The following is a 144,179-nucleotide window of genomic DNA, read 5'->3' as shown; positions in this document are numbered from 1 at the left end:
GAACTCTTCAGCTTACATTAAAATCTTACAGACTCGAACAACATGTGAATAGATAGCGCAGCATTCTCTTGCTTACGCGTTTCGGCTACTGCCGTAATCATAGCTTGAGAACAAAACATACAATGAACACTTTTAAAATACCCACCGCTATCTGATTGGATAGTTAAAACTTAACTGCTGACTATCTGATTGGATGTTCAGTCCTAGCTTAGGAACTCCTCTTCAGTGCATTGAACAGGTGTGATTATTGATTCTGGAGCATAGAGATGTTAGTTTTTGTTTCATAGTCTAACCATCATTAACCACTGTATCTCTCTCCCTTTACACAGTCTTAAGAACACAGAAAAAATCAGACCTTCTCACTTAACTCCTGTAATTGACACATAACTTTCTACAGTCTAAGAACACAGAAAAAATCAGACCTTCTCACTTAACTCCTGCAATTGACACATAACTTTCTACAGGTAGCCTTCTGGGAAACAGCTTCTTTATATTTTACCTGCTAAGTTGTTTATTGTATGTGTTTGTATATTTAGTGATAATTCCTTTTGTTTTGTTTTTACTTTAAATGTATATATTACAGGCTGTGCTAGTCATAATTTACATAGTTTAAGCAGCTCTTGTCCATTTATCTGTCTATTTGTCTTAATGGTTTTATTTCACCCTTATATGTCTGTCTTATCTCTGTAATATTTAGTTTTTTTATGTGTTTTTTGGTTTCTGCATGACTGACCCTTAGCTTAAAATGTCCATAAATGTACCCTCCCACTCATTTTAACACACTTTCTCTGGACCATCATTAACCACTTTATCTCTCTCCCTTTACACAGTCTAAGAACACAGAAAAAATCAGACCTTCTCACTTAACTCCTGCAATTGACACATAACGTTCTACAGTCTAAGAACACAGAAAAAATCAGACCTTCTCACTTAACTCCTGCAATTGACACATAACTTTCTACAGTCTAACGCTAGATTTAGAGTTTTGTCGGTAAGGACCCGAAAAGCTAACGCCGGCTTTTTTATGGCCGCACCATAAAAATAACTCTGGTATTGAGAGTCCACATAAAGGCTGCGTTAGGCTCCAAAAAAGGAGCGTAGAGCATATTTAACGCAGCTTCAACTCTCGATACCAGAGTTGCTTACGCAAGCGGCCAGCCTCAAAAACGTGCTGGTGCACGATTCCCCCATAGAAAACAATGGGGCTGTTTGAGCTGAAAAAAAACCTAACACCTGCAAAAAAGCCGCGTTCAGCTCCTAACGCAGCCCCATTGTTTGCTATGCGGAAACACTTCCTACATCTGCACCTAACACTCTAATATGTACCCCGAGTCTAAACACCCCTAACCTTACACTTTTTAACCCCTAATCTGCTGCCCCCGCTATCGCTGACCCCTGCATATTATTATTAACCCCTAATCTGCCGCTCCGTAAACCGCTGCTACTTACATTATCCCTATGTACCCCTAATCTGCTGCCCTAACATCGCCGACCCCTATATTATATTTATTAACCCCTAATCTGCCCCCCACAACGTCGCCTCCACCTGCCTACACTTCTTAACCCCTAATCTGCCGAGCGGACCTGAGCGCTACTATAATAAAGTTATTAACCCCTAATCCGCCTCACTAACCCTATAATAAATAGTATTAACCCCTAATCTGCCCTCCCTAACATCGCCGACACCTAACTTCAATTATTAACCCCTAATCTGCCGACTGGAGCTCACCGCTATTCTAATAAATGTATTAACCCCTAAAGCTAAGTCTAACCCTAACACTAACACCCCCTAAGTTAAATATAATTTACATCTAACGAAATTAATTATCTCTTATTAAATAAATTATTTCTATTTAAAAATAAATACTTACCTGTAAAATAAATCCTAATATAGCTACAATATAAATTATAATTATATTATAGCTATTTTAGGATTAATATTTATTTTACAGGCAACTTTGTAATTATTTTAACCATGTACAATAGCTATTAAATAGTTAAGAACTGTTTAATAGTTACCTAGTTAAAATAATTACAAAATTACCTGTAAAATAAATCCTAACCTAAGTTACAATTAAACCTAACACTATACTATCATTAAATTAATTAAATAAAATACCTACAATTACCTACAATTAAACCTAACACTACACTATCAATAAATAAATTAAATACAATTCCTACAAATAACTACAATGAAATAAACTAACTAAAGTACAAAAAATAAAAAAGAACTAAGTTACAAAAAAATAAAAAAATATTTACAAACATAAGAAAAATATTACAACAATTTTAAACTAATTACACCTACTCTAAGCCCCCTAATAAAATAACAAGACCCCCAAAATAAAAAATGCCCTACCCTATTCTAAATTACTAAAGTTCAAAGCTCTTTTACCTTACCAGCCCTGAACAGGGCCCTTTATGGGGCATGCCCCAAGAAGTTCAGCTCTTTTGCCTGTAAAAAAAAACATACAATACCCCCCCCAACATTACAACCCACCACCCACATACCCCTAATCTAACCCAAACCCCCCTTAAATAAACCTAACACTAAGCCCCTGAAGATCATCCTACCTTGTCTTCACCTCACCAGGTATCACCGATCCGTCCTGGCTCCAAAATCTTCATCCAACCCAAGCGGGGGCTGGCGATCCATCATCCGGTGGCTGAAGAGGTCCAGAAGAGGCTCCAAAGTCTTCATCCTATCCGGGAAGAAGAGGCGATCCGGACCAGCAACCATCTTGATCCAAGCGGCATCTTCTATCTTCATCCGATGACGACCGGCTCCATCCTGAAGACCTCCACCGCGGACCCATCTTCTTCCAGCGACGTCCAACTGAAGAATGACGGTTCCTTTAAGGGACGTCATCCAAGATGGCGTCCCTCGAATTCCGATTGGCTGATAGGATTCTATCAGCCAATCGGAATTAAGGTAGGAATATTCTGATTGGCTGATGGAATCAGCCAATCAGAATCAAGTTCAATCCGATTGGCTGATCCGATCAGCCAATCGGATTGAACTTGATTCTGATTGGCTGGACCTCTTCTGGACCTCTGATTGGCTGATTCCATCCATTCCATTGTAATATTTTTCTTATGTTTGTAAAAAAAAAATATTTTTTGTAACTTAGTTCTTTTTTATTTTTTGTACTTTAGTTAGTTTATTTCATTGTAGTTATTTGTAGATATTGTATTTAATTAATGTATTGATAGTGTAGTGTTAGGTTTAATTGTAGGTAATTATAGGTATTTTATTTAATTAATTTAATGATAGTATAGTGTTAGGTTTAATTGTAACTTAGGTTAGGATTTATTTTACAGGTAATTTTGTAATTATTTTAACTAGGTAGCTATTAAATAGTTCTTAACTATTTAATAGCTATTGTACCTGGTTAAAATAATTACAAAGTTGCCTGTAAAATAAATATTAATCCTAAAATAGCTACAATGTAATTATAATTTATATTGTAGCTATATTAGGATTTATTTTACAGGTAAGTATTTAGCTTTAAATAGGAATAATTTATTTAATAAGAGTTAATTAATTCCGTTAGATTAAAATTATATTTAATTTAGGGGGGTGTTAGTGTTAGGGTTAGACTTAGCTTTAGGGGTTAATACATTTATTAGAATAGCGGTGAGCTCCGGTCGGCAGATTAGGGGTTAATAATTGAAGTTAGGTGTCGGCGATGTTAGGGAGGGCAGATTAGGGGTTAATACTATTTATTATAGGGTTAGTGAGGCGGATTAGGGGTTAATAACTTTATTATAGTAGCGGTGCGGTCCGCTCGGCAGATTAGGGGTTAATAAGTGTAGGCAGGTGGAGGCGACGTTGAGGGGGGCAGATTAGGGGTTAATAAATATAATATAGGGGTCGGCGGTGTTAGGGGCAGCAGATTAGGGGTACATAAGGGTAACGTAGGTGGCGGCGCTTTGCGGTCGGCAGATTAGGGGTTAATAAGTGTAGGCAGGTGGAGGCGACGTTGAGGGGGGCAGATTAGGGGTTAATAAATATAATATAGGGGTCGGCGGTGTTAGGGGCAGCAGATTAGGGGTACATAGCTATAATGTAGCTGACGTTTTGCGGTCGGCAGATTAGGGGTTAATTATTGTAGGTAGCTGGCGGCAACGTTGTGGGGGGCAGATTAGGGGTTAATAAATATAATATAGGGGTCGGCGGTGTTAGGGGCAGCAGATTAGGGGTACATAAGGATAACGTAGTTGGCGGTCGGCAGATTAGGGGTTAAAAAAATTTAATCGAGTTGCGGCGATGTGGGGGGACCTCGGTTTAGGGGTACATAGGTAGTTTATGGGTGTTAGTGTACTTTAGAGTACAGTAGTTAAGAGCTTTATAAACCGGCGTTAGCCCAGAAAGCTCTTAACTACTGACTTTTTTCCTGCGGCTGGAGTTTTGCCGTTAGATTTCTAACGCTCACTTCAGACACGACTCTAAATACCGGAGTTAGAAAAATCCCATTGAAAAGATAGGATACGCAATTTACGTAAGGGGATCTGCGGTATGGAAAAGTCACGGCTGAAAAGTGAGCGTTAGACCCTTTTTTGAGTGACTCCAAATACCGGAGGTAGCCTAAAACCAGCGTTAGGAGCCTCTAACGCTGGTTTTCACGGCTAACGCCAAACTTTAAATCTAGGCCTAAGAACACAGAAAAAATCAGACCTTCTCACTTAACTCCTGCAATTGACACATAACTTTCTACAGGTAGCCTTCTGGGAAACAGCTTCTTTATATTTTACCTGCTAAGTTGTTTATTGTATGTGTTTGTATATTTAGTGATAATTCCTTTTGTTTTGTTTTTACTTTAAATGTATATATTACAGGCTGTGCTAGTCATAATTTGCATAGTTTAAGCAGCTGTTGTACATTTATCTGTCTATTTGTCTTAATGGTTTTATTTCACCCTTATATGTCTGTCTTATCTCTGTAATATTTTGTTTTTTGATGTGTTTTTTGGTTTCTGCATGACTGACCCTTATCTTAAAATGTCCATAAATTTACCCTCCCACTTAACACACTTTATCTGGACCATCATTAACCACTTTATCTCTCTCCCTTTACACAGACTAAGAACACAGAAAAAATCAGACCCTCTCACTTAACTCCTGCAATTGACACATAACTTTCTACAGGGAGCCTTCTGGGAAACAGCTTCTTTATATTTTACCTGCTAAGTTGTTTATTGTATGTGTTTGTATATTTAGTGATAATTCCTTTTGTTTTGTTTTTACTTTGTCACATGGGGCTCTCCACTTCAGCCACACTCCTAGGTCTGGTAATAGACAAGGAGGTGGTGTAGGTATTTTACTTTCCTCTCGTTGCACCTTTCAACAAATACACCCTATCTCTTCCCTCACTTTTCCCTCATTCGAAACCCACATGATTCGCTTATTCTCCCCTCTCTCTGTACGTGTTGCAGTCATATACCGACCCCCTGGCTCCACAAATCAATTTCTAGATCACTTGGCTGCCTGGCTACCCTACTTCCTTTCCTCAGTCACCCCTGCCCTCATTCTTGGCGACTTCAACATCCCCCTTAACAATCCCACTGCCTCATCTGCTAAACAACTTCTGCAACTCACTTCCTCCTTCGGTCTGTCACAATGGACTGATTCTCCCACTCACAAAGACGGTCACTCCCTTGACCTGATCTTTAGCTATCGATGCACTCTCTCAAACTTCTCAAACTCCCCTTTTCCTCTGTCTGACCACCATCTCCTTACCTGCAACATTTCATCCCTTCCTACAACTCTCGCACCTTCTACTCCTCACACCAAACTTCACAGAAGCATTAGGTCTTTAGATCAGCACCAACTTGCTAATTCCCTTCAACCACTCCTCTCATCCTTCTCCACCTTTTCCTGCCCTGAAAATCTATCTGCCACTATAATTCTTATAATTCTTATAATATAACTTATATCTGTCCTAGACAATCTCGCCCCTCTTACCACTGCTAGGAAATCACACACTCATCCCCAGCCCTGGCATACTCCTCTGACACGGTACCTTCGCAGATGTTCCCGTACTGCTGAACGGCACTGGAGAAAATCACGGAGTTCTGCTGATTTTCTTCATTACAAATTCATCTTGAACTCCTACTACTCTGCCCTTAATCTCCACAAGCAACACTACTTCTCTACCCTTATCTCTAAACTTTCTTCAAACCTAAAACGTCTGTTCTCCACTTTCAATACTCTCCTCCGCCCTCCCCCACTTCCTAATACAACTTCTCTGTCAGCCCAAGACTTTGCCAGTCACTTCATTAACAAAATCGACTCCATCAGACATGAAATCAGCTCTCAACACAATTCCATTCTCTCCCCCCCTCAAATACTCTCACCCAACCACAACCCTCATAACCTGAAACTTAGTTCCTTCTCCCCTGTTACTGAGGATGAAGTTTCAGCACTTATACTGCGCTCTCACCTCACTACCTGTCCCCTTGACCCTATCCCCTCACAGCTACTCCCCTCTCTCTCTGCTACCCTTACCCCTATACTAGCACACATTTTCAACCTCTCCCTCAGCACTGGTACATTTGCCTCATCAATGAAACATGCGCTGGTCACACCTATCCTCAAAAAACCTTCCCTTGATCCTACCTCCCCATCCAACTACCGCCCAATTTCCCTCCTCCCTCTTGCTTCAAAGCTTCTCGAAAAACTAGTATATGCACGCCTATCCCATTTCCTTACGTTAAACTCCCTTCTTGACCCGCTGCAATCTGGATTTCGTCCCTATCACTCCACAGAGACAGCTATTGTTAAGGTCACCAACGACCTACTTACAGCTAAATCAAAAGGCCACTTCTCTCTGCTTATCCTCCTTGATCTGTCCGCAGCCTTTGACACTGTCGACCACCCTCTTCTGCTCCAAACCCTCCAATCCTTCAGCATCTGTGACACAGCCCTTTCGTGGCTCTCTTCCTATCTGTCAAACCGTACCTTCAGTGTAGCCTTCTCTGGGGCCTCCTCTGCCCCGTCACCACTTTCTGTCGGAGTACCGCAAGGCTCTGTCCTCGGTCCCCTTCTCTTCTCAATCTATACGTCATCACTAGGTTCCCTAATTAAGTCCCACGGTTTCCAATATCATTTGTATGCCGATGACACCCAAATCTACTTCTCTGCACCAGAACTATCTCCTTCCTTGCTAACCCGTGTCACTAACTGTCTTTCTCACATCTCTTCCTGGATGTCCTTTCACTACCTCAAACTAAATCTCTCCAAAACTGAGCTCCTCATTTTCCCCCCTTCTTCCAAAATCTCCACCCCCAATATCTCTATAACTGTCGACAACTCCATCATTACCCCTACCCCGCACGCCCAATGTCTCGGGGTCACATTCGACTCAGATCTTTCCTTCACTCCTCACATTCAGTCATTGGCTAAAGCCTGCCGCTTTCACACAACTAAGATTTTAATCCACTCTCTCATTCTTTCCCGCCTTGATTACTGCAACTCTGTCCTCTCTGGTCTCCCCACCTGCCGCCTAGCTCCTTTACAATCCATCATGAATGCCTCTGCCAGACTCATCTTCCTTACACGTCGCTCTTCATCTGCTGCGCCTCTCTGCCAATCCCTTCACTGGCTTCCTCTTGCCTCTAGGATCAAACACAAAACCCTCACTCTGACATACAAAGCCCTCAACTGCACTGCTCCCCCCTACATCTCAGACCTTGTCTCCAGATACTCTCCCTCCCGTCCCCTTCGCTCTGCTCATGACCTCCTACTCTCCTCCTCTCTTGTCACCTCATCACACTCCAGTTTACAGGACTTCTCCAGACTGGCTCCCATCTTGTGGAACTCTCTGCCTCGCTCCATAAGACTCTCTTCTAGTTTTAAAAGCTTCAAGTGCTCCCTCTACTGTTCAGGGACACATACAACCTACGCTAACCTTTCCTAATACCAGTTCCTCGCCTCCACTGCAATCCCCTGAACCCTCTTAGCATGTAAGCCTAATAGTCCAGCTGTTTGTGGATCACCTTCTTAAGAGCTGACTACAACAGTGCAACTCTTGGCAGGGCCCTCTACCATATAATTGTTTTGTTGTACTCCCCCTTTGTTTATAGCGCTGCGGAATCTGTTGGCGCTCTACAAATAACCGATAATAATAATAATAAATAAATTTACAAAGAAATTGGATACATTGTTATTAAGGTGAAATAGAAAAATAATATCTTAATTCATAGTCTATTTAATACAGATATATAGGGAGAGCATTTACATACTAAATAAAATTAGCCAGAAGCAATGTAAATAGCTAACAGAGAATTATGGTGCATTTTCAAAATAACGGCAAAATGAAATAGAGTGCCGCTAAAGTTGACACCTATTAATAAAATTAATATGCAACGATCCCTACAGAAATAAGATTATAATATATTTTTACCGACAATGTTGTACCTCCAGAATCAATAATCACAGCTGTTCAATGCACTGAAGAGGAGTTCCTAAGCTAGGACTGAACATCCAATCAGATAGTCAGCAGTTAAGTTTTAACTATCCAATCAGATAGCGGTGGGTATTTTAAAAGTGTTCATTGTATGTTTTGTTCTCAAGCTATGATTACGGCAGTAGCCGAAACGCGTAAGCAAGAGAATGCTGCGCTATCTATTCACATGTTGTTCGAGTCTGTAAGATTTTAATGTAAGCTGAAGAGTTCAATAAAAGTTACGTTTTACCAATTGTGCAAGTTCTCCCACTTAAGAAGATGAGAGAGGCCTGTAATTTTCATCATATGTATACCTCAACTATGAGAAACAAAATGTGGAAACAAATCCAGACAATCACATTGTTTTATTTGGAAAGAATTTATTTGCAAATTATGGTGGAAAATAAGTATTTGATCAATATCAAAAGTTCATCTCAATACTTTGTTATATATCCTTTGTTGGCAATGACAGAGGTCAAACATTTTCTGTAAGTCTTCACAAGGTTGTCACACACTGTTACTGGTATGTTGGCCCGTTCCTGCATGCAGATTTCCTCTAGAGCAGTGATGTTTTGGGGTTGTCGCTGGGCAAAACAGACTTTCAACTCCCTCCAAAGGTTTTCTGTGGGGTTGCGATCTGGAGACTGGCTAGGCCACTCCAGGGCCTTGAAATGCTTCTTACGAAGTCTCTCCTTCATTACCCGGGTGGTGTGTTTGGGATCATTGTCATGCTGAAAGACCCAGCCACGTTTCATCTTCAATGGCCTTGCTGATGGAAGGAGGTTTGCACTCAAAATCTCACGATACATGGCACCATTCGTTATTTCATGTACACGGATCAGTCGTCCTGTTCCCTTTGAAGAGAAACAGCCCCAAAGCATGATGTTGCCATCCCCATGCTTCACAGTAGGTATGGTGTTCTCTCTCCTCCAAACACGACAAGTTGTGTTTCTACCAAACAGTTCTACTTTGGTTTCTTCTGACCATATGACATTCTCCCAATCCGCTTCTGGATCATCCAAATGCTCTCTAGCATACTTCAGATGGGCCCGGACATGTACTGGCTTAAGCAGGGGGACACGTCTGGCACTGCAGGATCTGAGTCCCTGGCGGCGTAGTGTGTTACTGATGGTAGCCTTTGTTATGTTGATCCCAGCTCTCTGCAGGTCATTCACTAGGTCCCTCCCTGTGGTTCTGGGATGTTTGCTCACCGTTCTTGTGATCATTTTGACCCCACGGGTGAGATCTTGCATGGAGCCCCAGATCGAGGGAAATTATCAGTGCTCTTGTATGTCTTCCATTTTCTAATTATTGTTCCCACAATTGATTTCTTCACACCAAGCTGCTTTCCTATTGCAGATTCAGTCTTCCCAGCCTGGTGCAGGTCTAAAATTTTGTTTCTGGTGTCCTTCAACAGCTCTTTGGTCTTCACCATAGTGGAGTTTGGAGTGTGACTGTTTGAGGTTGTGGACAGGTGTCTTCTATACTGATAACAAGAATCAAGAAAAGATACAGGTCTGTGAGAGCCAGAAATCTTGCTTGTTTGTAGGTGACCAAATACTTATTTTCCAACATAATTTGCAAATAAATTCTTTCCAAATCAGACAATGTAATTGTCTGGGTTTGTTTCCACATTTTGTTTATCATAGTTGAGGTATACCTATGATGAAAATTACAGGCCTCTCTCATCTTCTTAAGTGGGAGAACTTGCACAATTGGTGGCTGACTAAATACTTTTTTTCCCCACTGTAGGTACAATAGCTATTAAATAGTTATTTACTATGTAATAGCTACCACCTAGTTAAAATAATTACAAAATTACCTGTAAAATAAATCCTAATCTAAGTAAAAATTAAACCTAACACTACACTATCAATAAATAAATTAAATAAATTACCTAATTACCCTAATAAAATAACAAAGCCCCCCAAAATAAAAAAAAAATCCCTACCTTAATCTAAATTACAAAAGTTAACAGCTCTATTACATATCAGCCAATTAGATTGAGCTCGCATTCTATTGGCTGATCGGAAAAACCAATAGAATGCGAACTAATCTGATTGGCTGATTGGATCAGCCAATCGGATTGAACTTGAATCTGATTGGCTGATTCAATCAGCCAATCAGATTTTCCTACCTTAATTCCGATTGGCTGATAGAATCCTATCAGCCAATCGGAATTCGAGGGATGCCATCTTGGATGACATTACTTAAAGGAACCGTCATTCATCGTCTAGTCGTCGGGGGAAGGAGGATTTTCCGCGCCGGAGGTCTTGAAGATGGAGCCGCTCCTCGTTGGATGGATGAAGATAGAAGATGCCGCTTGGATGAAGATGTCTGCCGGTCCGGATGTCCTCTTCTGACCGGATAGGATGAAGACTTCTGCCGCTCCGGATGTCCTCTTTTGGTCCATCAGTGCCCGGCTGGGTGAACACGGCTCAAGGTAGGGAGATCTTCAGGGGGTAGTGTTAGGGTTATTTAAGGGGGTTTTTGGTTAGAGTAGGGGTATGTGGGTGGTGGGTTGTAATGTTGGGGGGTGGTATTGTGTTTTGTTTTTACAGGCAAAAGAGCTGATTACTTTGGGCATGCCCCGCAAAAAGCCCTTTTAAGGGCTGGTAATAGAGCTGTTAACTTTTGTAATTTAGATTACGATAGGGATTTTTTTATTTTGGGGGGCTTTGTTATTTTATTAGGGGGCTTAGAGTAGGTGTAATTATCTTAAAATTCTTGTAATCTTTTTTTATTTTTTGTAATTTAATGGGGTTTTTTTTGTAATTTAGTTTAGTTTATTTAATTGTATGTATTTGTAGGTAATTTATTTAATTTAGTTATTGATAGTGTAGTGTTAGGTTTAATTGTAACTTAGGTTAGGATTTTTTTACAGGTAATTTTATAATTATTTTAACTAGGTAGCTATTAAATAGTAAATAACTATTTAATAGCTATTGTACCTAGTTAAAATAAATACAAAGTTGCCTGTAAAATAAATATAAATCCTAAAATAGCTACAATATAATTATTCGTTATATTGTAGCTATATTAGGGTTTATTTTACAGGTAAGTATTTAGTTTTAAATAGGAATACTTTAGTTAATAAGATTTAATTTATTTCGTTAGATTAAAATTATATTTAATTTAGGGGGGTGTTAGGGTTAGGGTTAGACTTAGCTTTAGGGGTTAATACATTTATTAGAGTAGCGGCGAGGTCCGGTTGGCAGATTAGGGATTAATACTTGAAGTTAGGTGGCGGCGATGTTAGGGAGGGCAGATTAGGGGTTAATACTATTTATTATAGGGTTTGCGAGGCGGGAGTGCGGCGGTTTAGGGGTTAATAACTTTATTAGAGTAGCGTCAAGGTCCGGTCGGCAGATTAGCGGTTAATAAGTGTGGGTAAGGTAGCGGCGACGTTGGGGGGGCAGATTAGGGGTTAATAAATATAATATAGGTGTCTGCGATGTTAGGGGCAGCAGATTAGGGGTACATAGGTATAATGTAGGTTGTGGCGGTGTCCGTAGCGGCAGATTAGGGTTTAATTGTGTAATGCAGGTGTCAGCGATAGCGGGGGCAGCAGATTAGGGGTTAATAAGTGTAAGATTAGGGGTGTTTAGACTCGGGTTCATGTTAGGGTGTTAGGTGCAGACTTAGAAACTGTTTCCCCATAGGAAACAATGGGGCTGCGTTAGGAGCTTAACGCTGCTTTTTTGCAGGTGTTAGTTTTTTTAATCCCAAACTGCCCCATTGTTTCCTATGGGGGAATCGTGCACAAACACGTTTTTCAAGATAGCCGCTAACGTAAGCAACGCTGGTATTGAGAGTTGAAGTAGCATTAAATATGCCTTTACGCTCCCTTTTTGGAGCCTAACGCAGCCCTTCAGAAAACTCTAAATACCAGCGTTGTTTAGAAGCAGCGCTAGAAAAAAAAGATGCGTAGCTAACGCACCCCTTAGGCCGCAAAACTCTAAATCTAGGCGCAAGATTTTTATGCTACAGCGTTGTACTATAAAACTCTTAACTACTGACTTTAAAATGCGGTACCAGTCTTGACAGGAGAGGGTGTACCGCTCACTTTTTGTCGGACTCGTAATACCGGCGCTATGCAAGTCCCATTGAAAAAAGAGGATACGCAATTTACGTAAGTGGATATGCAGTATTTTTAAGTCTGGCCCAAAAAATGAGCGGTACACCTGTACCTGCAAGACTCGTAATACCAGCGGGCATTAAAAAGCAGCGTTAGGACCGGCCAATGCTGCTTTTTAAGCCTAACGCAAAACTCGTAATCTAGGTGAATGTAACTATTAGTTATATTGTAGCTAGCTTAGGGTTTATTTTACAGGTAAGTATTCAGTTTTAAATAGGAATTATTTAGGTAATGATAGTAATTTTTATTTAGATTTATTTTAATTATATTTAAGTTAGGGGGTGTTAGGGTTAGGTTTAGAGGGTTAATAAATATAGTATAGTGGCGGCGACGTTGGGGGCGGCATATTAGGGGTTAATAAATGTAGGTAGGTGGCGGCGATGTTAGGATTAGGGGTTAATAATATTTAACTTGTGTTTGTGAGGCGGGAGTGCAGCGGTTTAGGGGTTAATATGTTTATTATAGTGGCGGTGATGTCCGGAGCGGAAGATTAGGTGAGGGCCTCGGTTTAGGGGTTAATAGGTAGTTTATGGGTGTTAGTGCACTTTTTAGCACTTTAGTTATGAGTTTTATGCTACAGCTTTGTTTGACTTTAGAATGCGTCATGAATCTTGCGGGATAGGCTGTACTGCTCATTTTTGGGCCTAAAAAAAAAAAGCTTGTAATACCGGCGCTATGGAAGTCCCACTGAAAATAGACTATATGCAAATTTTGTAAGTTGATTTGCAGTAAGGCAAAAAAAGTGTGCAGGACAGCTGTACCTACAAGTAATAGCAGCGGTAGTAAAAAAGCAGCGTTATGAGCCTTAGCGCTGCTTTTTTACTCAGAATGCAAGACTCGTAATGTAGCTGATTGTAACTTAGCTATATTAACCCCTAAACCTAACACCCCCTAACTTTAAACCTCACCCTAAACCAAACCCTAACACCCCTAACTTTAACATAATTCAAATATAACTAAATTAAAGTTACAATTATTAACTAAATAATACCTATTTAAATCTAAATATAAAGTAACTTACCTGTGTAATAAAACCTAAGCTAGCTACAATATAAATGATAGTTATATTGCAGCTAGCTTAGGTTTTATTTATTTTTTACAGGTAAGTGATTTATTTTAACTAGGTAGACTAGATTGTAAAAAATAGTTATTAACTATTTACTAACTACCTAGTTAAAATAAATACAAACTTACCTGTGAAATAAAAATAAAACCTAAGCTGCCTTACACTAAAACCTAACATTACAAAAATAAAAAACACTTAAATTACAAAAAATAAAAAACCTACCATTACAAAAAACAACAAACGAAATTATCCAAAACCCAAAAAAATATTCCTATTCTAATACCCATTTAAAAAAAAAAACACCCCAAAATAAAAAAATCCCTAATCTATAATAAACTACCAAGGGCCCTTAAAAGGGCCTTTTGTTGGCCCTTAAAATGGCTTATGTAGGGCATTGCCCTTAAAAGGGCATTTAGCTCTTTTTCCTGCCCTTAAAAGGGCATTCAGCTCTTTTGTGAAATGCCCAAGCCCTAATCTAAAAATAAAAACCCACCCCAAAACGAAAAAAATACAATACACAAAATAACAAACAATTTATCAAAAATAATAAACAGTGTTCCTATTCTAATACCCATTTAAAAAAGAAACACTCCAAAAAAAAAAACTAATCTTGAATAACCTAATATCTAGAATAACCTACCAATAGCCTTAAAAGGGCCTTTTTTAGGGCATTGCCCTAAGTTAAACAGCTCTTTTACCTGAAAAAAATCGATCCGATGTGGAGGTCTTCTTCATCTGATTGTACGCCGCACACTGAGGATTGAAATGCAAGGTACCCCTTTTATACTGGGGGTACCATTGCATTCCTATTGGCTGAAAAATTTTAATCAGTGCTGCGGACGATCGCATGATCAATGGGCAATGGGTAGCTTAGGTTTTTTATTTTGGGGGGTTGGTTGGGTGGTGGATTTAACTGTCGGGGGGTCTTTTTTTACAGGTAAAAGAGCTGTTTAACTTAGGGTAATGCCCTACAAAAGTTCATTTTAAGGGTTAATGGTAGTTTATTGTAAGCTAGGTTTTTTTTGGTGGGCTTTTTTATTTTGATAGGGCTATTAGATTAGGTGTGATTCTTTTTTATTTTGAATAATTTTGTTTGTTATTGTTCGTAATTTAGTGTTTGTTATTTTTTGTAATTTTTATTTTTTTATTTTTTGTAATTATTAATTTTTAGAGTAGTGTTAGGATTTTTTTATTGTGTAATTTAGTTTAATTTAATTGGTAGTTAGTTTAATTTTAGTTTATAATTATCGGCTAGATTACGAGTTTTGCGTTATGAGTGGCTCGGTGCTAACTTGCAAGTTATTGTCACCGCTCACCTCCCTATAGCGCTGCTATTACACGTTTGCAAAAACCCGGCGTTAGCAGGCAATATTACAGCATTGAGCAAAATTGAGCTCCATACCACACTCCAATACCAGTGCTGCTTTGAGCTGGTTTTACGTGCTTGTGCACGATTTCCACATAGAAATCAATGGGGAGATCCAGCTAAAAAAAAGCCTAACACCTGCAATAAAGGAGCGTAAAGCTCTGTAACGCAGCCCCATTGATTCCTATGGGGAAAGAAAAGTTTAGACCCAGAGTCTAAACACCCCTAATCTGCCGCCCCCGGCATCGCCGCCACCTACATTACACTTATTAACCCCTAATCTGCCGCCCCCAATGTCGCCGCCACCTACCTACACTTATTAACCCCTACTCTGCTTCCCCTAACATCGCCGCCACCTACATTACACTTATTAACCCCTAATCTGCCGCCCCCAATGTCGCCGCCACCTACCTACACTTATTAACCCCTACTCTGCTTCCCCTAACATCGCCGCCACCTACATTACACTTATTAACCCCTAATCTCCTGCCCCCAACATCACCGCAAATATACTAAAGTTATTAACCCATAAACTAACCCTAAGTCTAACCCTAACCCTAACACCCACTAACTTTAATATAATTAAAATAAATCTAAATAAAAATAAATATCATTAACTAAATAATACCTATTTAAAACTAAATACTTACCTGTAAAATAAACCCTAAGATAGCTACAATATAACCAAAAGTTACATTGTAGCTAGCTTAGGTTTTATTTTTATTTCACAGCTTTGTATTTATTTTAACTAGGTAGACTAGTTAGTAAATAGTTATTAACTATTTACTAACTACCTAGTTAAAATAAATTTACCTGTAAAATAAAACCTAACCTGAGTTACACTAACACCTAAAATGACACTACAATTAAATAAATTACATTAATTAAATACAATTAACTAACGGCTAGATTTGGAGTTTTGTCGGTAACGACCCGAAAAACTAACGCCGGCTTTTTTCTGGCCGCACCATAAAAATAACTCTGGTATTGAGAGTCCACAGAATGACTGCGTTAGGCTCCAAAAAAGGAGCATAGAGCATTTTTAACGCAGCTTCAACTCTCGATACCAGAGTTGCTTACGCAAGCGGCCAGCCTCAAAAACGTGCTCGTGCACGATTCCCCCATAGGAAACAATGGAGCTGTTTGAGCTGAAAAAAAACCAAACACCTGCAAAAAAGCCGCGTTCAGCTCCTAACGCAGCCCCATTGTTTGCTATGCGGTAACCCTTCCTACGTCTGCACTTAACACTCTAACATGTATCCCGAGTCTAAACACCCCTAACCTTACACTTATTAACCCCTATTCTGCCGCCCCCGCTATCGCTGACCCCTGCATATTATTATTAACCCCTAATCTGCCGCTCCGTAAACCGCCGCTACTTACATTATCCCTATGTACCCCTAATCTGCTGCCCTAACATCGCCGACCCCTATATTATATTTATTAACCCCTAATCTGCCCCCCACAACGTCGCCTCCACCTGCCTATACTTATTAACCCCTAATCTGCCGACCGGACCTGAGCGCTACTATAATAAAGTTATTAACCCCTAATCCGCCTCACTAACCCTATAATAAATAGTATTAACCCCTAATCTGCCCTCCCTAACATCGCCGACACCTAACTTCAATTATTAACCCCTAATCTGCCGACTGGAGCTCACCGCTATTCTAATAAATGTATTAACCCCTAAAGCTAAGTCTAACCCTAACACTAACACCCCCCTAAATTAAATATAATTTACATCTAACAAAATTAATTAACTCTTATTAAATAAATTATTCCTATTTAAAGATAAATACTTACCTGTAAAATAAATCCTAATATAGCTACAATATAAATTATAATTATATTATAGCTATTTTAGGATTTATATTTATTTTACAGGTAACTTTGTATTTATTTTAACCATGTACAATAGCTATTAAATAGTTAAGAACTATTTAATAGCTAAAATAGTTAAAATAATTACAAAATTACCTGTAAAATAAATACTAACCTAAGTTACAATTAAACCTAACACTACACTATCAATAAATTAATTAAATAAACTACCTACAATTACCTACAATTAACCTAACACTACACTATCAATAAATTAATTAAATACAATTCCTACAAATAAATACAATTAAATAAACTAGCTAAAGTACAAAAAATAAAAAAGAACTAAGTTACAAAAAATAAAAAAATATTTACAAACATAAGAAAAATATTACAACAATTTTAAACTAATTACACCTACTCTAAGCCCCCTAATAAAATAACAAAGCCCCCCAAAATAAAAAAAATGCCCTACCCTATTCTAAATTAAAAAAGTTCAAAGCTCTTTTACCTTACCAGCCCTGAACAGGGCCCTTTGCGGGGCATGCCCCAAAGAATTCAGCTCTTTTGCCTGTAAAAAAAAACATACAATACCCCCCCCCAACATTACAACCCACCACCCACATACCCCTAATCTAACCCAAACCCCCCTTAAATAAACCTAACACTAAGCCCCTGAAGATCTTCCTACCTTATCTTCACCCTGCCAGGTTCACCGATCCGTCCTGAAGAGCTCCTCCGATGTCCTGATCCAAGCCCAAGCGGGGGGCTGAAGAGGTCCATGATCCGGCTGAAGTCTTCATCCAAGCGGGAGCTGAAGAGGTCCATGATCCGGATGAAGTCTTCATCCAAGCGGGAGCTGAAGAGGTCCATGATCCGGATGAAGTCTTCTATCAACGGCATCTTCAATCTTCTTTCTTCCGGATCCATCTTGCAGACCTCCGACGCGGAACATCCTCTTCTCCCGACGCCTACTAGCCGAATGACGGTTCCTTTAAGGGACGTCATCCAAGATGGCGTCCCTCGAATTCCGATTGGCTGATACGATTCTATCAGCCAATCGGAATTAAGGTAGGAATATTCTGATTGGCTGATGGAATCAGCCAATCAGAATCAAGTTCAAACCGATTGGCTGATCCAATCAGCCAATCAGATTGAGCTCGCATTCTATTGGCTGTTCCGATCAGCCAATAGAATGCGAGCTCAATCTGATTGGCTGATTGGATCAGCCAATCGGATTGAACTTGATTCTGATTGGCTGATTCCATCAGCCAATCAGATTATTCCTACCTTAATTCCGATTGGTTGATAGAATCCTATCAGCCAATCAGAATTCGAGGGACGCCATCTTGGATGACGTCCCTTAAAGGAACCGTCATTCGGCTAGTAGGCGTCGGGAGAAGAGGATGTTCCGCGTCGGAGGTCTGCAAGATGGATCAGGAAGAAAGAAGATTGAAGATGCCGTTGATAGAAGACTTCATCCGGATCATGGACCTCTTTAGCTCCCGCTTGGATGAAGACTTCATCCGGATCATGGACCTCTTCAGCTCCCGCTTGGATGAAGACTTCAGCCGGATCATGGACCTCTTCAGCCCCCCGCTTGGGCTTGGATCAGGACATCGGAGGAGCTCTTCAGGACGGATCGGTGAACCTGGCAGGGTGAAGATAAGGTAGGAAGATCTTCAGGGGCTTAGTGTTAGGTTTATTTAAGGGGGGTTTGGGTTAGATTAGGGGTATGTGGGTGGTGGGTTGTAATGTTGGGGGGGTATTGTATGTTTTTTTTTACAGGCAAAAGAGCTGAATTCTTTGGGGCATGCCCCGCAAAGGGCCCTGTTCAGGGCTGGTAAGGTAAAACAGCTTTGAACTTTTGTAATTTAGAATAGGGTAGGGCATTTTTTTATTTTGGGGGGCTTTGTTATTTTATTAGGGGGCTTAGAGTAGGTGTAATTAGTTTAAAATTGTTGTAATATTTTTCTTATGTTTGTAAATATTTTTTTATTTTTTTGTAACTTAGTTCTTTTTTATTTTTTGTACTTTAGCTAGTTTATTTAATTGTATTTATTTGTAGGAATTGTATTTAATTAATTTATTGATAGTGTAGTGTTAGGTTAATTGTAGGTAATTGTAGGTAGTTTATTTAATTAATTTATTGATAGTGTAGTGTTAGGTTTAATTGTAACTTAGGTTAGGATTTATTTTACAGGTAAATTTGTAATTATTTTAACTATTTTAGCTATTAAATAGTTCTTAACTATTTAATAGCTATTGTACCTGGTTAAAATAAATACAAAGTTACCTGTAAAATAAATATAAATCCTAAAATAGCTATAATATAATTATAATTTATATTGTAGCTATATTAGGGTTTATTTTACAGGTAAGTATTTAGCTTTAAATAGGAATAATTTATTTAATAAGATTTAATTAATTTCGTTAGATGTAAATTATATTTAACTTAGGGGGGTGTTAGTGTTAGGGTTAGACTTAGCTTTAGGGGTTAATACATTTATTAGAATAGCGGTGAGCTCCGGTCGGCAGATTAGGGGTTAATAAGTGTAGGCAGGTGGAGGCGACTTTGTTGGGGGCAGATTAGGGGTTAATAAATATAATACAGGGGTCGGCGGTGTTAGGGGCAGCAGATTAGGGGTACATAAGGATAACGTAGGTGGAGGCGCTTTGCGGTCGGCAGATTAGGGGTTAATTATTGTAGGTAGCTGGCTGCAATGTTGTGGGGGGCAGATTAGGGGTTAATAAATATAATACAGGGGTCGGCGGTGTTAGGGGCAGCAGATTAGGGGTACATAAGGATAACGTAGGTGGCGGTCGGCAGATTAGGGGTTAAAAAAAATTATTCGAGTGTCGGCGATGTGGGGGGACCTCGGTTTAGGGGTACATAGGTAGTTTATGGGTGTTAGTGTACTTTAGAGTACAGTAGTTAAGAGCTTTATAAACCGGCGTTAGCCCAGAAAGCTCTTAACTACTGACTTTTTTCCTGCGGCTGGAGTTTTGTCGTTAGATGTCTAACGCTCACTTCAGAAACGACTCTAAATACCGGAATTACAAAGATCCCATTGAAAAGATAGGATACGCAATTTACATAAGGGGATCTGCGGTATGGAAAAGTCGCGGATGAAAAGTGAGCGTTAGACCCTATTTTGAGTGACTCCAAATACCGGCGGTAGCCTAAAACCAGCTTTAGGAGCCTCTAACGCTGGGTTTCACGGCTAACGCCAAACTCCAAATCTAGGTCTAATTAACCAAAAAAACAATACTAAATTAAAAAGAAATATTTAAACTAGTTACACCTAATCTAATAGCCCTATTAAAATTAAAAAGCCCCACCTCCCTAAATTAAAAAAAAAACCCTAGCCTAAACTAAACTGCCAATAGCCCTTAAAAGGGCCTTTTACGGGGCATTGCCCCAAAGAAATCAGCTCTTTTACCTGTAAAAAAAAATAATACAAACAACCCCCCAACAGTAAAACCCATCACCCACACAACCAAACCCCCCAAATAAAATTCTTTCTAAAAAAAAACTAAGCTCCCCATTACCCTGAAAAGGGCATTTGTATGGGCATTGCCCCTAAAAGGGAATTTAGCTCTTTTTCTGCCCAAACCCTAAGCTAAAAATAAAACCCACCCAATAAACCCTTAAAAAAACCTAACACTAACCCCCGAAGATCCACTTACAGTTTTTGAAGACCGGACATCCATCTTCAATGAAGCCGGGAGAAGTCTTCATCCAAGCGGCAAGAAGTGGTCCTCCAGATGGGCAGTCTTCATCTAGACATATCTTTATCTTCATCCTTCCGACGCAGAGCGGCTCTGTCTTCAAGACATCCAGCGCGGAGCATCCTCTTCTTTCCACGGCTCTTCAAGAATGAATTCTCCTTTAAATGACGTCATCCAAGATGGCGTCCCTTGAATTCCGATTGGCGATTGAATTCTTTCAGCCAATTGGAATTAAAGGTGAAAAATCCTATTGGCTGATGCAATAAGCCAATAAGATTGAGCTTCAATCCTATTGGCTGATCCAATCAGCCAATAGGATTTAGCGTGCATTCTATTGGCTGATTGGATCAGCCAATAGAATGCAAGATCAATCCTTTAGTTATGAGTATTATGTTACTGCTTTGTAGCATAAAACTCATAACTACTGACTTTCAGGTGGCGGTACAGATCCTGTAGTTATAGGCTTACCGCTCACTTTTTGGCCGGCCAGGCAAACTCGTAATACTAGTGCTATGGAAATTGTAATTTTAATATAAAATTAGGGGGGGGTGTTAGGTTTAGGGGTTACTAGTTTAATTTAGTTTATGGTGATGTAGGGGGGGTTTAAGGGTTAATAGGTATAGTTCATGTCAGCGATGTGGGGGGGGTGGTTTAAGGGTTAATAGGTTAAGTTCGTGTCAGCAATGTTTCGGAATGGCAGTTTAAGCGTTAATAGGTTTAGTAAGTGTTGGCGATGGGGGGTGTGGTTTAAAGGTTAAAAGGTTTAGTTTGTGTTGGCAATGTTGGGGAACTGCCGTTTCAGGGTTAATAACTTTATTTTGTTATTTAGTGTCGGCGATGTGGGGGGCAGCGGGTTAGGGGTTATTAGGTTTAGGTAGTGTTAGTGTTGTGGGGGGATGGTGATTTAGGGGTTAATAGCTTTATTTAATGGTGGAGTGGGTGCGGCAGCGGTTAAACATAATTTTGTTTCGGCAACTGCCGGAACATTAGTTAGAAATAACGATTTGGTCTGTAATAAAGATTTGTTCCGACATTAATAATAATTTGTTAACGGTTTCAAATGCATCTGACTTTCAAAATTTGGAACGACACAAATAAAATCCGAAACTGAATTATCGACACATACCGAATTATTACGAATGTCTCGAACCACATTTTTTTACGACCCGAAACTAAATGAAGCGAACCAAATTTTTTGATCGCGCGCAAGTCTATTATTATAGAAATGGTAAACTGCTTGTATTAAAGAAATGGTAAACCGCTTGTATTAAAGAAATGATAAACCTCCTGTATTATAGAAATTGTAAACTGCCTGTATTATAGAAATGGTAAACAACCTGTATTATAGAAATGGTAAACCGCCTGTACTATAGAAATGGTAAACCCCCTGTTTTATAGAAATGGTAAGCAACCTGTATTAAAGAAATGATAAACCGCTTGTATTATAGAAATGGGAAACCCCCTGTACTATAGAAATGGTAAACCACCTGTATTATAGAAATGGTAAACCCCCTGTATTATAGAAATGGTAAACCCCCTGTATTATAGAAATGGTAAACCATCTTTATTATAGAAATGGTAAACCATCTGTATTATAGAAATGGTAAACCGCATGTATTATAGAAATGATAAACCCCTGTATTATAGAAATGATAAACCGCCTGTATTATAGAAATGGTAAACTGCCTGTATTATAGAAATGGTAAACCGCCTGTATTATAGAACTGGTAAACCCCCTGTATTATAGAAATGGTAAACCCCCTGTATTATAGAAATGGTAAACCGCCTGTATTATAGAAATGGTAAACCGCCTGAATTATAGAAATGGTAAACCACCAAATGGCAAACCGCCTGTATTATAGAAATGGTAAACCACCAAATGGCAAACCGCCTGTATTATAGAAATGATAAACCGCTTGTATTATAGAAATGGTAAACTGTCTGTACTATAGAAATGGTAAACTGCCTGTATTATAGAAATGGTAAACCCCCTGTATTATAGAAATGGTAAACCGCCTGTATTATAAAAATGGTAAACCTCCTGTATTATAGAAATGATAAACTGCTTGTATTATAGAAATGGTAAACCACCTGTATTATAGAAATGGTAAACTGCCTGTATTATAGAAATGGTAAACCGCCTGTATTATAGAAATGGTAAACCCCCTGTATTATAGAAATGGTAAACCGCCTGTATTATAGAAATGGTAAACCGCCTGAATTATAGAAATGGTATACCCCCTGTATTATAGAAATGGTAAACCACCTGTACTATAGAAATGGTAAACCACCTGTACTATAGAAATGGTAAACCACCTGTGTTATACAAATGGTAAACCGCCTGTATTATAGAAATGGTAAACCGCCTGTATTATAGAAATGGTAGACCCCCTGTATTATAGAAATGGTAAACCTCCTGTATTATAGAAATAATAAACCGCTTGTATTATAGAAATGGTAAACTGCCTGTATTATAGAAATGGTAAACCGCCTGTATTATAGAAATGATAAATCACCTGTATTATAGAAATGGTAAACCGCCTGTATTATAGAAATGGTAAACCGCTTGTATTATAGAAATGATAAATCACCTGTATTATAGAAATGATAAATCACCTGTATTATAGAAATGGTAAACCGCTTGTATTATAGAAATGGTAAACTGCCTGTATTATAGAAATGGTAAACCACCTGTATTATAGATATGGTAAACCGTATGTATTATAGAAATGGTAAATCCCCTGTATTATAGAAATGATAAATCACCTGTATTATAGAAATGGTAAACCGCTTGTATTATAGAAATAGTAAACCGCCTGTATTATAGAAATGATAAATCACCTGTATTATAGAAATGGTAAACTGCTTGTATTATAGAAATGGTAAACTGCCTGTATTATAGAAATGGTAAACCGCCTGTATTATAGATATGGTAAACCGCATGTATTATAGAAATGGTAAACCCCCTGTATTATAGAAATGATAAACCACCTGTATTATAGAAATGGTAAACTGCCTGTATTATAGAAATGGTAAACCCCCTGTATTATAGAAATGGTAAACCGCCTGTATTATAGAAATGGTAAACCTCCTGTGTTATAGAAATGGTAAACCCCCTGTATTATAGAAATGGTAAACCGCCTGTATTATAGAACTGGTAAACTGCCTGTATTATAGAAATGGTAAACTGCCTGTATTATAGAACTGGTAAACTGCCTGTATTATAGAAATGGTAAACCCCCTGTATTATAGAAATGGTAAACCGCCTGTATTATAGAACTGGTAAACTGCCTGTATTATAGAAATGGTAAACCACCTGTATTATAGAAATGGTAAACCGCCTGTATTATAGAAATGGTAAACCGCCTGTATTATAGAAATGGTAAACTGCCTGTATTATAGAAATGGTAAACCACCTGTATTATATAAATGATAAACCGCTTGTATTATAGAAATGGTAAACTGCCTGTATTATAGAAATGGTAAACCTCCTGTGTTATAGAAATGATAAACCGCTTGTATTATAGAAATGGTAAACTGCCTGTATTATAGAAATAGTAAACCCCCTGTATTATAGAAATGGTAAATCACCTGTATTATAGAAATGGTAAACCCCCTGTATTATAGAAATGGTAAACCATCTGTATTATAGAAATGGTAAACAACCTGCATTATAAAAATGGTAATCTACCTGTTTTATAGAAATGGTAAGCTGAATGTATTATAGAAATAGTAAACTGCCTGTAATATAGAAATGGTAAACTGCCTGTAATATAGAAATGGTAAACTGCCTGTAATATAGAAATGGTAAACTGCCTGTAATATAGAAATGGTAAACTGCCTGTAATATAGAAATGGTATACCCCCTGTATTATAGAAATGGTAAACTGCCTGTATTATAGAAATGGTAAACCGCCTGTATTATAGAAATGGTAAAGTGCCTGTAATATAGAAATGGTAAACTGCCTGTATTATAGAAATGGTAAACCGCCTGTATTAAAGAAATAGTAAACCGCCTGTATTATAGAAATAGTAAACCGCCTGTATTAAAGAAATAGTAAACCGCCTGTATTAAAGAAATGGTAAACCGACTGTATTATAGAAATGGTAAACTGCCTGTATTAAAGAAATAGTAAACCGCCTGTATTATAGAAAAGGTAAACCTCCTGTATTATAGAAATGATAAACCTTTTTAGGTGCTAAACAGATAGTTATATATATGCAATATTACAATAATAAATAAATAAATAGTAATACACATTAGAACATTTTCCTCTTGTACCTTAAGCCATGTCTTTATGTCCTTATTTTGCTTTGTATTCTGATAATATAGTTCTTTTTATTTTATATTTTAATGAATTGACTCACATTACAGTTACGCATGTACCTGCACCGTTACGCATATACCTGCAAGTGATTTTATTACAGTATATAATTGAGGTGTGATATCAATAACTACCACTAGATGTCAGTATTTACAAGGCTGCTGACTTCAGTAATTACCTTTTCTTGCCTTCACAGTCTGATAATGTTACCGTGTGTAATTTATGTGATACGATAGACACGCGTGTTTACTAATATGTTAATCATATGTAATCACCATATTCCTCAGCATAACGGATATTAGCTGCCAATCCTTAACATACATACAGGTAGATTACGATTTTTGTGCGCTACAGGGCTTTTAACGAACTCAACAACAATTGCGTTATTTAACCCTCTATAGCGCAGCCATTACAAGTTTCAAAACAGCCATCTTGTGCGTACGATATGGTTGCGTTGAGCTCCATACCGCGCACAATACATGCGCTGTTTTGACGTGCTCGTGCACGCTTTACCCATAGACATCAATGGGGAGAGCGGGTTAGAAAGAAAACTAAAACCTACGATCGTGGAATAAAAAGTTCCGTAACGCAGCCCCATTGTTGCCTATGGGAAAACAAAAGTTATGTTTAAACCTAACACCCTGCAACATGCACAACCAAAGAAAGTTGAGAAAAAAGTGTACACAAAAATAGCACTCCCTCCCTCATGTATTGTATTATATACGTGTGGTGTGTATTTGTAAGAAAATAGGCACATTAAAAATAAAACTTTAATAGTATTGATTACAAATTGGGCACACTTGAAAACCCTAGACAACTAGTAGTTGTAATGTGTAATGCGTCTGTAAATGACCAGACGAAATAAGATATCAATAATATTTTCAGATAACTATTAATATCTCCACCTAAGGAGTTAATGTACTGTTTGTGTAGTAGGTTGAACAAAATTGTATGGAGTACTTAATAATAAAACCACAATAATTGGTTGTGAGTACCCTTTAATAATTTAGTTATGTTCACACCACCTACACTTGTAGCTGTAGTGTTGTGGGAGCCAAGTTCAAGAATAGATTCTAAGTAATGGATGTGTCCTAGGTAATATAACTCCTAGTAGATGATTTTGTTGTTACTAGTTACCGTGTTTAAACTAAAAACAATTCTTGATAGTTATGATTAGGTACTGAGACCATTTGGTATCGTATTGTTAATAGTTTGGTAGTATTCCAAAAATAATCGTTATATTTTAGTAACGTATAACTTCATATTTATGATGAGTAATCTTGTATTACTATTGCAAACATATCATAGAATCGATATCTTATAAGTATGTAATCAGATTACTAGAGAGTGTGTTGAATGGTATTCTGTTATTTTGCGCTGCTGTTGAGTAATTTGTATTGGTATAGAAAATATCTGAATATTCAGTTATAGCGTACAGAGAACAAGTAATCCGTTTAATTATAAAGAGTTAACTTGACAACTTGATGATATTTGAGAACAAAGCTTACTAAATTGCTGTGTATAGATGCAATAGTGACACAGTGGCCTCTAGTTATCAACGTGTCTACTTACCTGCCATCGCCGGCCCCAATACGCCCGCCTAAGCTCGTCTACCATTGCCGCTGCAGACCTGAATGCGCTCTCCAAAGTTATCAACAAAGCTGTCAAAAAGCTGCGCACCAAGTATGGGGCGATGAGCTCCCGGACACCGTCGCAACTACAATAAATGTATTAAACCCTAAACCGCCGCTCCGGGAGCCCACCGCCACCTACATTATACCTAGTAACCCCTATCCTGCCCCCCCTATACCACCGCCACCTATAATAAATTTATTAACCCCTATCCTGCCCATCCCGGACCCCGTCGCAACTAAATAAATTGTTTAACCCCTAAACCACTGCTCCCGGACCCCTTCGCCACCTATATTAAACTTATTAACCCCTAATCTGTCCCCCCTACACCGTCGCCACTATAATACATTTATTAACCCCTATCCTGCCCCCCCTACACCGCCGCCACTATAATAAAATTATTAACCCCTAAACCTAGGTCTAACCCTAACACCCCCCCTAACTTAAATATTAATTAAATACATCTAAATATTATAACTCTTATTAACTAAATTAATCCTATTTAAAACTAAATACTTACCTTTAAAATAAACCCTAATATAGCTACAATATAAATAATAATTATATTGTAGCTATCTTACGCCTAGATTTAGAGTTCTGCGTTAGCCGTCCAAACCAGCGTTAGGGAGTCCTAACGCTTGTTTTGGCCGCCCACTGGTATTTAGAGTCTTGTAGGTAAGTGTCTAATGCTCACTTTCCAGCCGTGACTTTTCCATACCGCAGATCCCCTTACGTCAATTGCGTATCCTATCTTTTCAATGGGATCTTTCTAACGCCTGTATTTAGAGTCTTGGCTGAAGTGAGCGTTAGAACTCTAACGACAAGACTCCAGAAGCAGAAAAAAGTCAGGAGTTAAGAGCTTTATGGGCTAACGCCGGTTCATAAAGCTCTTAACTACTGTGCTCTAAAGTACACTAACACCCATAAACTACCTATGTACCCCTAAACCGAGGACCCCCCACATCGCCACCACTATATTTACATTTTTTAACCCCTAATCTGCCGACCATATACCGCTGCCACCTACATTATCCCTATGTACCCCTTATCTGCTGCCCCTAACATCGCCGACACCTACATAATATTTATTAACCCCTAATCTGCCCCCCCAATGTCGCCGCTACCTAACTACATTTATTAACCCCTAATCTGCCGACCGGACCTTGCCGCCACTATAATAAATGTATTAACCCCTAAACCGCCTCACTCCCGCCTCAAAAACTCTATAGTAAATAGTATTAACGCCTAACTTGCCCTCCCTAACATTGCTGACACCTAACTTCAAGTATTAACCCCTAATCTGCCGACCGGACTTCACCGCTACTATAATAAATGTATTAACCCCAAAAGCTAAGTCTTACCCTAACCCTAACACCCCCTAAATTAAATATAATTTAAATCTAACAAAATAAAATAAATCTTATTAAATAAATTATTCCTATTTAAAGCTAAATACTTACCTGTAAAATAAACCCTAATATAGCTACAATATAAATTATAATTACATTGTAGCTATTTTAGAATTTATATTTATTTTACAGGTAACTTGTATTTATTTTAACCAGGTACAATAGCTATTAAATAGTTATTAACTATTTAATAGCTACCTAGTTAAATAAATACAAATATACCTGTAAACTAAATCCTAACCTAAGTTACAATTACACCTAACACTACACTATCAATAAATTAATTAAATAAACTACCTACAATTATCTACAATTAAATCAACTAAATTAAATTACAAAAAAACACTAAATTACAAAAACAAACAAACACTAAATTATAAAAAATAAAAAAAGAATTACAAGAATTTTAAACTAATTACACCTACTCTAAGCCCCCAAAATAAAAAAATGCTCTACCCTATTCTAAAATAAAAATGTTACAGCTCTTTTACCTTACCAGCCCTTAAAAGGGCCTTTTGCGGGGCATGCCCCAAAGAAAACAGCTCTTTTGCCTGTAAAAAAACATACAATACCCCCTCAAACATTACAACCCACCATCCACATACCCCTAATCTAACCCAAACCCCCCTTAAAATATTTAACACTAAGCCCCTGAAGATCTCCCTACCTTATCTTCACCACGCCGGGTATCACCGATCCGTCCAGAAGAGGCTCCGAAGTCTTCATCCTATCCAGCAAGAAGAGGTCCAGAAGAGGCTCCGAAGTCTTCATCTTATCCGGCAAGAAGAGGAAATCCGGACCGGCAAACATCTTCATCCAAGCGGCATCTTCATCCATCCAACGAGGAGCGGCTCCATCTTCAAGACCTCCAGCGCGGAACATCCTCTTCTCCCGACGACTAGACAATGAATGAAGGTTCCTTTAAGGGACATCATCAAAGATGGCTTCCCTCAAATTCCGATTGGCTGATAGGATCAGATTCAAGTTCAATCCGATTGGCTGATTGGATCAGCCAATCAGATTGAGCTCGCATTCTATTGGCCAATAGAATGCAAGCTCAATCTGATTGGCTGATTGGATCAGCCAATCCGATTGAATTTGAATCTGATTGGCTGATTCAATCAGCCAATCAGATTTTTCCTACCTTAATTCCGATTGGCTGATAGAATCCTATCAGCCAATCAGAATTCGAGGGAGGCCATTTTGGATGACGTCCCTTAAAGGAACCTTCATTCGTCGTCTAGTCGTCGGGAAAAGAGGATGTTCCTCGCCGGAGGTCTTGAAGATGGAGCCGCTCCTCGTCGGATGGATGAAGATAGAAGATGCCGCTTGGATGAAGATGTTTGCCGGTCCGGATGTCCTCTTTTTTTACCCGGCGTGGTGAAGATAAGGTAGGGAGATCTTCAGGGGCTTAGTGTTAGGTTTTTTAATGGGGGTTTGGGTTAGATTAGGGGTATGTGGGTGGTGGGTTGTAATGTTGGGGGGTATTGTATGTTTTTTTACAGGCAAAAGAGCTGTTTTCTTTGGGGCATGCCCCGCAAAAGGCTCTTTTAAGGGCTGGTAAGGTAAAAGAGCTGTAAAATTTTTGTTTTAGAATAGGGTAGGGCATTTTTTTATTTTGGGGGGCTTTGTTATTTTTTTAGGGGGCTTAGAGTAGGTGTAATTAGTTTAAAATTCTTGTAATCTTTTTTTATTTTTTGTAATTTAGTGTTTTGTTTTTTTGTAATTTAGTGTTTGTTTTTTTTTCTAATTTAGTTTAGTTGATTTAATTGTAGATTATTGTAGGTAGTTTATTTAATTAATTTATTGATAGTGTAGTGTTAGGTTTAATTGTAACTTAGGTTAGGATTTATTTTACTGGTAATTTTGTAATTATTTTAACTAGGTAGCTATTAAATAGTTATTAACTATTTAATAGCTATTGTACCTGGTTAAAATAAATACAAAGTTGCCTGTAAAATTAATATTAATCCTAAAATAGCTACAATGTAATTATTATTTATATTGTAGCTATATTAGGGTTTATTTTACAGGTAAGTATTTAGCTTTAAATAGGAATAATTTATTTAATAAGAGTTAATTTATTTCATTAGATACAAATTATATTTAATTTAGGGGGGTGTTAGTGTTAGGGTTAGACTTAGCTTTAGGGGTTAATACATTTTTTATAGTAGCAGTGAGGTCCGGTCGGCAGATTAGGGGTTAATACTTGAAGTTAGGTGTCAGCGATGTTTGGGAGGGCAGATTAGGGGTTAATACTATTTATTATAGGGTTTTTGAGGTGGGAGTGTGGAGGTTTAGGGGTTATTGCATTTATTATAGTTGCCGCGAGGTCCGGTCGGCAGATTAGGGGTTAATAAGTGTAGGCAGGTAGTGGCGACGTTGGGGGGGGCAGATTAGGGGTTAATAAATATAATATAGGTGTTGGCAATGTTAGGGGCAGCAGATTAGGGGTACATAGCTATAATGTAGGTTGCGGCGGTGTCTGGAGCGGAAGATTAGGGGTTAAAAGTGTAATGCAGGGGTCAGCGATAGTGGGGCAGCAGATTAGGGGTTAATAAGTGAAAGGTTAGAGGTGTTTAGACTCGGGGTTCATGTTAGGGTGTTAGGTGCAGACTTAGGAAGTGTTTCCCCATAGGAAATAATGGGGCTGCGTTAGGAGCTTTTTTGCAGGTGTTAGGTTTTTTTTCCGCTCAAACTGCCCCATTGTTTCCTATGGGGATATCGTGCACAAGCACGTTTTTGAAGCTGGCCGCGTCTGTAAGCAATGCTGGTATTGAGAGTTGAAGTGGCGGTAAATATGCCTGTACGCTCCCTTTTTGGAGCCTAACGCAGCCCTTCAGAGAACTCTAAATACCAGCGTTGTTTAAAAGGTGCGGAAAAAAAACACGAGTAGCTAACGCACCCCTTCTAACGCAAAACTCTAAATCTAGGTGTTAAGATTTATTTTTATTTTACAGGCAACTTTCAATTTATTTTAACTAGGTACAATAGCTATTAAATAGTTATTAATTATTTAATAGCTACCTAGTTCAAATAAAGAGAAATTTACCTGAAAAATATAAACTAACCTAAGTTACAATAACACCTAACACTACACTATAATTAAATAAATTATTCCTATTTAAAACTAAATACTTACCTGTAAAATAAACCGTAAGATAGCTACAATGTAATTAATAATTACATTGTAGCTATTTTAGGATTTATATTTATTTTACAGGCAACTTTGTATTTATTTTAGCTAGTTAGAATAGTTATTAAATAGTTATTAACTATGTAATAACTACCTAGCTAAAAGAAATACAAAATTACCTGTAAAATAAATCCTAACCTAAGTTACAATTAAACCTAACACTACACTATCATTAAATTAATTAAATAAATTAGCTACAAATAACTACAATTAAATACAATTAAATAAACTAACTAAAGTACAAAAAATAAAAAAAACTAGGTTACAAAAAATAAAAATAAATAAGTTCCAAAAATTTCAAAAATATTACAACAATTTTAAGCTACTTACACCTAATCTAAGCCCCCTAATAAAATAACAAAGCCCATTACCATTACCTTACCAGCCCTTAAAAGGGCCTTTTGTGGGGCATACCCAAAGAAAACAGCTCTTTTGCCTGTAAAATAAAAATACAACCCCCCCAACATTAAAACCCACCACCCACACACCCCTACTCTAACCCAAACCCCCCTTAAATAAACCTAACACTACCCCCTGAAGATCATCCTACCTTTAGCCGTCTTCAGCCAGCCGACCACCAATGGAACAGAAGAGGACATCCGCAGCGGCCGAAGTCTTCATCCATGGGACGCTGAAGAAGTCTTCCATCAGATTAAAGTCATCATCCAAGGGGCGCGGAAGAAGTCTTCCATCAGATTGAAGTCATCATCCAGACGGCGTCTTCAATCTTCATCCATCCGGAGCGGAGCCATCTTCAGACGAGCCGACGCGGAGCCATCCTCTTCTACCGACGGACTAATGATGGCGTCCCTCGAATTCCGATGGCGTCCCTCGAATTCCGATTGGCTGATAGGATTCTATCAGCGAATTGGAATTAATGTAGGAAAAATCTGATTGGCTGATTTAATCAGCCAATCAGATTGAAGTTCAATCCGATTGGCTGATCAAATCAGCCAATTAGATTGAGCTTGCATTCTATTGGCTGTTCCGATCAGCCAATAGAATGCAAGCTCAAGTATTTAGTTTTAAATAGGATTAATTTAGTTAATAAGAGTTATAATATTTAGATGTATTTAATTAATATTTAAGTTAGGGGGGTGTTAGCGTTAGGGTTAGACTTAGGTTTAGGGTTTAATAATTTTATTATAGTGGCGGCGGTGTAGAGGGGCAGGATAGGGGTTAATAAATGTATTATAGTGGCGGCGGTGTAGGGGGGGCAGGATAGGGGTTAATAGGTATTATGTAGGTGGCGGCAGGGTCCGGGAGCGGTGGTTTAGGGGTTAACATATTTATTATAGTGGCGGCGGGGTCCGGGTGCAGCGGTTTAGGGGTTAACATATTTATTATAGTGGCGGCGGGGTCCGGGAGCGGCGGTTTAGGGGTTAATCAGTTTATTAGAGTGGCGGTGGGCTCCAGGAGCAGCGGTTTAGGGGGTAATACATTTATTTAGTTGCGGTGGTGTAGGGGGGGACAGATTAGGGGTGTTTAGACTCGGGGTACATGTTAGGGTGTTAGTTGTACACACTTCCCATAGGAATCAATGGGATGCCGGGCAGCAGCGAACATGAACTTTCGCTATGGTCAGACTCCCATTGATTCCTATGGGATCCGCCACCTCCAGGGCGGCGGATTGAAAACCAGGTACGCTGGGCCGGAAAAGTGCCAAGCGTACCTGCTAGTTTTTTGATAACTAGCAAAAGTAGTCAGATTGTGCCGAACTTGTGTTCGGAACATCTGGAGTGACGTAAGAATCGATCTGTGTCGGACTGAGTCCAGCGGATCGAAGCTTACGTCATTAAATTCTACTTTTGCCGGTGTGTAGGGCTTGATAACTAAGGCGAATCAACATCGCCACAAATACGCTGTGGAATTCCAGCATATTTGAGGTTGACGGCTTGATAACTAGAGGCCAGTATCGAATTTGATATAAAGTTGCTTTGTTATTAGTAGCTAATATAGTGCTACCATTTCTCTAGTATCACAATAACATGGTTTATAGATATGTAGTCAAATTGTCATACCACTTGTTACAAAAATAATGATGTATTAATATGTGCTACATATAAAAGGATGATATTCCTGTATACGGATATTTTACACTTAAAGTGACATGTTGGCAACACCCTGTCAGTATACACATATAAAGTTAATGTATTGGCTCAGTGATGTTTAGAGAGCACAGCTTTCTAGATTGTTGCATACAGATGATATAGAAACATAGTTATGTATTTAATATGGGATTACCTTACTAATGTTTTATGGTAAATTCACTTTTATTGCTATAGCAGTAGTGTCATAGTATCGATATCTCTGAATATATAGACAAGTAGCTTGTTGGATAGTATTATGTTCGTATGTACTGCGGATAACAGATTGATGTTACTACAACAGGATATTTCTCCTCAGTAGCGTCCCAAGAATAAATAGTCAATTTAAATATGCAAAGATATCGTATAGGATCTATAATGTTTGCAGGACAAAGCGTTTTAGGCTATTCTGTATAGATGATGCAGTAACTTAATATCATATTTTTACTGTGAGGTTGCTTCACATTGTGATCGGTATAAGTGTATCACTATATATCGCCATAGATTCTAATGCATACCAAGATTGTTTGCCCTATGTTTATAACGGCAATCTGATACTTATTAAAACATTTGCAGATGTAAGTTAAATTGGAACTTGTAGCTCTTTGTTTGTTAGAGGCGGGTAAATAACAGCGTCCCAAGGATAAATAGTAAATTTAAATAAGCAAAGATATCGTATAGGTTCTATAATGTTTGCAGGGCAAAGCATTTTAAGTTATTCTGTATAGATGATGCAGTAACTTAATATCATATTTTTACTGTGAGATTGCTTAACATTGTGATCGGTATAAGTGTATCACTATATATCGCCATAGATTCAAATGCATACCAATGTGATATTAAGTTACTGCATCATCTATACAGAATAAGTTAAAACGCTTTGCCCTGCAAACATTATAGAACCTATACAATATCTTTGCTTATTTTCTTACATATACACACCACACCACACGTATATAATACAATACATGAGGGAGTGAGTGCTATTTTTGTGTACACTTTTTTCTCAACTTTCTTTGGTTGTGCATGTTGCACGTAATTAGTACACAGCACCTATGGGCAAGAGCGATTATTAATAAGCCCAAACCGATACTATTATCAGCCCAACTCTCAATACCCACAGTAGTGCCATCGCACCTCCTCTTTTTCTTCATAAACCTAACGCCCTAACATAAACCCCACATCTAAACACCCCTAATCTGCCACCCCCGACATCGCTGCCACCTACATAATGTTATTAACCCCTAATCTGCCACTCCCGATATAGCCACCACCTACATAATGTTATTAACCCCTAATATGCCGCTCCCGATATCGCCCCCACCTACATAATGTTATTAACCCCTAATATGCCACTCCCGATATAGCCGCCACCGAGATAAAACTATTTACCCCTAATCTGCCGCTCCCGATATCGCCACTACTATACTAAAGTTATTAACCCCTATTCCCCTGCACCCCAACATCGCCCCACACTATAATAATCCTATTAACCCCTATTCCACTGATTCCCGACATTGCCGCCACCAAATAAAGTTATTAACCTCTAAACTTCTGGCCTCCCACATCACTACCACAAAATAAACCTATTAACCCCTAAACCACCACCCCCGCATCGCAACAACCTAAATTAAACTATATTAACCCCTAAACCTAACCCTAACGTAACCCTAACCCTAATGTAACGCTAACCCTAACACCCCCTAACTTCAACATAATTAAAATAGAGCTAAATTAATGTTACAATTATAAACTAAATAATACCTATTTAAAACTAAATACTTACCTGTAAAATAAACCCTAAGATAGCTACAATATACGCCTAGATTATGAGTTTTGTTTTAGAGGCTATGCGGTGCTAACTATCAGTTTATGCTCACCACTCATTTACAGACAGCGCTGGTATTACGGGTTTTTACAAACCCAGCGTTAACAGACAAGAAGTGAGCGTTGGTGAGCGTTGAGCAACATTTTGCTCCAAATCTCACTTCAATACCAGCGCTGCTTAAGTCAGCGGTGAGCTGGTGTAATGTGCTTGTGCACGATTTCCCTATAGGAATCAACTGTGAGAGCCGGCTGAAAAAAAGTCTTACACCTGCAAAAAAGCAGCATTTAGCTCCTAACGCAGCCCCATTGATTCCTATGGGGTAATAAAATGTATGTTTACACCTAACACCCTAACATGAACCCTGAGTCTAAACACCCCTAATCTTACACTTATTAACCCCTAATCTGCCGCCCCCGACATTGCCGACACCTACATTATACTTATTTTTTTTTTTTTTTATAATACATTTTTATTGTATTCCCCAAGACATAACATCGTTTCATAAACAAGCATTGGCAAAACACTCCATATCAATAAAAAAAAAAAGAATTATCAAAATACATATATTTTGCTATGATCCACTTTGTCTTACTGGATTTTTCCTCTTTTTTTTTCAACATTACATAAACCACAAGAAGGAAAAAGAAAAGAAAGAGAGAAAAAAAAAAATAATAATTGAAAATATTTCCTCTTCTTCCTCCCCACCTCCCCCCTCCGCCTCCACGCCGGGCCTCAGTCTTACACCCACCTATACCCTCATGTTTTATGGACCAATACTAATCCATGCGGCTGGCAATTTCCCTAAAAGTACTAATTCCGCGAAACTAATAGATGAACAGAACAGGGAAAGGATCTGTCTTTGAACCAAAACCGGATAAGACTTGATAATAGGTAACCATCCCTGGAGAAAATCATCGATTCTCTTCTCAGAGGCATCCTTTAAATGAAATGATTCAAAGATTACTTGTTCTTGGATTTCTTTAAGAACAAGCGAAAAACTCGGTACTCTGTTCGCCTTCCAATTCTTGAGAATAAGATGGCGAACCGCCAAAATTATCGTATTCAAAATGCGGGTTGAGCGAGAATGTCTACTATCGGGGGAGATAAACAATAAAACCACATCTTGTACCGAAAAAGAAGCATTTATATCGTAAAGGGCATTAAACCAAAAACAGACTTTAAGCCATAATTGATTGCTTTTGGGACAGAACCAAAACATGTGGAATAAATCTGCTTTGTAAAAGGCACACCGAGGACAATTACTTGAACTAGAAGCGAACATTTTTTGAATTTTGAGCGGATGCAAATAAAAATTGTTCAAAAGCTTCATATGTGATTCTTTCCAGCTCATGGATATCCTACATTTATTTAACATGTTGAAACTTTGTATGATCCTCTCATTATCTATCTCAGAAATAACCGGATACAACCAATTGCTAATTTTATCCAGGTATTTTTCACCTTGTTTTGACAACATAATGTCGTACATCAAAGAAATGGATGTAACTCCACCATTAAATTTTTGAATTAGAGTTCTGATATCCGACCAAGCCTCCACCCGCCCATTTGTACAATTCTGCTCGTGTATATAATGACGAATTTGAAAATAGGCAAACAAGTCAGATCTAGGTAAATCATAGGTTTGAAAAATCTGTTCCGCTGTATTTATCAGATAATTTTCGTCCAACAATTGCTTAACCAGTGATAAACCTTTATTTTCCCAATGTTTAAATACCTTATTGTAAATACCTGGTATGAACTTGGGTTTACCTTGTATGGGAAGAAAATCTGAAAAGGAAGGATCTATTCCTGTCACAGTACAAAACTTCTGCCATGCTATAACAATATTTTTGAAGGATATCATTCTACAGATATTAGATGGGAGCTGTCTAGGGTTACAATGCAGAATAGCTTTTAACAAGAAAGGACGAATATAGAATGCTTCTTCTTGGCCAGTTATTAAGTGGGTTTCAGCAACCCAATCAAGAGCAAATTTTACCAGGGCCGCTATATTATATAGCTTGACATCAGGTAAAGCCAAGCCCCCAGCGCCAGTCTTCTGCATAAGCCTCCCAACGCTATTCTGGGTTTTTTATCCTTCCAAATAAATTTAGAAAAATAACCGTGTAATTTTTTAATATCTGAATTAGATATTAAAAAAGGTAAATTTTGCATAGCATAAAGAAGACGAGGGAAGATAATCATTTTTATTAAATTTACCTTTGCAGAAATCGACAGAGGATAAGACACCCAAAGCTGAAGATCCTCTTTAATTTTTACTAATAAAGGAGAATAATTTGCAGCATACCATAACTTTGGATTCCTGTGTAACTCTAATCCAAGATATTTAATAGTATTTACGACTTTGAATGGAATATCCTTCAAACATGAAGGACTATTACCAGAACACATCAGTTCACTTTTCTCAAGATTAACTAAATAACCTGAAAATGAACTGTACTCTGCAAGAGTTTGTACAATTGCTGGGATACATTGATAGACATTATCTACAAATAGCAACATATTGTCTGCATAAAGCAGGGTCTTAAGACAGTATGAACCTACTGAGATACCAGTTAACACATCACGAAATCTAACCACTAAGGGTTCTAATGCCACATTAAATAAAAGAGGGGATAATGGGGAGCCCTGACTGGTACCTCGATATAAAATTATCTTTGAAGACTGAATGCCATTTACCAACAGATAGGAAATAGGGTTTGAATATATTTTATGAATATATCGAATAAAATTACCTAAGAACCCAAAATTTTCCAGAGATCGAAATAGATGTTCCCAAGCAATAGAGTCAAAAGCCTTAACTGCGTCTAAAGTCAAAACAGCCGAATCAGATATTGGCGTCTTATTTGACTCTTGATCTGAACTCCATGCGTAATCTAAAAAGGTGGTGAGTTTTCGAATATTCTTAGTCGGGTTTCTTGAAGACATAAACCCTGTCTGGTCCATATGAATCAACTTCTGTAGACAACAATTAAACCTAGCAGATATAATCCCAGCCATTATTTTATAATCAGTATTGAGAACTGATATTGGCCTATAAGAGGCCGGATCTTCCGGGTTTTTGCCTTTTTTCAAAATAAGTGAAATATTTGCAGCCGCAAAATAATCCGAAATATTATTCTCTAAAAGATAGTAATTATTGTATAGATCTTCCAATACTGGTACCAATTCCTCTTTACAGGCTTTAAAGAATTCAGCAGGGAGCCCATCGGGACCAGCTGCTTTGTTCAATTTAAGTCTGTCAATTGTGTTACTTATCTCCTCTTGGGTTATCGGTTGATTTAGCATTACCAACTCATCTACTTGGATCTTAGGAATGCTAATTTTGGACCAAAAAGCATTTTGAGTATGTAGATTGATATCAGTCGCAGTATACAATTGTTGATAACACTTATGAAATACCTGGCAAATTTCAGCTGGTTTAAAAAACCTGTCATCGCCACTTTTAATAACAGGGATAAAATTCCTCTTTTTTCTATTTCTGGTAAGACGCGCCAAGTATTTTGCAGAGCACCCATGAAAGCTCTTATACTTTAAATTCAGTCTTGTCTCCTCCTCCTGAGATTTTTGTTTTAAAAAGGCCTCTCTTTCCTTTCTAGCCTCCAGATAAATTGACCAATTCAGGGGGGAAGGATCACGCATTACAGCTTTGGCGGTCTCCCAGAAGATCTCGACTTTGTGCCTACATTCAGAATTAAATCTTGAAAATTCATGCCATACATTTTTAATCCAGGATGTAAATCTGGCATTAGCATATAAAAAACGCGGAAAACAAAAAACGGGTCCCGCGGGCCCAGCCACTTCTGGTCTAATAAAAAACAAGGAGATAATAGCATGATCGGATATCACAAACTCAGCAATACCAGCTTTAACTTGTCGTACCGCTAATGCTTCTGAGATTAAAAAGAGATCGATCCTGGAAAAGATCCTATAAGCCTTAGACTCACATGTAAAAGCTCAAACCCGAGGATTTTGGATTCGCCAAATATCAATCAAACCGAATTTATTGCAGAATTTATTAAAGTATTTCGCATTTTTCTCATATTCTGCAGCATTCTTTTTCGAAAAACGATCCAATACTGGGCAAATAGTCATGTTAAAATCTCCACATATAATTAAATTTTCCCTTTGATACTGAAATATTTTATTTTGAATCTGGTCCCAAAATGCTATTGAAAATTTATTTGGTGCATAAATATTGCAGAATATATATTTTATACTGTTAACCATAACTTGCAATAGAATATATCTGGCTACGGGATCAATCTCGACATTAATAATATTATAACTCAAGTCCTTGTGAAATAACACGCCGACTCCCCGTTTTCTGCAAGGACCAGAAGAAGAAATTACTTTACCAACCCAATTTATTTTAAGTTTGGCCGCTTCAGCCCCGTCCAGATGTGTTTCCTGAAGAAACACTATATCTGGCTTCTCTTTAGCAAGCATCTTAATAATTAATTTACGCTTGCCCGGAGAGGATATCCCTCCCACATTCCATGATAGTATTTTAAACCCAGTTTCCATCATCTAGTCTCGTTTGACTTGAACATGCCAATAAAGGCCAAAGACTGACAGGGAGGGGAAGAGAAGAGCGGGCGAGAGAAAAGAGAAAGGAAAAAAAAAACCAAAAAAAAAAAAACCAACAAACAGATATATCACAATTTGCAGTTGCTCCATTTTAACTAACACTCTCAACACCTCTGCGTATAATATAAAGCAATGACTTATTAACACTGCACATATCTGTGAATAAAAGTAAAAAAACTTGACATGGAGAAAACCAAACATATTATAACTATTTTACATGTCAGAACAAAATTCCAAGGCCACCTTCTGCCTACTATTCTTCTCTTATCTTCAAATTCCATTAAGAATCTAGGGTCTTTATGTACTCTTTAACTTCTGCAGCTTCATTAAACGTGAATTTAACGCCCTTATTTTCAACAATGATTCTAGCTGGATAAAATAAACTGGCTTTTATGCCTCTGCTAATCAACTGTGAGCAGAAGGGTGCCATTATTCTTCTCCGTGCGGATGTCTCTGCAGAGAAGTCTTGGAACAGCAATATCTTGCTATTCCCAAATTCCAAGGTGGCCGCTTTCTTTGCTAACTTTAATACCTCTAACTTGTCCTGAAATTTAAGCATTTTAACAATACACATCCTAGGTTTTACTGACCCAGAAGCTACATCTCTCCTTGGGCCCACTCGATGTGCCCTTTCAATCGCTAAGGGGAGCAGATGAGCTGCTACACCAATGGTCTGAGGGAGAGTGACAGAAACAAATTTAACCAGGTCATCAAACTCAGGGGATTCCGGTAGGCCGATAATTCTAATATTATTACGCCTGGAGCGATCCTCAAGATCCTCCAGGCGTAATTGCATATTATTTAGTTTGGCTTCTTGGGCTTGGATAATACCCTCTTGGATCACTACCTTGTCTTCTACTGTGGATATTCTATTTTCTGCTTCCCCTATTCTGATAGAAAATTGTTAAACCTCCACTGAGAGTGTTGCTATCTCAGTGGAGATAACCCCAAGTTCCTTTTTTATTCCCTCAAATTGTGGAGAGAAAATGGCTGTGAGTTGACCAATTAGCACCTGGGTTTCAATAACCGCGGATACATTCTCAGAAGATGAATCCACACTGGTATCACCCAACTTAGTATTTTTTTTCTCTCTGGATTTCACGGGCATTTTAGGTGAATTATTTTTTCCGTGAGTTATAAACTTTTCCATTAAGTGATAAAAAAAAAAAAAAAGGAAACTACAAACGAAAAAAAAAAAAAAAAAACAGTGATATCTATGTGCAATAACCTTCCCTTACTCCTGGCTCACTTTAGTCTTAAGTGAGCTCTATCTTCTGTTCTAAGATAGAAATGTGTCTGTGTATTGACTAAATTCTAACTGTCTCTATGATAGAATAACCTTGTGATTTAATGTGACAATAAGTATAGTGATTACACACACTTCAACATATGGTGCATTGGGCCTAAGCCCCCCAAAAAAAAAAAAAAAAAAATACCCGGAAAAATGGATAACAACAATAAGAGAAAAAAAAAAGTTAGATTCCAGTCCCAGAACAGCTTCTTGTATCCAAATGTCTAGACAAAACAATTAGGTATCTGTGCCGTCTGGTTATATTTATCAATGTAACTCCTTCTAGCTGACACTTGTAACCAAAACTATAAGCCCCTCAATCTATCCTTCCAAGACTTATTCGGCCTGAGATTTATGTATATGAAAGTTCAATCCGTCCTGAGTTTTTTAAGCAAAAAGTCTTGTATTTAAGAAAACAGTCTCCGGATCCTTAAGGGAGCTGATGGTCCCAATTACAACCCCAGGTAACTCTTTAGTAGCTTGTAATGTTAAAGTGGAGGGTTGCTGTAATATGAGAGAACCAACCTGTTAAGGAGGGCAGCAATGCAGAGGAAAAAAATAAACCAAGAACAAAAAATACACCAGCTCCTTCTGTATTTTGAAGGGATAGATAGTGTTCAACAACAGTTCATAGCCACAAACATCGTTTAATATACTTTGACTGCTTTTAGCATAGACCAGATAATGAATAAGTATAGCCTTAACACACTTGGAGGGCTGTTAGAGCAAAAAAGGATGACACACTGATACTTGCGACAGAGTGGAAACACTGCTGAACCAGGGATCTTTCGGCTGGAATATTCTCGTATCACCAACCTACTCTCCTACTGTTCATTTCCCAGCTCCTCCGCAGCACTTCGAGGTACCCAGCACGACAGTTGAAACCAGAACTTTGGCGCAGCTGCCCAGCGAGAGTGTGACGTCCAGATCCCTCCGCACGCCCGCCGCTCTCACGGACCGCCGCACAACTTTCTTCCAGATGGGTTCACTGTTGCCTCCTCTACTCCGGAACACATTCGCTCACCAATGCTCTTCCCAGGGCAAGGGCCACTCTTCTCCACCAGCTCTGCACCGCTCCAGCACCACCAAGTCTCCCCCTCGCTTACACCTCAGCAGGAATCCGGCCAATAATACCCAGTTCAACAGGTCAGACTTTAACTCGTACCACTAGATAGAATTTTTCTTGTAATTTTGTGGTTTTTCTCCAGTTGCACACCATAAGTGCGGTTTCACCCGCGTCCCACTCGGCCTGTTAGGTTTCCTTTCCTGCTGGCAGAATCTTCGCCTAGCTACATGCCCCTAACATCGAGGCAATATGGGGCAAAGAATGAAGGCTACGATAGCCACTGTCGGCCAACACGCCGATCTTGGAGCTGCTCGTGTTAATAGCTCCGCCTTCTCACCGGAAACCTCCACTGTCCATTCTACAATCACATATGCCACTCCCGATATAGCCGCCACTGAGATAAAACTATTTACCCCTAATCTGCCGCTCCCGATATCGCCACTACTATACTAAAGTTTTTAACCCCTATTCCCCTGCACCCCAACATCGCCCCACACTATAATAATTCTATTAACCCCTATTCCACTGATTCCCGACATTGCCGCCACCAAATAAAGTTATTAACCTCTAAACTTCTGGCCTCCCACATCACTACCACAAAATAAACCTATTAACCCCTAAACCACCACCCCCGCATCGCAACAACCTAAATTAAACTATATTAACCCCTAAACCTAACCCTAACGTAACCCTAACCCTAATGTAACGCTAACCCTAACACCCCCTAACTTCAACATAATTAAAATAGAGCTAAATTAATGTTACACTTATAAACTAAATAATACCTATTTAAAACTAAATACTTACCTGTAAAATAAACCCTAAGATAGCTACAATATACGCCTAGATTATGAGTTTTGTTTTAGAGGCTATGCGGCGCTAACTATCAGTTTATGCTCACCACTCATTTACAGACAGCGCTGGTATTACGGGTTTTTACAAACCCAGCGTTAACAGACAAGAAGTGAGCGTTGGTGAGCGTTGAGCAACATTTTGCTCCAAATCTCACTTCAATACCAGCGCTGCTTAAGTCAGCGGTGAGCTGGTGTAATGTGCTTGTGCACGATTTCCCTATAGGAATCAACTGGGAGAGCCGGCTGAAAAAAAGTCTTACACCTGCAAAAAAGCAGCATTTAGCTCCTAACGCAGCCCCATTGATTCCTATGGGGTAATAAAATGTATGTTTACACCTAACACCCTAACATGAACCCTGAGTCTAAACACCCCTAATCTTACACTTATTAACCCCTAATCTGCTGCCCCCGACATTGCCGACACCTACATTATACTTATTAACTCCTAATCTGCCGCTCCGGACACCGCCTCCACCTACATTATAGTTATGAACCCCTAATCTGCTGCCCCCAACATCGCCGACACCTACAATATATTTATTAACCCCTAATCTGCTGCCCCCAACATCGCCGACACCTAAATTATATTTATTAACCCCTAACATGCTGCACCCAACGTCGCCACCACTATTTTAAATTTATTAAGCCCTAACCCCCCTAACTTAAATATAATTTAAATAAATCGAAATAAAATTACTATCATTAAGTAAATAATTCCTATTTAAAACTAAAGACTTACCTGTAAAATAAACCCTAAGCTAGCTACAATATAACTAATAGTTACATTGTATCTAGCTTAGGGTTTATTTTTATTTTACAGGTAACTTTGTATTTATTTTTACTAGGTAGAATAATTATTAAATAGTTATTGACTATTTAATAAACTACCTAGTTAAAATAAATACAAAAGTACCTGTAAAATAAAAACTAACCTAAGTTACAATAATACCTAACACTACACTATAATTAAATAAATTAAATCCAATTAAATGCACTTAAATTAGCTAAAGTACAAAAAAACCCCACTAAATTACAGAAAATAATAAAAAAAAGTATAAGATATTTAAATTAATTACACATAATCTAATCCCCCTAACAAAATAAAAATCCCTCCCAAAATAAAAAAGCCCTAACCTACACTAAATTACAAATAGCCCTTAAAAGGGCCTTTTGCGGGGCATTGCCCCAAAATAATCAGCTCTTTTACCTGTAAAAAATTACAAATCCCTCCCCAACATTAAAACCCACCACCCACACAACCAACCCTACTCTTAAACCCACCCGATACCCCCTTAATAAAACCTAACACTAACCCCTTGAAGATCACCTTACCAGGAGACGTCTTCATCCAAGCCGGGCGAAGTCCTTAACGAAGCCGGGAGAAGTCTTCATCCAACCGGGCAACGTGGTTCTCCAGACGGCAAAAGTCTTCATCCAGACGGCATCTTCTATCTTCATCCATCCTGTGCGGAGCGGGTCCATCTTCTAGTTAAATCCTATTGGCTGATCCAATCAGCCAAAAGAATGCAAGCTCAATCCATTTGGCTGATTGGATCAGCCAATATGACTGAACTTCAATGCTATTGGCTGATTGCATCAGAAAATAGTATTTTTTCAACCTAAATTCCGATTGGCTTATAGAATTCTATCAGCCAATCGGAATTGAAGGGACGCCATCTTGGATGGTGTCACTTAGAGGTACCTTCATTCAGTAAGAAGACTCCGGATGAAGAGGATGCTCTGCGTCGGAAGTCTAATAAAAGAGTGCACTTAGCGCCTACTGCGTTGATGACCCTTAGCTCTAATAAAATGACCCCTAGTTGTCAAGGTAAAAAATGGAGAATCAGAAAAATATATCAGAGCGCAAACTAGTGAAGGCAGGGTCCAAATGAAACCATATATAAGGCTCCACACACTATTTTTAGATATAGTTTATTTTCTTCAAATAAAAACAGTGGATAAAATATCTAAGCAGACAAAGTTGGTATTACAAGCAAAAATACAAATAGTCATGGATCCATGAATTTACAATAAATATAAAATAATTGAACATAAAATGCTGGACAAAGAGTGTAGTTACACAATATATGAACATTGGATAGTATCACAAATATATAAACAATTAGCACAAAATAGAAATATCTAAAAAGATATATATAAAAGTTGCAAACACACTGAAATTCCTAAAAATATGTCTAATAGAAACCTTCTAGCTGGCTGCAGCCTGTTATGTAATAAAACAAAGAAGTTGGTCCTGAAATATTACGTACTAAAATCTTATGCCTACAAATGTGTAATATAGCAATACCTCTGATAGGCAATTGGATAAAAAAAAAAAAAAATTTGTGTGAATGTGCGAAAATATTTTCAAATTAAGCGTGACAAATGTGCAATCTAAACACATAGTCTAGGGGAAAAAAAACAGAATATCAGTTCGGTATTAAAACAAAACATCAATGGTGCCGCAAAAATGGTGCAAAAAACAACAATGTTGTCACAAAAAATATATAAATGGGTGAGAGATATTTGTGAAAAATATATAAAAAATATAAAAAAATACAATCCTTCCTAGCATAAATCGTACATAGTGAGGTCCACAATTTGCAGATAAAAATGGGTCAAAAAAATAGTAAAACCAAATCCATAGGCAAAGTATATGTGATCCAAACAAGTGTGAGCAATCTCACAGTAGATAGTTTATGTCAAGTCGTGATTCAAATGTTATGTGTAGTAGTTTCTTCAAATTTTATGTGTAGTAGTTTCTTTAAACGATAAACCAAACGATAAACCAAATTCAACGTTGCTGCAGGGGTTATTCCTTCTGCCAAAAAGAAATAAATAATAGTGTAGATTGTTTTCAATAAGCTGAATATCAGAATATCACTCACCAGTCGACGCGTTTCGGTCATACACTGACCTTTATCAAGACTGGTTCTGTATTGGAATAGGAGTCTTTAAATACCCTATTTGATAATTGTCCTTTTCATGATACCGGAAGTAGTTTTCTAAGGGTTCCGGTTTTTTATTGTTAAGCTTTCCATTTTTTTTACTTATTTGAATACCTTTCGATTGTATTTCAATCTTTGTATTCATGATATCTTGCCACTTATAAAATATGAAATATGGAAAGCAAGCGAAATATCTTATTTTCGCAAGATGTATCAGCCCATTTTTTCTTTGCTCCTATTGGATAATGCTGTGCAGTCTCTCGCACCTTTCTGATTGGCTAAATCAGGGGTGTGTGATAGATGAGAGACACTATTGGCTCCTATCAAAGTGTATGTGAAAAAAGGGTGTGTGGTTGATGTGATTCCTTATTGGTCCTTGTTAGGAAATCTTTAGAATGGAACAGGCATCTAGAGGAATAGTAAAAAACCTGACTTTCTTAGCAATATTTAGCATGGATCTACATGGCTGTAGTAGATCATAAAGTGCGGTGGTGTCATTTTAGCAATGGTTTCATTATGGTTCCTCCGCCATTCTTGGAAATGTTAGTTTCTTTCTCAAAGAGAACTAATAAAAAATACATATATAAAAAAATAATAAAAATATAAAAATAAATTTAGCTTTAAAAAGGGGTAATCCGAAATAGAATATTATAATGTAATAATATAATATAAAAGCGCTCAATTTTTCTGATTGTCCCAAACAGTAAAGTTATAAGGGTTATGTATTCATTATGGCATGATTCCCAAACCTTATAGATGATCTCAGCCGTTTATTAATCTATATTGGTTTGCACTCTGAAATTGTGATATATCTTGTCTAAAAGAGTAAAGAGAGAAGAATGTGTGAAGGAGAGCAATTGTAAATTAGCAAATCTATTTTTCTTTCTGAGAAATATATAGATCTCTACCTTTGCAGATATTTTCAATTTGGATATCCGTAATATCTGGGCTTTTGCCCTGTCTGGTTTAGTATAATAGTATCTAAACTCAATTTTGATCTGATTGGATCAGATTATCGAAGTAATTTAGCTATGCCTATCCAGAGTTACTTGTTAATAAGTGATCAGCACAATTATTTTCATCTAAACGAGCTTATGCAAATATTCCCAAATGGTTGAAAAAAATGAAAGCATTTATATATATATACATATAAGTATACATTTTCACATGATATACATATTGGGATCATCAATGCTAATGATATACCTAAAATGGAAAATGAGGAGTGGTCTTTTTGGTTGTTGTATATCGAGGAAAGGCACTATCATATTTTACAAATTCTTCTCTATGTTAGTTGTCAGTATATTAATAGTCGTTATATGTAAAGGAGAGACAATATTGTAATTTATAAATTCACCCTATATGGGATTTTAATAGATAAAAGTAAGAAAGTATTAAGTAACATAACTAAACAATGTATGTTACACTTTCATAACTTTAAAAAGATTATTAAAACAATTCTTAAAACAATTCTTTGGCCCAAATTAGGCTATGGACAATTATAAAGAGTGAGAGACAATAGTAAGAGCGAGACAGACTTTAGAATATTACGGCTAGATTTAGAGTTGGGCGGTAGCCGTCAAAACCTGCGTTAGAGGCTCCTAACGCTGGTTTTTACCGCCCTCTGGTATATGGAGTCAGCCAGGAAAGGGTCTAACGCTCACTTTGCAGCCGCGACTTTTCCATACCGCAGATCCCCCTACGCCATTTGCGTATCCTATCTTTTCAATGGGATCTTTCTAACGCTGGTATTTAGAGTAGTGGCTGAAGTGAGCGTTAGAAATCTAACAACAAAACTCCAGCCGCAGAAAAAAGTCAGTAGTTAAGAGCTTTCTGGGCTAACGCCGGTTTATAAAGCTCTTAACTACTGTGCTCTAAAGTACACTAACACCCATAAACTACCTATGTACCCCTAAACTGAGGTCCCCCCACATCGCTGCCACTCTATTACATTTTTTTAACCCCTAATCTGCCGCTCCGTACACCGCCGCCAGATACATTATCCGTATGTACCCCTAATCTGCTGCCCCTAACATCGCCGACACCTACATAATATTTATTAACCCCTAATCTGCCCCCCCCAACGTCGCCTCCACCTACCTACACTTATTAACCCCTAATCTGCCGACTGAACCGCACCGCTACTATAATAAAAGTATTAACCCCTAATCCGCCTCACTCCCGCCTCAATAACCCTATAATAAATAGTATTAACCCCTAATCTGCCCTCCCTAACATCACCAACACCTAACTTCAAACATTAACCCCTAATCTGCCGACCGGAGCTCACCGCTATTCTAATACATTTTTTAACCCCTAAAGCTAAGTCTAACCCTAACACTAACACCCCCTAAGTTAAATATAATTTTTATCTAGCGAAATAAATTAACTCTTATTAAATAAATTAATTCTATTTCAAACTAAATACTTACCTGTAAAATAAACCCTAATATAGCTACAATATAAATTATAATTATATTGTAGCTATTTTAGGATTAATATTTATTTTACAGACAACTTTGTAATTATTTTAAACAGGTACAATAGCTATTAAATAGTTAATAACTATTTAATAGTTACCTAGTTAAAATAATTACAAAATTGCCTGTAAAATAAATCCTAACCTAAGTTACAATTAAACCTAACACTACACTATCAATAAATTAATTAAATAAAATACCTACAATTATCTACAATTAAACCTTACACTACACTATCAATAAATGAATTAAATAAAATACCTACAATTATCTACAATTAAACCTAACACTACACTATCAATAAATAAATTAAATACAATTCCTACAAATAACTACAATGAAATAAAATAACTAAAGTACAAAAAATAAAAAAGAACTAAGTTACAAAAAATAAAAAAATATTTACAAACATTAGAAAAATATTACAACAATTTTAAACTAATTATACCTACTCTAAGCCCCCTAATAAAATAACAAAGCCCCCCAAAATAAAAAAATGCCCTACCCTATTCTAAATTAAAAAAGTTCAGCCATTTGCGGGGCATGCCCCAAAGAATTCAGCTCTTTTGCCTGTAAAAAAACACATACAATACCCCCCCAAACATTACAACCCACCACCCACATACCCCTAATCTAACCCAAACCCCCCTTAAATAAACGTAACACTAAGCCTCTGAAGATCTCCCTACCTTGTCTTCACCTCACCGGGTTCAGCGATCGGTCCAGAAGAGGGTCCGAAGTCTTGATCCAAGCGGCGGCTGAGGAACTCCATCATCGGGCTGAAGTCGGAAGTCCATCATCGGGATGAAGTCTTCTATCAAGCACCATCTTCAATCTTCTTTCTTCCAGAGCGGAGCCATTTTCTTCCCAGCCGACGCGGATCCAACCTCTTCAACCGACGCCTACTCGCGAATGACGGTTCCTTTCAATGATGTCATCCAAGATGGCATCCCTCGAATTCCGATTGGCTGATAGGATTCTATCAGCCAATCGGAATTAAGGTAGGAATATTCTGATTGGCTGATGGAATCAGCCAATCAGATTCAAGTTCAATCCGATTGGCTGATCCAATCAGCCAATCAGATTGAGCTCGCATTCTATTGGCTGATCTGAACTTATTTTTAAATTATATTTAACTTAGGGGGGTGTTAGTGTTAGGGTTAGACTTAGCTTTAGGGGTTAATCCATTTATTAGACTAGCGGCGAGATCCGATCGGCAGATTAGGGGTTAATTATTGTAGGTAGCTGGCGGCGACGTTGTGGGGGGCAGATTAGGGGTTAATAAATATAATATAGGGGTTGGCGGTGTTAGGGGCAGCAGATTAGGGGTACATAGGTATAATGTAGGTTGCGGCAGTATACGGAGCAGCAGATTAGGGGTTAAAAAAATATGCAGGGGTCAGCGATAGTGGGGGCGGCAGATTAGGGGTTAATAAGTGTAAGGTTAGGGGGGTGTAGACTCGGGGTACATGTTAGGGTGTTAGGTGCAGACATAGAAAGTGTTTCCCCATAGTAAACAATGGGGCTGCGTTAGGAGCCGAACGCTGCTTTTTTGCAGGTGTTAGGTTTTTTTTCAGCTCAAACTGCCCCATTGTTTTCTATGGTGATATCGTGCACGAGCACGTTTTTGAAGCTGGCCGCGTCCGTAAGCAACGCTGGTATTTAGAGTTGCAGTGGCGGTAAATATGCTCTACGCTCCCTTTTTTGGAGCCTTACGCAGCCATTCTGTGAACTTTAAATACCAGCGATATTTAAAAGGTGCGGGTGAAAAAAAGCATGCGTAGCTAACGCACCCCTTTGGCCGCAGAACTCTAAATCTAGCCGTTAGTCTGGATGAGGAGAGAGAGACAAGAGCAAAAGTCCCCAGTTACATTTTACTGTTTGATCTCCACTATTGGAGATACAATATGGACTAGTAGGATTGGAGACTTTGAGCAGAAATTTATAAGAGAAATTTGTAAGAGAAATTTCCATAGTTCTTTTGTTCAAGTAATTCTGAAGGAAAAGTGGGATAGATTTTCTTTATTCTTTCCGTCAGTTATTTTACATTATCGTGTTTCAAGTGGTATATGGATTTTCTAAGGGCTAAACTGAATTTAAAGGACTAGTGTCGTTAACCTTAACCCTTAGAATGTTTCAAAGTATCCTTAATTGAGGTTTAAGAGATGGGACAGATCTTTTTTGTTTAACCCTCTCGGGTGTAAACAGTCCAAATGTAAGATCCATTTTGATTCTTCAGTTAGTAACTTTTTTTCATGGTTACCCCCTCTCCAATTTTTTGGGACTTTCTGTATTCCCATGTATTTTAATGATTTAATATCTCCATGATGTTCCTCAGAAAAGTGTTTATATAAAGTGGAAGAAGGAATAACCTCTGCAGCAACGCTGAATTTGGTTTATCGTTTGGTTTATCATTTAAAGAAACTACTACACATAACATTTAAAGAAACTACTACACATAACATTTAAAGAAACTACTACACATTACATTTGAATCACAACTTGACATAAACTATCTACTGTGAGATTGCTCACACTTGTTGGGATCACATATACTTTGCCTATGGATTTGGTTTTATTATTTTTTTGACCCATTTTTATCTGCAAATTGTGGACCTCACTATGTACGATTTATGCTAGGAACTGTATTTTTTATATTTTTTATATATTTTTCACAAATATCTCTCACCCATTTATATATTTTTTGTGACAACATTGTTGTTTTTTGCATCATTTTTGCGGCACCATTGATGTTTTGTTTTAATACCGAACTGATATTCTGTTTTTTTCCCCTAGACTATGTGTTTAGATTGCACATTTGTCACGGCTTAATTTGAAATTATTTTTGCACATTCACACAAAAAATTTTTGGTTTTATTCCGTCTGTACTTATCTCTGACACTGTAATTGATCACTGTCACTAGTCCCTATATTTAGTAGGGAATTCTCCCACTTAGATTGCCTTTCTCACAAAGGTACCATTAAGGTCACATTCTTTCACACTATTTTTACACCATCTGTACGTACAAAGCATATCTCCCCCCATCCTCAGTGGAGATTAATTTCAGTTTTTTATACCGTTGCATTCCTATCCAATTGCCTATCAGAGGTATTGCTATATTACACATTTGTAGGCATAAGATTTTAGTACGTAATATTTCAGGACCAACTTCTTTGTTTTATTACATAACAGGCTGCAGCCAGCTAGAAGGTTTCTATTAGACATATTTTTAGGAATTTCAGTGTGTTTGCAACTTTTATATATATCTTTTTAGATATTTCTATTTTGTGCTAATTGTTTATATATTTGTGATATTATCCACTGTTCATATATTGTGTAACTACACTCTTTGTCCAGCATTTTATGTTCAATTATTTTATATTTATTGTAAATTCATGGATCCATGACTATTTGTATTTTTGCTTGTAATACCAACTTTGTCTGCTTAGATATTTTATCCACTGTTTTTATTTGAAGAAAATAAACTGTATCTAAAAATAGTGTGTGGAGCCTTATATATGGTTTCATTTGGACCCTGCCTTCACTAGTTGGCGCTCTGATATATTTTTCTGATTCCGCGTCGGATGTCTTGAAGATGGACCCGCTCTGCGCCGGATGGATGAAGATAGAAGATGCCTACAGTATTTAGTTTTATATAGGAATAATTTAGTCAATGACAGAAATTTTATTTAGGTTTATTTAAATTATATTTAAGTTAGAGAGGGTTAGGGTTAGACTTAGGTTTAGGGGTTAATAACTTTAGTATAGTGGCGGCGACGTTGGCGCGGCAGATTAGGGGTTAATAAATATAATGTAGGTGGCGGCGATGTTAGGGCCGGCAGATTAGGGGTTAATAATATTTAACTAATGTTTGCGAGGCGGGAGTGCGGCGGTTTAGGGGTTAATATATTATAGTGACGGTGATGTCCGGTTCGGCAGTTTAGGGGTTAAAAATTTTATTATAGTGTTTGCGATGTGGGAGGGCCTCGGTTTAGGGGTTAATAGGTAGTTTATGGGTGTTAGTGTACTTTTTAGCACTTTAGTTAAGAGTTTTATGCTACAATGTTGTAGTGTAAAACTCTTAACTACTGACTTTAAAATGCGGTACTAGTCTTGACAGGAGAGGGTCTACCGCTCACTTTTTGTCAGACTCGTAGTACAAGTCCCATTGAAAAAATAGGATACGCAATTTACGTAAGTAGATTTGCGGTATTTCCAAGTATGGCAAAAAAAGTGAGCGTACACCTGTACCTGCAAGACTCGTAATACCAGTGGGCGTTAAAAAGCAGAGTTAGGACCTGTTAACACTGCTTTTTAACCCTAAAGTACAACTCGTAATCTAGGTGTAAGTGAGCTACAATATAACTAATAGTTATATTGTAGTTAGCTTAGGTTTTTATTTCACACTTAAGTTTGCATTTATTTTAACGAGGTAGACTTTGAACAGCCATGCCCTTAAAGGGGCATTACGCTCTTTTGCATTGCCCTGAAAAGGGCATTTAGCTCTTTTACGAAAAGCCCAAGCCCTAAACCCTAAACTAAAAAAAACAAAAAAAAACACCAAAAAGTTTAAAAAATCCTAACACTAACCCTTGAAGATCCACTTACAGTTGCTGAAGTCCCGCTTGAAGGATCTTCATCCCGGTGGCTCCATCTTCATCCAGGTGGCTCCATCTTTATCCCAGTGGCATCTTCTATCTTCATCCCAGAACGGGTCCATCCTGAAGACATCCGGCGCGGAGCATCCTTTTCATATGGTCGCTGATTTGAATTTCCAAAATCAAATCAGCCAATAGGAATGCAAGGGACGCCATTTTGCATTGCGAAGCTTGCATTGAAGATTCAGTATAATGCGGTGACCGTATGAAGAGGATGCTCCACGCCGGATGTCTTCAGAAATGGTAAACAACCTGTATTATAGAAATGTTAAACCTCCTTTGCTATAGATATGGTAAACCCCTGTATTATAGAAAAGGTAAACCCCCTGTATTATAGAAATGGTAAACCAACTGTATTATAGAAAAGGTAAACCGCCTGTATTATAGAAATGGTAAACCCCCTGTATTATAGAAATGGTAAACCCATTGTATTATAGAAATGGTAAACCCCCTGTATTATAGAAATGGTAAACCATCTGTATTATAGAAATGGTAAACCGCCTGTATTATAGAAATGGTAAACCGCCTGTATTATAGAAATGATAAACCCCCTGTATTATAGAAATGATAAACCTCCTCTACTATAGCAATGGTAAACCCCTTGTATTATAGAAATGGTAAACCGCCTGTATTATAGAAATGGTAAACTGCCTGTATTATAGAAATGGTAAACTGCCTGTATTATAGAAAGGGTAAACCGTCTGTATTATAGAAAGGGTAAACCGTCTGTATTATAGAAATGGTAAACCACCTGTATTATAGAAATGGTAAACCCCCTGTATTATAGAAATGGTAAACCGCCTGTATTATAGAAATGGTAAACCCCCTGAATTATAGATATGGTAAACCATCTGTATTATAGAAATGGTAAACCGCCTGTATTATAGAAATGGTAAACCCCCTGAATTATAGATATGGTAAACCATCTGTATTATAGAAAGGGTAAACCGTCTGTATTATAGAAAGGGTAAACCGCCTGTATTATAGAAATGGTAAACCACCTGTATTATAGAAATGGTAAACCCCCTGTATTATAGAAATGGTAAACCGCCTGTATTATAGAAATGGTAAACCCCCTGAATTATAGAAATGGTAAACCATCTGTATTATAGAAATGGTAAACCGCATGTATTATAGAAATGGTAAACCCCCTGTATTATAGAAATGATAAATCACCTGTATTATAGAAATGGTAAACCGCCTGTATTATAGAAATGGTAAACCCCCCTTATTATAAAAATGGTAAACCCCTGTATTATAGATATGGTAAACCGCCAGTATTATAGAAATGGTAAACCACCTGTATTATAGAAAAGGTAAACCGCTTGTATTATAGAAATGATAAACCGCCTGTATTATAGAAATGGTAAACCGCCTGTATTATAGAAATGATAAACCATCTGTATTATAGAAATGGTAAACCGCCTGTATTATAGAAATGGTAAACCCCCTGTATTATAGAAATGGTAAACCCCCTGTATTATAGAAATGGTAAACCCCCTGAATTATAGAAATGGTAAACCATCTGTATTATAGAAATGGTAAACCGCCTGTATTATAGAAATGGTAAACCCCCTGAATTATAGAAATGGTAAACCATCTGTATTATAGAAATGGTAAACCGCCTGTATTATAGAAATGGTAAACCGCCTGTATTATAGAAATGGTAAACCACCTGTATTATAGAAAAGGTAAACCCCCTGTATTATAGAAATGGTAAACCCCCTGTATTATAGAAATGGTAAACCGCCTATATTATAGAAATGATAAACTGCCTGTATTATAGAAATGGTAAACCGCCTGTATTATAGAAATGATAAACCGCCTGTATTATAGAAATGGTAAACCGTCTGTATTATAGAAATGATAAACCGCCTGTATTATAGAAATGGTAAACCGTCTGTATTATAGAAATGGTAAACCACCTGTATTATAGAAATGATAAACCGCCTGTATTATAGAAATGGTAAACCGCCTGTATTATAGAAATGGTAAACCCCCTGTATTATAGAAATGTTAAACCGCCTTTGCTATAGGAATGGTAAACCTCCTGTATTATAGAAAGGGTAAACCGCCTGTATTATAGAAATGGTAAACCGCCTTTGCTATAGAAATGGTAAACCGCCTGTATTATAGAAATGGTAAACCGCCTGTATTATAGAAATGGTAAACCGCCTGTATTATAGAAATGATAAACCGCCTGTATTATAGAAATGGTAAACCGTCTGTATTATAGAAATGGTAAACCACCTGTATTATAGAAATGGTAAACCGCCTGTATTATAGAAATGGTAAACCGTCTGTATTTATAGAAATGGTAAACCACCTGTATTATAGAAATGGTAAACCGCCTGTATTATAGAAATGGTAAACCGCCTGTATTATAGAAATGGTAAACCGCCTGTATTATAGAAATGGTAAACCGTCTGTATTATAGAAATGATAAACCGCCTGTATTATAGAAATGGTAAACCGCCTGTATTATAGAAATGGTAAACCGCCTGTATTATAGAACTGGTAAACCGCCTGTATTATTGAAATGGTAAACCCCCTGTATTATTGAAATGGTAAACCCCCTGTATTATAGAAATGGTAAACCGTTTGTATTATAGAAATAATAAACAGCCTGTATTATAGAACTGGTAAACCGCCTGTATTATAGAAATGGTAAACCCCCTGTATTATAGAAATGTTAAACCGCCTTTGCTATAGGAATGGTAAACCTCCTGTATTATAGAAAGGGTAAACCGCCTGTATTATAGAAATGGTAAACCGCCTTTGCTATAGAAATGGTAAACCGCCTGTATTATAGAAATGGTAAACCGCCTGTATTATAGAAATGATAAACCGCCTGTATTATAGAAATGGTAAACCGCCTGTATTATAGAAATGATAAACCGCCTTTGCTATAGAAATGGTAAACCGCCTGTATTATAGAAATGGTAAACCGCCTGTATTATAGAAATGGTAAACCGCCTGTATTATAGAAATGATAAACCGCCTGTATTATAGAAATGGTAAACGGCCTGTATTATAGAAATGATAAACCGCCTGTGTTATAGAAATGGTAAACCTCCTGTATTATAGAAATGGTAAACCGCCTTTGCTATAGAAATGGTAAACCGCCTGTATTATAGAAATGGTAAACCGCCTGTATTATAGAAATGGTAAACCGCCTGTATTATAGAAATGATAAACCGCCTGTATTATAGAAATGGTAAACGGCCTGTATTATAGAAATGATAAACCGCCTGTGTTATAGAAATGGTAAACCGCCTGTATTATAGAAATGGTAAACCGCCTTTGCTATAGAAATGGTAAACCGCCTGTATTATAGAAATGATAAACCGCCTGTATTATAGAAATGGTAAACCGCCTGTATTATAGAAATGATAAACCGCCTGTATTATAGAAATGGTAACCCCCCTGTATTATAGAAATGGTAAACCTCCTGTATTATAGAAATGGTAAACCGCCTGTATTATAGAAATGGTAAACCGCCTGTATTATAGAAATGGTAAACCGCCTGTATTATAGAAATGATAAACCGCCTGTATTATAGAAATGGTAAACCTCCTGTATTATAGAAATGGTAAACCCCTGTATTATAGAAATGATAAACCGCATGTATTATCGAAATGGTGGTAAACTGTCTTTACTATATAAATGATAAACCGCCTGTATTATAGAAAAAGTAAACCCCCTGTATTATAGAAATGGCAAACTGCCTGTATTACAGAAACGATAAACCACCTGTATTATAGAAATGGTAAACCGCCTGTATTATAGAAATGGTAAACCGCTTATATTATAGAAATGGTAAACCGCTTGTATCATAGAAATGGTAAACCGCCTGTATTATAGAAATGGTAAACTGCCTGTATTATAGAAAGGGTAAACCACCTGTATTATAGAAATGGTAAACCTCCTGTATTATAGAAATGGTAAACCGACTGTATTATAGAAATGGTAAACCGACTGTATTATAGAAATGATAAACCTTTTTAGGTGCTAAACAGATAGTTATATATATGCAATATTACAATAATAACATAAATAAATAGTAATACACATTAGAACATTTTCCTCTTGTACCTTAAGCCATGTCTTTATGTCCTTATTTTGCTTTGTATTCTGATAATATAGTTCTTTTTATTTTATATTTTAATGAATTGACTCACATTACAGTTACGCATGTACCTGCACCGTTACGCATATACCTGCAAGTGATTTTATTACAGTATATAATTGAGGTGTGATATCAATAACTACCACTAGATGTCAGTATTTACAAGGCTGCTGACTTCAGTAATTACCTTTTCTTGCCTTCACAGTCTGATAATGTTACCGTGTGTAATTTATGTGATATGATAGACACGCGTGTTTACTAATATGTTAATCATATGTAATCACCATATTCCTCAGCATAACGGATATTAGCTGCCAATCCTTAACATACATACAGGTAGATTACGAGTTTTGTGCGCTACAGGGCTTTTAACGAACTCAACAACAATTGTTATTTAACCCTCTATAGTGCAGCCATTAGAAGTTTCAAAACAGCCATCTTGTGCATGCGATATGGTTGCGTTGAGCTCCATACCGCACACAATACATGCGCTGTTTTGACGTGCTCGTGCACGCTTTACCCATAGACATCAATGGGGAGAGCGGGTTAGAAAGAAAACTAACACCTACGATCGTGGAATGAAAAGCTCTGTAACGCAGCCCCATTGATGCCTATGGGAAAAAAGTTATGTTTAAACCTAACACCCTAACATAAACCCCACGTCTAAACACTGCCGCCCCGACATCACCGCCACCTACATAATGTTATTAACCCCTAATCTGCTGCTCCCGATATCGCCTCCACCTACATAATGTTATTAACCCTAATCTGCCGCCCCCGACATCACCGCCACCTACATAATGTTATTAACCCCTAATCTGCTGCTCCCGATATCGCCTCCACCTACATAATGTTATTAACCCCTAATCTGCCGCCCCCGACATCGCTGCAACCTACATAATGTTATTAACCCCTAATCTGCCGCTCCCGATATCGCCTCCACCTACATAATGTTTTTAACCCCTAATATGCTGCTCCTGATATATCCGCCACCTACATAATGTTATTAACCCCTAATATGCCGCTCCCGATATAGCTACCACCGAGATAAAACTATTTACCCCTAATCTGCCGCTCCCGATATCGCCACCACTATACTAACGTTATTAACCCCTATTCCCCTGAACCCCAAAATCGCCCCCACACTATAATAATTCTATTAACCCCTATTCCACTGATCCCCGACATCGCCGCCACCAAATAAAGTTATTAACCCCTAAACCTCTGGCCTCCCACATCACTACCACTAAATAAACCTATTAACCCCTAAACCACCACCTTCCTGCATTGCAACAACCTACATTAAACTATATTAACCCCTAAACCTAACGTAACCCTAACCCTAATGTAACCCTAACACCCCTAACATTAACATAATTAAAATAGAGCTAAATTAATGTTACAATTATTAACTAAATAATACCTATTTAAAACTAAATACTTAGCTGTGAAATCAAACCTATCGCCTAGATTACGAGTCTTGCGTTAGGGTTAAAAAGCAGCGTTGAGAGGTCCCAACGCTGCTTTTTAACGCCCGCTGGTATTACGAGTCTTGCAGGTACAGGTGTACCGCTCACTTTTTTTTCGCGACTGGAAAATACCGCAAATCCACTTACGTCCATTGCGTATCCTATTTTTTCAATGGGATTTTCCTAACGCCGGTATTACAAGTCTTCCTAAAAGTGAGCGGTACACCCTCTACCTCCAAGATCCCATTTGAAAGTCAGTAGTTAAGAGTTTTATGGGCTAACGCCGTAGTATAAAACTCTTAACTAAAGTGCTAAAAAGTACACTAACACCCATAAACTACCTATTAACCCCTAAACCGAGCCCCCCCCCCACATCGCAAACACTAAACTAAAATTTTTAACCCCTAATCTGCATAACCGGACATCGCCGCCACTATAAAAAACATATTAACCCCTAAACCGCCGCACTCCCGCATGGCAAACACTAGTTAAATTTTATTAACTCCTAATCTGCCATACCTAACATCGCTGACACCTACCTACATTTATTAACCCCTAATCTGCCACCCCAACGTCGCCGTCACTATATTAAATGTATTAACCCCTAAACCTAAGTCTAACCCTAACATCCCCCTAACTTAAATATAATTTAAATAAATCTAAATAAAATTACTATTAGTAACTAAATTATAAATTATTAAATAGATATTAACTATTTAATAACTACCTAGCTAAAATAAGTACAAATTTACCTGTAAAATAAAACCTAACCTAAGTTATAATTACACCTAACACTACACTATAATTAAATTAATTCCCTAAATTAATTACTATTAAATACAATTAAATACAATTATCTAAAGTACAAAAAATCCCCACTAAATTACAGAAAATAATAAACTAATTACAAGTTTTTTAAACTAATTACACCTAATCTAATCCCCCTAATAAAATAAAAAGCCCCCAAAAATAAAAAAAGCCCTACCCTATACTAAATTACAAATAGCCCTTAAAAGGGCTTTTTGCGGGGCATTGCCCCAAAGTAATCAGCTTTTTAACCTGTAAAAAAAAATACAATACCCCCCCAACATTAAAACCCACCACCCACACACCCAGCCGTACTCTAAAACCCACCCAATCCCCCCTTAATAAAACCTAACACTAACCCCTTGAAGAAGATCACCCTACCTTGAGATGTCTTCACCCAACCGGGCCGAAGTCCTCAACGAAGCCGGGCGAAGTGGTCCTCCAGACGGGCAGAAGTCTTCATCCAAGCCGGGCAGAAGAGGTCCTCCAGACGGGCAGAAGTCTTCACCAGACGGCATCTTCTATCTTCATCCATCCGGCACGGAGCGGCTCCATCTTCAAGACATCTGACGTGGAGCATCCTCTTCATCCAGAGTCTTCTTACTAAATGACGGTACCTTTAAGTGATGTCATCCAAGATGTCGTCCCTTCAATTCCGATTGGCTGATAGAATTCTATCAGCCAATCGGAATTAAGGTAGAAAAAATCCTATTGGCTGATCCAATCTGCCAATAGGATTGAGCTCGCATTCTATTGGCTGATTGGAACAGCCAATAGAATGCGAGTGTAGTCCTATTGGCTGATTCAATCAGCCAATAGGATTTTTTCTACCTTAATTTCGATTGGCTGATAGAATTCTATCAGCCAATCGGAATTGAAGGGATGCCATATTGGATGCTGTCACTTAAAGGTACCTTCATTTAGTCGTCGGATGAAGACAGAAGAGGATGCTCCGCGTCGGATGTCTTGAAGATGGACCCGCTCCACGCCGGATGGATGAAGATAGAAGATGCCATCTGGATGAAGTCTTCTGCCCGTGTGGAGGACCTCTTCTTCCCGTCTTCGTTGAGGACTTCGGCCCGGTTGGGTGAAGACTACTCAAGATAGGGTGATCTTCAAGGGGTTAGTGTTAGGTTTTATTAAGGGGGGATTGGATGGGTTTTAGAGTAGGGTTGGGTGTGTGGGTGGTGGGTTTTAATGTTGGGGGGGTATTGTATTTTTTTTTACAGGTTAAAGAGCTAATTACTTTGGGGCAATGCCCCACAAAAAGCCCTTTTAAGGGCTATTTGTAATTAAGTGTAGGGTAGGGATTTTTTTTTATTTTGGGGGGCTTTTTTATTTTATTAGGTGGAATAGATTAGGTGTGATTAGTTTAAAAAACTTGTAATTATTTTATTATTTACTGTAATTTAGTGGGGGGGGTTCATACTTTAGATAATGTTATTTAATTGTATTTAATTTAGGTAATTAATTTAATGATAGTGTAGTGTTAGGTATAATTGTAACTTAGGTTAGGTTTTATTTTACAGGTAATTTTGTACTTATTTTAGCTAGGTAGTTATTAAATAGTTAATAACTATTTAATAACTATTGCACCTAGTTAAAATAAATACAAAGTTGCCTGTAAAATAAAAATAAACCCTAAGCTAGCTACAATGGGGCATATTTATCAAGGTCTGGTGGACCTGATCCGACACTGCGGATCAGGTCCGCCAGACCTCGCTGAATACGATGAGCAATACACTCGCCGTATTCAGCATTGCACCAGCAATGCCACCCCCTCCAGACTCACGGCCAATGGGCCACCAGCAGGGGGTGTCAATCAACCCGATCGTACTCGATCGGGTTGATTTCCGGCGATGTCTGTCTGCCTGCTCAGAGCAGGTGGACAGGTTATGGAGCAGCGGTCTTTGTGACCGCTGCTTCATAACTTGTGTTTCTGGCGAGTCTGAAGACTTGCCAGAAACACAGCCCTTCAAGCTCGTACGGAGCTTGATAAACTATTAGTTATATTGTAGCTAGGGTTTATTTTACAGGTAAGTATTTAGTTTTAAATAAGAATAATTTAGTTAATTGTAGTTATTTTATTTAGTTTATTTAAATTATATTTAAGTTAGGGGGGTTTAGGGTTAGGGTTAGACTTAGATTTAGGGGTTAATAATATAATGTAGGTGTCGGCGATGTTGGGGGCAGCAGATTAGGGGTTCATAAGTATAATGTAGGTTGCGGCGGTGTCCGGAGCGGCAGATTAGGGGTAAATAATATAATGCAGGTGTCGGCGATGTCGGGGTCGGCAGATTAGGGGTGTTTAGACTCGGGGTTCATGTTAGGGTGTTAGGTGTAGACATAACTTTTCTTTCCCCATAGGAAACAATTGGGCTGCGTTAGGAGCTGAACGCTGCTTTTTTACAGGTGCTAGGTTTTTTTTCAGCCGGCTCTCCTCCATTGATTCCTATGGGGAAATCGTGCACAAGCACGTTTAGCCAGCTCACCGCTACCGTAAGCAGCGCTGGTATTACAGTGAGATGTGGAGCTAAATTTTGCTCTCCGCTCACTTTTCTGCTTTTAGAAAAACCTGTAATACCAGCGTTTTCTGTAGGTGAGCGGTGAGTGAAAACTGCTCGTTAGCACCACACAGCTTTACCGACAAAACTCGTAATCTACCCGTAAGTTAGCTACAATATAACTAATAGTTATATTTTAGTTAGCTTAGGTTTTTATTACACAGGTAAGTTTGTATTTATTTTAACTAGGTAGACTAGTTAGTAAAGAGTTATTAACTATTTAATAACTACCTAGTTAAAATAAATACAAACTTACCTGTGAAATAAAACCTAAGCTGCCTTACACTAAAACCTAACATTACAAAAAATAAAAAATTACCATTCCAAAAAAACCCATGAAATTATACAAAACAATAAAAAATATTCCTATTCTAATACCCTGTTTAAAAAACAAACTATATTAACCGCAAAATCTAACCCTAACTTAACCCTAACTCTAACCCTAACCGTAACTCTAACTTTAACATAATTAAAATAGAGCTAAATTAAAGTTACAATTATTAACTAAATAATTCCTATTTAAAGCTAAATACAAACTTACCTGGGAAATAAAACCTAAGCTAGCTACAATATAAATAATAGTTATATTGTAGCTACCTTAGGTTTAATTTTTATGTAACAGGTAAGTTTGTATTTATTTTAACTAGGTAGACTAGTTAGTAAATAGTTATTAACTATTTAATAACTACCTAGTTAAAATAAATACAAACTTACCTGTGAAATAAAAACTAAGCTGCCTTACACTTAAACCTAGCATTACAAAACAAAAACCACTAAAATTACAAAAAAATCCCACTAAAATTACAAAAATAAAAAACCTACTATTACAAAAAATAAAAAAACCTACCATTACAAAAAATAAAAAAACCTACCATTACAAAAAATAACAAATGAAAACATCCAAAACAATAAAAATTATTCATATTATAATACTCTTTAAAAAAAAAAAAACAATATAAAAAAAGCATAATCTAGGGAACTTAAAAGGGCCTTTTGTAGGGCATTGCCCTAAAGATATCAGCTCTTTTTCTACAAAATCAAAACAAACCGCCCCAACAGTAAACAAACCCCTACCCCCCAAACCCACAAAATAAAAATAAAGTAAAACCTAATCTACCCATTGCCCTGAAAAGGGCATTTGTATAGGCATTGCCCTTAAAAGGTCATTTAACTCTTTTTCATGCCCTTAAAAGGGCATTCAGCTCTTATATGAAATGCCCAACCCCAAATCTAAAAATAAAAATCCACCCCAAAACGAAATAAAAACATTGCACAAAAAACAATTAACTATCTAAAATAATAAAAATTATTCCTATTCTAACACTCATTTGAAAAAAAATCCACCCCAAAATAAAAGAAACCTAATCTGGAATAAACTACCAATAGCCCTTAAAAGGGCCTTGTGTAGGGCATTGCCCTAAGTTAAACAGCTCTTTTACCTGAAATTAAATACAAAGACCCACTAACATTACAAACCCCTTCCCCAAACCCACAAAATAAAAAAAAACTATCTAAAAAAAAATAATCTACCCATTGCCCTGAAAAGGGCATTTGTATGGGCATTGCCCTTAAAGGGGCATTACGCTCTTTTGCATTGCCCTGAAAAGGGCATATAGCTCTTTTACGAAAAGCCCAAGCCCTAAACCCTAAACTAAAAAAAAAAAAACACCCAAAAAGTTTAAAAAAATCCTAACACTAACCCTTGAAGATCCACTTACAGTTGCTGAAGTCCCGCTTGAAGAATCTTCATTCCGGCAGCTCCATCTTCATCCAGGCGGCTCCATCTTCATCCAGGCGGCATTTTCTTTCTTCATCCCAGTAGAGTCTTCTATCTTCATCCCGGCGGCTCGGAACAGGTCTATTCTGAAGACATCCGGCGCGGAGCATCCTCTTCATACGGTCGCCGCTGTATACTGAATCTTCAATGCAAGGTAGGCGATTCAAAATGGCATCCCTTGCATTCCTATTGGCTGATTTGATTCTTCAGATTCAGCCAATACGATGAGAGCTACTGAAATCCTATTGGCTGTTCAAATCAGCAAATAGGATGAGAGCTACTGAAATTCTATTGGCTGATTTGAATAGTCAATAAAATTTCAGCAGTTCTCATCCTATTCGCTGTTTTGAACAGCCAATAAGATTTTAGTAGCTCTCATCCTATTGGCTGATTTGAATTTCCAAAATCAAATCAGCCAATAGGAATGCAAGGGACGCCATTTTGCATTGGGTACCTTGCATTGAAGATTCAGTATTATGCGGTGACCGTATGAAGAGGATGCTCCATGCCGGATGTCTTCAGGATGGACCCGCTCCCCGCTGCCGGGATGAAGATAGAAGACTCCGCCAGGATGAAGATAGTGGATGAAGATTGAGCCGCCTCAATGAAGATGGAGCCGCCGGGATGAAGATCCTTCAAACAGGACTTCAACAACTGTAAGTAGATCTTCGGGGGTTAGTGTTAGGATTTTTTTAAACTTTTTTTGGGTGTTTTTTTTTAGTTTAAGGTTTGGGCTTTTTGTTAAAGAGCTAAATGCTTAATGGGTAGCTTAGGTTTTTTTAGATAGTTTTTTTTACTTTGTGGGTTTGGGGGGTGGGGGTTCATAATGTAAGTGTAATGTAATGTTATTTAATGTTAGTGTGTCTTTGTATTTTTTTCAGGTAAAATAGCTATTTAATTTAGGGCAATGCCCTTTTTTTGTTTTTTTTTAATCGGTATTAGAATAGGAATATTTTTTATTATGTTTGATAATTAGTTTGTTATTTTGTGTAATGGTTTTTTTTTTTTTCGTTTTGGGGGGTAGAATAGCCATTTTTATTTTTAATGGGCAGCAAAAGAGCTGAATGCCCTTTTAAGGGCAATGCCCATACAAATGCCCTTTCCAGGGCAATGGTTAGATTAGGTTTTACTTTATTTTTAATTTGTGGGTTTGGGGAGTGGGGGATTGTATACTGTTAGGGGGTGTTTGTTTTTCTTTTGTAGCAAAAGAGCTGTTAACTTTAGGGCAATGCCCTACAAAAGGCCCGTTTAAGGGCCCTTGGTAGTTTATTATAGATTAGGCTTTTTTATTTGTTGGTATTTTTGTTTTTTAAAACAGGGTATTAGAATAGTAATATTTTTTACTGTTTTGGATATATATTTTTTTTGTAATGGTTGTTTTTTTATTTATTGTAATGTCAGCGCCTTGAGACCCTCACGGGTGAATAGCCGCGCTTTACAAGAACCCAATAGATAGATAGGTTTTAGTGTAAGGCAGCTTATCTTTTATTTCACAGGTAAGTTTGTATTTATTTTAACTAGGTAGTTATTAAATAGTTAATAACTTTTTACTAACTAGTCTACTTAGTTAAAATAAATACAAACTTACCTGTGAAATAAAAACCTAAGCTAGATACAATATAACTATTAGTTATATTGTAGCTAGCTTAGGTTTTATTTCACAGCTAAGTATTTAGTTTTAAATAGGAATTATTTAGTTAATAATTGTAACAATAATTTAGCTCTATTTGAATTATGTTAAAGTAAGGGTTTGTTAGGGTTAGGGTTATATTAGGTTTAGGGTTAGGGTTACGTTAGGGTTAGGTTTAGGGTTACGTTAGGTTTAGGTTTAGGTGTTAATATAGTTTAATTTAGGTTGTTGCGATATGGGGGGCTGGCAGTTTAGGGGTTAATATATTTATTTAGTGGTAGTGATGTGGGAGGCCAGAGGTTAAGGGGTTAATAGTTTATTTAGTTGCGGCGATGTCCGGGAGCGGCAGAATAGGGGTTAATAGATTTATTTTAGTGTGGGCGATGTTGGGGTGCAATAGGGGTATAATGGCGGCGATATCATGAGCGGCAGATTAGGGGTTAATAACATTATGTAGGTGTCAGCAATGTCGGGGCAGCAGATTAGGGGTGTTTAGACGTGGGGTTTATGTCAGGGTGTTAGGTTTAAACTTAACTTTTTTTTTCCCCATAGACATCAATGGGGCTGCGTTACGGAGATTTTCATTCCTCGATGGCAGGGTTTTTTTCTGCCACTTTCTCCACATTGATGTCTATGGGGAAAGCGTGCACGAGCACGTCAAAACAGCGCTTGTTTTTGTTGCGGTATGGAGCTCAACGCAACCATATCGCACGCACAAGCCGGCTTTCTCAAAACTTGTAATGGCTGTGCTATAGGGGATGAAATAACGCCACTTTTGTTGCGGTCGTTAAAAACCCTGTAGTGCACAAAACTTGTAATCCACCTGTTATTTATTTAATGAATCACTTCTGAGCCCTTCTCAGTCAAACATCTTGACATAACATATCCCTTTTAAACACTTTTTAAAAGTTTATTTCAATCATAAACTTATATTTACTATGTGTATGTATATGAATGTGTATGTGTAAATGTATGTGTATATGTGTATGTGTATATGTGTATGTGTATGTGTATATGTATGTGTATGTGTATATGTGTATATGTATGTGTAAATGTATGTGCATATGTGTATGTGTATATGTGTATGTGTATGTGTATATGTGTATATGTATGTGTATATGAATGTGTATGTGTATGTGTATATGTATGTGTATATGTATGTGTATATGAATGTGTATATGTATGTGTATATGTGTATGTGTATATGTATGTGTATATGTATGTGTATATGTATGTGTAAATGTGTATGTGTATATGTGTATGTGTATATGTGTATATGTGTATGTGTATATGTGTATGTGTATATGTATGTGTATATGTGTATGTGTATATGTGTATGTGTATGTGTATATGTGTATGTGTTTATGTATGTGTATATGTGTATGTGTTTATGTATGTGTATATGTGTATATGTGTATATGTATGTGTATATGTGTATGTGTATATGTGTATATGTGTATGTGTATATGTGTATATGTGTATATGTGTATATGTATGTGTATATGTGTATGTGTATATGTGTATGTGTATATGTGTATATGTGTATGTGTATATGTATGTGTATATGTATGTGTATATGTATGTGTATATGTATGTGTATATGTATGTGTATATGTATGTGTATAGGTATGTGTATATGAATGTGTATATGAATGTGTATATGTATGTGTATGTGTATATGTGTATATGTATGTGTAAATGTATGTGTATATGTGTATGTGTATATGTGTATGTGTATATGTATGTGTATGTGTATATGTGTATGTGTATATGTATGTGTAAATGTATGTGTATATGTGTATATGTGTATATGTATGTGTAAATGTATGTGTATATGTGTATGTGTATATGTGTATATGTGTATGTGTATATGTATGTGTATGTGTATATGTATGTGTATATGTATGTGTATGTGTATATGTGTATGTGTAAATGTATGTGTATATGTGTATGTGTATATGTATGTGTATATGTATGTGTATATGTATGTGTATATGTGTATGTGTATATGTATGTGTAAATGTATGTGTATATGTGTATGTGTATATGTGTATGGGTATATGTGTATGTGTATATGTATGTGTATATGTGTATATGTGTATGTGTATATGAATGTGTATGTGTATATGTATGTGTATATGTGTATGTGTATATGTATGTGTATATGTGTATATGTATGTGTATATGTATGTGTATATGTATGTGTATATGTATGTGTAAATGTATGTGTATATGTGTATGGGTATTGTATATGTATGTGTATATGTGTATATGTATGTGTATATGTATGTGTATATGTATGTGTATATGTATGTGTATATGTGTATGTGTATATGTATGTGTAAATGTATGTGTATATGTGTATGGGTATATGTGTATGTGTATATGTATGTGTGTATATGTATGTGTATATGTATGTGTATATGTATGTGTATATGTGTATGTGTATATGTATGTGTATATGTATGTGTATATGTGTATGTGTATATGTATGTGTATATGTATGTGTATATGTATGTGTATAGGTATGTGTATATGTATGTGTATATGTATGTGTATAATTATGTGTATAGGTATGTGTATATGTATGTGTATATGTATGTGTATATGTGTATGTGTATATGTGTATATGTATATGTATGTGTAAATGTATGTGTATATGTGTATGTGTATATGTGTATGTGTATGTGTATATGTATGTGTATATGTATGTGTATATGTGTATATGTATGTGTATATGTATGTGTATATGAATGTGTATGTGTATATGTATGTGTATATGTATGTGTATGTGTATATGTATGTGTATATGTATGTGTATATGTGTATGTGTATATGTATGTGTATATGTGTATGTGTATATGTATGTGTATATGTATGTGTATATGTATGTGTATATGAATGTGTATATGAATGTGTATATGTATGTGTATGTGTATATGTATGTGTATATGTATGTGTATATGTATGTGTATATGTGTATATGTATGTGTATATGTGTATGTGTATATGTGCATGTGTATATGTATGTGTATATGTATATGAATGTGTATGTGTACGTGTATATATATATATATATATATACATATATATATATATATATATATATATATATATATATATTTATATATATATATATATATTTATATATATATCCTGGAGGGGGATCCATGGCAAAACTCCCACGGAAAATTACATAGTTGATGCAGAGTCTGGTTTTAAGCCATAAAGTGCCTTAATCACTTAACATTCCTAAAAATTTTTTGAATAACGTGCTTTAAAACATCAGGTATGATGTAGTATCGATCAGGTAGTGTAAGGGTTACGCCCGCTTCACAGTGACAGACCAAACTCCCTGTGTAACGCACCGCAAACAACTGCAAACAGTCCATTTGCACAACCACAAGTTAGATAGATTTGATAGTTAGATACATACATTACATAAATCAATAGATGCAATATACATATGATAGATACACATTACATAGATCAATAGATGCAATATACATTTGATGATAGATACGAATTACATAGATCAAAAGATGCAATATACATTTGATAGATACGAATTACATCAATCAATAGATGCAATTTATATTTGATAGATACGATTGATAGTTAGATAGATTTGATAGGTAAATAGATAGATTTGATAGATATATGATTTCCCTGACAGAGTATAACAATAAGACATGCGGTCTGGGACCCGTGGTGTGTTAAGTAGTATTATTCTTAGCAGTTTACTACCTGTTACTCCCCCTATCAGGGGAGGTCTATATGGGCTGCATTTTTGGAACAGGGAGATGGAAGAAGATGATTGGTCTGTTCTCCTACTTCAAATTTGGCCTAAACACAAGTGGCTGTCTCAAATCAGTCCGGCCACGAGATAGATAGATTTGATAGATAGATATACATAGATTGATAGTTAGATAGAATCGATAGAAGATTAATAGATTGATTTGATAGATATATAATTACCCTGACAAAGTATAATAATAAAACATGCGGTCTGGGAGCCATGGTAACTCGGTTGTGTTATGTAGTACTATTCTTAGCACTTTAATCCATGTTACTCCCCCTATCTGTGTAGGTCTATATGGCCTGCATGATTACCGTGAGAAAGTATACCAACAAGATTGATAGTTAGATAGAATCGATAGAAGATAAATAGATCGATTTGATAGATATATAATTACCCTGACAAAGGATAATAATAAAACATGTGGTCTGGGACCCATGGTAATTAGGTTGTGTTTAGTAGTACTATTCTTAGCACTTTAATCCCTTTTACTCTCCCTATCGGGGGAGGTTTACATGGCCTGCATGATTACCCTGACAAAGTATAACAACAAAACATGTGGTCTGGGACCCATGGTAACTAGGTTGTGTTAAGTAGTACTATTCTTAGCACTTTAATCCCTTTTACTCCCCCTATCGGGGGAGGTCTATATGGTCTTCCTGATTACCCTGACAAAATATAACAATAAGACATGCGGTCTGGGACCCATGGTAGCTAGGTTGTGTTAAGTATTACTATTCGTAGCACTTTAATACGTGTTACTCCCCCTATCGGGTGAGGTCTATATGGCATGCCCGATTACCCTGACAAAATATAACAACAAGACATGCGGTCTGGGACCCATGGTAAGGTTACTTCCTTTTGGACAATAGAGTACAGGTATGGCACCGATTTTTAGGAACCCGGAGATAATTTTTGGGAACCGGGAGATGGAAAAAAAATGCTTGGACACCCAGTACAGGTCGTTCTCCTTCAGCCTTTTTATAAGAGGGTCCAGGACCCTCAACAGAAACAACAGCATGAAACACCACATATGCCATCCTTTTGCACAATAGATTACAGATATGGCATTGTTTTTAGGAACCCGGAGATAATTTTTAGGAACCGGGAAATTGAACAAAAAACCATGCTTGGACACCCAGTACAGGTCGTTCTCCTTCAGCCTTTTTATACGATGGTTCACGACCCTCAACAGGCACAACAGCATGAAACACCACATATGACATCCTTTTGCACAATCGAGTACAGGTATGGCATCGTTTTTAGGAACCCATAGATAAATTTTCGGAACCGTGAGATGGAAAAAGATGCTTGGTCGGTCCTCCTACTTCAAATTTGGGTCACTGCACGTGCAATCTACTGTGCCACCAGATATGAGTGATGTGTTAATGACTGAGTACTATTCTTAACAGTTTCATCAATGTTATGTGCCGTTTTTTGGTTTGGGTTTTGTAGCCACAGTGCAGCACCAGAGGCCAGAAAAATTAGGCATGTCCAAAAGCCTGAAAAATTCGGTATTGTTGCAGCCGCTGCTGTAGCAGCGGCCAGAAAAATTGATGTTTGTAAAACAGTTAGAAAGTGCCCTAAAACCTTGCGGGTTGAACACTAGTTGTTGGCGGATAATTCAAGCAAGTTATCCTGCATTCTAAGAAAAAATATGCCAGCGTGTGTACCATTTGTAGCCCAAGGCAGCTCATCTCATCATCAGGCCTTTTTTACTCAAATTTATCGCTCATTGCCTGTTGTGCTTGGTTTTCTTTCCTCCTCAAAGCCACATTCCTCCTCTGACTCCTCCTCCTCACAATCCTCTTCCTGCGTTGCCGCAGGTCCAGCAAGCGATGCTGATAAAGCTGTTTCTGTTGGTGATGGACACCACAACTCTTCCTCTTCCTCTTCACGCTCATCTACGGCCTGATCCAGCACTCTTCGCAGGGCACGCTCCAGGAAGAAAACAAATGGTCAGCCACTGATCCACCTGTGCATTCAGGGCGGACAGGAGTGCTGGTGCGGTGTGACTCTTGGCTTTCAGGCAAGTCAACCCCAAGACGGCGTGACACTGCCGTATCGGGATGTTGAATAGTACCTGGGGGGGTGCCGTTGATGTGGAGCAAGACGCAGCTGCAGAAGAGGAAGAGGTTATGGAAGAGGATGGAGTAGGAGGAGTAGAGGAGGTAGCAGCAGGCCTGCCTGCAAGTCGTGGCGGTGTCACCAACTCCTCTGCAGAGCCACGCATTCCATCATTGGCAGCCATCAGCAGGTTTACCCAATGCGCAGTTTAGGTTATATACCTGCCCTGACCATGCTTTTCAGACCAGCTATCAATGGTCATATGGACCCTTGCCCCAACGCTGTGTGCCAGACATGCCATTACTTCCTTTTGAACAATCGAGTACAGGTTTGGGATTGTCTTTTGTGAAAAGAAATTTCGGCCGGGTACCTTCCACTGCGGTGTCCCAATTGATACAAATTTTTTGAAAGCCTCAGACTCCACCAGCTTGTATGGTAAAAGCTGGCGGGCTAAGAGTTCAGACAAGCCAGCTGTCAGACACCGGGCAAGGGGGTGACTTTGGGAAATTGGCTTCTTACCCTCAAACATGTCCTTGACAGACACCTGACTGTGGGCAGATGACCAGGAACTGCTAAATAAGAGAGACTGAGTGGAGGATGGTTGAGAGGGGGCAAGGAGGACAGCAGTGGTTGACATGGCTGAAGATGCTGGACCAGGAGGAGGAGGGCGGCTTTGAGTTTGTGTGCTGCTTCTACTCATGTGTTCTTCCCATCGGCCTTTGTGATGGGAGACTATGTGCCTTCGCAAAGCAGTTGTACCTAGGTGGGTGTTGGACTTCCCACGACTCAGTTTCTTTTGGCACAGGTTGCAAATGGCATCGCTCTTGTCAGAGGCAGACACACAAAAAAAATGCCACACTGCTGAGCTCTGCGATGACGGCATTCTGGTGGTGTCAACAGCATGCGTTGATTGGCGTCGGCGTGCTGTCTGGCTGACCCTGTGTGCTGATGCATGCTGTCTGACTGTGCCACTAGCACCTTGCGACGACCTCCCCCTGCTTCCAACTCGTCTCCTCCTCCTCCTCTCTGTCTCCCCATCTGAACTTTCCCCCTCTTCTTCTTCTCTTCTAGCGGGCACCCACGTGACATCCACGGACACATCATCATCAACCGCTTCACTTGTATATGACACATCAACAAAGGAAGCAGCAGCGGGTACAACATAATCATCATCACACCGTACATCCATGTCTGTAATGCTGCCTGACTGAGACATATCACTGTTATCTACATCCTCTGTCAATGATGGTTGCGCATCACTCATTTCTTCCAACTGATGTGTCAATAACTCCTCTGACACATCAAGTGAAGCGGCTGTGGTGCTAGTGTTGGTGATGGCGACAGGCGGGCAAGTGGCACTGGTCACTTGAGAGGTGCCCACAGCACAGCTGGAGGTGGATGGTGCGCCAAGGTTAGGACTAGGAGCGGAAGCTGTAGAAGATTGGGTGTCCTGTGTTAGCCATTCAACTAGGTCCTCTTCAGAACTTTTCGCGTCCCTGGCACCTGGACTCTGAACAATGTTCATAGTTGTAGGGTCTAAAGGAATCACAGCACCACAACCACTACGACACCTGCGGGGTGGCCTGCCTCTGCCTGTCATTTTTTTTAAAATATACACTTACAATACTATAAAACAAATTATGAGTGGTGGCACTGGGCAAGTGGGCACAGTATACGCTGTGAGCCTGACACAAAAAAGCAGACTGATGTTTCAAAGTCAAAAATGTTTATTTTTTAAATATTATAAGTACTGTGACAACAAATATGATTGGTGGCACTAGTTGGCTAGTGGGCCTGGCACACACGCTGGCAGGCAGGAAACTGCAATTCAATTGCACTAGCAGACTGATGATTCACAGTCAAAAAAGTTTTAATTTTAAATATTAACACTACTGTAATAACAAATATGATTGGTGGCACTAGTTGGCAAGTGGGCCTGGCACACACGCTGGCAGGCAGGCAACTGCAATTCAATTGCACTAGAAGACTGATGATTCACAGTCAAAAAAGTTTTTATTGTAAATATTTACACTACTGTTATAACAAATATGATTGGTGGCACTAGTTGGCAAGTGGGCCTGGCACAAACGCTGGGAGGAAGGCAACTGCAATTAGATTACACTAGCTGACTGATGTTTCACAGTCAAAAAAGTTTTTTTTAAAAATATTTAAAATACTGTTATAACAAATATGATTGTTGGCAATAGTTGGCAGCAAGTGGGCCTGGCACACACGCTGGCAGGCAGGCAACTGCAATTCAATGGCACTAACAGACTGATGATTCACAGTCAAAAAAGTTTTTATTTAAAATATTTACAATACTGTTATAAGAAATATGATTGGTGGCACTAGTTGGCTAGTGGGCCTGGCACACATGCTGGCAGGCAGGAAACTGCAATTCAATTGCACTAGCAGACTGATGATTCACAGTCTAAATTTTTTTTATTTTTAATATTTACAATACTGTTAAAACAAATATGATTGGTGGCACTAGTTGGCAAGTGGGCCTGGCAGGCAGGCAACTGCAATTCAATTGCACTAGCAGACTGATGATTCACAGTCAAAAAAGTTTTTATTTAAAATATTTACAATACTGTTATAAGAAATATGATTGGTGGCACTAGTTGGCTAGTGGGCCTGGCACACATGCTGGAAGGCAGGCAACTGCAATTCAATTGCACTAGCAGACTGATGATTCACAGTATAAATTTTTTTTATTTTTAATATTTACAATACTGTTAAAACAAATATGATTGGTGGCACTAGTTGGCAAGTGGGCCTGGCAGGCAGGCAACTGCAATTCAATTGCACTAGCAGACTGATGATTCACAGTCAAAAAAGTTTTGATTTTAAATATTTTCAAAACTGTTATAGCAAATATGATTGGTGGCAATAGTTGGCAAGTGGGCCTGGCACACACGCTGGCAGGCAGGTAACTGCAATTCAATTGCACTAACAGACTGATGATTCACAGTCAAAAAAGTTTTTATTTAAAATATTTACAATACTGTTATAAGAAATATGATTGGTGGCACTAGTTGGCTAGTGGGCCTGGCACACATGCTGGCAGGCAGGAAACTGCAATTCAATTGCACTAGCAGACTGATGATTCACAGTCTAAATTTTTTTTATTTTTAATATTTACAATACTGTTAAAACAAATATGATTGGTGGCACTAGTTGGCAAGTGGGCCTGGCAGGCAGGCAACTGCAATTCAATTGCACTAGCAGACTGATGATTCACAGTCAAAAAAGTTTTTATTTAAAATATTTACAATACTGTTATAAGAAATATGATTGGTGGCACTAGTTGGCTAGTGGGCCTGGCACACATGCTGGAAGGCAGGCAACTGCAATTCAATTGCACTAGCAGACTGATGATTCACAGTCTAAATTTTTTTTATTTTTAATATTTACAATACTGTTAAAACAAATATGATTGGTGGCACTAGTTGGCAAGTGGGCCTGGCAGGCAGGCAACTGCAATTCAATTGCACTAGCAGACTGATGATTCACAGTCAAAAAAGTTTTGATTTTAAATATTTTCAAAACTGTTATAGCAAATATGATTGGTGGCAATAGTTGGCAGCAAGTGGGCCTGGCACACACGCTGGCAGGCAGGCAACTTCAATTAGATTACACTAGCAGACTGATCTTTCACAGTCAAAAAATATTTTTTTTAAATATTTACACTTCTGTTATAACAAATATCATTGGTGGCACTAGTTGCAAAGTGGGCCTGGCACACACGCTGGCAGGCAGGCAACTGCAATTCAATGGCACTAGCAGACTGATGATTCACAGTCAAAAAAGTTTTTATTTTAAATATTTACACTACTGTTATAACAAATATGATTGGTGGCACTAGTTGGAAAGTGGGCCTGGCACACACGCTGGCAGGCAGGCAACTGCAGTTAGATTACACTAGCAGACTGATGATTCACAGTCAAAAAAGTTTTTATTTTAAATATTTACACTACTGTTATAACAAATATGATTGGTGGCACTAGTTGGAAAGTGGGCCTGGCACACACGCTGGCAGACAGGCAACTGCAATTAAATAACAATAGCAGACTGATGTAAAAGTTTTTTTTTTTTTAAAAGTTACACTAATGTTACAACAGATAGGAGTGATGGCACTCAGGATAGAAGTAGGCACAGTATGTGCTGGCAGCCTGACACACAGGCTGGCACTAGTGGCAGGCTGGCCTGGCAACTAAAATTAAATAACACTAGAAGACTGATGTAAAAGTTTTTTTTACAAAATTTAAACTAATGTTACACCAGATAGGAGTGGTGGACTGGCACTGAGGATGGAAGTAGGCACAGTATATGCTGGCAGCCTGACACACAGGCTGGCACTAATGGCAGCCAGGCTGGCCTGGCAACTCAAATTAAATAACACTAGAAGAGGACTGAAGTAAAAACCTTTTTTTAAAAAATATTTACACTAATGTTACACCAGATATAAGTGGTGGAAAAAAGAGCTATTAATCACAGTATATGATGTGGGCCTAACACACAGGCCTGATGGAAAATGAAATTAGATTACACTAGCAAAATGATGTAAAAGTTTTTTTTTTTTTAATTTAAAATAATGTTAACCAGATATCTGTGGTGGCACTGAAGAATTAATCACAGTATATGATGTGAGCCTGACACACAGGCCTGATAGAAAATGAAATTACATTACACTAGCAAAATTATGTAAAAGTTTTTTTTTTTAATTTACAATAATGTTAAGCAGATATCAGTGATGGCAGAGAGCAATCAACCACAGTATATGCTGTGTGAGCCTGACACACAGGCCTGATAGAAAATGAAATTAGATTAGACTAGCAAAATGATTTAAAAGTTTTTTTGTTTAAATTCACACTAATGTTAAGCAGATATCAGTGGTGGCACTAATCACAGTATATGCTGTGAGCCTCACAAACAGGCTGACAGCCAGGCAAATGCAAATACAAAAAAACGACTGAAGTTCTAGCCCTAAAAAGGGTTCTTTGGGCTGAAGTTCTAGCCCTAAAAAGGGCTTTTTGGGGTGCTGTCCTTACAGCAGAGATTAGATGAGTCCTTCAGGACTGTAGTGGACACTAAATACACTAGCCTAGCTATCTATTTCCCTATAATATCAGCAGCAGCACTAAACCTCCTCTCACTAAGAAAGCAGGATCGTAATGAATCTTAAATGGCTGCTGCCCAGTAGCTGTGAGGGTCTGTGAGGGAGTGTCTACTGCAGATTGGTTCAAATGTGTCTGAAGGCTGTGAGATACAGGGTCAAAGTTTCCTCAATGATGACGAATAGGGGGCGGATCGAACATTGCATATGTTCGCCCACAGCCGCGAACACGAACAAGCTATGTTCGCCGGGAACTGTTCTCCGGTGAACTGTTCGCGACATCACTACTGACAGACTCTTGCATCTTTCATCCAATGCTGCACTGATGATTCTGGATTCTGAGTCATGGGGAAAGCAAAAGAATTGTCAAAGGATCTGTGGGAAAAAGGTAGTTGAACTGTATAAAACAGGAAAGGGATATAAAAAGATATCCAAGGAGTTGAGAATGCAAATCAGCAGTGTTCAAACTCTAATCAAGAAGTGGAAAATGAGGCACTTCTCTCTGTATGTATTTAGTCTCCCTATGGGAAAAAGGGGCAACCAGACGTGGACTCCTTGTTCAGTGTGCTTAAAGGAATATAGCTACACCTCACTGACGAGGCCCAATGAAGGCCGAAACGATCGTCTGGGGTTGCTATGTTCCTTGTTCAGAGAGGAATTGCCTGGTATTTCGGCGCTGGACTGGCCGTAATAGGCGGGATCAGACTGATATACTACAGGAAAGTTCTACACTGTGAATAGCATTACTGGGCTAAAAAGTTGCACCCAGGTGGTAAATCGCCATAGAACAGGCTAACAATGTTATTGAGCCAGTTGTTTGTTCCTGTGAGTGCACTTCTCTCTGTATGTATTTAGTCTCCCTATGGGAAAAAGGAGCAACCAGACGTGGACTCCTTGCTCAGTGTGCTTAAAGGAATATAGCTACACCTCACTGACGAGGCCCAATGAAGGCCGAAACGATCATCTGGGGTTGCTATGTTCCTTGTTCAGAGAGGAATTGCCTGGTATTTCAGCGCTGGACTGGCCGTAATAGGCAGGATCAGACTGATATACTACAGGAAAGTTCTACTCTGTAAATAGCATTACTGGGCTAAAAAGTTGCACCCAGGTGGTAAATCGCCATAAAACAGGCTAACAATGTTATTGAGCCAGTTGTTCATTCCTGTGAGTGCACTTCTCTCTGTATGTATTTAGTCTCCCTATGGGAAAAAGGGGCAACCAGACGTGGACTCCTTGCTCATTGTGCTTAAAGGAATATAGCTACACCTCACTGACGAGGCCCAATGAAGGCCGAAACGATCGTCTGGGGTTGCTATGTTCCTTGTTCAGAGAGGAATTGCCTGGTATTTCGGTGCTGGACTGGCCGTAATAGGCGGGATCAGACTGATATACTACAGGAAAGTTCTACTCTGTGAATAGCATTACTGGGCTAAAAAGTTGCACCCAGGTGGTAAATCGCCATAGAACAGGCTAACAATGTTATTGAGCCAGTTGTTTGTTCCTGTGAGTGCACTTCTCTCTGTATGTATTTAGTCTCCCTATGGGAAAAAGGGGCAACCAGACGTGGACTCCTTGCTCAGTGTGCTTAAAGGAATATAGCTACACCTCACTGACGAGGCCCAATGAAGGCCGAAACGATTGTCTGGGGTTGCTATGTTCCTTGTTCAGAGAGGAATTGCCTGGTATTTCGGCGCTGGACTGGCCGTAATAGGCGGGATCAGACTGATATACTACAGGAAAGGTCTACTCTGTGAATAGCATTACTGGGCTAAAAAGTTGCACCCAGGTGGTAAATCGCCATAGAACAGGCTAACAATGTTATTGAGCCAGTTGTTCGTTCCTGTGAGTGCACTTCTCTCTGTATGTATTTAGTCTCCCTATGGGAAAAAGGGGCAACCAGACGTGGACTCCTTGCTCAGTGTGCTTAAAGGAATATAGCTACACCTCACTGACGAGGCCCAATGAAGGCCGAAACGATTTTCTGGGGTTGCTATGTTCCTTGTTCAGAGAGGAATTGCCTGGTATTTCGGCGCTGGACTGGCCGTAATAGGCGGGATCAGACTGATATACTACAGGAAAGTTCTACTCTGTGAATAGCATTACTGGGCTAACAAGTTGCACCCAGGTGGTAAATCGCCATAGAACAGGCTAACAATGTTATTGAGCCAGTTGTTCGTTCCTGTGAGTGCACTTCTCTCTGTATGCGTTCTGTTTGATAACATACTGCATTCATCTTGCCATCAATTCTGACCAAATTCCCTGTGCCTTTGCAGCTCACACATCCCAAAACATCAGCGATCCACCTCCGTGTTTCACAGTAGGAATGGTGTACCTTTCATCATAGACCTTGTTGACTCCTCTCCAAATGTAGCGTTTATGGTTGGGGCCAAAAAGCTAAATTTTGGTCTCATCCCTCTAAATGACTTTGTGCCAGAAAGTTTGAGGCTTGTCTCTGTGCTGTTTGGCGTATTGTAAGTGGGATACTTTGTGGCATTTGAGTAGTAATGGCTTTCTTCTGGCGACTCAACCATGTAGCCAATCTTTCTTCAAGTGCCTCCTTATTGTGCATCTTGAAACAGCCACACCACATGTCCTGTATTTCACCTAAAGTTATTTGTGGGCTTGTCTTTGCATCCCAAACAATTTTCCTGGAATTTGTGGCTGAAATGTTAGTTGGCCTACCTGACCGTGGTTTGGTTTTAACAGAACCCCTCATTTTCCACTTCTTGGTTAGAGTTTGGACACTGCTGATTTGCATTCTCAATTCCTTGGATATTTTTTTATATCCCTTTCATGTTTTATACAGTTCAACTGCCCTTTCCCACAGATCCTTTGACAATTATTTTGCTTTCCCCATGACTCAGAATCCAGAATCGTCAGTGCAGCACTGGATGAAAGATGCAAGAGTCTGTCAGGAGTCCAGAAACTCATTGACCTTTTATACACACACACTAATTACAAGCAAACAGATCACAGTTGAGGATGGTTACCTTTAATAGCCATTCAAAGCCCTTTGGGTCAACTTGTGTGCATGTTATCAGGCCAAAATCACCAGGGTATGTAAACTTTTGATCAGGGTCATTTGGGTAGTTTCTGTTGTTATTATGATTTAAAAAGAGTAAACACAGTTGATTGATAATAAAAGGCTTCAGCCAAACACTAACCATGGGTGAAAGAAAAGTTTTTGTGTTATCCTTCATATTCTCTGAAAAATGTCCAAGAGATCATAAATTCTGCCAGGGTATGTAAACTTATGAGCACAACTGTATATATATAAAGTGTAATAACTTATTTTAATATGTTTACATATGTTTTGTGATACATTTTTTGTAGCCCTAACAGTCAAATTCAGGTCTCAACTAACTGTTTTATGTTAGCGTTGTTAAATGGTGTGCTTGAGTGCAACACATTACTTTTAACTGGAAATATGAGCGATGTTTAGATCTATCATGATATCCATTGAAAGTATATTGGCGCTAAAAGGGAGATTGGCTGCACTAAACATTCTCCAGTAATCCTTCTTTACCATGGACTTATATTGCCAGTCTTCATGATCATTTTAGCTCCAGTGCAACCTGTGCAACATTTGTGAAATATGTTTCATGGCCATTTATTTCTAGGACTTAATTTAAACTAATTTAGAACATATTAGAGGCATTTTCTTACCTAAAACAAGTGTCTGGAACTGGTCTTATTTTCATGTCATAATATTTATCAGAATTAAAAGCAAGGTCTTCTGACAAGTGCATGACTCCGGCTAATATCACATCTCCTTTCAGTGAAACATCGAACGCCCGTGTAGGCTGCTTTAACCGACAATGAGAACTTCCTGCAGAATCCTCTTCAATCAAAGTGACTAATATCATCAAGAACCCTTCAGAAATAGCCTTCAGCATCTCCTTAGCTAATAACAGAACTCACATTAATACACCAGTATCAAAGTGTCTTATATTCATATATCTAATGCACTAACTAAATGTCCATTATATACAGATCTCACATTAATACACCAGTATCACAGTGTCTTATATTCATCTATCTAATGCACTAACTAAATGTCCATTATATACAGATCTCACATTAATACACCAGTATCACAGTGTGTCATATACATAAGTCTAATGCATTACCTATATGTTCCTTTTTATACAGATCTCACATTAATACACCAGTATCACAGTGTGTCATATACATAAGTCTAATGCATTACCTATATGTTCCTTTATATACAGATCTCACATTAATATACCAGTATCACAGTGTTATATATATATGTCTAATGCACTACCTAAATGTCCTTTATATACAGATCTCACATTAATACAACAGTATCACAGTGTGTCATATACATAAATCTAATGCACTACCTATATGTTCCTTTATATACAGATCTCACATTAATACACCAATATCACAGTGAGTCATATACATAAGTCTAATGCACTACCTATCGGCTGGATTACGAGTTTTGCGTTATAAGTGAAAAAGCCTCATAACGCAGCTTTTTCACTACTGCTGCTATTACGAGTCTTGCAGGTATAACTGTACGGCACACTTTTTTGGCCGTAATGCAACGTAACTACCACACCTTTCAAAAAGTCCTTTTTCAATGGGACTTCCATAGCACCGGTATTATGAGTTTGCCTGTCCGGCCAAATAGTGAGCGGTACAGCCCATAACTACAAGATCCGTACCGTAAACTGAAAGTCAGTAGTTATGGGTTTTACTTTACAAATCTTTAGCATAAAACTCATAACTAAAATGTTACAAGTAAACTAACACCAATAAACTACCTATTAACCCCTAAACCGAGGCCCTCCTGCATCGCAAACACTATAATAAATATATTAACCCCTAATTTGTCGCTCCGGACATCGCTGCCACTATAATAAACATATTAACCCCTAAACGGCCACACTCCTGCATCGTAAACACTAGTTATTATTAACCCATAATCTGCCATCCCCAATGCCGTCACCAACTACATACACTTATCAACCCCTAATCTGCTGTCCCTAACATTGCTGCAACCTACATTACTGTTATTAACCCCTAAACTGCTGCCCCCAAAATCGCCGCCACCTAACTACACTTATTAACCCCTAATCTTCTGCCCCAAAGTCACTGCCGCCACTATACTAAAGTTATCAGGGGTTAATGAGTGTAGGTAAGTGGCGGCGATGTTGGGGGCGGCAGATTAAGGGTTAATAAGTATAATGTAGGTGGCCGCGATGTTGGGGGCGGCAGATTAGGGGTTAATAAGTGTAGGTAGGTGGCGGCGACATTGGAGGCAGCAGATTAGGGGTTAATAAGTGTAATGTAGGTGTCGGCGATGTCGGGGGCGGCAGATTAGGGGTTAAAAAGTGTAATGTAGGTGTCGGCGATGTTGGGGGTGGCAGATTAGGGGTGTTTAGACTCAGGGTTTATGTTAGGGTGTTAGGTGTAAACATAACCTTTTTTCCCCATAGGAATCAATGGGGCTGCGTTACGGAGCTTTACGCTCATTTATTGCAGGTGTTAGACTTTTTTTTAGCTGGCTCACCCCTTTGATGTATATGGGGAAATCATGCACGAGCATGTCAAAGCAGCTCAAAGCAGCGCTGGTATTTGTGAGCAGTATGGAGCTCAACGCTGCCATATTGCCCACTAACCCCGGGTTTTTGCAAACCTGTAATAGCAGCGCTATAGGGAGGTGAGCGGTGGAAATAACTTGCTAGTTAGTACCGAGCCACTCATAATGCAAAACTCGTAATCAGTATCAAACAGTATCACAGTGTGTTATATACATAAATCTAATGCACTACCTATATGTTCCTTTATATACAGATCTCACATTAATACACCAGTATCACAGTGTGTCATATACATAAATCTAATGCATTACCTATATGTTCCTTTATATACAGATCTCACATTAATACACCAGTATCATAGTGTTATATACATAAGTCTAATGCACTACCTATATGTTCCTTTATATACAGATCTCACATTAATACACCAGTATCACAGTGTGTCATATACATAAGTCTAATGCACTACCTATATGTTCCTTTATATACAGATCTCACATTAATACATCAGTATCACTGTGTGTTATATTCATATATCTAATGCATTACCTATATGTTCCTTTATATGCAGATCTCACATTAATACACCAGTATCACAGTGTCATATACATAAGTCTAATGCATTATCTATATGTTTCTTTATATACAGATCTTACATTAATACACCAGTATCACTGTGTGTTATATACATAAATCTTATGCATTACCTATATGTTCCTTTATATACAGATCTTACATTAATACACTCAGTGGAGGCTCCTTCATTTGTGCACTTTCGCACATGAACCCCCAGAGGCAAGGAGGAAAAAAAAATGGAGCAAAAAAAAAAAAGTTTGTTAAAAAATTTGTTGAATAAAATATATTTTTCCTAAAAAATTTATATTTTATTATATTATCTCAAAGAAATTCAGTGCCATTTGATGTACACATATACATTACCCATTACATAACACTCACTACACAAATAAACAAGCTAGGAGAAGTAGGATGCTGGAGCTAGGACCGGGTGGACAACAGAGTGAGAGCACACAGTATTTGGCTCAGCTGAGACACTGACAGCTGACGTCACACCACGCTTCACTAGCCACTCCTCTCCGACATCAGGCTGCTGTGCACTGTCTGCCACTAACCTAACCCACATCGCAGTGATCCGATCGCACGTGCAGTAAGAGAGCCCCTATGCCTGCACAGTGATCTATGCATTCACTGTGCAGGCGTAGCTCCTCTCAGCCCGGCATTGCCTATAGAGGCTTAATCGCACAGGCTGAAGTGTGCGAGTTGGACTTCAGCCTGTGCTCTGTCTCCTCCCACTGCCTGAACCAGCTTCTGTGATACGCTGTTGTGTACACGTCATGGCCTCCATGAGGCTCCTTCCCCTCAACGGCACGAAAATCTCATTGTAGAGATAGCCGTTGAGCGGAGAGGAGCTGTCAACAGAGGCAGTGAGTAGTGAGTAGCGCGCCGCTGCAGTGCTTTGCTTTCAGTCTTGGGTGGAGCGGCACTGCAAATCAGTCATGGATAATGTTCACTGTCAGAGTGAAGAATCATAGCAAGGTATAGAGGAAAACTAAGTTTATTGTAAACTGACTGGCAATTTGAAATTGTTTCTTGATTGATCTTAAAGTTAATATTTATGAATATGCACAGACCGCCCTTCCCCCTTGTGGTGGCCATTTTAGCTCTCTAAACAAAGTGCAAACTCTTAACCGACCACCGCCGCCACAACTAGCTCACCCTTACCTTCCCTGCTTAAATTTGTATACGTCTCAGCCTCTACTGTCTGGAACAAGTTCCTTGTACAGTACAGACAATGCACTCAGCTCAGCCTAGCCTGCATAATCACGCTGTGAGCAACAGTGTGAGTAGTAGTACAAATAGGGATATCTCGTCAAACTTAATGTGACAGGTGCCACGCCCATTTATATGCAAACCACGCCCCTTTATAGGCAAATCCCTGCCCCTTTATAGGCAAATCCACGCCCCTTTATAGGCAGATTCACGCCCCTTTATAGGCAGATCCCCGCCCCTTTATATGCAGATCCCCGCCCACTCTCCTCCCAATATTTCCACCCTACCCGCCCACTATTTTCCATATTTTACGCCCCTTTTATGGCTTCTTCTAAGAGCATTTTAACATTTATTTTAATGTTAAAATAATTCCCTTTTATGGCTTCTTTTAAGAGCATTTTAACATTTATTTTAATGTTAAAATAATAAACAATATAATTTTATTTTAAATAGTGTTGTGTTAATGATTTATGTATCATTCAACTGATATTTTGTAACATTTCAATGCGATTAAATAAAGCGCAGAATTTATTTTCTTTTTTAAAACTTTTATTTGAGTCATAAAGCAGAAAAAAAAGTTTTATACAGAAAACAACATTTGATAAAATTTACAAAGTCAACCACGTTGTAGGATTAAAAAGTGATCTAGGTCTTTTCTTTGATGTCAGGTAACCTTGAGGTGTATTTAGTCCCATGGTGGGTGTTGAAGGTACTGGTAAAATATCATGTTGCGGTAATGTCTCTGGTAAATGAGTAATATCCCTAATTTCCATTTTTAGATGTTCAAAATTATCCCTTTTTCTAGCATTACCAATAACTGACGATGGAATATTCAGTTCAGCCATAGCTTTCATAAAAGACTCCCAACCTTGCGGTGTTTTGCGCATGGTCACATTGTGACTTTGTGTAGCGCAACGTACTAAGTCTAGTATGTTTGAACCAATAATTGTTTGGTTTTTGTAAACAAACTCCCCATTATCATTCCAATTAGTTATATGTTTGGATTGTGCCATTTTAGAAAGAAGTAATTCAGCATTTTTCTTAAACCTGTCATGCACATTGTTAACAACTTCATGAAATATTCTATCACCCTTTTCAATAGATACACTACTTATGTTATTATCAGTGTGAATAGGTTCTCCTGGGGGCATTAAAAGTCTTAAAGTAGTATTGTCTCTAGAATTTTGTTTAGCAAACACCAGGTATTTTTGCAATTCAGCATTGTACTTTTTAATTTTTACATCTTCAGGTAAATTAGAATTATTTAAGATATCAGCAATTTCATCATCCAAGCGTGTTGTAACTGCGTGACAAATATCTGTATCACCCTGTTGTGTACGTTTCAAGCGGTCCACATCCTGTTTTGGTACCAGGTACATTTTTTGAGTATGCTCCATTAACGGTTAGTTAACAGACTTGTCAGTAGAGGTATAGCAAATCCTAAAAGTGGTGCTAAAAATCCACCAGATTGATTTACCAGCTTCTTCTTTTTGCTAATAGATATTGTCCTATTACTAAGACTTTTTATAATTTTGCTCCACTTTTTAAGACGTCCTTTCTGCTTTGCTGTCAAGGGCAATCTACCTTTTAGAATGTTCAGTGCTATTTCACATATAGCAGATATTAAGTCTGTAGAAGCACCACGTAAAATAGTCTTTCTCTGTGTTGGTGAGGCATGACTTAATGTTTTTAAAGCTTCCCAATTGCGGAATAGCCTGCTAGACATGTTTACACACTCCTAATGTTTTAAGTTGAATGATGGATAAACCAAAACACTTTACTTTTTAGAGGGCGACTTTTTAAAAATATATGCAACAGGTGTATCTGGTGGGAAGAGACATGTTCTTAACCTGAACTCATCAGGTGTTGTGGCTCTTAAATCTACTAACAAATAACCATAAGGAATATGTGTGGCATCTTAAAAAGCTTCTAAAAAGTAATTAGATTTCCCAGGGTACATCTGTCGTGCTAAAGTAGTAATTTGTAACTTATCTCTTGGGTTTTTGAAAGTACCATATATTTTGTGTTTAAAGTGATAGTTCTGTTTTTTTTTACCCTGACAAAAAACATTTTGTACAAGATACATGATATTCAGATTCCTGTGGTGTACATATTTTGTATTGATAAGTTACAAATTACTACTTTAGCACGACAGATGTACCCTGGGAAATCTAATTACTTTTTAGAAGCTTTTGAAAATGCCACACATATCCCTTATGGTTATTTGTTAGTAGATTTAAGAGCCACCACACCTGATGAGTTCAGGTTAAGAACATGTCTCTTCCCACCAGATACACCTGTTGCATATATTTTTAAAAAGTCGCCCTCTAAAAAGTAAAGTTTTTTGGTTTATCCATCATTCAACTTAAAACATTAGGAGTGTGTAAACATGTCTAGCAGGCTATTCCGCAATTGGGAAGCTTTAAAAACATTAAGTCATGCCTCACCAACACAGAGAAAGACTATTTTACGTGGTGCTTCTACAGACTTAATATCTGCTATATGTGAAATAGCACTGAACATTCTAAAAGGTAGATTGCCCTTGACAGCAAAGCAGAAAGGACGTCTTAAAAAGTGGAGCAAAATTATAAAAAGTCTTAGTAATAGGACAATATCGATTAGCAAAAAGAAGAAGCTGGTAAATCAATCTGGTGGATTTTTAGCACCACTTTTAGGATTTGCTATACCTCTACTGACAAGTCTGTGAACTAACCGTTAATGGAGCATACTCAAAAAATGTACCTGGTACCAAAACAGGATGTGGACCGCTTGAAACGTACACAACAGGGTGATACAGATATTCGTCACGCAGTTACAACACGCTTGGATGATGAAATTGCTGATATCTTAAATAATTCTAATTTACCTGAAGATGTAAAAATTAAAAAGTACAATGCTGCATTGCAAAAATATCTGGTGTTTGCTAAACAAAATTCTAGAGACAATACTACTTTAAGACTTTTAATGCCCCCAGGAGAACCTATTCACACTGATAATAACACAAGTAGTGTATCTATTGAAAAGGGTGATAGAATATTTCATGAAGTTGTTAACAATGTGCATGACCGGTTTAAGAAAAATGCTGAATTACTTCTTTCTAAAATGGCACAATCCAAACATATAACTAATTGGAATGATAATGGGGAGTTTGTTTACAAAAACCAAACAATTATTGGTTCAAACATACTAGACTTAGTACGTTGCGCTACACAAAGTCACAATGTGACCATGTGCAAAACACCGCAAGGTTGGGAGTCTTTTATGAAAGCTATGGCTGAACTGAATATTCCATCGTCAGTTATTGGTAATGCTAGAAAAAGGGATAATTTTGAACATCTAAAAATGGAAATTAGGGATATTACTCATTTACCAGAGACATTACCGCAACATGATATTTTACCAGTACCTTCAACACCCACCATGGGACTAAATACACCTCAAGGTTACCTGACATCAAAGAAAAGACCTAAATCACTTTTTAATCCTTCAACGTGGTTGACTTTGTAAATTTTATCAAATGTTGTTTTCTGTATAAAACTTTTTTTTCTGCTTTATGACTCAAATAAAAGTTTTAAAAAAGAAAATAAATTCTGCGCTTTATTTAATCGCATTGAAATTTTACAAAATATCAGTTAAATGATACATAAATCATTAACACAACACTATTTAAAATAAAATTATATTGTTTATTATTTTAACATTAAAATAAATGTTAAAATGCTCTTAGAAGAAGCCATAAAAGGGGCGTAAAATATGGAAAATAGTGGGCGGGTAGGGTGGAAATATTGGGAGGAGAGTGGGCGGGGATCTGCATATAAAAGGGCGGGGATCTGCCTATAAAGGGGCGTGAATCTGCCTATAAAGGGGCGTTAATTTGCCTATAAAGGGGCGGGGATTTGCCTATAAAGGGGCGTGGTTTTCATATAAATGGGCGTGGTACCTGTCACATTAAGTTTGACGAGATATCCCTATTTGTACTACTAGTGTGTGCTCAGGCAGCTTGAATAACAATATTATATTAAAGTTAAATAATCTAATATTGTCATTAAAGCACTGCAGCCTGAGCGCACACTGTTCCTGAGCGCAATGATGCCGGATAGGCTAGAGCTGAGTGAATTGTCTGTACTTGTTGTTTACCAACTTCCTCTGCTCTGACTTAGAGAGTCATCGTGAGCCTGCTGCCTGAGCCTCATCAACGTGCTGCTCCCACCACTGCCACCATCCATCGCAAGCAGCAGCAGCCAGGAGGTCACAGAGTCAGACAGAGATCAGCAGGCTGTTAAAGCATCTCAATCTCACTCTGAAATAATTTACAACTCCAGGTCAGGACATTGCTTTCTTTTCTGATGCAGATGGTTAGTTTATTTTCAGCTGCTTCATTTAAAATATATATAATGCAGGGGAGAATGCAGGGAGAAATGTGAGCACATGTGTTTGTGTTTCTATAGCCTCCGTTAAATCTGCTTCACCTTGTTGTGACTGGGAAACATAATAACAGGCAGTCAGTGTCAAGAGTCACATCTGTGGTTGCACATGTCACTGTGTTAGAGAGGGGCATTTATATTGTGGTTTCAAACAGTTCATTGACATTCCTCCAATGCATTTCCTAATCTGATAGCCCTTGACCTCTGTTATAGATGAGGATCTGACAGTCAATAGAATTATTTTTGCTGATTGTCTCAGCTCAGAAAAAATGAGTACAGTGAAAAATAAGACTGCTGATATTTATTTAATTGTTTTGTTAGATGTCAAGTTTTTCTTGGTACAATTTGCACATTTGAAATGCTATTTTATTTTATTCCATTAACCATTTATATATACTGCGTTAAAATGACAATGACCAAAGTTTGTAAATCATAATTCATCTTCTCATATTTTGCAACTATTAAATAAATAGCAGGGAGTGTCCCACCATGGATCAGTGTTTGAGATTTTATATACCTGTATATAATATATAAATAGGCTCATAGATTCTTGGGCTGGCTCTAAATTTTAAACATGTAGTGTTTTTTTGTTTGTTTTTTTAACTTCTTCTGTGTCCAAAAAATACTGACCACTTGTGCAGCAGTTTTATAAAAATGTTAAAATGATGGTTCAGACAGCTCATTCAATCAGTGAATTCCTCTAATCAAGAAGAGCACTCTGAATGTTGTTCACTGCTGTCTGAGCCACCATTTAACTTTATGTAACTCAACTACATTTTCTTTTATATTAAAATTTACAGATATATACTGTGTGTGTGTATATGTATATATATATATATAAGCCAACTTCAGTGTCTCAAGGATCTGCCATTGTCCCCATAAGAGTCTCTGTACTGTCACTTGTATACTTTATTAAAGGGACACTGAACCCAATTTTTTTCTTTCGTGATTCACATAGAGCATGCAATTTTAAACAACTTTCTAATTTACTCCTATTATCAATTTTTCTTCGTTCTCTTGCTTTCTTTATTTGAAAAAGAAGACATCTAAGCTTTTTATTATTCAGAACTCTGGACAGCACTTTTTTATTGGTGGATGAGTTTATCCACCAATCAGCAAGAACAACCCAGGTTGATCACCAAAAATGGGCCGGCATCTAAACTTACTTTCTTGCATTTCAAATAAAGATACCAAGAGAATGAAGAAAATGTGACAATAGGAGTAAATTAGAAAGTTGCTTAAAATGTCATGCTCTATCTGAATCACGAAAGAAAAGATTTGGTTACAGTGTCCCTTTACAGTGCACTGGAGAGTATGTTGAAAGAAAGTGAATTCTGCATATAAAAGTTCTGTGTGTATATGTGTCTCTTGTGCATTGGAAACATTGCATATTAAGAATTTCTGGGGGCAAGCGGGGATACTTGCCTAGATGTACTAATTTCCTATGCAAATATTTACATTGATTTAACTTTGAGACATGGAGGATTTTAATTTCAGTTTTTTATCTCCCCCCTTAATTTTAATGAATTTTGGTTTAACCTTGAAAATAGCTTTACCAATGCAGCAACCAGAAATCTATCTCCTACTGATGAGTTCTAAAAAGAACGAAACAGGCTGTCTAGTGAGTGATTTCTGGTTTGCTGCAATAATCCTGTTAAAAGGATCGCTGTGTTAAAACAGTATTTTGAAACAAAAATACTGAGATTTTGCATATCTTACCCACAATTCTCTTGTGCATTGGAAACATTGTATATTCAGAATTTCTGGGTAAAAGCAAGCGGGGATACTTGCCTAGATGTACTAATTTCCTATGCAAATATTTACATTGATTTAATTTTGAGACATGGAGGATTTTAATTTTAGTTTTTTATCTCCCCCCATAATTTTAATGAATTTATATATATATATATATATATATATATATATATATATATATATAAATACATAAATAAATACATACATACATACATATATATATATAGAGGGGCAGGGATTTAATAAAGGGGTGTGGTCTAGTGCACCACCATCTTTAAAATTCACCAGCCGCCACTGACATTGCTGCTCATGAGCCTATCTCTGTATGCTTTTCAACAAAGGATACTGACAGAATGAAGCAAATTTAAATTTGAAAGTTGTTTAAAATAGCATCAACTATCTGAATCATACAAATTTTAATTTTACTTTACTGTCCCTTTAAGTTTACAACATAAAGACTAATTTTAAACAGTGTATCTGCTCAGAGAGCTGGTGATGGCATAGATTGCATGGGCAGTGACTCTTTGCTAATGCATGTGTATTGCTCCTATGGGTCCCTCATTCTCATGCTTTGAGACACGGCATAAGAAATAGCGCAGCGATGGCCGAAAATTGTAAATATATATGCATATGATTTTTTTATATATATGTATGTATATATATACAGTATATATATCTGTGTTAATATGTGTATATACATATATTAACACATAAATATATATGTATATAACAATATATATATATATATATATATATATACAGTGAATGCAGAATTATTAGGCAAATGAGTATTTTGACCACATCATCCTCTTTATGCATGTTGTCTTACTCCAAGCTGTATAGGCTCGAAAGCCTACTACCAATTAAGCATATTAGGTGATGTGAATCTCTGTAATGAGAAGGGGTGTGGTCTAATGACATCAACACCCTATATCAGGTGTGCATAATTATTAGGCAACTTCCTTTCCTTTGGCAAAATGGGTCCAAAGAAGGACTTGACAGGCTCAGAAAAGTCAAAAATAGTGAGATATCTTGCAGAGGGATGCAGCACTCTTAAAATTGCAAAGCTTCTGAAGCACGATCATCGAACAATCAAGCGTTTCATTCAAAATAGTCAACAGGGTCGCAAGAAGCGTGTGGAAAAACCAAGGCGCAAAATAACTGCCCATGAACTGAGAAAAGTCAAGCGTGCAGCTGCCAAGATGCCACTTGCCACCAGTTTGGCCATATTTCAGAGCTGCAACATCACTGGAGTGCCCAAAAGCACAAGGTGTGCAATACTCAGAGACATGGCCAAGGTAAGAAAGGCTGAAAGACGACCACCACTGAACAAGACACACAAGCTGAAACATCAAGACTGGGCCAAGAAATATCTCAAGACTAATTTTTCTAAGGTTTTATGGACTGATGAAATGAGAGTGAGTCTTGATGGGCCAGATGGATGGGCCCGTGGCTGGATTGGTAAAGGGCAGAGAGCTCCAGTCCGACTCAGACGCCAGCAAGGTGGAGGTGGAGTACTGGTTTGGGCTGGTATCATCAAAGATGAGCTTGTGGGGCCTTTTCGGGTTGAGGATGGAGTCAAGCTCAACTCCCAGTCCTACTGCCAGTTTCTGGAAGACACCTTCTTCAAGCAGTGGTACAGGAAGAAGTCTGCATCCTTCAAGAAAATAAATTCCTTTGGTAAACGCTTCTGTCAGAGATGTGTGTGCACTCACCCAGCGTGCCGCGCTGTCTTCACTGCTATCTCAGCAGCACCGCTCTGTGTTTCCTCTTCAGCGCTCCCCACGGGAGCTAAGGCCGGGAAGGAAGGTTCCGGTTCAACAGGTGCAAACGGATAGTACAGGGAAATTTCACCGGATTCCCTGAGAAATCAACAAGGTAAAGAGTAGCCAGAATCCTTGCACTCAAATGGATCGGTCAGGGTGAAATGCCAAAAAACGAACCGGCACCAATAAGCAATAAAAAGCTTCTTTTATTAGTTTGATAGCACATAAAAAGGCATACACGCCAACACAAGGTACAGGTCACCTTTTTATGTACTTTTCTCTGCACTGTATTTGGACAGTTTAGACATTCTATTTGTGTATATTTTGTCTGACTACTGAGGTTCTGTTAGTTCAATTTGGTCCAGGCTGGGTGAGTGCTACGTTACCGCATTTAAAAGCACATTGTATATTAAGGCATCACGCTAAAACACATTTTTGAAATTGGAGTGGATTTACACTATTTGTTTTTCATGAATAAGCCACTGCATTGGGATTATAACACTTGAAGAAACATTATAGTTGACTAACGATCCTACCCCACCAGAGGGAAAAGAGAGTGTTTAATTATTTAGTCAAACTCCAGATCATATCGCTCCAAGTGTATTGAAAGGCCCCTAAAGAAATTTAAGGTGGAAAGCGAAATCATCTTATGCAAACTTTGGCCATTTTTACTTTGAATTATATATGGCTATATTGGGGACATCCTGCTTGAAGGACTTGAAATCCTGTTAAATATACTAATTGTCAAAGAGGAACTGTTTGGCTGTTTTAAAAACACAAGGCCAGAAAAAATATATAATTCCCCTCTTTAAAGTATACGATTATATTTAACTGAAAACCTAACACACTGTGGGATTGCCATCTGCGAATCAAGAACAAGTATATGGGACATACCTGTTTGTTCACATTCCAATTGATTTGAATTACCTGTGTAAAATATGGCCTCTGAGAGCTATGTGTTTCAGTCATTTGAAGAGACATATGATGACTGTGAGGATTATGATGATGATAAATTAGAACAAGAACAACAAGAGAATCTGGATTCACTTTTCTTTAAGATGGACAGACTGATAAAACAGGACACTAGATTAGAGATTGATGTCAAAACCTTTAACATATATAAAAAGTTTCTCCGCATTTCAAGAGGTTTACGAATAAAGAAATTTCCCTCTTTTGAGGTAACAGACCCAGAATTTATCAGAAAATGGAATGAGCTATTAACCCAATGCTCTTTAGCCCTTATGGATCTTCTTATTGAGTATAAGAAAAAACAGAGATCTAATTTAATCCTAGAAATTAAAAAGGTACAGGATTTCATTCGCCCTTTGTCTGTTAAACCTGAGTTTAAAGGCTATGATGATAAGATCAAAAAAGTTATGGAGGAGTTTAGAGAGAATTTATGGTTTTTTAAGAAAACTAAAATATCCAGGGATAAAGATGATTATGACAAAGGGAATGTATATAGATGGATCCATACAGGGGGTAAGAAGAAACAGAGAGCTAACAGTAACTATAAGCCAGACAAAAAGAGAGTAAAATTTATTGAAACAGATACCGAATACGATTACGATTCATCCGATTTTGAAGGGGTTGTTGATGGAGCAAATCCAACTACTACTTTTGTTTTACAGTCTACTGTGGATAGGGAGAATGCAGATACTATTCCCTCCCAGGTCTCAAAAAACATGAAAGGCATCTTGCAGACAAAAGTAAAAGAAAAAAACGTAAGACTAGACGGGGAAGAAAGCATAGGAAGGGGCAGGGGTTTTCCAGGGGGTACAACAACAGGGGAGGATGCACCGTTACCCAAGAAGACAAAGACAGTCTCAGAACAGGAAATATGTCTAACCACTAAAAATGTCATTAATTTATCATCTGTGAAACTTACTGATAATCAGATAAAAGTGCTATCATTGGGTCTGGGTTTTGCTCCTAGTTCACATTTCGATTTATTCCAAACCATTGTGGATATCAATAAATTTGTAAGATCTTTGACGTTAAAGAAATATTTTTTTGAAACATCAAGTAGTAACAATGTTTTGGATGAATCTGAATGTTTGGATCAGACTACCAAAGAAACAAATGATAATGTAATATTGTCTTTTGCTGATTTATGTGCTGAAATGGATTTGAACCATTTAGAGAGGGAAGCAGGTGAGAATGTTCAAAATGTAAAGAGTAGTGACATTCCTCTGACAAAATTCAAAAGTAAATCAGAGTTCTATCCTTCACACATTAGGAGTAACAGTATAGAGATATTTCACAAAACAGTTGAAAAAGAGTTGGTTGAACTTCATAAGAAAAACACAGACATGAGGGGTTTATTCAAACATGACAATATGAGTAAACAAGAAAGGATTGCTATGAAACAATTGAAGAGTAATTCGTCAATTGTAATACGCAATTCAGATAAGGGAGGGAATGTGGTCGTCCTTGATAGGACAGACTACATAAAAGAGGTGCATAGACAGTTGCAAGACGAGGAAGTGTATGAAAAACTTCCTATTAATCCCACATTCAAGTATAGGAGAATTCTTCATGACCTTTTGGACTGGGCAGTGATGATTGGTGCAATAACAAAAATGAATTTTGATTATCTATTGGTTGAACATCCTGTTGCACCAATCTTTCACTGCCTCCCAAAGGTTCATAAGAGCCTGACTTCACCTCCTGGACGCCCCATAGTGGCGGGTATCGGTTCATTAAATGAGCCATTAAGTGCTATGATAGATACCCTACTACAACCCATTGTACTGGGCCTCAAGAGCTATATTAGAGATACCACTGATTTTATCAGACAGATAGAACAAGTGAAATGGCAGGACAATTATTGTATTGTGACCATTGATGTTGTATCTCTCTATACCTCGATCCCCCATGAAAAGGGCATCATGGCCATACAGTCATGTCTTGAGACATATACAGATTATGATACTGGACTCAGGGAGTTTATTTTAAGGTCAATTGAATTCCTATTGACTCATAATTTTTTCCTATTTGAGGGGGATTATTATCACCAAAGACAGGGGACAGCCATGGGAGCAAAATTTGCACCCACTTATGCCAACCTATTTTTAGGTTGGTGGGAGCTGTCCCGTGTCTTTGGCGATGGTAATCCCTTCAAAGAACACATTATACATTATGGTCGCTATATTGACGACCTGGTGTTCATTTTCAATGGGAATGATTCAATGGTTAATGACTTCTTTACGTATCTCTCTGACAACCAGCATAATCTTTGTTTTACCATGAATATGAGTAGAACAGAGATGCCTTTCCTTGATGTTCTTATTAAACCAAACACAAATGAATGTCGTGTAGAAGTAGAACTATATAGGAAAGAGAGTGCAGGTAATACTCTGCTAATGGCCAAATCCAGTCACCCAAGACATGTAATAAAGGCAATTCCCAAGGGCCAATATATGAGGACGAAGAGAAATTGCAGCACGGAAAGTGCATACGAGGTGCATTCTGAGAGAACCACTGAGCGGTTCCTGGAAAGGGGATATAAAATCGATGACTTGAAGGAAGCAAAGACCAAAGTGGATGATATGACAAGGCAAGATTTGATTACATATAAGACTCAGAAAAAGGTTAATTACCAGCAGAAACCAGTATTCATTACGGCCTATAGTAAAGAATATGATAATATTTGTCAAATAATTAAGAAATCCCTCCCCATACTCAGGGTAGATGATACCATGGATAAGATAGTGGAAGGGGGATGTAAATTTGTAACAAGGAAATCTAGGACTCTGGCGAATATTCTTTCTCCGTCTATGCTCCCCACAGTTGCCAGTGAAAACTGGTTAACTCTGAAGAAAGGTTTCTTCCACTGTGGCAGTAGAAGGTGCATTTCATGCACCCATGCCACGCTGGGGGATACGTTCAAATCTACCGATAATGAAAAATCCTTTCATATAAAGGAATACATTAATTGTAATACATCTTACGTGATTTATCTACTCACGTGCAAACAATGCAACATTAAATATGTTGGCCAGACGACCAGACCCCTCAAAACAAGGTTCTTGGAGCATCTGAGATCCATCAGTGATGAGGACTCGGATACTCCAGTTGCCTTACATTTCAAGTCTGAACATAATGGCAATAGTAAATTACTATACTTTCAGGGTATTGAGCACGTGAAAAGACCACCTAGAGGAGGCAATAGATTAAAACTCCTGAGTCAAAGGGCGGTCTATTGGATTTTCCAACTGAATACGAGGGTCCCTAAAGGGTTAAACTCAGATTGGGACATCAAACTCTATGTGGACTGAATCTATGTAACAATTGGAGAAGAGGGTATCATTTAATAATAATTACTTTTGGTGAAATATAATTGTGGAGTATTCATTATTGAAACCTAAGTTTCACCTTGACTACCATAATATCATAAATTTCAAATGAAAAACTATGACCCTTTATTATTAGTAAATACAATAATTTTATCTTATAATAGGCCTCATCTATTTAGATATTAGGTAACTTTTTGGAGGTTTATTAAATATGTTATACATATGTTGATCATTTATGGCCTTTTAGGTGATTTAAAGAGAAAAATGATTTCTAAAAATTAATTGAAGTAAGCGAATTGATCCATAGAATGTAATACATATTAGTGTCTCTCTGTATATTCTGTTTTTACACAGGCTTACCTTTTATTTATTGTTTACAATGAACTCAAAAGAATGTACATGAATTACCCTCCATCTTCTTACTTTAATCTGACTTACCTTTAAACACCTGTGTTAGGGGAGTGGTTACTGCCTTTATTAAGGGAGAGTTTTCAGGTTTAGTCAGAGGTCACTGAAGAAGTGAGAACTACGAAACGCGTGACCTGTACCTTGTGTTGGCGTGTATGCCTTTTTATGTGCTATCAAACTAATAAAAGAAGCTTTTTATTGCTTATTGGTGCCGGTTCGTTTTTTGGCATTTCACCCTGACCGATCCATTTGAGTGCAAGGATTCTGGCTACTCTTTATCCTTCAAGAAAAACATGATTTTCATGCAGGACAATGCTCCATCACACGCGTCCAAGTACTCCACAGCGTGGCTGGCAAGAAAGGGTATAAAAGAAGAAAATCTAATGACATGGCCTCCTTGTTCACCTGATCTGAACCCCATTGAGAACCTGTGGTCCATCATCAAATGTGAGATTTACAAGGAGGGAAAACAGTACACCTCTCTGAACAGTGTCTGGGAGGCTGTGGTTGCTGCTGCACGCAATGTTGATGGTGAACAGACCAAAACACTGACAGAATCAATGGATGGCAGGCTTTTGAGTGTCCTTGCAAAGAAAGGTGGCTATATTGGTCACTGATTTGTTTTTGTTTTGTTTTTGAATGTCAGAAATGTATATTTGTGAATGTTGAGATGTTATATTGGTTTCACTGGTAAAAATAAATAATTGAAATGGGAATATATTTGTTTTTTGTTAAGTTGCCTAATAATTATGCACAGTAATAGTCACCTGCACACACAGATATCCCCCTAAAATAGCTATAACTAAAAACAAACTAAAAACTACTTCCAAAACTATTCAGCTTTGATATTAATGAGTTTTTTGGGTTCATTGAGAACATGGTTGTTGTTCAATAATAAAATTAATCCTCAAAAATACAACTTGCCTAATAATTCTGCACTCCCTGTATATATATATATATTTACTAAGAAGATACTGTTCACATAGACTGCAATGTAAAGGCACTTATCAGTGCCTTTTTTTTCAACATCCCTCACCTTCCAACTTTAGCCCCCAAAAACTGCCTGCTGCAGTTATTTTATAAAAAAATAAAAATGCTACAATATTTATTTTTTAATAAAACACACACAACTGTATTTTGGGGGCATTTGGGTCACATTTATAAAATTAACAAGAAATCTGGTTAATTTTATAAGTGCTAATTGCTACCACCAGCTACTTGTAATGGCTAATTATTTATCGGCGTGTGATAAATTAGCGCTCCACTTGTAATCTAGCCCATTGTGTGCAATGTGGTCATACCACCACAGAGGGCACTGTGGCATTTGATTGCACTGTCTTGTCATTACCAGTCACAAATACCTACTTAAAGGGACATTAAACACTTTGAGATGGTAATATAAAATGATAAATTGTATATATAAAACAACTCTGCAATATACTTTCATTATTTATTTTGTCCTCTTTGCCTGTAATTCCATTCTGAAATTGTGAGCTTTTCAGTTCCTGTTAGAAATGGAAGTGCAGAACACTGTTAAATCCAGCACAACCATTGGCTGCACACTCTAATGCCCTGTGTATAACTGTCTCTAATTGGCCACAGCAGAGAAGGTAACACAAGTTACAACATGGCAGCTCCCAGTGTTTTATAGACACTAAAACTTTACACTTATTTTATCACTTTTTAAACAACTAATGAAACTTTAAAAAATACATCTACATTTTAGTCATGGACTAATCTTTTCTTTGAATGTATCATTCTATCTAGTATGCATTTAGTGTTTAATGTCCCTTTAAAGAAAGCAGGGCAAAGATAGGGTTTATAGCACTCACCCTCTAACTTGTATATAATATATTAAAATTTAACTTTTAATTTAACGATATAAAAATTGTACAGGAACAAAAATGCCTGTTACATAGCCCCACCACACAAACAATCATTCATTCATATAGTTCCGCACTTCCCTGTTTCCTGGCCGGTAACTGCATACACCGACATCAGGTGACAGAAGTGTGAGAACCAGAAGATTTACACAAACAAACGCGTTTCGGCATTTAATACCCCTTTCTCAATGTTACTTTGATTTCTAAAAATGTGAACAAACCGAGCCGTTCAAAGACTGACCTTAAATACCCTATGGTGAAGGTAACAGCCTAATCACATGTCATACCTCTATGCTCCTAATTGGTTAATCAGTAGTCTAACATGCCCCCCTCTCTCCAATAGGTTCACGGGTGGGAGTGTATGTCTTTCCTTTGTTTAATAGGTGCTAAGTTTACCAAATCAAGTAAGAGTATATGTTTCAATGGTATCTTTCAAGATAGGTATCTTATGATCGAGTGTACAGTTACATATAGAAGTATACATTTATTAATGTTTATATTTGCATTCAGAATATTGTCATTAATATCTGCTATGTTGATAACTGCAATGGCTTTCTCCAAGTCATTTAACTTGGCAGGATGGTTGCGTCATGTTTATTATTATGAACATGTAACGATAGTCTCACACGCCCCCTTCATTGCGATTGGTTACTCAGTTGGAGTAAAAATGCCTCCACAGTCTGACAGGTGCCATACATATCAGGCAGCGTAATCATAGATAAATGTATAGTATTAATGTCTGATCGAGTATGTCTGAATACTCGATCACATATTAGGATGTATATAATTAGCAATTGTATTCACACTTATAGCATAGTTATCCCTTATGACTACATTCATAAACTACGGCCATGTAATCCCAAAGAATATCTTGGTGATGTGATCATATCCTGTTCATGATTCTATAAGTTTTAAATAAGGTAACGATACGTATTGAATTCAAATATCTATGAAAGTATCATCTGTTTATCAGTATTTATGATTTACCACTAAATTGTAACTTTATTTCAACAGTCTTTAGATAATCGTGATATCTGTATCTATGTAAATATCAGCGTAATCCTATTCTTATGTGTCTCCATCTGATACAGCGGATTATAGCCCAGTCTATAAAATGGGCATCATCTTTACTGTCTACAAATTTGGCTTCTTATATATAAGACTAGTCGCATTGGGTTAGTAAATTATATACTGATGTGTGATTATATTAATCTAAAATTACTGATTGATATTCATGAGGTATGTAACGGGCATATCATTATGCTTCCTGTTATTATGAGATAAATAAATGAGATAAGCATTTATCCCTCTAAGAGAAGTCAGATTCCATATAGATATTAATATTTAATATGCTGTAGTAACAATTAAGTTTTAAATTTACAGTCTAATGTTGTATCTTCAAAAAATAATAATAATAATGGTAATGCTCTGACATCTAATAGTGAGTTGTGTTACTCAAAATGGCTAATTATTAACGTACAATAGGGTGGTATATATTTCAAAGATATATTACAGGAAAGTCCAATAATTGTTGGATTCGTTCATACCATAAGGCATGACACTATCCAATCTGAATATCCATTTACTTTCATTTCTCAGCAGTTGATTTTCCAAACTACCACCTCTGATGCCTGGTTTTAATTTCTCCAGGCCCCAACATTTAAATGCTTTTGTATCTCCTTTATGGTGTTGTAAAAAATGTTTAGCAACACTCGTGATTTTCTTGTTTTTATCTAGGTCAGATTTAGCGTTTCTGATGTTACTCAGATGCTCTGTCATCCTTTTTCCCAGAGTTCTCATCGTCATTCCTACATAGAATATGTTACACTTACAGGAAATGCAATATATGACGTTTGTACTCTGACAGTTAATATACTCTTTAATAAACCAAGTTTTATTAAACCTGTCTGTCATATTGTTTTTCTTTACCATATGTTGGCAGACTTTTTAACGGCCTATTATATGCCTTTGCCAACGATTTACAAGAGTATCCTCTCTTTAGTAATCTCTGCCTTAAATCTGATGCTGCCGTTTTGAAAAAATTGTCAGTTGAACAATTTATTCTCATTCTAAGATATTCTGCCATGGGTAAACCTCTTATTGTAGCGGGATGATGGCTACTTTCAGCACACAGGATATTATTTGTAGCTGTGGGCTTTCTGAAAATATCAGTCTCCAATTTTTCATTGATATTCTTAATAATCAGGTCTAAAAATTATTCTACTTGCTCTGTGCTGTTAGTATAAGTAAGATATAGACCAAAAGGATTAAGATTCAAGATATTGAAGAATTCTTTTAACTGATTTTCGGACCCTTCCCATATAAAGAAAATATCATCGATATATCTTGACCAATGTGATATATATTGAGTATATGTTTTAAGGGATTCATGATTAACAACTACTTCCTCCCCACACCCTAAGTAAATGTTGGCTTAAGTTGGCGCACATGATGTGCCCATTGCGGTCTGGTTATGCTTTTGTGTATTTTAGGCAGCATATAGAATGTTGTTATTTTTGGATTACATACTGTGAGATATCTCAATTCTTTGCTGTCAATGAAACCATCATCGTGAGCATTAGATATTAATTTGTTATATTGTTGAACAAATGTTTCAGTTGGATTACTAAATAGTGATCTATAATTATCAATGTTATTTAGTTGTCTCTGTGCTTCTTTGATGTACATTTCTGTTGGCCACAACACTATATTCCCTCCCTTGTCACTCTTTTTAACCTGTATGTCTTTCATGTCAGATAACTCTCTCAAAGCTTCCTTTTCTTGTGTACTGCAGTTGTCAATTGCTGCAATATTCTTAACTGCAGTACACAAGAAAAGGAAGCTTTGAGAGAGTTATCTGACATGAAAGACATACAAGTTTAAAGGAGTGACAAGGGAGGGAATATAGTGTTGTGGCCAACAGAAATGTACATCGAAGAAGCACAGAGACAACTAAATAACATTGAAAATTATATTTAGTAATCCAACTGAAACATTTGTTGAACATTATAACAAATTAATATCTAATGATATCTAAAGAATTGAGATATCTCACAGTATGTAATCCAAAAATAACAACATTCTATATGCTGCCTAAAATACACAAAAGCATAACCAGACCTCCAGGTAGACCAATAGTGTCTGGTATTGATTCCTTAACTGAAAAAGCTAGTGTTTATTTGGATACAAGACTGCGACATATAGTTAACTCACTACCCTCCCACACTAAAGATACAATGCATATTATGTATAAGATCAATGAACTGACAGTTAAAAAGAACTCTATACTGGTAACCTGTGATGTAGAATCCTTGTACACAAGTATTCAGACTGAATGGAGCTGCAAGGCAGTTTCACATTTCTTACAAAGAGATATGAATATACAAGAGGGTACAAAGGACTTCATCATCAGGTAACTTAAGTTCGTATTAAAGCATAATTATTTTGTCTTTAATGAAAAGTTCTATTTACAGATATGCGGAACCACAATGGGCACATCATGTGTGCCAACTTATGGCAACATTTACTTAGGGTGGGGGGAGGAAGTAGTTGTTAATCATGAATCCCTTAAAACATATACTCAATATATTACATTGGTCAAGATATATCGATATTTTCTTTATATGGGAAGGGTCCGAAAATCAGTTAAAAGAATTCTTCAATATCTTGAATCTTAATCCTTTTAGTCTATATCTTACTTATACTAACAGCACAGAGCAAGTAGAATTTTTAGACCTGATTATTAAGAATATCAATGAAAAATTGGAGACTGATATTTTCAGAAAGCCCACAGCTACAAAGTAGACATCATCCCTCTACAATAAGAGGTTTACCCGTGGGAGAATATCTTAAAATGAGAAGAAATTGTTTAACTGACGAATCTTTCAAAAAGGCAGCATCAGATTTAAGGCCGAGATTATTAGAGAGAGGATACTCTCGTAAATCGTTGGCAAAGGCATATAATAGGGCAATAAAAAAGTAACAGAAAGGAACTTTTAAGACCAAAAGAACACAATAAACCTAATCCAATTATATTTATCTCTACATACTACCAAGAAAGTGATAAAATCTCTGAGATTTTCAAGAAACATTGGCATGTCATTCAGACAGATGATTATTTGTAAAAACTAGTTACAGATACACCCTCTTTCACATATAGAAGGTCTAAGAACTTAAATGAATATCTTACACACAGCTATTTTGACCGTAATGCCAAAAAGAAACCGATCTATCAGGGGTCAGTACAGTGTGGCCATTGTTCCGTCTGGCAACATATGGTAAAGAAAAACAATATGACAGACAGGTTTAATAAAACTTGGTTTATTAAAGAGTATATTAACTGTCAGAGTACAAACGTCATATATTGCATTTCCTGTAAGTGTAACATATTCTATGTAGGAATGACGATGAGAACTCTGGGAAAAAGGATGACAGAGCATCTGAGTAACATCAGAAACGCTAAATCTGACCTAGATAAAAACAAGAAAATCACGAGTGTTGCTAAACATTTTTTACAACACCATAAAGGAGATACAAAAGCACTTAAATGTTGGGGCCTGGAGAAATTAAAACCAGGCATCAGAGGTGGTAGTTTGGAAAATCAACTGCTGAGAAATGAAACTAAATGGATATTCAGATTGGATAGTGTCATGCCTTATGGTATGAACGAATCCAACAATTATTGGACTTTCCTGTAATATATCTTTGAAATATATACCACCCTATTGTACGTTGATAATTAGCCATTTTGAGTAACACAACTCACTATTAGATGTCAGAGCATTACCATTATTATTATTATTTTTTGAAGATACAACATTAGACTGTAAATTTAAAACTTAATTGTTATTACAGCATATTAAATATTAATATCTATATGGAATCTGACTTCTCTTAGAGGGATAAATGCTTATTTGTTTGAGCTCTATCCCCTATACATATGACATAATAACAGGAAGCATAATGATATGCCCTTTACATACCTCATGAATATAAATCAGTAATTTTAGATTAATATAATCACACATCAGTATATAATTTACTAACCCAATGTGACTAGTCTTATATATAAGAAGCCAAATTTAAACAGTAAAGATGATGCCCATTTTATAAACTGGGCTATAATCCGCTGTATCAGATGGAGACACATAAGAATAGGATTACGCTGATACTTACATAGATACAGATATCACGATTATCTAAAGACTGTTGAAATAAAGTTACAATTTAGTGGTAAATCATAAATACTGATAAACAGATGATACTTTCATAGATATTTAAAATTCAATACGTATCGTTACCTTATTTAAAACGTATAGAATCATAAACAGGATATGATCACATCACCAAGATTTTCTTTGGGATTACATGGTGTAGTTTATGAATGTAGTCATAAGGGGTAACTATGCTATAAGTGTGAATACAATTGCTAATTATATACATCCTAATATGTGATCGAGTATTCAGACATAATTTCTGCAGTTGATTAATACTATACATTTATCTATGATTACACTGCCTGATATGTATGGCACCTGTCTGACTGAGGAGGTATTTTTACTCCAACTGAGTAACCAATCGCAATGAAGGGGGCGTGTGAGACTATCGTTACATGTTCATAATAATAAACATGACGCAACCATCCTGCCGAGTTAAAAGACGTGGAGAAAGCCATTGCAGTTATCAACATAGCAGATACTAATGACGATGTTCTGAATGTAAATATAAACATTAATAATGTATACTTCTATATGTAACTGTACACTCGATCATAAGATACCTATCTTGAAAGATACCATTGAAACATATACTCTTACTTGATTTGGTAAACTTAGCACCTATTAAACAACGGAAAGACATACACTCCCACCCGTGAACCTATTGGAGAGAGGGGGGCATGTTAGACTACCGATTAACCAATTAGGAGCATAGAGGTATGACATGTGATTAGGCTGTTACCTTCACCATAGGGTATTTAAGGTCATTCTTTGAACGGCTCGGTTTGTTCACATTTTTAGAAATCAAAGTAACATTGAGAAAGGCGTATTAACCCCTTAGTGACCAGAGCACTTTTCCATTTTCTGTCCGTTTAGGACCAAGGCTATTTTTACATTTCTGCGGTGTTTGTGTTTAGCTGTAATTTTCCTCTTACTCATTTACTGTACCCACACATATTATATACCGTTTTTCTCGCCATTAAATGGACTTTCTAAAAATACCATTATTTTCATCATATCTTATCATTTACTATAAAATAGTTTATAAAATATGAGGAAAAATGGAAAAAAACACACTTTTTCTAACTTTGAACCCCAAAATCTGTTACATATCTACAATCACCAAAAAACACTGATGCTAAATAGTTTTTAAATTTTGTCCTGAGTTTAGAAATACCCAATGTTTACATGTTCTTTGCTTTTTTTGCAAGTTATAGGGCCATAAATACAAGTAGCACTTTGCTATTTTCAAACCATTTTTTTTTTCAAAATTAGCGCTAGTTACATTGGGACACTGATATCTTTCAGGAATCCCTGAATATCCATTGACATTTATATATTTTTTTTTAGAAGACATCCCAAAGTATTGATCTAGGCCCATTTTGGTATATTTCATGCCACCATTTCACCGCCAAATGCGATCAAATACAAAAAATCGTTCACTTTTTCACAAATTTTTTCACAAACTTTCAGTTTCTCACTGAAATTATTTACAAACAGCTTGTGCAATTATGGCTTAAATTGTTGTAAATTCTTCTCTGGGATCCCCTTTGTTCAGAAATAGTAGACATATATGGCTTTGGCATTGCTTTTGGTAATTAGAAGGCCGCTAAATGCCACTGCGCACTACACGTGTATTATGCCCAGCAGTGAAGGGGTTAATTAGGGAGCATGTAAGGAGCTTTTTGGGGTATTTTTAGCTTTAGTGTAGTGTAGTAGACAACCCCAAGTATTGATCTAGGCCCATTTTGGTATATTTCATGCCACCATTTCACCGCCAAATGCGATCAAATTAAAAAAAACGTTAAGTTTTTCACAATTTTAGGTTTCTCACTGAAATCATTTACAAACAGCTTGTGCAATTATGGCACAAATGGTTGTAAATGCTTCTCTGGGATCCCCTTTGTTTAGAAATAGCAGACATATATGACTTTGGCGTTGCTTTTTGGTAATTAGAATGCTGCTAAATGGCGCTGCGCATCACACGTGTATTATGGCTAGCAGTGAAGGGGTTAATTAGGTAGCTTGTAGGGAGCTTGCAGGGTTAATTTTAGCTTTAGTGTAGAGATCAGCCTCTCACCTGAAACATCAGACCCCCTGATCCCTCCCAAAAATCGTTCACTTTTTCACAAATTTTTTCACAAACTTTCAGTTTCTCACTGAAATTATTTACAAACAGCTTGTGCAATTATGGCTTAAATTGTTGTAAATTCTTCTCTGGGATCCCCTTTGTTCAGAAATAGTAGACATATATGGCTTTGGCATTGCTTTTGGTAATTAGAAGGCCGCTAAATGCCACTGCGCACTACACGTGTATTATGCCCAGCAGTGAAGGGGTTAATTAGGGAGCATGTAAGGAGCTTTTTGGGGTATTTTTAGCTTTAGTGTAGTGTAGTAGACAACCCCAAGTATTGATCTAGGCCCATTTTGGTATATTTCATGCCACCATTTCACCGCCAAATGCGATCAAATTAAAAAAAAACGTTAAGTTTTTCACAATTTTAGGTTTCTCACTGAAATCATTTACAAACAGCTTGTGCAATTATGGCACAAATGGTTGTAAATGCTTCTCTGGGATCCCCTTTGTTTAGAAATAGCAGACATATATGACTTTGGCGTTGCTTTTTGGTAATTATAATGCTGCTAAATGGCGCTGCGCATCACACGTGTATTATGGCTAGCAGTGAAGGGGTTAATTAGGTAGCTTGTAGGGAGCTTGCAGGGTTAATTTTAGCTTTAGTGTAGAGATCAGCCTCTCACCTGAAACATCAGACCCCCTGATCCCTCCCAAACATCTCTCTTCCCTCCCCTACCCCACAAATGTCCCGCCATCTTAAGTACTGGCAGAAACTCTGCCAGTACTAAAATAAAAGGAAAATTTGGGTTTTTTTGTGCATTTTTTTTAGCATATTTACATATGCTTCTGTGTAGGACCCCCCTTAGCCCCCAACCTCACTGATCCCCCACCCAACAGCTCTCTAACCCTCCCCCTCTGACTTAATGTGCTCCATCTTGGGTACTGGAAGCTGTCTGCCAGTACCCATTTTAGTGAAAATATGTTTTTTTATAAAAAAAAATGTCCCTTTTCTGTAGTGTAGCTTCCCCCCCCCCGCACCCTTAAGACAACGCTGGTATTACGAGTTGTCTGAATGGCTGCGTTAGCCTCAGAAAAGTGAGCGTTGAGCATAATTTAGCTCTACTTCAACCCTCAATACCAGCGTTGCTTACGGTAGCGGTAAGCTTGAAAATCGTGATCGTGCACGATATCCCCATAGGAAACAATGGGGCTGAGCTGGCTGAAACAAAACCTAACACCTGCAAAAAAGCAGCGTTCAGCTCCTAACGCAGCCCCATTGTTTCCTATGGGGAAACACTCTCTAAGTCTACACCTAAAACTCTAACATGAACCCCGAGTCTAAACACCCCTAACCTTACACTTATTAACCCCTAATCTGCCGCCCCCACTATCGCTGACACCTAGGATTCTATCAGCCAATCGGATTAACCTTGCATTCTATTGGCTGTTCCGATCAGCCAATAGAATGCGATGGATCAGCCAATCGGATTGAACTTGCATCTGATTGGCTGATTCAATCAGCCAATCAGATTTTTCCTACCGTAATTCCGATTGGCTGATAGAATCCTATCAACCAATCGGAATTCGAGGGACGCCATCTTGGATGACGTCCCTTAAAGGAACCTTCATTCATCGTCTAGTCATCGGGAGAAGAGGATATTCCGCGCCGGAGGTTTTGAAGATGGAGCCGCTCCTTGTCGGATAGATGAAGATAGAAGATGCCGCTTGGATGAAGATGTTTGCCGGTCCTTGCCAGATAGGATGAAGACTTCGGAGCCTCTTATGGACCTCTTCTTGCCGGATAGGATGAAGACTTCGGACCCTCTTCTGGACGGATCGGTGATACCCGGCGTGGTGAAGATAAGGTAGGAAGATCTTCAGGGGCTTAGTGTTAGGTTTATTTAAGGGGGGTTTGGGTTAGATTAGGGGTATGTGGGTGGTGGGTTGTAATGTTGGGGGGGGTATTGTATGTTTTTTTACAGGCAAAAGAGCTGTTTTCTTTGGGGCATGCCCCGCAAAAGGCCCTTTTAAGGGCTGGTAAGGTAAAAGAGCTGTTTAATTTTTATTTTAGAATAGGGTAGGGCATTTTTTTATTTTGGGGGGCTTTGTTATTTTTTTAGGGGGCTTAGAGTAGGTGTAATTAGTTTAAAATTATTCTAATCTTTTTTTTTTTGTAATTTAGTGTTTGTTTTTTTTGTAATTTAGTTTAGTTGATTTAATTGTAGATAATTGTAGGTAGTTTATTTAATTAATTTATTGATAGTGTAATGTTAGGTTTAATTGTAACTTAGGTTAGGATTTATTTTACAGGTACTTTTGTAATTATTTTAACTAGGTAGCTATTAAATAGTTAAAAACGATTTAATAGCTATTGTACCTGGTTAAAATAAATACAAAGTTGCCTGTAAAATAAATATTAATCCTAAAATAGCTACAATATAATTATTATTTATATTGTAGCTATATTAGGGTTTATTTTACAGGTAAGTATTTAGCTTTAAATAGGATTAATTTATTTAATAAGATTTATTTTATTTCGTTAGATTTAAATTATATTTAACTTAGGGGGGTGTTAGTGTTAGGGTTAGACTTAGCTTTAGGGGTTAATACATTTATTAGAGTAGCGGCGAGGTCCGGTCGGCAGATTAGGGGTTAATACTTGAAGTTAGGTGTCGGCGATGTTAGGGAGGGCAGATTGGGGGTTAATACTATTTATTATAGGGTTTGCGAGGCGGGAGTGCAGCGGTTTAGGGGTTAATACATTTATTAGAGTAGCGGTGAGGTCCGGTCGGAAGATTAGGGGTTAATAAGTGTAGGTAGGTAGCGGCAACGTTGGGGGGGAAGATTAGGGGTTAATAAATATAATATAGGGGTCGGCGATGTTAGGGACAGCAGATTAGGGGTACATAGGGATAATGTAGGTGGCGGCGGTGTGCGGTCAGCAGATTAGGAGTTAAAAAACATTTATTAGAGTGGCGGCGATGTGGGGGGACCTCGGTTTAGGGGTACATAGGTAGTTTATGGGTGTTAGTGTACTTTAGAGCACAGTAGTTAAGAGCTTTATGAACCGGCGTTAGCCCAGAAAGCTCTTAACTCCTAACTTTTTCCTGCGGCTGGAGTCTTGTCGTTAGAGTTCTAACGCTCACTTCAGCCAAGACTCTAAATACCGGCGTTAGAAAGATCCCATTGAAAAGATAGGATACGCAATTGACATAAGGGGATCTGTGGTATGGAAAAGTAGCGGCTGGAAAGTGAGCGTTAGACCTTTACCTACAAGACTCTAAATACCAGCGGTAGGCCAAAACCAGCGTTAGGACCCCCCTAACGCTGGTTTTGACGGCTAACTCAGAACTCTAAATCTAGGCGATTGTGTGCTGTGCTGTCTACTTGCAGTGTAAGTTTGTAGCCATGTGACATCAGGTAAGAATAAGCCATTAGATACCATATAGAAAACAAGAGATGGTAAAAGACAAAGCAAGTTATAGTGCTGCTTGTGACATTGTGTGCTGTGCTCTCTAATTGCAGTGTAAGTTTGTAGCCATGTGACATCAGGTAAGATTAAGCCATTAGATACCATATAGAAAACAAGAGAGGGTAAAAGACAAAGCAAGTTATAGTGCTGCTTGTGACATTGGCCTCTAGTTTTGAAGCCGTCTACTTAGCTGCATTCGCCAGCCCAATACGCTCGGCTAAGCTCGCCTACCATCTCCGCTGCGGACCTGGATACGTTCGCCAAAGTTATCAAAAAAGCTGTCAAGAAGCCCGGCACCAAGTATGGAGCGATGAGCAGCGGACTCTTGTTAACTGACAGTCATAGATCTCGCTGCTCATCGGCTTCTTCGCAGCTTTTTTGATGGCCTGTCACTAAGCACCCACACTAACTATACTGTTTTACCCCCTAAACTGCCGCCCCCGGAGCCCCCCGCACCTAAATAAAGTTATTATCCCCCTAAAACACCGCTCCTGGACCCCACCACAACTAAAATAAATGTATTAACCCCTAAACCGCCACTCCCGGACCCCGCCGCCACCTACATTATACCTATTAACCCCTATCCTGCCCCCCACTACACCGCCGCCACATATATTCAAGTTATTAACACCTATCCTGCGGATCCCGGACCCCGCCGCAAATAAATTAATTGTTTAACCCCTAAACCGCTGCTCCCGGAGCCAACCTCCACCTATATTAAACTTATTAACTCCTATCCTGCCCCCCACCACACCGCCGCAACCTACATTAAACTCAATAAACCCTAAACCGCCGCACCCGGATCCCGTCGCAACTAAATTAAATGTTTACCCCTAAACTGCCACTCCCGGACCCCGCCGCCACCTATATTAAACTTATTAACCCCTAAACCTAAGTCTAACACTAATACCCCCCTATCTTTAATATTATTTTAATAAATCTAAATAAAACTTACTATTATTAACTAAATTAATCCTATTTAAAACTAAATACTTACCTGTAAAATAAACCCTAAGATAGCTACAATATAACTAATAATTACATTGTAGCTATTTTAGGATTTACTTTTATTTTACAGGCAACTTTGTATTTATTTTAACTAGGTACAATAGTTATTAAATAGTTATTAACTATTTAATAACTGCCTAGCTAAAATAAGTACAAAATTACCTGTAAATATAAATCCTAACCTAAGTTACAATTACACCTAACACTACACTATCATTAAATAAATTAAATAAATTACCTACAATTACCTACAATTACCTAAAATAAAATAAAATAAACTATAGTACAAAAAAAACACTAAATTACAGAAAATAAAAAAGAATTACAAGAAGTTTAAACTAATTACACCTAATCTAAGCCCCCTAATAAAATAATAAAGCCCCCAAAATAAAAAAATGCCCTACCCTATTCTAAATTACCAAGTAACCAGCTTTTTTACTAGCCCTTAAAAGGGCTTTTTTGCAGGGCATTGCCCCAAAGTAATCAGTTCTTTTACCTGTAAATAAAAATACAATACCCCCCAACATTACAACCTACCACCACATACCCCTACTATAAAACCCACCCAAACCCCCCTTAAAAAAACCTAACACTAACTCCCTGAAGATCTCCCTACCTTGAGTCGTCTTCACTCAGCCAAGCCGAATTCTTCATCCAAGCGGGGCAAAAGAGGTCCTCCATCCGGTTGAAGTCTTCATCCATGTGGGGCAGAAGAGGTCTTCCATCCAATCGAAATTAAGGTAGGAAAAATCTGATTGGCTGATTCAATCAGCCAATCAGATTTTTCCTACCTTAATTCCGATTGGCTGATAGAATCCTATCAGCCAATTGGAATTCGAGGGACGCCATCTTGGATGACGTCCCTTAAAGGAACCTTCATTCGTCGTTCAGTCGTCGGTTGAAGAGGATGGCTCCGCATCGGCTCCTTTGAAGATGGCTCCGCTCCACTCCGGATGGATGAAGATTGAAGACGCCGCCTGGATGAAGACTTCTACCGGATGAAGGACCTCCTCTGCGCACCTTGAATGAAGATTTCGGCCTGGTTGGGTGAAGACGGCTCAAGGTAGGATGATCTTCAGGGGGTTAGCGTTAGGTTTTTTAAGGGGGGTTTGGGTGGGTTAGAGTAGGGGTATGTGGGTGGTGGGTTTTAATGATGGGGGGGTTGTATTTCTTTTTACAGGTAAAAGAGCTCATTACTTTTGGGCAATGCCCCGCAAAAAGCCCTTTTAAGGCCTGGTAAAAGAGCTGGTTACTTGGTAATTTAGAATAGGGTAGGGCATTTTTTTATTTTGGGGGGCTTTATTATTTTATTAGGGGGCTTAGATTAGGTGTAATTAGTTTAAACTTCTTGTAGTTCTTTCTTTCATGTAATTAGCAAGAGTCCATGAGCTAGTGACGTATGGGATATACATTCCTACCAGGAGGGGCAAAGTTTCCCAAACCTTAAAATGCCTATAAATACACCCCTCACCACACCCACAATTCAGTTTTACAAACTTTGCCTCCGATGGAGGTGGTGAAGTAAGTTTGTGCTAGATTCTACGTTGATATGCGCTCCGCAGCAAGTTGGAGCCCGGTTTTCCTCTCAGCGTGCAGTGAATGTCAGAGGGATGTGAGGAGAGTATTGCCTGTTTTGAATGCAGTGATCTCCTTCTACGGGGTCTATTTCATAGGTTCTCTGTTATCGGTCGTAGAGATTCATCTCTTACCTCCCTTTTCAGATCGACGATATACTCTTATATATACCATTACCTCTGCTGATTCTCGTTTCAGTACTGGTTTGGCTTTCTACAAACATGTAGATGAGTGTCCTGGGGTAAGTAAATCTTATTTTCTGTGACACTCTAAAGCTATGGTTGGGCACTTTGTTTATAAAGTTCTAAATATATGTATTCAAACATTTATTTGCCTTGACTCAGAATGTTCAACTTTCCTTATTTTTCAGACAGTCAGTTTCATATTTGGGATAATGCATTTGAATTAATAATTTTTTCTTACCTTCAAAAATTTGACTCTTTTTTTCCTGTGGGCTGTTAGGCTCGCGGGGGCTGAAAATGCTTCATTTTATTGCGTCATTCTTGGCGCGGATTTTTTTGGCGCAAAAATTCTTTTCCGTTTCCGGCGTCATACGTGTCGCCGGAGGTTGCGTCATCTTTTTGACGTTATTTTGCGCCAAAAATGTCGGCGTTCCGGATGTGGCGACATTTTTGGCGCCAAAAGGCATTTCGGCGCCAAATAATGTGGGCGTCTTGTTTGGCGCTAAAAAAAATATGGGCGTCGCTTTTGTCTCCACATTATTTAAGTCTCATTATTTATTGCTTCTGGTTGCAAGAAGCTTGTTCACTGGCATTTTTTTCCCATTCCTGAAACTGTCATTTAAGGATTTTGATCAATTTGCTTTATATGTTGTTTTTTCTATTACATATTGCAAGATGTTCCACGTTGCAACTGAGTCAGAAGTTACTTGAGGAAAATCACTGCCCAGGGCTGGAGCTACCAAGCTAAGTGTATCTGCTATAAATTTTTGGTACCTGTTTCTCCAGCTGTTGTTTGTATTGCATGTCATGACAAACTTATTAATGCAGATAAAATTTCCTTTAGTACTGTTATATTACCTGTTGCTGTTCCGTCAACATTTAATTTTCAGAGTGTTCCTGATAAACATAAGAGATTTTATTTTAAATCCATTTAGAAGGCATTGGGGCCTAGTTATCAAGCCGTCAACCTCAAATACGCTGCGTATTCCGCAGCGTATTTGTGGCGAGGCTGATACGCCTTAGTTATCAAAGGCTCGAGACCGGCAAAAGTAGAATTTTGTGACGTAAGCTTCGATCCGCCGGACTCAGTCCGACACAGATCGATTCTTACGTCACTCCAGATGTTCCGCACACAAGTGCGGCACATTCTCACTACTTTTGCTAGCTATCAAAAAACTAGCAGGTACGCTCGGCACTTTTACGGCCCAGCGTACCTGGTTTTCAAAGCGCCAGCCTGGAGGCGGCGGATCCCATAGGAATCAATGGGAGTCTGACCATAGCGAAAGTACAAGTTCGCTGCTGACAGACATCCCATTGATTTCTATGGGAGCTGTCTACACCTAACACCCTAACATGTACCCCGAGTCTAAACACCACTAATCTGACCCCCCCTACACCGCCGCAACTAAATAAAGTTATTACCCCCTAAACCGCCGCTCCCGGAGCCCACCGCAAGCTACTCTATACATATTAACCCCTAAACCGCCGCTCCCGGAGCCCACCGCAACTATAATAAATGTATTAACCCCTAAACCGCCGCTCCCTGAACCCGCCGCAACCTATATTAAATGTATTAACCCCTATCCTGCCCCCCCTACACCGTCGCCACCTATAATACATTTATTAACCCCTAATCTGCCCCCCCTACACCGTCGCAACCTATAATAAATTTATTAACCCCTATCCTGCCCCCCACTACGCCGCCGCCACTGTAATAAAATTATTAACCCCTAAACCTAACCCTAAAGCCCCCTAACTTAAATATTAATTAAATAAATCTAAATAAATTAACTCTTATTAACTAAATGAATCCTATTTAAAACTAAATACTTACCTTTAAAATAAACCCTAATATAGCTACAATATAAATAATAATTATATTCTAGCTATTTTAGGATTTATTTTTATTTTACAGGTACCTTTCAATTTATTTTAACCATGTACAATAGCTATTAAATAGTTATTAACTATTTAATAGCTTACCTAGCTAAAATAAAGAGAAATGTACCTGTGAAATAAATCCTAACCTAAGTTACAATTACACCTAACACTACACTATACTTTAATAAATTATTCCTATTTAAACTAAATACTTACCTGTAAAATAAACCCTAAGATAGCTACAATGTAATTAATAATTATATTATAGCTATCTTAGGATTTATATTTATTTTACAGGTAACTTTGTATTTATTTTAGCTAGTTAGAATAGTTATTAAATAGTTATTAACTATTTAATAACTACCTAGCTAAAAGAAATACAAAATTACCTGTAAAATAAATCCTAACTTAAGTTACAATTAAACCTAATACTACACTATCATTAAATTAACTAAATAAACTACCTACAAAGAACTACAATGAAATACAATTACATAAACTAACTAAAGTACAAAAAATAAAAAAAGCTAAGTTACAAAAAATAAAAAATTAAGTTACAAACATGTTAAAAATATTACAACAATTTTAAGCTACTTACACCTAATCTAAGCCCCCTAATAAAATAACAAACCCCCCCAAAATAAAAAAAATCCCTACCCTATTCTAAATTACATAAATTTCAAAGCTCTTTTACCTTACCAGCCCTTAAAAGGGCCATTTGTGGGGGCATGCCCCAAAAAGTTCAGCTCTTTTGCCTGTAAAATAAAAATACAACCCCCCCCCAACATTAAAACCCACCACCCACATACCCCTAATCTAACCCAAACCCCCCTTACAAAAACCTAACACTAATCCCCTGAAGATCATCCTACCTTGAGTCGTCTTCACTCAGCCGAGCCACCGATGGAACTGAAGAGGACATCCGGAGCGGAAGAAGTTAATCCTCCAAGCGGCGCTGAAGAAATCTTCCATCCGATGAAGTCATCATCCAGGCGGCGCTGAAGAAGTCTTCGATCCGGCCGATGTCATCTTCAAAGAGGCGCTGAAGAGGTCTTCTATCCGGGCGAAGTCATCTTCCAAGCCGGGTCTTGAATCTTCCTTCCGCCGACGCGGAACCACCTTCTTCACCGACGGACTACGACGAATGACGGCTCCTTTAAGGGACGTCATCCAAGATGGCGTCCCCTCAATTCCGATTGGCTGATAGGATTCTATCAGCCAATCGGAATTAAGGTAGGAAAATCTGATTGGCTGATGGAATCAGCCAATCAGATTCAAGTTCAATCCGATTGGCTGATCCAATCAGCCAATCAGATTGAGCTCGCATTCTATTGGCTGATCGGAACAGCCAATAGAATGCGAGCTCAATCTGATTGGCTGATTCCATCAGCCAATCAGATTTTCCTACCTTAATTCCGATTGGCTGATAGAATCCTATCAGCCAATCGGAATTGAGGGGACGCCATCTTGGATGACGTCCCTTAAAGGAGCCGTCATTCGTCGTAGTCCGTCGGTGAAGAAGGTGGTTCCGCGTCGGCGGAAGGAAGATTCAAGACCCGGCTTGGAAGATGACTTCGCCCGGATAGAAGACCTCTTCAGCGCCTCTTTGAAGATGACATCGGCCGGATCGAAGACTTCTTCAGCGCCGCTTGGAGGATTAACTTCTTCCGCTCCGGATGTCCTCTTCAGTTCCATCGGTGGCTCGGCTGAGTGAAGACGACTCAAGGTAGGATGATCTTCAGGGGATTAGTGTTAGGTTTTTGTAAGGGGGGTTTGGGTTAGATTAGGGGTATGTGGGTGGTGGGTTTTAATGTTGGGGGGGGGGTTGTATTTTTATTTTACAGGCAAAAGAGCTGAACTTTTTGGGGCATGCCCCCACAAATGGCCCTTTTAAGGGCTGGTAAGGTAAAAGAGCTTTGAAATTTATGTAATTTAGAATAGGGTAGGGATTTTTTTTATTTTGGGGGGGTTTGTTATTTTATTAGGGGGCTTAGATTAGGTGTAAGTAGCTTAAAATTGTTGTAATATTTTTAACATGTTTGTAACTTATTTTTTTATTTTTTGTAACTTAGCTTTTTTTATTTTTTGTACTTTAGTTAGTTTATGTAATTGTATTTCATTGTAGTTCTTTGTAGGTAGTTTATTTAGTTAATTTAATGATAGTGTAGTATTAGGTTTAATTGTAACTTAAGTTAGGATTTATTTTACAGGTAATTTTATATTTCTTTTAGCTAGGTAGTTATTAAATAGTTAATAACTATTTAATAACTATTCTAACTAGCTAAAATAAATACAAAGTTACCTGTAAAATAAATATAAATCATAAGATAGCTAGAATATAATTATTAATTATATTGTAGCTATCTTATGGTTTATTTTACAGGTAAGTATTTAGTTTAAATAGGAATAATTTATTAAAGTATAGTGTAGTGTTAGGTGTAATTGTAACTTAGGTTAGGATTTATTTCACAGGTACATTTCTCTTTATTTTAGCTAGGTAAGCTATTAAATAGTTAATAACTATTTAATAGTTATTGTACATGGTTAAAATAAATTGAAAGGTACCTGTAAAATAAAAATAAATCCTAAGATAGCTAGAATATAATTATTATTTATATTGTAGCTATATTAGGGTTTATTTTAAAGGTAAGTATTTAGTTTTAAATAGGATTCATTTAGTTAATAAGAGTTAATTTATTTAGATTTATTTAATTAATATTTAAGTTAGGGGGGCGTTATGGTTAGGGTTAGACTTAGGTTTAGGGGTTAATCATTTTATTACAGTGGCGGCTGCGTAGTGGGGGGCAGGATAGGGGTTAATAAATTTATTATAGGTTGCGGCGGGTTCATGGAGCGGCGGTTTAGGGGTTAAACTATTTATTTAGTTGCGGAGAGGTGCGGGATCAGCAGGATAGGGGTTAATAATTTTATAATAGAGGGCGACGGTATAGGGGGGGCAGGATAGGGGTTACTAGGTATAATGTAGGTGGCAGCGGTGTCCGGGAGCGGCGGTTTAGGGGTTAATACATTTATCAGAGTTGCGGCAGGGTCTAGGAGCGGCGGTTTAGGGGTTAGTAACTTTATTTAGTTGCGGGGGCCTCCGGGGGCGCCGGTATAGGGGGTAGAACAGTGTAGTTTAGTGTGAGTGCTTAGTGACAGGCTAGCAATAAAGCTGGGAAAAAGCCGAAGGGCAGCGAGATCGGATGAGTGATAACTGTCACAGTCCGCTGCTCATCGCCCCGCGGCTTTTTGACAGCTTTATTTGATAACTTAGGCGTATTTTTTCAGGTCCGCGGCGGCGAAGGTAGGCGAGCTTAGGCGGACGTATTGGGCCGGCGAAGCCAGAAAAGTAGACGGCTTGATAACTAGCCCCCTATGTCTGTTATTTCTCCTTCTAGTTTACATAAAAGTCTTTTAAAACTTCTCTTTTTTTCAGATGAATTTTTAAATGAACATCATCGTTCTGATACTGATAATGGTTCTTCTGGTTCAGAAGTTTCTGTCTCAGAGGTTGATGCTGTTAAATCTTTTTATTTGTTCAAGATGGAATTTATTCGTTCTTTATTTAAAGACGTATTAATTGCTTTAGATATAGAGGATTCTGGTCCTCTTGATACTAAATCTAAAACGTTTAAATAGGGTTTTTTAAATCTCCTGTATTTATTCCAGAAGTGTTTAATCTCCCTGATGCTTTTTCTGAAGTAATTTCCAGGGATTGGAATAATTTGGGTAATTCTTTTACTCCTTCTAAACGTTTAAGCAATTATATTCTGTGCCATCTGACAGATTAGAGTTTTTTGGGACAAAATCCCTAAGGTTTGGGGCTGTCTCTATTCCTGCTAAAATGTACTACTATTCTTACGGCAGATAGTACTAAATTAAGGATCCTTTAGATAAGAAAATTGAATCCTTTCTAAGAAAAGTTTACTTATGTTCAGGTAATCTTCTTAGACCTGCTATATTTTTACCGGATGTTGCTGCAGCTTCATCTTTTTGGTTAGAAGTTTTAGCGCAAAAAGTATCAGATCATAATTTTATAGCATTATTTTTATTCTATAGCATGCTAATAATTTTATTGGTGATACCATCTTTTGATATCATTTGAGTTGATGTCAGGTATATGTCTCTAGCTATTTTAGCTAGAAAAGCTTTATGGATTTAACTTGGAATGCTGTTATGTCTTCTAAAGTTAACTTTGTTTTTCCCTTTCTTTCCAGGGTAATATTCATTTTTTCGTTCTTTTTCTCATAATAAAGAGCTAAAGCCTGATCCTTCATCCTCAGGAGCGGTTTCAGTTTGGAAACTATTTCTAGTTTGGAATATATCCAAGCCTTATAGAAACCTATAGTCAGCTCCTAAGTACCCATGAAGGTGCGGCCCTTTTTTCCAGTTCAGCTGGTATGGGGCAGATTACGTTTTATTCAAAGGAGTTTGGATCAATTCCGTTCTCAAACTCTGGTTTCAGAACATTGTTTCAGAAAGGTACAGAATTGGCTTCAGTTAAGGCCTCCTGCTAAGAGATTTTTTTTTTTTTTCTTCCCGTGTCCCAGTTAACACAGCAAGGCTCAGCATTTCTGAAATGTGTTTCAGATCTAGAGTTGGCTGGAGTAATTATGCCAGTTCCAGTTCTGGAACAGGGGCTAGGGTTTTATTTTATCTCTTCATTGGACCAAAGAAGGTCAATTCCTTCAGACCAGTTCCGGATCTATCAATATTGAATCGTTATGTATACCAACATTCAAGATGGTTACTGTAGGACTATTTTGCCTTTTGTTTAGCAAGGGCATTTTATGTCTACAATAGTTTTGCAGGATGTGTATCTGCATATTCCGATTCATTCAGATCACTTTTAGTGTTTGAGATTCTCTTTTTAGACAAGCATTACCAATTTTGTGACTCTACTGTTTGGCCTAGCCTCAGTTCCAAGAATTTTTTTCAAAGATTCTCGGTGCCCTTCTTTCTGTATTCAGAGAACAGGGTTTTTTGTATTTCCTTATTTGGACGATTATCTTGGTATTTGCTCAGTCTTCTCATTCAAAGAATCTCATGCGATTCGACTTGTGTTGTTTCTTCAAGATCATGGTTGGAGGATCAATTTACCAAAAAATTCATTGATTCCTCAGTCAAGGGTAATCTTTCTGGGTTTCCAGATAGATTCAGTGTCCATGACTCTGTCTTTAACAGACAAGAGACGTCTAAATTGTTTTCAGCTTGTCGAAACCTTCAGTCACAATCATTCCCTTCGGTAACCTTATGCATGGAAATTCTAGGTCTTATGACTGCTGCATTGGACGCAATCCCCTTTGCTTGTTTTTCACATGCGACCTCTTCAGCTCTGTATGCTGAATCAATGGTGCAAGGATTACACAAAGATATTTCAATTTATATCTTTAAAACCGAATGTTCGTCACTCTCTAACGTGGTGGACAGATCACCATCGTTTAATCCAGGGGGCTTCTTTTGTGCTTCCGACCTGGACTGTAATTTCAACAGATACAAGTCTCACAGGTTGGGGAGCTGTGTGGGGATCTCTGTCGGCACAAGGAGTTTGGGAATCTCAGGAGGTGAGATTACCGATAAATATTTTGGAACTCCGTGCAATTTTCAGAGCTCTTCAGTTTTGGCCTCTTCTATAGAGAGAATCGTTCATTTGTTTTCAGACAGACAATGTCACAACTGTGGCATACATCATCAAGGAGCGACTCACAGTCCTCTGGCTATGAAAGAAGTATCTCGAATTTTTTTGGTTTGGGCGGATTCCAGCTCCTGTCTAATCTCTGCGGTTCATATCCCAGGTGTAGACAATTGGGAAGCGGTTTATCTAAGTCGCCAAACGTTGCATCCGGGCGAATGGTTTCTTCACCCAGAGGTATTTCTTCAGGTTGTTCAAATGTGGGAACTTCCAGAAATAGATCTGATGGCGTCTCATCTAATCAAGAAACTTCCCAGATATCTGTCCAGATCCCGGGATCCTTAGGCGGAGGCAGTGGATGCATTATCACTTCCTTGGAAGTATCATCCTGTCTATATCTTTCCGCCTCTAGTTCTTCTTCCAAGAGTAATCTCCAAGATTCTGAAGGAATGCTCGTTTGTTCTGCTGGTAGCTCCGGCATGGCCTTACAGGTTTGGTATGCGGATCTTGTCCGGATGGCCTCTTGCCAGCCGTGGACTCTTCCGTTAAGACCAGACCTTCTGTCGCAAGGTCCTTTTTTCCATCAGGATCTCAAATCCTTAAATTTTAAGGTATGGAGATTGAACGCTTGATTCTTGGTCAAAGAGGTTTCTCTGACTCTGTGATTAATACTATGTTACAGGCTCGTAAATCTGTATCTAGAGAGATATATTATAGAGTCTGGAAGACATATTTTTTGGTGTCTTTCTCATCTTTTTTCTTGGCATTCTTTTAGAATACTGAGAATTTTACAGTTTCTTCAGGATGGTTTAGATAAGGGTTTGTCTGCAAGTTCCTTGAAAGGACAAATCTCTGCTCTTTCTGTTCTTTTTCACAGAAAGATTGCTATTCTTCCTGATATTTATTGTTTTATACAAGCTTTGGTTCGTATAAAACCTGTCATTAAGTCAATTTCTCCTCCTTGGAGTTTGAATTTGGTTCTGGGAGCTCTTCAAGCTCCTCCCTTTGAACCTATGCATTCATTGGTCATTAAATTACTTTCTTGGAAAGTTTTGTTCCTTTTGGCCATCTCTTCTGCCAGAAGAGTTTCTGATTTATCTGCTCTTTCTTGTGAGTCTCCTTTTCTGATTTTTCATCAGGATGAGGTGGTGTTGCGAACTTCTTTTGAATTTTTACCTAAAGTTGTGAATTCCAACAACATTAGTAGAGAAATTGTGGTTCCTTCATTATGTCCTAATCCTAAGAATTCTAAGGAGAAATCATTGCATTCTTTGGATGTTGTTAGAGCTTTGAAATATTATGTTGAAGCTACTAAGTCTTTCCGAAAGACTTCTAGTCTATTTGTTCTCTTTTCCGGTTCTAGAAAAGGCCAGAAAGCTTCTGCCATTTCTTTGGCATCTTGGTTGAAATCTTTAATTCATCTTGCCTATGTTGAGTCGGGTAAAACTCCGCCTCAGAGGATTACAGCTCATTCTACCAGGTCAGTTTCTACTTCCTGGGCATTTAGGAATGAAGCTTCGGTTGATCACATTTGCAAAGTTGCAACTTGGTCCTCTTTGCATACTTTTACTAAATTCTACCATTTTGATGTATTTTCTTCTTCTGAAGCAGTTTTTTGGTAGAAAAGTATTTCAGGCAGCAGTTTCAGTCTGAATCTTCTGCTTATGTTTTTTATTAAACTTTATTTTGGGTGTGGATTATTTTCAGCAGGAATTGGCTGTCTTTATTTTATCCCTCCCTCTCTAGTGACTCTTGTGTGGAAAGATCCACATCTTGGGTAGTCATTATCCCATACGTCACTAGCTCATGGACTCTTGCTAATTACATGAAAGAAAACATAATTTATGTAAGAACTTACCTGATAAATTCATTTCTTTCATATTAGCAAGAGTCCATGAGGCCCACCCTTTTTTGTGGTGGTTATGATTTTTTTTTTGTATAAAGCACAATTATTCCAATTCCTTATTTTATATGCTTTCGCACTTTTTTATCACCCCACTTCTTGGCTATTCGTTAAACTGAATTGTGGGTGTGGTGAGGGGTGTATTTATAGGCATTTTAAGGTTTGGGAAACTTTGCCCCTCCTGGTAGGAATGTATATCCCATACGTCACTAGCTCATGGACTCTTGCTAATATGAAAGAAATTAATTTATCAGGTAAGTTCTTACATAAATTATGTTTTTTTATTTTCTGTAATTTAGTGTTTGTTTGTTTTTGTACTATAGTTTAGTTTATTTAATTTAATTTTAGGTAATTGTAGGTAATTTATTTAATGATAGTGTAGTGTTAGGTTTAATTGTAACTTAGGTTAGGATTTATTTTACAGGTAATGTTGTACTTATTTTAGCTAGGTAGTTATTAAATAGTTAATAACTATGTAATAACTATTGTACCTAGTTAAAATAAATACAAACTTGCCTGTAAAATAAAAATAAATCCTAAAATAGCTACAATGTAATTATTAGTTATATTGTAGCTATATTTGGGTTTATTTTACAGGTAAGTATTTAGTTTTAAATAGGAATAATTTAGTTAATAATAGTAAGTTTTATTTAGATTTATTAAAATAATATTAAAGTTAGGGGGGGTGTTAGTGTTAGACTTAGGTTTAGGGGTTAATAAGTTTAATAAGGTGGCAGCGGGGTCCGGGAGCAGCGGTTTAGGTGTTAAACATTTTATTTAGTTGCGGTGGGGTCCGGGTGCGGTGGGGTGCGGGAGCGGCAGTTTAGGGGTTAATGAGTTTAATGTAGGTTGCGGTGGTGTAGTGGGGGGCAGGATAGGGGTTAATAACTTTAATATAGGTGGCGGCGGGGTCCAGGAGCGGCGGTTTAGGGGTTAAACAATTTATTTAATTGCGGCGGGGTCCGGGATCCGCAGGATAGGGGTTAATAAGTTTAAGTAGGTGGCAGCGGTATAGGGGGCGGCAGATTAGGGGTTAATATGTATAATGTAGGTGGTGGCGGGGTCCGGAAGTGGCGGTTTAGGGGGTAATACATTTATTTAGTTGCGGCGGTGTAGGGGGGGGGGCAGATTAGGGGTGTTTAGACTCGGGGTACATGTTAGGGTGTTAGGTGCAGATGTTTCCCATAGGAATCAATGGGATATCGGGGAGCAGCGAACATGAGCTTTCGCTATGGTCAGACCCCCATTGATTCCTATGGGATCCGCCGCCTCCAGGGCGGCGGATTGAAATCCAGGTACGCTGGCCCAGAATAGTGGCGAGCGTACCTGGTAGTAGTTTGATAACTACCAAAAGTAGTCAGATTGTGCCGAACGTTCGGAACATCTGTAGTGACGTAACCATCAATCTGTGTCGGGCTGAGTCCGGTGGATCAAAGCTTACGTCAATATATTCTACTTTTGCCAGGCAGAAGGGGTTCATAACTAAGGCGAATCAGCCTCGCCACAAATACGCTGCGGAATTCCAGCGTATTTGCGGTTGACGGCTTTATACCTAGAGGCCATTGTGTGCTGTCTACTTGCAGTGTAAGTTTGTAGCCATGTGACATCAGGTAAGCATAAGCCATTAGATACCATATAGAAAACAAGAGAGGGTAAAAGACAAAGCAAGTTATAGTGCTGCTTGTGACATTTTGTGCTGTGCTGTCTACTTGTAGTGTAAGTTTGTAACCATGTGACATCAGGTAAGATTAAGCTTTTAGATTCCATATAGAAAACAAGAAAGGGTAAAAAGACAAAGGAGAAAGCAAGTTATAGTGCTGCTTGTGACATTTTGTGCTGTCTACTTGCAGTGTAAGTTTGTAGCCATGTGACATCAGGTAAGAATAAGCTTTTAGATTCCATATAGAAAACAAGAAAGGGTAAAAAGACAAAGGAGAAAGCAAGTTATAGTGCTGCTTGTGACATTTTAATTCTTTGTTTTTAACAGGGGATAAAACATCAGTCTCACCATGTGCATTTTCATGCTGCAGTAAAACTCCTCTCACATTTACTGGGGAATTTCTTTACCTCATAGAGTCACTCTGGGTCCTTTGGAAGTTGGAACTTGGCTGGCTGTCTCAGAGTCTGAGCCAGCCAGCATGCCAGAGTGTGAGAGTTATCTATGCTGCTTTAAAGTGAAAGCCGCTTATTTTATTTCAAATTAATTTTTAACCTGGGTAAAATAAAACATACAAGATGTAGATAAGTGAAAGCCAGTTATTTTATTTCAAATTCATTTTTAACCTGGGTAAAATAAAACATACAAGATGTAGTGATGTCGCGAATTGTTCGCCGGTGAATAGTTCCCGGCAAACATAGCTTGTTCGCGTTCGCAGCAGCGGGCGAACATATGCGATGTTCGATCCGCCCCCTGTTCGCCATCATTGAGTAAACTTTGACCCTGTATCTCACAGTCTGCAGACACATTTCAGCCAATCAGCAGCTGACACTCCCTCCCAGACCCTCCCAGCTCCTGGACAGCAGCCATTTTAGATTCATTCGGAAGCTGCATTGTTAGTGAGAGGAGGGACAGTGTAGCTGCTGCTGATTTCATAGGGAAATTGATAGCTAGGCTAGTGTATTCAGTGTCCACTACAGTCCTGAAGGACTCATCTGATCTCTGCTGTAAGGACAGCACCCCAAAAAGCCCTTTTTAGGGCTAGAACATATTTTTTTTTTTGCCTGTGTAATTTTGACTGTGAAACATCAGTCTGCTAGTATAATCTAATTGCAGTTGCCTGCCTGCAGTGCCACCACTCATATCTGTTGTAACAGTAGTGTAAATTTAAAAAAAAAAACTTTTTTGACTGTGAAACATCAGTCTGCTAGTGTAATCTAATAGCAGTTGCCTGCCTGCCAGCGTGTGTGCCAGGCCCACTTGCCAACTAGTGCCACCACTCATATCTGTTGTAACAGTAGTGTAAATTTTTTTTAAAAAACTTTTTTGACTGTGAAACATCAGTCTGCTAGTGTAATCTAATTGCAGTTGCCTGCCTGCCAGCGTGTGTGCCAGGCCCATTTGCTAAGTGCCACCACTCATATCTGTTGTAACAGTAGTGTAATTTTTTTTAAAAAAAACTTTTTTGACTGTAAAACATCAGTCTGCTAGTGTAATCTAATTGCAGTTGCCTGCCTGCCAGCATGTTTACCAGGCCCACTTGCCAACTAGTGCCACCACTCATATCTGTTGTAACAGTAGTGTAAATTTAAAAAAAAAACATTTTTGACTGTGAAACATCAGTCTGCTAGTGTAATCTAATTGCAGTTGCCTGCCTGCCAGCGTGTGTGCCAGGCCCACTTGCCAACTAGTGCCACCACTCTTATCTGTTGTAAGAGTAGTGTAAATTTAAAAAAAAAAACTTTTTTGACTGTGAAACATCAGTCTGCTAGTGTAATTTAATAGCAGTTGCCTGCCTGCCAGCGTGTGTGCCAGGCCCACTTGCCAACTAGTGCCACCACTCATATCTGTTGTAACAGTAGTGTAAATTTAAAAAAAAAAAAAACTTTTTTGACTGTGAAACATCAGTCTGCTAGTGTAATATAATTGCAGTTGCCTGCCTGCCAGCATGTGTGCCAGGCCCACTTGCCAACTAGTGCCACCACTCATTTCTTTTGTAACAGTAGTGTAAATTTAAAAATAAAAACTTTTTGACTGTGAAACATCAGTCTGCTAGTGTAAACTAATTGCAGTTGCCTGCCTGCCAGCGTGTGAGCCAGGCAAACTTGCCAACTAGTGGCACCACTCATATCTGTTGTAAAAGTAGTGTAATTTAAAAAAAAAAATTTTTTACTGTGAAACATCAGTCTGCTAGTGTAATCTAATAGCAGTTGCCTGCCTGCCAGCGTGTGTGCCAGGCCCACTTGCCAACTAGTGCCACCACTCATATCTGTTGTAACAGTAGTGTAATTTTTTTTAAAAAAAAAACTTTTATGACTGTGAAACATCAGTCTGCTAGTGTAATCTAATTGCAGTTGCCTGCCTGCCAGCGTGTGTGCCAGGCCCACTTGCCAACTAGTGCCACCACTCATATCTGTTGTAACAGTAGTGTAAATTTAAAAAAAAAAACTTTTTTGACTGTGAAACATCAGTCTGCTAGTGTAATCTAATTGCAGTTGCCTGCCTGCCAGCGTGTGTGCCAGGCCCACTTGCCAACTAGTGTCACCACTCATATCTGTTGTAACAGTAGTGTAACATTTTTTTTAAAAAATAATTTTTGACTGTGAAACATCAGTCTGCTAGTGTAATCTAATTGCAGTTGCCTGCCTGCCTGCCAGCGTGTGTGCCAGGCCCACTTGCCAACTAGTGCCACCACTCATATCTGTTGTAACAGTAGTGTAAATTTAAAAAAAAAAAACTTTTTTGACTGTGAAACATCAGTTTGCTAGTGTAATCTAATAGCAGTTGCCTGCCTGCCAGCATGTGTGCCAGGCCCACTTGCCAACTAGTGCCACCACTCATATCTGTTGTAACAGTAGTGTAAATTTAAAAAAAAAATTTGACTGTGAAACATCAGTCTGCTAGTGTAATCTAATTGCAGTTGCCTGCTTGCCAGCGTGTGTGCCAGGCCCACTTGCCAACTAGTGCCACCACTCATATCTGTTGTAACAGTAGTGTAATTTTTAAAAAAAAAACTTTATTGACTGTGAAACATCAGTCTGCTAGTGTAATCTAATAGCAGTTGCCTGCCTGCCAGCGTGTGTGCCAGGCCCACTTGCCAACTAGTGCCACCACTCATATCTGTTGTAACAGTAGTGTAAATTTTTAAAAAAAAACTTTATTGACTGTGAAACATCAGTCTGCTAGTGTAATCTAATAGCAGTTGCCTGCCAGCGTGTGTGCCAGGCCCACTTGCCAACTAGTGCCACCACTCATATCTGTTGTAACAGTAGTGTAAATTTTAAAAAAAAAACTTTTTTGACTGTGAAACATCAGTCTGCTAGTGTAATCTAATTGCAGTTGCCTGCCTGCCTGCCAGCGTGTGTGCCAGGCCCACTTGCCAACTAGTGCCACCACTCATATCTTTTGTAACAGTAGTGTAAATTTAAAAATAAAAACTTTTTGACTGTGAAACATCAGTCTGCTAGTGTAAACTAATTGCAGTTGCCTGCCTGCCAGCGTGTGAGCCAGGCACACTTGCCAACTAGTGGCACCACTCATATCTGTTGTAAAAGTAGTGTAATTTAAAAAAAAAAACTTTTTTTACTGTGAAACATCAGTCTGCTAGTGTAATCTAATAGCAGTTGCCTGCCTGCCAGCGTGTGTGCCAGGCCCACTTGCCAACTAGTGCCACCACTCATATCTGTTGTAAAAGTAGTGTAATTTTTTTTTAAAAAAAAACTTTTATGACTGTGAAACATCAGTCTGCTAGTGTAATCTAATTGCAGTTGCCTGCCTGCCAGCGTGTGTGCCACGCCCACTTGCCAACTAGTGCCACCACTCATATCTGTTGTAACAGTAGTGTAAATTTAAAAAAAAAAAACTTTTTTGACTGTGAAACATCAGTCTGCTAGTGTAATCTAATTGCAGTTGCCTGCCTGCCAGCGTGTGTGCCAGGCCCACTTGCCCAGTGCCACACCACTCATATCTGGTGTAACAGTAGTGTAACATTTTTTTTAAAAAAAAAATTTGGACTGTGAAACATCAGTCTGCTAGTGTAATCTAATTGCAGTTGCCTGCCTGCCTGCCAGCGTGTGTGCCAGGCCCACTTGCCAACTAGTGCCACCACTCATATCTGTTGTAACAGTAGTGTAAATTTTAAAAAAAAAACTTTTTTGACTGTGAAACATCAGTCTGCTAGTGTAATCTAATTGCAGTTGCCTGCCTGCCAGCGTGTGTGCCAGGCCCACTTGCCAACTAGTGCCACCACTCTTATCTGTTGTAAGAGTAGTGTAAATTTAAAAAAAAAAACTTTTTTGACTGTGAAACATCAGTCTGCTAGTGTAATTTAATAGCAGTTGCCTGCCTGCCAGCGTGTGTGCCAGGCCCACTTGCCAACTAGTGCCACCACTCATATCTGTTGTAACAGTAGTGTAAATTTAAAAAAAAAAAACTTTTTTGACTGTGAAACATCAGTCTGCTAGTGTAATATAATTGCAGTTGCCTGCCTGCCAGCGTGTGTGCCAGGCCCACTTGCCAACTAGTGCCACCACTCATTTCTTTTGTAACAGTAGTGTAAATTTAAAAATAAAAACTTTTTGACTGTGAAACATCAGTCTGCTAGTGTAAACTAATTGCAGTTGCCTGCCTGCCAGCGTGTGAGCCAGGCACACTTGCCAACTAGTGGCACCACTCATATCTGTTGTAAAAGTAGTGTAATTTAAAAAAAAAAATTTTTTTACTGTGAAACATCAGTCTGCTAGTGTAATCTAATAGCAGTTGCCTGCCTGCCAGCGTGTGTGCCAGGCCCACTTGCCAACTAGTGCCACCACTCATATCTGTTGTAACAGTAGTGTAATTTTTTTAAAAAAAAAACTTTTATGACTGTGAAACATCAGTCTGCTAGTGTAATCTAATTGCAGTTGCCTGCCTGCCAGCGTGTGTGCCAGGCCCACTTGCCAACTAGTGTCACCACTCATATCTGTTGTAACAGTAGTGTAACATTTTTTAAAAAAATAATTTTTGACTGTGAAACATCAGTCTGCTAGTGTAATCTAATTGCAGTTGCCTGCCTGCCTGCCAGCGTGTGTGCCAGGCCCACTTGCCAACTAGTGCCACCACTCATATCTGTTGTAACAGTAGTGTAAATTTAAAAAAAAAAAAATTTTGACTGTGAAACATCAGTCTGCTAGTGTAATCTAATAGCAGTTGCCTGCCTGCCAGCATGTGTGCCAGGCCCACTTGCCAACTAGTGCCACCACTCATATCTGTTGTAACAGTAGTGTAAATTTAAAAAAAAAAATTTGACTGTGAAACATCAGTCTGCTAGTGTAATCTAATTGCAGTTGCCTGCTTGCCAGCGTGTGTGCCAGGCCCACTTGCCAACTAGTGCCACCACTCATATCTGTTGTAACAGTAGTGTAATTTAAAAAAAAAAAAACTTTATTGACTGTGAAACATCAGTCTGCTAGTGTAATCTAATAGCAGTTGCCTGCCTGCCAGCGTGTGTGCCAGGCCCACTTGCCAACTAGTGCCACCACTCATATCTGTTGTAACAGTAGTGTACATTTTTTTAAAAAAACTTTATTGACTGTGAAACATCAGTCTGCTAGTGTAATCTAATAGCAGTTGCCTGCCAGCGTGTGTGCCAGGCCCACTTGCCAACTAGTGCCACAACTCATATCTGTTGTAACAGTAGTGTAAATTTAAAAAAAAAAACTTTTTTGACTGTGAAACATCAGTCTGCTAGTGTAATCTAATTGCAGTTGCCTGCCTGCCTGCCTGCCAGCGTGTGTGCCAGGCCCACTTGCCAACTAGTGCCACCACTCATATCTCTTGTAACAGTAGTGTAAATTTAAAAAAAAAAACTTTTTTGACTGTGAAACATCAGTCTGCTAGTGTAATCTAATTGCAGTTGCCTGCCTGCCTGCCAGCGTGTGTGCCAGGCCCACTTGCCAACTAGTGCCACCACTCATATTTGTTGTAACAGTAGTGTAATTTTTAAAAGAAAAAAAAAACTTTTATGACTGTGAAACATCAGTCTGCTAGTGTAATCTAATTGCAGTTGCCTGCCTGCCAGCATGTGTGCCAGGCCCACTTGCCAACTAGTGCCACCACTCATATCTGTTGTAACAGTAGTGTAAATTTAAAAAAAAAACTTTTTTGACTGTGAAACATCAGTCTGCTAGTGTAATCTAATTGCAGTTGCCTGCCTGCCAGCGTGTGTGCCAGGCCCACTTGCCAACTAGTGTCACCACTCATATCTGTTGTAACAGTAGTGTAACATTTTTTTAAAAAAATAATTTTTGAGTGTGAAACATCAGTCTGCTAGTGTAATCTAATTGCAGTTGCCTGCCTGCCTGCCAGCGTGTGTGCCAGGCCCACTTGCCAACTAGTGCCACCACTCATATCTGTTGTAACAGTAGTGTAAATTTAAAAAAAAAAAAACTTTTTTGACTGTGAAACATCAGTCTGCTAGTGTAATCTAATAGCAGTTGCCTGCCTGCCAGCATGTGTGCCAGGCCCACTTGCCAACTAGTGCCACCACTCATATCTGTTGTAACAGTAGTGTAAATTTAAAAAAAAAAATTTGACTGTGAAACATCAGTCTGCTAGTGTAATCTAATTGCAGTTGCCTGCTTGCCAGCGTGTGTGCCAGGCCCACTTGCCAACTAGTGCCACCACTCATATCTGTTGTAACAGTAGTGTAATTTTAAAAAAAAAAAACTTTATTGACTGTGAAACATCAGTCTGCTAGTGTAATCTAATAGCAGTTGCCTGCCTGCCAGCGTGTGTGCCAGGCCCACTTGCCAACTAGTGCCACCACTCATATCTGTTGTAACAGTAGTGTACATTTTTTTAAAAAAACTTTATTGACTGTGAAACATCAGTCTGCTAGTGTAATCTAATAGCAGTTGCCTGCCAGCGTGTGTGCCAGGCCCACTTGCCAACTAGTGCCACAACTCATATCTGTTGTAACAGTAGTGTAAATTTAAAAAAAAAAACTTTTTTGACTGTGAAACATCAGTCTGCTAGTGTAATCTAATTGCAGTTGCCTGCCTGCCTGCCTGCCAGTGTGTGTGCCAGGCCCACTTGCCAACTAGTGCCACCACTCATATCTCTTGTAACAGTAGTGTAAATTTAAAAAAAAAAACTTTTTTGACTGTGAAACATCAGTCTGCTAGTGTAATCTAATTGCAGTTGCCTGCCTGCCAGCGTGTGTGCCAGGCCCACTTGCCAACTAGTGTCACCACTCATATCTGTTGTAACAGTAGTGTAACATTTTTTTTAAAAAATAATTTTTGAGTGTGAAACATCAGTCTGCTAGTGTAATCTAATTGCAGTTGCCTGCCTGCCTGCCAGCGTGTGTGCCAGGCCCACTTGCCAACTAGTGCCACCACTCATATCTGTTGTAACAGTAGTGTAAATTTAAAAAAAAAAAAACTTTTTTGACTGTGAAACATCAGTCTGCTAGTGTAATCTAATAGCAGTTGCCTGCCTGCCAGCATGTGTGCCAGGCCCACTTGCCAACTAGTGCCACCACTCATATCTGTTGTAACAGTAGTGTAAATTTAAAAAAAAAATTTGACTGTGAAACATCAGTCTGCTAGTGTAATCTAATTGCAGTTGCCTGCTTGCCAGCGTGTGTGCCAGGCCCACTTGCCAACTAGTGCCACCACTCATATCTGTTGTAACAGTAGTGTAAATTTAAAAAAAAAACTTTATTGACTGTGAAACATCAGTCTGCTAGTGTAATCTAATAGCAGTTGCCTGCCAGCGTGTGTGCCAGGCCCACTTGCCAACTAGTGCCACAACTCATATCTGTTGTAACAGTAGTGTAAATTTAAAAAAAAAAAACTTTTTTGACTGTGAAACATCAGTCTGCTAGTGTAATCTAATTGCAGTTGCCTGCCTGCCTGCCAGCGTGTGTGCCAGGCCCACTTGCCAACTAGTGCCACCACTCATATCTGTTGTAACAGTAGTGTAAATTTAAAAAAAAAAACTTTTTTGACTGTGAAACATCAGTCTGCTAGTGTAATCTAATTGCAGTTGCCTGCCTGCCTGCCAGCGTGTGTGCCAGGCCCACTTGCCAACTAGTGCCACCACTCATATCTGTTGTAACAGTAGTGTAAATTTAAAAAAAAAAACTTTATTGACTGTGAAACATCAGTCTGCTAGTGTAATCTAATAGCAGTTGCCTGCCTGCCAGCGTGTGTGCCAGGCCCACTTGCCAACTAGTGCCACCACTCATATCTGTTGTAACAGTAGTGTAAATTTTTTTAAAAAAACTTTATTGACTGTGAAACATCAGTCTGCTAGTGTAATCTAATAGCAGTTGCCTGCCAGCGTGTGTGCCAGGCCCACTTGCCAACTAGTGCCACCACTCATATCTGTTGTAACAGTAGTGTAATTTTTTTAAAAAAAACTTTATTGACTGTGAAACATCAGTCTGCTAGTGTAATCTAATAGCAGTTGCCTGCCTGCCAGCATGTGTGCCAGGCCCACTTGCCAACTAGTGCCACCACTCATATCTGTTGTAACAGTAGTGTAAATTTTTTTAAAAAAACTTTATTGACTGTGAAACATCAGTCTGCTAGTGTAATCTAATAGCAGTTGCCTGCCAGCGTGTGTGCCAGGCCCACTTGCCAACTAGTGCCACCACTCATATCTGTTGTAACAGTAGTGTAATTTTTTAAAAAAAAACTTTATTGACTGTGAAACATCAGTCTGCTAGTGTAATCTAATTGCAGTTGCCTGCCTGCCAGCGTGTGTGCCAGGCCCACTTGCCAACTAGTGCCACCACTCATATCTTTTGTAACAGTAGTGTAAATTTAAAAATAAAAACTTTTTGACTGTGAAACATCAGTCTGCTAGTGTAAACTAATTGCAGTTGCCTGCCTGCCAGCGTGTGAGCCAGGCACACTTGCCAACTAGTGGCACCACTCATATCTGTTGTAAAAGTAGTGTAATTTAAAAAAAAAAACTTTTTTTACTGTGAAACATCAGTCTGCTAGTGTAATCTAATAGCAGTTGCCTGCCTGCCTGCCAGCGTGTGTGCCAGGCCCACTTGTCAACTAGTGCCACCACTCATATCTGTTGTAACAGTAGTGTAATTTTTTTTTAAAAAAAAAACTTTTATGACTGTGAAACATCAGTCTGCTAGTGTAATCTAATTGCAGTTGCCTGCCTGCCAGCGTGTGTGCCACGCCCACTTGCCAACTAGTGCCACCACTCATATCTGTTGTAACAGTAGTGTAAATTTAAAAAAAAAAAACTTTTTTGACTGTGAAACATCAGTCTGCTAGTGTAATCTAATTGCAGTTGCCTGCCTGCCAGCGTGTGTGCCAGGCCCACTTGCCAACTAGTGTCACCACTCATATCTGTTGTAACAGTAGTGTAACATTTTTTTAAAAAAAAAATTTGGACTGTGAAACATCAGTCTGCTAGTGTAATCTAATTGCAGTTGCCTGCCTGCCTGCCAGCGTGTGTGCCAGGCCCACTTGCCAACTAGTGCCACCACTCATATCTGTTGTAACAGTAGTGTAAATTTTAGAAAAAAAACTTTTTTGACTGTGAAACATCAGTCTGCTAGTGTAATCTAATTGCAGTTGCCTGCCTGCCAGCGTGTGTGCCAGGCCCACTTGCCAACTAGTGCCACCACTCTTATCTGTTGTAAGAGTAGTGTAAATTTAAAAAAAAAAACTTTTTTGACTGTGAAACATCAGTCTGCTAGTGTAATTTAATAGCAGTTGCCTGCCTGCCAGCGTGTGTGCCAGGCCCACTTGCCAACTAGTGCCACCACTCATATCTGTTGTAACAGTAGTGTAAATTTAAAAAAAAAAAAAACCTTTTTTGACTGTGAAACATCAGTCTGCTAGTGTAAACTAATTGCAGTTGCCTGCCTGCCAGCGTGTGAGCCAGGCACACTTGCCAACTAGTGGCACCACTCATATCTGTTGTAAAAGTAGTGTAATTTAAAAAAAAAATTTTTTACTGTGAAACATCAGTCTGCTAGTGTAATCTAATAGCAGTTGCCTGCCTGCCAGCGTGTGTGCCAGGCCCACTTGCCAACTAGTGCCACCACTCATATCTGTTGTAACAGTAGTGTAATTTAAAAAAAAAAAAAACTTTTATGACTGTGAAACATCAGTCTGCTAGTGTAATCTAATTGCAGTTGCCTGCCTGCCAGCGTGTGTGCCAGGCCCACTTGCCAACTAGTGCCACCACTCATATCTGTTGTAACAGTAGTGTAAATTTAAAAAAAAAAAACTTTTTTGACTGTGAAACATCAGTCTTCTAGTGTAATCTAATTGCAGTTGCCTGCCTGCCAGCGTGTGTGCCAGGCCCACTTGCCAACTAGTGTCACCACTCATATCTGTTGTAACAGTAGTGTAACATTTTTAAAAAAAATAATTTTTGACTGTGAAACATCAGTCTGCTAGTGTAATCTAATTGCAGTTGCCTGCCTGCCAGCGTGTGTGCCAGGCCCACTTGCCAACTAGTGCCACCACTCATATCTGTTGTAACAGTAGTGTAAATTTAAAAAAAAAAAAAATTTTGACTGTGAAACATCAGTCTGCTAGTGTAATCTAATAGCAGTTGCCTGCCTGCCAGCATGTGTGCCAGGCCCACTTGCCAACTAGTGCCACCACTCATATCTGTTGTAACAGTAGTGTAAATTTAAAAAAAAAATTTTGACTGTGAAACATCAGTCTGCTAGTGTAATCTAATTGCAGTTGCCTGCTTGCCAGCGTGTGTGCCAGGCCCACTTGCCAACTAGTGCCACCACTCATATCTGTTGTAACAGTAGTGTAATTTAAAAAAAAAAAAACTTTATTGACTGTGAAACATCAGTCTGCTAGTGTAATCTAATAGCAGTTGCCTGCCTGCCAGCGTGTGTGCCAGGCCCACTTGCCAACTAGTGCCACCACTCATATCTGTTGTAACAGTAGTGTACATTTTTTTTAAAAAACTTTATTGACTGTGAAACATCAGTCTGCTAGTGTAATCTAATAGCAGTTGCCTGCCAGTGTGTGTGCCAGGCCCACTTGCCAACTAGTGCCACAACTCATATCTGTTGTAACAGTAGTGTAAATTTAAAAAAAAAAACTTTTTTGACTGTGAAACATCAGTCTGCTAGTGTAATCTAATTGCAGTTGCCTGCCTGCCTGCCAGCGTGTGTGCCAGGCCCACTTGCCAACTAGTGCCACCACTCATATCTGTTGTAACAGTAGTGTAAATTTAAAAAAAAAAACTTTTTTGACTGTGAAACATCAGTCTGCTAGTGTAATCTAATTGCAGTTGCCTGCCTGCCTGCCAGCGTGTGTGCCAGGCCCACTTGCCAACTAGTGCCACCACTCATATCTGTTGTAACAGTAGTGTAATTTTTTTTTAAAAAAAAACTTTTATGACTGTGAAACATCAGTCTGCTAGTGTAATCTAATTGCAGTTGCCTGCCTGCCAGCGTGTGTGCCAGGCCCACTTGCCAACTAGTGCCACCACTCATATCTGTTGTAACAGTAGTGTAAATTTAAAAAAAAAAACTTTTTTGACTGTGAAACATCAGTCTGCTAGTGTAATCTAATTGCAGTTGCCTGCCTGCCAGCGTGTGTGCCAGGCCCACTTGCCAACTAGTGTCACCACTCATATCTGTTGTAACAGTAGTGTAACATTTTTTAAAAAAAATAATTTTTGAGTGTGAAACATCAGTCTGCTAGTGTAATCTAATTGCAGTTGCCTGCCTGCCTGCCAGCGTGTGTGCCAGGCCCACTTGCCAACTAGTGCCACCACTCATATCTGTTGTAACAGTAGTGTAAATTTAAAAAAAAAAAACTTTTTTGACTGTGAAACATCAGTCTGCTAGTGTAATCTAATAGCAGTTGCCTGCCTGCCAGCATGTGTGCCAGGCCCACTTGCCAACTAGTGCCACCACTCATATCTGTTGTAACAGTAGTGTAAATTTAAAAAAAAAAATTTGACTGTGAAACATCAGTCTGCTAGTGTAATCTAATTGCAGTTGCCTGCTTGCCAGCGTGTGTGCCAGGCCCACTTGCCAACTAGTGCCACCACTCATATCTGTTGTAACAGTAGTGTAATTTTTTAAAAAAAAACTTTATTGACTGTGAAACATCAGTCTGCTAGTGTAATCTAATAGCAGTTGCCTGCCTGCCAGCGTGTGTGCCAGGCCCACTTGCCAACTAGTGCCACCACTCATATCTGTTGTAACAGTAGTGTAAATTTTTTTAAAAAAACTTTATTGACTGTGAAACATCAGTCTGCTAGTGTAATCTAATAGCAGTTGCCTGCCAGCGTGTGTGCCAGGCCCACTTGCCAACTAGTGCCACCACTCATATCTGTTGTAACAGTAGTGTAATTTTTAAAAAAAAAACTTTATTGACTGTGAAACATCAGTCTGCTAGTGTAATCTAATTGCAGTTGCCTGCCTGCCTGCCAGCGTGTGTGCCAGGCCCACTTGCCAACTAGTGCCACCACTCATATCTTTTGTAACAGTAGTGTCAATTTAAAAATAAAAACTTTTTGACTGTGAAACATCAGTCTGCTAGTGTAAACTAATTGCAGTTGCCTGCCTGCCAGCGTGTGAGCCAGGCACACTTGCCAACTAGTGGCACCACTCATATCTGTTGTAAAAGTAGTGTAATTTAAAAAAAAAAAACTTTTTTTACTGTGAAACATCAGTCTGCTAGTGTAATCTAATAGCAGTTGCCTGCCTGCCAGCGTGTGTGCCAGGCCCACTTGCCAACTAGTGCCACCACTCATATCTGTTGTAACAGTAGTGTAATTTTTAAAAAAAAAAAAAACTTTTATGACTGTGAAACATCAGTCTGCTAGTGTAATCTAATTGCAGTTGCCTGCCTGCCAGCGTGTGTGCCACGCCCACTTGCCAACTAGTGCCACCACTCATATCTGTTGTAACAGTAGTGTAAATTTAAAAAAAAAAAACTTTTTTGACTGTGAAACATCAGTCTGCTAGTGTAATCTAATTGCAGTTGCCTGCCTGCCAGCGTGTGTGCCAGGCCCACTTGCCAACTAGTGTCACCACTCATATCTGTTGTAACAGTAGTGTAACATTTTTTTAAAAAAAAAATTTGGACTGTGAAACATCAGTCTGCTAGTGTAATCTAATTGCAGTTGCCTGCCTGCCTGCCAGCGTGTGTGCCAGGCCCACTTGCCAACTAGTGCCACCACTCATATCTGTTGTAACAGTAGTGTAAATTTTAAAAAAAAAAACTTTTTTGACTGTGAAACATCAGTCTGCTAGTGTAATCTAATTGCAGTTGCCTGCCTGCCAGCGTGTGTGCCAGGCCCACTTGCCAACTAGTGTCACCACTCTTATCTGTTGTAAGAGTAGTGTAAATTTTAAAAAAAAAACTTTTTTGACTGTGAAACATCAGTCTGCTAGTGTAATTTAATAGCAGTTGCCTGCCTGCCAGCGTGTGTGCCAGGCCCACTTGCCAACTAGTGCCACCACTCATATCTGTTGTAACAGTAGTGTAAATTTAAAAAAAAAAAAAAACTTTTTTGACTGTGAAACATCAGTCTGCTAGTGTAATATAATTGCAGTTGCCTGCCTGCCAGCGTGTGTGCCAGGCCCACTTGCCAACTAGTGCCACCACTCATTTCTTTTGTAACAGTAGTGTAAATTTAAAAATAAAAACTTTTTGACTGTGAAACATCAGTCTGCTAGTGTAAACTAATTGCAGTTGCCTGCCTGCCAGCGTGTGAGCCAGGCACATTTGCCAACTAGTGGCACCACTCATATCTGTTGTAAAAGTAGTGTAATTTAAAAAAAAAAAATTTTTTACTGTGAAACATCAGTCTGCTAGTGTAATCTAATAGCAGTTGCCTGCCTGCCAGCGTGTGTGCCAGGCCCACTTGCCAACTAGTGCCACCACTCATATCTGTTGTAACAGTAGTGTAATTTTTTAAAAAAAAACACTTTTATGACTGTGAAACATCAGTCTGCTAGTGTAATCTAATTGCAGTTGCCTGCCTGCCAGCGTGTGTGCCAGGCCCACTTGCCAACTAGTGCCACCACTCATATCTGTTGTAACAGTAGTGTAAATTCAAAAAAAAAAAACTTTTTTGACTGTGAAACATCAGTCTGCTAGTGTAATCTAATTGCAGTTGCCTGCCTGCCAGCGTGTGTGCCAGGCCCACTTGCCAACTAGTGTCACCACTCATATCTGTTGTAACAGTAGTGTAACATTTTTTTAAAAAATAATTTTTGACTGTGAAACATTAGTCTGCTAGTGTAATCTAATTGCAGTTGCCTGCCTGCCTGCCTGCCAGCGTGTGTGCCAGGCCCACTTGCCAACTAGTGCCACCACTCATATCTGTTGTAACAGTAGTGTAATTTAAAAAAAAAAAACTTTATTGACTGTGAAACATCAGTCTGCTAGTGTAATCTAATAGCAGTTGCCTGCCTGCCAGCGTGTGTGCCAGGCCCACTTGCCAACTAGTGCCACCACTCATATCTGTTGTAACAGTAGTGTACATTTTTTTAAAAAAACTTTATTGACTGTGAAACATCAGTCTGCTAGTGTAATCTAATAGCAGTTGCCTGCCAGCGTGTGTGCCAGGCCCACTTGCCAACTAGTGCCACAACTCATATCTGTTGTAACAGTAGTGTAAATTTAAAAAAAAAAACTTTTTTGACTGTGAAACATCAGTCTGCTAGTGTAATCTAATTGCAGTTGCCTGCCTGCCTGCCAGCGTGTGTGCCAGGCCCACTTGCCAACTAGTGCCACCACTCATATCTTTTGTAACAGTAGTGTAAATTTAAAAATAAAAACTTTTTGACTGTGAAACATCAGTCTGCTAGTGTAAACTAATTGCAGTTGCCTGCCTGCCAGCGTGTGAGCCAGGCACACTTGCCAACTAGTGGCACCACTCATATCTGTTGTAAAAGTAGTGTAATTTAAAAAAAAAAACTTTTTTTACCGTGAAACATCAGTCTGCTAGTGTAATCTAATAGCAGTTGCCTGCCTGCCAGCGTGTGTGCCAGGCCCACTTGCCAACTAGTGCCACCACTCATATCTGTTGTAACAGTAGTGTAATTTTTTAAAAAAAAAAAACTTTTATGACTGTGAAACATCAGTCTGCTAGTGTAATCTAATTGCAGTTGCCTGCCTGCCAGCGTGTGTGCCACGCCCACTTGCCAACTAGTGCCACCACTCATATCTGTTGTAACAGTAGTGTAAATTTAAAAAAAAAAAACTTTTTTGACTGTGAAACATCAGTCTGCTAGTGTAATCTAATTGCAGTTGCCTGCCTGCCAGCGTGTGTGCCAGGCCCACTTGCCAACTAGTGTCACCACTCATATCTGTTGTAACAGTAGTGTAACATTTTTTTTAAAAAAATTTTTGACTGTGAAACATCAGTCTGCTAGTGTAATCTAATTGCAGTTGCCTGCCTGCCTGCCAGCGTGTGTGCCAGGCCCACTTGCCAACTAGTGCCACCACTCATATCTGTTGTAACAGTAGTGTAAATTTAAAAAAAAAACTTTATTGACTGTGAAACATCAGTCTGCTAGTGTAATCTAATAGCAGTTGCCTGCCTGCCAGCGTGTGTGCCAGGCCCACTTGCCAACTAGTGCCACCACTCATATCTGTTGTAACAGTAGTGTAAATTTTTTTAAAAAAACTTTATTGACTGTGAAACATCAGTCTGCTAGTGTAATCTAATAGCAGTTGCCTGCCAGTGTGTGTGCCAGGCCCACTTGCCAACTAGTGCCACCACTCATATCTGTTGTAACAGTAGTGTAAATTTAAAAAAAAAAAACTTTTTTGACTGTGAAACATCAGTCTGCTAGTGTAATCTAATTGCAGTTGCCTGCCTGCCTGCCAGCGTGTGTGCCAGGCCCACTTGCCAACTAGTGCCACCACTCATATCTGTTGTAACAGTAGTGTAACTTTAAAAAAAAAACTTTTTTGACTGTGAAACATCTGTCAGCTAGTGTAATCTAATAGCAGTTGCCTGCCTGCCAGCATGTGTGCCAGGCCCACTTGCCAACTAGTTCCACCACTCATATCTGTTGTAACAGTAGTGTAAATTTAAAAAAAAAACTTTTTTGACTGTGAAACATCAGTCTGCTAGTGTAATCTAATTGCAGTTGCCTGCCTGCCAGCGTGTGTGCCAGGCCCACTTGCCAACTAGTGCCACCACTCATATCGGTTGTAACAGTAGTATAAATTTTTTTTTAAAAAACTTTATTGACTGTGAAACATCAGTCTGCTAGTGTAATCTAATAGCAGTTACCTGCCTGCCAGTGTGTGTGCCAGGCCCACTTGCCAACTAGTGCCACCACTCATATCTGTTGTAACAGTAGTGTAAATTTTTAAAAAAAAACTTTATTGACTGTGAAACATCAGTCTGCTAGTGTAATCTAATAGCAGTTGCCTGCCTGCCAGCGTGTGTGCCAGGCCCACTTGCCAACTAGTGCCACCACTCATATCTGTTGTAACAGTAGTGTAAATTTAAAAAAAATAACTTTTTTGACTGTGAAACATCAGTCTGCTAGTGTAATCTAATTGCAATTGCCTGCCAGCGTGTGTGCCAGGCCCACTTGCCAACTAGTGCCACCACTCATATCTGTTGTAACAGTAGTGTAAATTTTTTTAAAAAAACTTTATTGACTGTGAAACATCAGTCTGCTAGTGTAATCTAATAGCAGTTGCCTGCCTGCCAGCGTGTGTGTCAGGCCCACTTGCAAACTAGTGCCATCACTCATATCTGTTGTAACAGTAGTGTAAAAAAATTTTACAAAAACTTTTTTGACTGTGAAACATCAGTCTGCTAGAGTAGTCTAATTGCAGTTGCCTGCTTGCCAGCGTGTGTGCAAGGCCCACTTGCCAACTAGTGCTACCACTCATATCTGTTGTAACAGTAGTGTAAATTTTAAAAAAAAAACTTTTTTGACTGTGAAACATCAGTCTGCTAGTGTAATCTAATTGCAGTTGCCTGCCTGCCAGCGTGTGTGCCAGGCCCACTTGCCAACTAGTGCCACCACTCATATCTGTTGTAACAGTAGTGTAAATTTTAAAAAAAAAAACTTTATTGACTGTGAAACATCAGTCTGCTAGTGTAATCTAATAGCAGTTGCCTGCCTGCCAGCGTGTGTGCCAGGCCCACTTGCCAACTAGTGCCACCACTCATATCTGTTGTAACAGTAGTGTAAATTTTTTTAAAAAAACTTTCTTGACTGTGAAACATCAGTCTGCTAGTGTAATCTAATAGCAGTTGCCTGCCTGCCAGCGTGTGTGCCAGGCCCACTTGCCAACTAGTGCCACCACTCATATCTGTTGTAACACTATTGTAAATTTAAAAAAAAAAACTTTTTTGACTGTGAAACATCAGTCTGCTAGTGTAATCTAATTGCAATTGCCTGCCAGCGTGTGTGCCAGGCCCACTTGCCAACTAGTGCCACCACTCATATCTGTTGTAACAGTAGTGTAAATTTTTTTAAAAAAACTTTATTGACTGTGAAACATCAGTCTGCTAGTGTAATCTAATAGCAGTTGCCTGCCTGCCAGCGTGTGTGCCAGGCCCACTTGCCAACTAGTGTCACCAGTCATATCTGTTGTAACAGTAATGTAATTTTTTTTTAAAAAAACTTTATTGACTGTGAAACATCAGTCTGCTAGTGTAATCTAATAGCAGTTACCTGCCTGCCAGCGTGTGTGCCAGGCCCACTTGCCAACTAGTGCCACCACTCATATCTGTTATAACAGTAGTGTAAATTTAAAAAAAAAAACTTTTTTGACTTTGAAACATCAGTCTGCTCGTGTAATCTAATTGCAGTTGCCTGCCTGCCAGCTTGTGTGCCAGGCCCACTTTCCAACTAGTGCCACCACTCATATCTGTTGTAACAGTAGTGTAAATTTAAAAAAAAAAAAAAAATTTAAATGTGAAACATCAGTCTGCTTGTGTAATCTAATTGCAGTTGCCTGCTTGCCAGCGTGTGTGCCAGGCTCACAGCGTATACTGTGCCACCTGCCCTGTGCCACCACTCATATCTTGTTTAATAGTAGTGTAAGTGTACATTTAAAAAAAAAAGGAAAAGCAGAGGCAGGCCACCCCGCAGGTGCCGTCATGGTCGTGGTGTTGTGATTCCCTTTGACCCTACAATAATGCCCAGTGTTCAGAGGCCACGTACCATGAACACGAAAAGTTCTGAAGAGGACCTAGTTGACTGGCTAACACAGGACACCCAATCTTCTTCAGCTTCCGCTCGGAACCTTGACGCACCATCCACCTCCAGCTTAGCTTCAGGCACCTCTCAAGTGACCACTCGCCCGCCTGCCGCCACCACCAACACTAGCACCACAGCCACTTCACTTGAACTGTCAGAATAGTTATTGACACATCAGTTTGAAGAAATGAATGATGCGCAACCATCATTGACAGAGGATGTAGATAACAGGGATATGTCTCAGTCAGGCAGCATTACAGACATGGACTACGTTGTGATGATGTAGTTGTACCTGCTGCTGCTTCCTTTGTTGATTTGTCAGATACAAGTGAAGCGGTTGATGATGATACATCCGTGGATGTCACGTGGGTGCCCACTAGAAGAGAAGAAGAAGAGGAGGAAAGTTCAGATGGGGAGACAGAGAGGAGGAGACGAGTTGGAAGCAGGGGGAGGTCGTCGCAAGGAGCTAGTGGCACAGTCAGACAGCATGCATCGGCACCCGGGGTCAGCCAGACAGCACGCCAATCAACGCATGCTGTTGCCACCACCAGAATGCCGTCATCGCAGAGCTCAGCAGTGTGGCATTTTTTTGTGTGTCTGCCTCTGACAACAGCGATGCCATTTGCAACCTGTGCCAAAAGAAACTGAGTCGTGGGAAGTCCAACACCCACCTAGGTACAAATGCTTTGCGAAGGCACATGATCTCACATCACAAACGCCGATGGGATGAACACATGAGTAGAAGCAGCACACAAACTCAAAGCCGCCATCCTCCTCCTGGTCCAGCATCTTCAGCTACGTCAACCACTGATGTCCTCCTTGCCCTCTCTCAACCATCCACCATTCCGTCTCTCTTCCGTAGCAGTTCCTGGTCATCTGCCCACAGTCAGGTGTCAAGGACATGTTTGAGCATAAGAAGCCAATGTCACAAAGTCACCCCCTTGCCCGGCATCTGACAGCTGGCTTGTCTGAACTCTTAGCCCGCCAGCTTTTACCATACAAGCTGGTGGAGTCTGAGGCATTCAAAAAATTTGTAGCTATTGGGACACCCCAGTGGAATGTACCCAGCCGAAAGAAAGTAATGGCATGTCTGGCACACAGTGTTGGGGCAAGGGTCCATCTAACCACTGATATCTGGTCTGCAAAGCATGGTCAGGGCAGGTATATCACCTACACTGCGCATTGGGTAAACCTGCTGACGGCTGCCAAGCATGGAATGCGTGGCTCTGCAGAGGAGGAGTTGGTGACACCGCCACGACTTGCAGGCAGGCCTGCTGCCACCTCCTCTACTCCTCCTACTCCATCCTCTTCCATAACCTCCTCGGCTGAGTCCTCTTCTGCTGCTGCATTTTGCTCCACATCAATGGTACTCCCCCTGCTCCGCAGGTACTATTCCATATCCCAGATACGGCAGTGTCACGCTGTCTTGGGGTTGACTTGCCTGAAAGCAGAGAGTCACACCAGAACAGCACTCCTGTCCGCCCTGAACACACAGGTGGATCAGTGGCTGACTCCACACCAACTGGAGATCAGCAAAGTGGTTTCTGACAATGGAAGTAATTTGTTGGCGGCATTGAAATTTGGCAAGTTGACACAAATTCCGTGCATGGCACATGTGTGTAATCTGATCGTACAAACCTTTTTGCATAAGTACCTAGGCTTACAGGACATCCTGAAGCAGGACAGGAAGGTGTGTGGCCATTTCAGGCATTCCTACACGGCCATGGTGAATTTTGCAGATATCCAGCGGCGAATCAACATGCCAGTGAGGCGCTTGATTTGCAACAGCCCGACATGTTGGAATTCAACACTCCTAATGTTCGACTGCCTGCTCCAACAAGAAAAAGCCGTTAACGAGTATTTCTATGACCGGGGTGCTAGGACAGCCTCTGCGGAGCTGGAGAATTTTTTGCAATGTTACTGGACGCTCAAGCGCAATGCCTGTAGGCTCATGCGTCCTTTTGAGGAGGTGACAAACCTAGTCAGTCGCATCGAAGGCACCATCAGTGACATCATACCATTTGTTTTCTTCCTGGAGCGTGCCCTGTGAAGAGTGCTGGATCAGGCCGTAGATGAGCGTGAAGAGGAAGAGTTGTGGTCACCATCACCACAAGAAATAGCCTTATCAGCATCGCTTGCTTTACCAGCGGCAATGGAGGAAGAGGATTGTGAGGAAGAGGAGTCAGAGGAGGAATGTGGCTTTGAGGAGGAGGAGGAGGAGGAGGAAGACCAACCACAACAGGCATCCCAGGGTGCTCGTTGTCACCTATCTGGTACCCGTGGTGTTATACGTGGCTGGGGGGAAGAAAATAACTTCAGTGAGATCACTGAGGATGAGGAACGGGACATGAGTAGCTCGGCATCCAACCTTGTCCAAATGGGGTCTTTCATGCTGTTGTGCCTGTTGAGTGACCTTCGTATAAAAAAGCTGAAGGAGAAGGAGCTGTACTGGTTGTCCACGCTACTAGACCCCCGGTATAAGCATAAAGTGCCTGAAATGTTACCAAATTCCCGCAAGTCGGAAAGGATGCAGCAGTTCCAAAATAAATTAAAAAGTATGCTTTACAAAGCATATAAGGGTGATGTCACAGCACAACGGGAATCTAACAGGGGAAGAGGTGAAAGTAATCCTCCGACTCCCACGACCACGCCGGCAAGGACAGGATGCTTTACAGACGTGTTGTTGATGGAGGACATGCAGAGCTTTTTAAGTCCTACGCATCGCCAAAGCCCTTCGGGGTCCACCCTCAGAGAACGACTCGACCGACAGGTAGCAGACTATCTCGCCTTAACTGTAGATCTCGACACTCTGAGGAGCAATGAACCCCTTGACTACTGGGTGTGCAGGCTTGACCTGTGGCCTGAGCTATCCCAATTTGCGATTAAACTTCTGGCCTGCCCCGCTTCAAGTGTCCTGTCAGAAAGGACCTTCAGTGCAGCAGGAGGTATTGTCACTGAGAAGAGAAGTCGGCTAGGTAAAAAAAGTCTAGATTACCTCACCTTTATTAAGATGAATGAGGGATGGATCCCGAAGGGACTGACATTGGGCGATACATTTGAGTAAAAAACGCCTGATGAGATGATCTGCCTTGGGCTATAAATGGTCCACAAGCTGCTGTATGTTATCTTCGAATGCCGGATGACTTACATGACTTATCCGCCACCAACT

Source organism: Bombina bombina, chromosome 4 (assembly GCF_027579735.1).
Source record: "Bombina bombina isolate aBomBom1 chromosome 4, aBomBom1.pri, whole genome shotgun sequence".
Lineage (NCBI taxonomy): Eukaryota > Metazoa > Chordata > Amphibia > Anura > Bombinatoridae > Bombina > Bombina bombina.
Note: the sequence above shows the minus strand (reverse complement) of the source record.